General features: G+C 45.5%; 2 protein-coding genes across 2 annotated transcripts; both read right to left on the bottom strand.

Annotated features, from left to right (window-relative positions):
- Positions 1 to 8,390: 8,390 nt before the first annotated feature.
- On the bottom strand, positions 8,391 to 10,596 carry LOC135913030 (uncharacterized). The gene has a single exon (XM_065445670.2). The coding sequence runs from the start codon at positions 10,569 to 10,571 to the stop codon at positions 8,664 to 8,666; it is 1,908 nt and encodes a 635-aa protein (XP_065301742.2). The 5' UTR covers positions 10,572 to 10,596; the 3' UTR covers positions 8,391 to 8,663.
- A 13,193-nt stretch (positions 10,597 to 23,789) lies between these two features.
- On the bottom strand, positions 23,790 to 91,002 carry LOC135913071 (sorting nexin-13-like). Its single transcript, XM_065445741.2, has 25 exons — positions 90,859 to 91,002; positions 89,029 to 89,141; positions 86,041 to 86,149; positions 83,999 to 84,088; positions 83,713 to 83,834; positions 81,806 to 81,921; positions 78,225 to 78,335; positions 77,565 to 77,653; positions 75,323 to 75,406; positions 72,476 to 72,617; positions 70,568 to 70,683; positions 69,974 to 70,073; positions 65,081 to 65,136; positions 64,846 to 64,965; positions 63,564 to 63,668; positions 62,656 to 62,776; positions 59,627 to 59,661; positions 54,349 to 54,499; positions 52,509 to 52,651; positions 48,122 to 48,337; positions 45,866 to 46,057; positions 41,467 to 41,612; positions 41,278 to 41,346; positions 33,522 to 33,634; positions 23,790 to 31,494 (listed from the first exon to the last, which is right to left on the bottom strand). The coding sequence occupies exons 2-25, from the start codon at positions 89,139 to 89,141 to the stop codon at positions 31,229 to 31,231; spliced, it is 2,925 nt and encodes a 974-aa protein (XP_065301813.1). The 5' UTR covers positions 90,859 to 91,002; the 3' UTR covers positions 23,790 to 31,228.
- Between the last annotated feature and the right edge of the window lie 53,177 nt (positions 91,003 to 144,179).

Consider the following 144,179-nt stretch of genomic DNA (forward strand, 5'->3'; position numbering starts at 1 on the left):
ATTTTAGTGGATCGTATTTTGCGCAATCCACGTGGCAACGCATACACAGCCAGCTTCAGCAATTGTAACAACATGCTACTAGCGCATGTGCACCCGGCCACAAAAGTTTACGGACCACAGGATCTCAGAAAACGCTCAATTCCCGAGCAGCCTGTAGCAATAGCCAGTAAAAGTGTATACGGCAGTGTTTTTAGCATATTGTAGTTGAGGCCCTAAATGCAAATACCAGGCTGCGTTGTGAGGTTGCGGAGATATTCAGCTCTTGGTGAGATTTCACGGTCCGTAAAATTTTGTGGCCGGGTGTACGTTCCGTGTAGCGAGCCGTATGCTGTTCCGGGAATGGTAAAAAAAAAATGCTAGAGTTTATTTACAGTCATAGCTTTAAAGTGCCCTTCACCAGCTCTGGTCATTTCGAGCTGACAAGCGCAGTGCGTGCAATGCGCGCTAGCGATCGTGTTTGCTAACTGTTCCATCGCCACGCGCCGCGGAAAGAGCTTAAATTTCAAACCAAACGCTACTTGCCCGACCCCTCGCGGATGCCGCACTCCCAGCCGGAGAGCCGCCGTACTGACCCTTTCGACGGCGATCCCGTGCGCGCTGCCATGTTTGACCACGTGGTGACGCGTCCATTGCTTGCCTCAGCTGCCTCTGTTATGCCACCATACCTCCGTTGCCTCTATATGTGTCTATAACGGATGTACGTGACACCGGTGCGGCTCTGCAAACATCTGTTTCAGCAGATATCGTAGACGGTGACTGGGTGGACGACACGCGAAGCTTTGGCAACAGCTTCGGGGGACATGTAAAGGCTTTCGAAGCTCATTACGCTTTGTCCAAACGGCGAGAGCAGCGTGCTATAAGCGGGGCTAAAGATGTGTTCTAAGCTATGCTAACTGTCCGCTCTTTTAAGCAGTTAGCGGCTTGTCACGTTTGTACACTATATGATTGTTTATTTTCTGATTGATCTCTCGCTCAGTTGCGATAGGCTAATTCTTGCAGGGCACAAAGCTTGTAACGTAGAAGTTCTGTACGTTGTAATACACTGTAAAAAATACGTATTATTGCTAGTCACTCACTGTGCGTACCGTTACGAAACGCTCAGCTTTGAACATTAGTGTGCTGTTTGGTTTAGCACTCACTCGTGCTTCGCCGCATTGATTAAAGTGTGCGCCCGTTCACTTGATACGCTGGTGAAAAGAGTGGGCGTAAGTTCGCGTTTGAGTTGGGTTGTGTGTGTGTGCAGATAACGTGCTAGAAACATACTACATGCCAAGAAGCGACACTTTCCCTTTGTCACCGTATAACAAGCGGTACTCACTCGTGCAGACGTTCTAGGGTTGAACTGTCTTTCCCTTGGAGGTTAGCGCTGCAACGCTGGCGAATGATCGAAGTTTTTTTTATCCTCGCGGGAAGCCGTGCAATCCGAAGAGCCGGCAACACAGGCAGTCCTTATGTAGCAGCGGTTCTTGGACTTGGACACACAGATTCATTCCATTATTTAATATACCAGTCATAGGTGCCGACTACGGGGGGGGGGGGGGGGGTGAAGGGGGGCTCCGTTGAAACCCCTTAAACTTTGTAATGTAGGGACGCTTTGAAGAATGCCGCCTCCTCCTCGCGCGCTCTGGCCGAGGCCGACGTCGCGTCGCTATTGGCCTAATAGCATCACGTGGGCCCTCGCGCCGTGCATCGGCGCCATTTTTGCTCGAGAAGCGTCTACGGTCTACGGAGCGGCGAGGAGCGCATGTTGTCGCCGTTGCTACGGTCGACCAGTGTAGGCGGCGCCACGGTCGAGGAAGGAGTGTGAAAGAGAGGAGGAACGAGGAGGAGTAAAGGCGGAGGAGGAGTGTCGCTACTTTACGAAGTTTAAGGGACTTTAGGCTCCGGGGTCCGAGCCCCCTCCGGAGTTTTCAGTGGGAGGGGGGGCTGAGCCCCCCGGGCGATGCCGAAGCCCCCTCCCTCCTACACACACCTAAAGTGCCATTCCAAGAGCTTTGATACCCATCGACACCTTTTGAGGTTTGTTTTGAGTTTCCTCGAATTTTACTGGCGCTAATAGCATACTGCATCATTGTTGGCGCGGATGTGCACGGCTTTTAATTCATACTCGCTTTGTTTCTGAAAATCCTGACAATAGGAGGACACCCGGATTAGAAGCACTAGCAGCGGCTGCATCGTCCGTATTTTCTCACTTCAACATTATTTTAAATTTCCACTGTAAACACCATGCACATACACAATATATTTAAATATACACACGGAACAAAGTTTATCATATTTTTGAAAGAGATGGAGGTAGCCAATTAAAGATTATTTATAAAGGTATGGATAGCCTACGCCTAGAGAATGAATATGTTGCTGTGTGTTCATCACGCTTCACATTGCTTCGCGTGCATTTCTTACAATGAAAAAAAAAAAACTTAAGTAACCCCTTCGGCAGAGTCTTTTATCAATGGCGTGTGAAATGCACGCGAATATTGCGAGTCTCAGTATTGCTTCTCTTTCCAGTAAGCAATGCTAACGACTCATAAAAAACATTTCTAATAATTTACAGCATTTATTAGGAATGGAAACATCGTCGCTTGTATGCAAAGGTCATAAATACATACAGGGTGTTCGAATTAACTATCATGCACCAAGATTTAATAGAGAACAATGCGTTACTCGAAGAAAACCTAGTGCATATTGTTTACAGTACAATGGAGTAGCTGCCAGTAATTTTTGTTACGGATTTTTAATTAGGTAACTGTAATTAATTATCTAACGCACTAATTATCTAACGTACTATCCTGATTTTCAAAACGTCAATGAGGCATATGAAGGCACAGCAAAGGGACATCTAACTACGGTATTTTCAGCGACGTACTAATTGCGTACTAATGTTTTTCCGACTTATAAATAAACCGCGCGAAATATGGAGAATAGCATGTGACTGCATTCCCACCCGGATCATAAAGCAGCACCCTCGAACTGGCTCCCTCTGAGTTATCCAGAACGAAATAAAGGAAGTAAAGAAAAAACATCGTGGTCGAGCTAATGCCTTATCTGCCGCGCCCCTGCCGAAGTAACAAGTTACATTTGGTGTTAGTTGGAAACACTGTGATAGCTGTTGTCCTAGCGTAGATAAAGTGTGCGGATGTTTTTTTTTCCACAAAACATATCACCACAAAAGCGAACTTACAACGTCAGTGCAAAGGTTTAAAGGTGCGTTTTGTTTCATCCCAGCCCCATGTCTTTCGCTAGTGAGCAGAAGGTAAACATAATCCTTGCCTTGGGATCTGCTAATGGCAACAAGAGGAAGGCCGCAGGTATATATATCAGTCACCGAAGTGTGGCAGTAGACCAAACGCATCGACTATGATAAGAAATTCTGAAAACCTGAAACAAACCGGCAGCTTCATGAAACAGCGGCGGAGGATTCCGTTTTTGAGTACTAGCACACGCACGGATGTTCTAGCATTTGTGGCCTCAAACCATCATGCTAGCGTGCGGGACGTGGCCTCCCAGGTACCAATTTCCGAGTAATCAGTTTGGAAGATCCTAAACGAGGGCATTTCACCCGTACTACCTTAACCAGCACCAATGCTTGGAAGATAGGGACCTGTAGAATCGTCTATATTTCTCGTATTGGGTCTTCAAAAACTTTTTGAGCAACATCCTGTGCACAGGTGAAGCCGATTTTCCCAGAAACGCCTAGGTAAATTTGCATAATACACGCTGTTGGAGGGACTCCAAACCCCGCTGGGTAAAGCGCACTTGGCAGCAGTACGAGTGGTCGCTCAGTGTGTGGTTCTAAATTTATGCCGGTGCTGCAATCGGTACCATCATCTGTGATCACACACTGACTGGACAGCGTTACGTGGACGAAATTCTTGAAGGAGTGGTGGATGAGTTTCTCAGCGAAGTCCAGTTGTCACGTCTTCCACTTGTGTGGTATACCAGCGGGGCGCCAGCGCGCAGAAGCAGCCGAGCACAAAACTGACTGGATGCGAATTTTCATGCGCAATAGATTGGAAGGCACGGACCTGTAAATTGGCCGGCTAGGTTACCTGACCTCCCTCCACTCAATTTTTCTTTGTGGTTATGTGAAATATCGCGTTTACATGATCGAGACGGACGTCAGATAAGCTCATGGCAAGGATAACGGATTTCTGCCGTAGAGTTCCGGCGTTGGTCATCAAGAAAGCTACTGAAGATGTGGTAAAACGGACACAGTACTGCGTCGCCGCAAAAGGAGACCTATTCGAACAAGTCCTCTAGGCAGCAGCTGGCGTTCAACGGAGCTTACGAATTCATAGATAATAAGGGCACCCTGAAATCTGACGTTCTTGTGTGTGTGTGTGTGCGTGCATCCTTATTGACAATTCGGCTCGTTTAGAAGCGGTATATTTACGTTCTTGAACACATCGGTTTTGCCTTTTAACGCGACAGCGTTAAGGAGCTCGTGTCGCAGAAAAGTCGGTGTCGTCGGTGTCGTCGTCCGCGGCGTTGGCCGTGAGCGATAAATACCAGAAGGCATTTCATAAATAAAGAACATCTTGCAAGATGGGCTGATGGGAATCGAACCATGGGTCTCCGGAGTGTGAGACGGAGACGCTACCACTCAGCCACGAGTTCGTTCCTTCAAAAGGGGACAAAATCGCTTCTAGTGAATGCGGTGTTGCCTTAGAAACGTGCCGTAGAAAGTTATACTGCGGTGTATATCGGCAATTATGACCATGTAACTTACAGAAGTCGCAGCTTTACGAGTAGTGAAGTACGTTTCCGCTAAACTTCTTCCGCGCTCTGCGCACACGCAGAGCCATCTTGCGGCAAACACAGAAGACCCCCTCCTCGCAATGTACGGCGCAGCCCCGACACGTGGCGCGCCACTCGCCCCATGACCGCGTCCGCCTTCATGGCGCGTCGGGGCCCGGCTATCTCTGCCGATCGCGACGTTTGGCTGGCGTAGCGCGTTTGAGTAGGCGGTGCGAACGGGGTGCGATAACGCTATCGCGTTCCACACTTGAAGGCGAAGCTTAAACGTCCTCCAATTTTTTCTCTACACGTTGGTCGCTTCCTGGTCTGTTTTTGCAGCACCCATACACTTTCAGGGAAAATAAAACAGTCGCTTTAATTTGACTTTGGTCCGAAGCAAGTTTCTGGCGCGAAATATGGCGTCGCGCGCCCTGTTTCGACGCGGTGCGAGCAGAGCCGGGATTTCGAAACATGTTATGCCTATTACATTGTTTTTCGCGTTTCGTACATGGTTAGAGTGGCACTGCGGCCGCGTTATCAAGGGGCTTTTGTTATCAATGTGATCGGAGAGAGACGCGTAATAAGTTTTACGTAGAAATGAGAGCAAGGAATAACTGCGAAACGCGAAACATGCTGTTGGTGCTCCTTCCGTACCATTGTTAAGGCGATGCGCTGTCTCTTCGGGTTTGCAACAGGCAATGCAGTTGCTTTCGATCAGCTTATTTTAGGGTGCTGGTTTATGGTGCGGGTGGGAGCGCAATCACGTGGTATTTTTCATACTTGATGAGGTTTCTCTGCCAGTCGGAAAAAAATTGTACGAAATTAGTACGTCGCTGAAAACACCACAGTTAGGTGTCATTTTGGCGTGGCTAGAAATGCCGCATTGACACTTTGAAAATAATGACAGTACTTCTCGAGTTGGATAGTTACTTCCACTTACTGAATTAAATCCCAGTCGCGAAAGAATTACTTGTGGCTACTCCACTGTACTAGAAACTATAGGTTTTCTTCGAGTAACGCAACTGCTCTATATTAAAGTCTTGGTGCATGATATTTGGGGAACACTGCATAATTCACTTAGTAACCAAAATGAAGCCAAGACGGGTTCACTAAAAATCAGTCAACAGCAGTCATGCGCAGCAGCGCTTATACTAGGACTCAAAGAAAAAGAAAAGAGAGAGAGAGAGAGAGGCCGTAGTTTCGCCGGAAAGGCGAAGCAGTGTAGCCAAGTACGCGAGAATTACACAAAGGAAGATTCCACTACCGAGAGGACACAGGCTGTGAAATTATGTCTCCTATAGGTCTTGTATATACTTAGAAAACGCCGTCACTTCAGCGCTCAATTATTCGAGGTTACACGAAGTTTCTTCAACTGCAAAAAAGAAGAAAAAAACATGTCTAATATATATGAAGCTCAGAAAGCTGGTCGGGTCATAGCCCCCCCCCGGCAAAATGAAAACTCTCCGCCTATGATACCAGTCACAATTTTTGCAGCCAACTACTTGCACACCTCTTCACTCCGCCGCTTCATATTTTGCAGCATGAATGGAGCACAGTGTGTTAGTGAAAACCCGGTTGCATTTCCGACAGCTTATCGCACAGGAGGAGCGCGGTAATTGTCTCGTATTCGTGTGCTTTCGCTGAAGCAACGTGCGGCGCACCGCCGAAATCGCCATCTCGTTTCTCTATAACAAACTGTTCCACACACACACAAAAAAAAGAAGGGTCAGTATTGGGCAAGTGCGCATACGTGCATGGCAGTGCTATAATAGCTATCGCAATGAAACATTTGTATTGTCCAGCTTTTTAGGAGGCCTTGCGGCACCGGGCCTAGTTGTCGGCCAGAAACGAGTGGGCCATGGCGGCGTCTTCAGCGAGCTGGACGGCCTGGATCGAGTTGTTCTCCCAGGCCCGAGCTGAGTAGCACGGTCTCCCACTGCTCAGCGCTGGTCATGTTATCGTATACTTATAGCTTTCTCTTGGGGTAGTCCCAAATCGTATGATCTAAGTTAGCTTTTGCATTGCAAGACTTACACAATTCTGAATATTACCCCGGGTAGCAATAGCTGTAGGCCACCGGGTTCGGGTAGGTATTTGTTTGTAGGAGACGCCAGGCCACAGCTTGTTTCTGAGTGAGTGACGGGTACCGGCAGCTCTCTGTAATTTGTAGTGGTTCGTAATTTCGCTATAGGTCAGCATGCGGTCACTCCTTGACCTCAGAAATCATGTTTTTAACGAAAGCCCATTGCCATATAGCCCACGTCACTAGCGTCATTATTTTGGCACCTGTATATTCTACGTCACTCACAGCGACAGGTTTTAGGCCCTTTTACAGTCATGTCACATCTACCATGTGGAATTCATTGTGCACGCCATCCATAATACATCGTTAACATTACCACTTGTCATGGCGCTCTTTGGCCAAACCTGGCCATTGAGCCATAAAACACCATCAACATCATCATCATCATCATCGACCTCGAAAGAGACGGCTCATCTGCTTGGCGTGCGAGTCCTCGAGCTACGTGATGAGCTGCCTCGTTCCCGTGAGGGAGGAGTGCGCTGGTGCCTATAGTATTTGTATTGATCGATAATTGGAGTTCGTCGTAAGCATTTTTAGTGCTTGTGGGGGTATTCGTCTTCTGGCCAAGTTGCGTACGGCGCTCTTAGAGTTGCTAATGATGACTTTGGAATTAGTAGAGGTAATTGCCATCGCAATGGCTGACTCTTAATTCTACTACTTCAGGGTTGTCTGTCGCCCCAGTGCCGTCAGCGTCCACTGCAACAGCTGCCACTGCCCACTTTTCTCTGTACTCTGCAGCATCGACGTAGCCCATGTCCTGCAGGTCGCTATATTTGCATTATATGTGTGCTTCACTCTATAGCTTCCCGTCTCTCTTTATGGTGAGTAGGGTGCATGCTCTTTGCTAGTGGTGGGATCCTTAGGCCCTCTCTTTGACACTGAAGTATGCCCACTTTGGCGCTGTGCTGCGCCTCATACCCTATTCATAGTCTGTCCGACACACTGCAAGTGCAATAATAACCCGACAGAGGGAGAACATAAATATGTCGTGTGAGTGTCAAGCTCATGTGTCGTGTTCTTACTCTGCGTGTGTATCCCCCCCCCCCCCCCCCTTTACTTGCAGTACTAATGTAACTCCGGCTGTGTTCACGCAAACTTCACTCGGCTGAAATTTCTACAGCTTCCCGTGGTCTCATTCGGCGCAGCGCATATAAACGCTACGGAGGAAGGAAATAACGACGAAGTATCATTATACATAACATCAATGAAGCCAAGAAATGTCGGCCCAACAAGCGATTATGTTGCGGTAGGTTCTAGTGTCTTCCACCGCTGCGCTCAGCGCACGGTCCCTTGAAAAAAAAAGAAAAATACGGATGTGACCGCAACGTGCAGCTGCCGCACGTTGCGCAGAAGACAATAAATGCAAACTCAATGCAATAAACGATCGAAGTTGCACAATCAAATCTGCACGTTTTTTGCGCAGAATGGTTGGCAAAGATGCCCAACAAGTGCGCGTCGATTAAAATCTGCCGGGAGCCACGCATTATGAACCAAGTGCGCCGAGCGCAGGGTCACGAGAAAGGGCAAAGCGGATGGCATCAGGCTTGCGAAGGAAGGCTGCGGCGCATCATGCACTCTCCAATAGTTTTATTTCCTCCATGGCAAATGCCAGCTCTCCTGGCGACTGCTATCAGCTCATCAAGATTACACATCATGCATGAAAAATGTCCGTTCATATCTAGTACACTACGCAATTATAAAAAAAAAAAAGAGCTAAGCTTCTCTCATATTATCAAAATTGACATCGCCACTTTAGTTATAAAGCAGCAACGCTACATATACTACGTGTGTAAAGCACGCGAATTCTCGCGCTATAGTCTTTTCATGGCGGCAAGGGCGTCCTTCAGTGCGCAGATTTACCTGCACTCAGCGGCTGCGGTCTGCAAGTGCAAACTTTTTGCCACCTGCTCTCCGGCAGGCACTCGGTCTGGTTTCTATACCAGTCCAGTCTCTGAAGAAAGTCCACGCGGTTCTCCTGCGAGTTCGACTCGCCGCGCAGTGCTCCGTACACCTCGAAGTGGGCAGTGGGCCTCGTGGTTATCGCGACGCGGAGCAACACCTTGCCCGCCACGCGACCTCCGAGCACCGACGATTCGTCGACGCTGTCGAGCTCGTACACGACACACCGGCCGGGAAAGTGCAGTTCGGCGAGTGCGTTGATGTAAGACACGGCGTAGCGGGCGAACGACACGGTCTCTCTCTCGTTCCCGAGGTTGCTGCTGGCGCCGAAACACGCGCAGAATTCCGGCGGCACGAAGGCGTCCGCGCATGTTCTCTCGGGCGGTATCCGGCCCGTGAGGCTCAGCCCCTTGTGAGTGGAACCGTTCCCGAGAACCGGGAGACTGGACAGCGCCACCAGCGTGGCGTGCAAGTCGTAATGCGTGACCAGACGGCGCTGGTTGACTTCCAGCTGCACGGCGGCTTCCGGGTGTTCTGACAAAAAGCGTTTGGGAAGCGCCAGTATGCATATCGGGTTCTTGTCTTCAAAGCGGCCGATCTCGCCCATCCTGAACGGGCCAATGCGAGGGCCATGGTCGCTCACGAAAAACAGTGCCGTGTTCTCGAGCACGCCGTGCACGGAGAGTTCTCGGAGAAAGGCCTCGAGTATTCCGTCCATGAGCTTCAGCCCGTTTAAGTGGTCGTGAGTGAGATAGCCAAGCCACACGAACGAGAACATCGGCTCGTTGAGATTGATCTTCAGCACCTGGCCAACGTAATCGATGAGCGCCTTCGTCTTTAATCGGGAACCCATGCAGTAGCGCTTATCGGTATATATATCATCCATTAGCCGCAGTATAGACGTGGGATAGTAGTCTGCAGCCGCGCGTGCGAACCCAGGGAAGTTCGGGTATGTCAGGAGGCCGTAGTGAGGCATTTCCTCGAGGAACAGTGTGGTGTAGCCTCTGCTCTTGTACAAATTCCAGACGAACGGAAGCGCCTCGACCGTCTCGGAGCGAACAATAAGGCTCTCTGCTTCAGGGCCAGCCAGCCCGGTGAGCAGAGAAATCAGGTTTGGGAAAGTGTTGTCTCCAACCTTGTTGAACGCGAGATATTCGAAACTGCTCAGCTCTTCATTCAGAAACTTGCGCGTTCGTTCCAAATGACGGTAGAAGTTCATTCGCGATGTCGAGTCCACGCCCAGTATGAGGATGTTCATGGAACTGTTCATGCTCCGTGAGGAAGTAGCATCCTTCGACGTGGGACCATGAACGGACCCGTTGCGCTTCTTCGGTCGAGGTACGAAGAAGTAGTCTTCGAAAAGTAGGCTTCCGTTCGTCTTGCAAGAGATCTGCACGTACTGTGCTTCTACTGGACTCCCTAGAGGCAGCGGCACAAAAGGACCGAGCATGATCGATGTGTCAGGAACTCTCGCGTTTTCGTCCCTGAACACCTCTCGGTAGAAGCAGCGGATGTCCCCTTCCGAGACGTTGTAGCCGCGACGAAGGGCCCCGGCGTCTAACGTAAACCTGTCGAAGTCCCGGACGACGACAGTGAGGTTGCGACTCGCACACACGGCTTCGTACGGGGCCTCCTCGATGAAAAAACGCCTGACTATCCAGTGGTGAGGGTTGTACAGGGGCAGCGAACACCCGGGAGTCTCCAGCAGGAATCCGTCGTAGTGAATCGTCATGTTCCTGAACACCGGCGTCAGCACGGACACTTCGAACCAGAAAAATTTGAACATACAGAAAACGTAGATGACGCCAATAGAGACCACTTTCGTCCAACGCCTGAGTCGCAAGAGCCTCATTTTCTTTCTGGCAAACAGCGCATGGGCCCAGTAGTTGTCTTCTTCTTTGACTGTTTCTTTTCACACATACACACACAAAAACCGTGACTCTTATTGTCTTCCTGTTTCATTTTGCCTGATATGCAGACGTGAATCCAGTTTTCAAAACTCACCGATAGCATATCCGGCCTATTACCGGCCTGATGGAGACCCGGGCCTATTGTGGGACTGACCGAGGCCCTGGCATTACCCGAGCGCGAAGCTATTTGGTGCGAGCCCTGTCCTGGCCCGCAATAGAGATGGCCTACCCGACCCGAGCGCGGCCCGGGATTTCGGGCCAGCCCGGGCCCGTGCGTGAGTGTAAGCGTAGGCGAGCCGAGGGTGATCTCGCGCGCGCAAGGGAGGAAGACAGGGAGGATGCGCGCCCTCAGTACACAACGCTCAAGGCACCGGGGGGGGGGGGGGGAGGCGTTCTACTCCGGCGGCAGCTGCCTATATACGGCGCGGCCGCGCGGGCCCCATCTTGAAAGCGATCTGCGGCGAGTACTGTTGAGACTCGGGGTAGCGTTTAGGCAAGGAATTCTTCGTACCATATGGATGAGCACGTCCGGCAGTCAATAAAGCTATTATGCTCACTCGGTATAGCTGTCGCAATCTGTCGCAATTTACTATCGCAATCGATGCTTCGCCTTTCGGGCAAAACTGACTTTTGCATGGTTGATCTTAATTAATTAAGCGGAATATACAAAGCCTCTAAGGAGCGCCACATGACGGCAAACTATATGCCGTTGGTTTCATTCAGCTGCAGCTAACCACTTTTTTAAAATCTTTGGTTCAAGTTAGGTGAAACACCCTGTATAGTGAGCAGAACTTTAGGCAAAGTGCCTATTTTTCCCTTACGCCTTTATCATGCCAATTTATGATGTACGCCCATACTATCACCCCTCCTCTTTAATTTGACTATGATAGGCCTGGCTGAGCGACTGGAGGCTATTTCCGAACTGGGCTTCACAATTTACGCAGATGACATCACGTTATGGACTGCATCACGACCAATTGATGAGCAGCAGGAGACCCTACAGGCGGCACTTGACGTTATTGACCACTACCTGCCACAAACTGGCATGCGGCCATCTCCAGAGAAGACAACCTATGTGGTGATCCGAGGTTCAACGCAGGACGAAGCAGCCCTCACGCTCACTCTCGCAGGCAAAACGCTGCAGCGAGCAGAAAAATCAGTGCGCGTTCTCGGTATACCTATTGACCGCAAAGGCACAGCGGATGCGTGGCTCGCAGACCTTCGTCGGACGTGGCATAACACTCTGCACCTCATAAAACGAATCTGTTTCCGCATGGGCGGTGCTGGTACCGACGTATGCCGAAAGCTTGTTAGTGCTTTGCTGACATCCCGAGCGATATATGGAGCGCGCTGTTATGACCTGCTTGCTCGGCATTGGACACAGCTAGAGGTACTCCACAGATCAGCTCTCCGTGTTATCACTGGGCTCCCAAAACACACACGTGTCGAGGAGCTACATCGCTATGCGAAGTTGCCTACCCTCCGTGCAACCATCGAAGCATCGAAGGCAGGACACGAGGAACGCCTGAAGCACACCAGACAAGGCAGGACTCTACTGGCCTACATGGGAAAGGATATATCAACTTTGCCACAACTGCCATCCGACATCTCACCGTGGGATGACATTGCTGTCGTCGACACTACACCAACGCCCCGAAACATGGGTGCCCAACATGTGCACCGCCGAGCAGCATTTGCTGCGCGTCATGTGCAGACAGTCGCAGACGCACCGCCAAGTCATGAACAAGTGTACACTGACGCAGCTTTCGACCCACGCACCAGCGAAGGAGCAGTCGCCTACCACGTAGTGGGTTCTTGTGAGACACATTCTACCTTTACAACTGCTGATGCTGACGACCCAACGGACCTTGAACTCCGCGCAATAGTCTGGGCATTAGATAGAGTCTCAAGCACCACGCAAGCAAAACACATCGATATATACACCGACTCTCAGTATGCGCTGCACGCCTGCAAGTCGCGCCACACATCATCATCGGTAGTACTCCTCGTCAAGCAGGCCTTCAGGCGTGCGGAGGCCCACGGGGTCACTGCAACACTTCATTGGATCCCTGGTCACCAGGGCATCGAGGGAAATGAGAGAGCCCACGAGGCGGCGCGCGCCCTTCTTTCCAACCGCGTCGTCTCCCGGGATCCTTCAGAAGCCCTCACAACCAGCACAAGCAACACGACAAATGGAGCCCCGTATGACCCAGACAGAGCTCTGAGAGCGGCAGCCAGCCGACGCAAGAGGGAACTCCGTGCGAGTGTGCCCTCAGACCCAGACCCCCTTCCAGCGGGTCTTCCCAGGTCGGGGCAGGTGCTGCTGCATAGGCTCCGTTCCGGCTTCGTCCTCACACCGGATGTGCTGCAGCGGTGGCGACAGTACCGGCCACGCCGGGAAAGACGCCCTCCATCTCCGTCTCCCAACTCCCTTCCATCGCAGGAACCCGGCCATCCCACAGCCTCCGCGGACCAAGAAGCGCTCCAGACGCCACACAGGTGCCCTGACTGCGACATGGCTACACGGCCATCCGCAGCCCATCTGTTTTGGGAGTGCCAGCGACACGCTCAACAGCGGGACCACCACCTGAGGGCGGTGCGAGTGTCGTCCTACGAGGAGTGGATTAGACCGGCAACTGGCTCGATGGATTCCGATAGGGCCATTCTGGACTCACTCTTGGCTTTCGCCAAGGACGCGAAGCTCCTAGGACGGCTCTGAGTACGCCTCCCCCCTCCCCTTCCTATTCCCCATTATAGGCCTTCGCGCCATCCCTTAATAAATACATTTTGTCATCATCATGATGTACGCACCAACTATGGGTTCAGAAACATTTTAGTGGCGCTTATATAGTGCCTACAAATGCTTTTTTTGATGTTGACGCCAACATTGAATTTTCAATTTTACAGTTTTTTTTGTCCTGGACTTCTTTTGTTTATGTTATAACCGCTGGTAACTTGGCTGTTGGCAGCCGTTTATTACCATGCACAGACACTTTGACGGTGCAAAGGCAGTTTATCAACAGCTTTGTAGCAGACGAAAGCATCAGTGTGAGAAATGGCTGTAACTGCACTATGCGATGGCACACTTGAATGTGACTTAGCATATCTGTGCGCTCACTTCACATTTTTCACTTCACGTTGAGAAACTTGGATGCTAAGGTGCAACTCTGACCTGAAATGTGGGGCTCATTTTGGACATTAACAAAAGGTTCGCCACTATCCCCTTAATGGACCTGTTGCTGTTAGAGAGGAGGTATTTTAATGATTGGAAAATGTAGAGAGGTCGGCCGGATAATGGAGAATCCGGCCTGCTACTCTACGTAAGGGAAGGGGAAGAGGGGAAGAAAAAGGGTCACAATGGGGGATGATAATGGGAGGAACGAAGTGAAGGACACATTACACAACTGGTATCACAGGCGTGAGTCCAGGCCCGTGTCACCTAGGAAACGTGAAAGTGCACGCATTGTCTCTGTCGTCTGCCAACTCTGTGGCCATGCGCCTAGCAAGAGGTCCTCCAACAGTGGTCCATTTTGTAAATGTCTCAATGTATCTGCCATTGTCAGTCTTTCGCGCGCATACTCAGGGCACACCACGAGCACATGTCCTATAGTCTCTTCAGCGCCACACACTGAACAGTCCGGGGAGTCTGTCCGTCCAATAATGTGCAAATATTTGCGCGTTGTTTGAACCGCACCGATGGCACCGGCTGTTGGAATCTCAGCGCGGCCACCAGCTGTTGGAACCTCAGTGCTGACGCCCGTTATTGCAACTGGGTCGCAAGCCCCAAGGGTAGCGTTGGCCTGGCGGCCTGGGGCACACTGGAAGCATCCGAAGGTCCCAGCAAAGCATGAGGCGACTGCTAACAGAACAACTTGTTTATTCTAGCATCGCAAAGAGCGGGCGGTCAGGTCGACCGAAGTAGAGAGACGGGAGAGCACGTTACTCAAGAGCAGAAATCGGAGCCTCTCTCTTGGCGTCCGGGGGCCGCTGCTCTTATACTCTCGGAGTTGAGAGCAAGAGGGAAGGTCATGGGACTACACCACGTGACAGCGGCGACGGACGGACTGAGAGACACGTTGGAACAAGGAGGTGACGCATCAGACGGGCCGGCGCCGGTCAGACCTCCTCGCTTCACACTGGGGGAGCTCCTCTCCCCGGCTGCCGCGCTTTGACAAGCGTGGGCACACACACACACACGCACACACAAAGACACGTGGCACTGAACATGCCGGGACGCGCTCGGCGGGGCGCGCTCGCGGCCGCTCCGAACGGGCCAAAATGTCCGCCGCTTGGAACGAAGCTCCGGCGTACGTTGCATCCGCGCTGGCATTAGTGCGCGTCGTAGGCGAAACGTAACAGACCGCCCCGCCGGGGGAGGGAGATCCCGATGGTCAGGGGACTGCATCCGCTGTCCGGAGGGATGTCGCTCAATGATGCTCATTACCGAAGTCGGTCGTCCCTCGGCGTTTCTTGAGCCAGCGCACCGAGAAGGCCTCGTTCTCACGTTCAGGTTCACAGAGGACACTGCAAAGTGACTTCGGGAGAGTTCTCATTTTTCTCTCGTTCTCAGCAAGCGTTAGAACTACGCCGAAACTCAGCCGCTCAGTCAGCAAGCACGGCACAACCCTCACTAAGCCATGCCAGGCTCTTTCCCCTTTAATACTACTGCCTAGTTCCTTACAGTAGTCTAGCAGCACTCAGAACGCGTCCACAAATCGGAAAATTGCACTAGAAAGCACATTATCACTTTGAAACACTACACAAAAGCAATATGTTAAAAACCCTGCCTCAGGAAGAAAAACATCAATAACAAACAATTTTGAGGCTGATTCCCACGTTAGGGGCTTCGACTTAAGCCATCGGCGTTACCGTTGAGACTCCCCTTTTTGTAACGCACCTCAAAAAAATGTTGTTGCAAAGCGAGGCTCCAGTGCAGGAGGCGGCCATTTGTGAAACAGATAGTCTGCAGCCTTTGGAGAGGGCAGTGATCCGTTTCGAAGCATGCGAAGCGGAGATCTCAGCGAACGACCGTACACTAGCCCATCTGGCGAAAACCCCGTAGCCGCAGGCGGCGCGCTCCTCACTGCAAACATTACCCCAGGCAGAAACAGCTCCCAGTCAGTTTGTTGTTCAAACCACAATGCTCTCCACACGCGCTTCATGACGAAGTGGAGCTTCTCAAGGGAATTCGACTGTGGGTGGTACACTGAGCTGTGTAACAGCTTTACCCCACACCTTTCGAGAAAGGCTGTCGTCAAAGCGCTAGTAAACACGGTGCCCTGATCTGATTGGATTTCCGCAGGAAAACCAACTCGCACAAATATGGACAGTAGTGCATTGACTATCTCAACTGAGCTGAGTTCTTTAAGCGGCACTGCTTCAGGGAACTTTGTCGCTGGGCAGATCACAGTCAAAATGTGTCTGTACCCCGTGGCTGTTACCGGCAGAGGTCCCACTGTATCAATAACGAGCCGTCTAAAAGGCTCCGTAATGATAGGTACCAACTTCAACGGCGCCCTCGATTTGTCCCCTGGTTTGCCGACCCGCTGACAGGTGTCGCATGTCTTCACAAAGTGGTCTGCGTCCCGAAAACACCCTGGCCAATAGTACTCTTGCAAGAGACGGTCCTTAGTTTTCTTAACTCCTAGGTGTCCGGACCACGAACCCCCATGCGACAAGCGCAACAGATCCTGACGATAGCACTGAGGCACGATCAGCTGATCGAACTCCACTCCCCTGCGGTCTATATACTTCCGGTACAGGACCCCACCTCTTTCCACAAAGCGAGCATTTTTCTTGGCGACACCTTCCTTGACAATGCAGCGTATGTTTTCTAGGCTGCCATCCTTCTTTTGCTCGGCTATCAAAGCCGACCGGCTGACTTTTAGCAACCTATTAAGTCCGTCTGACGTAGGCGCGATGAGCAAATCTTCAGATAGCTCTTCTAACTTTCCCGCATCGGGAATTTCCTCTCCAGTATCTGGTGCGTTTAACGCTACAGACTCAATTTTATTCAGTTCGGGCGTGCTCTGAATATCAGCTTGCTGCGCCTCTGACCCTTTCTCACCGTTCGACAACGTCGGCCCCGCAACTACCGCCTTTGCAGCGAGCTCCCGAACCTTCGATCTGGTTAAGGCCTGAACGCTAGCCTCACCAAACAAAAGCCCCTTCTCGCGCAGGAGGTGATCGGACCTGTTCGAAAATAGGTACGGGTACTGAGGGGGCAGCATAGATGACACTGCGGCCTCCGTCTCAAGTGCTCCGAAAGGTCCTTCAATAAGCACTTTTGCTACGGGCAGACACACGCTATGAGCTTCCACGGCTTGCTTGATCCATGCGCACTCGCCCGTGAACATATCGGGTTCTACGTAAGAGGGGTGAACTACATCCATCGTAGCTGCGGAATCGCGAAGCACTCGGCACTCTTTCCCGTTTACGAGGAGGTCTCGCATGTAAGGCTCGAGAAGCTTCATGTTCTCGTCAGTGCTGCATAATGACAAAAACACAACTTTTGTTTTTGTTTCTGGACACTGCGCCGAAAAGTGACCCGGCTTCTGGCACGTATAACACACGCGCGCTTGCCTCGTCTCGAACCGCTTTCTGCGTTCGGCTTCGGCTGCCGCCGTCTCCTTACGTTCGGTCGGACTGCTTTCACTCGCATCCGCAGTACGTGTGTCCCCCTTTGCTCTCATGGGCGTGAACTTCGGCCTCTCAAACTTGGAGCCAAATTCACCCTTTTGACCGTCCTTAGCTCCGCGAGCCCGACGCGTCACAAACTCTTCGGCTAGCTCAGCGGCTCTAGCCACCGTACTAACGTCTGGCCTATCCAAGACCCAGTACCGCACGTTCTCAGGTAACCGACTATAAAACTGTTCTAGCCCGAAACACTGCAGAACTTTCTCGTGGTCACCAAACGCTTTCTCTTCTTTGAGCCACTCCTGCATGTTTGACATTAGCCTGTAGGCAAACTCTGTATATGACTCACTTTTGCCTTTCTCATTTTCTCGAAACTTCCGACGGAACGCCTCCGCGGACAGCCTGTACTTTTTTAGCAGACTCGATTTCACTTTGTCGAAATCCTCTGCCTCCTCTCTATCCAAGCGAGCGACTACGTCGGCCGCCTCGCCGGGTAACAAAGTGAGCAAGCGCTGTGGCCACGTTTCCCGAGAGAACCCCTGCTTCTCGCACGTTCGCTCAAAGTTAACCAGGAACAAACCAATGTCCTCTCCAAGCTTAAACGGCCGCATCAGGTCAGTCATTTTGAACAATACTCGTTCTCCTGCACCGTGTGCCTGATTTCCATTACGAGCGCGTTCCATCTCTACCTCGAGACGCTTCATTTCTAAAGCGTGTTGACGGTCGCGCTCTTCTTTTTTCTCTTGTTGCTCTCGCTCTTTTTCTTTCTCTTGTTGCTCTCGTTCTATCTGTTCTTTACGTTCACGCTCCTGTCTTTTTGCCCTTTCCTCAATGGTCTCAAGGCATTCCGACAGCTCGTCATCCTCAGCTCCTAACTCAAGAATAGCACTTAGCAGTTCTGGTTTTCTGAGTTTGTCTGAGACATCCAGACCCAACTCTCTTGCAAGCTCCAACAATTTCGGTTTGCGCAACGACTTCAAATCCATGGCTGCTCTGAATGCTGCTTTCTCTACTGCCTACTATTGTCTTGCCGCAAACTAACCCGGCCGCAACGACAACCACAATTACCAGCTCTGTTTCTAACACTAACAAAAGCCTGGCAAAACTCAGAAGAAGAAAGTCCCGCACTCACCAAACCTCGCAGCCAAGAATTCAGCGCAGTCGTTCCGCTGCAGGCAACCAGTCATCACACAGGGCTCGTTGCACTGCTCCCGGATGGTCGTTGTGCTGCTCAGCATACAGGCAACCGCCTATCTTCGCTGCTGGCCTCCGTTGTCGCGATCTCACCGCTGGCAACCAGATGTTTGAACCGCACCGATGGCACCGGCTGTTGGAATCTCAGCGCGGCCACCAGCTGTTGGAACCTCAGTGCTGACGCCCGTTATTGCAACTGGGTCGCAAGCCCCAAGGGTAGCGTTGGCCTGGCGGCCTGGGGCACACTGGAAGCATCCGAAGGTCCCAGCAAAGCATGAGGCGACTGCTAACAGAACAACTTGTTTATTCTAGCATCGCAAAGAGCGGGCGGTCAGGTCGACCGAAGTAGAGAGACGGGAGAGCACGTTACTCAAGAGCAGAAATCGGAGCCTCTCTCTTGGCGTCCGGGGGCCGCTGCTCTTATACTCTCGGAGTTGAGAGCAAGAGGGAAGGTCATGGGACTACACCACGTGACAGCGGCGACGGACGGACTGAGAGACACGTTGGAACAAGGAGGTGACGCATCAGACGGGCCGGCGCCGGTCAGACCTCCTCGCTTCACACTGGGGGAGCTCCTCTCCCCGGCTGCCGCGCTTTGACAAGCGTGGGCACACACACACACACGCACACACAAAGACACGTGGCACTGAACATGCCGGGACGCGCTCGGCGGGGCGCGCTCGCGGCCGCTCCGAACGGGCCAAAATGTCCGCCGCTTGGAACGAAGCTCCGGCGTACGTTGCATCCGCGCTGGCATTAGTGCGCGTCGTAGGCGAAACGTAACAGCGTGAAGGCGACGCCTAATCGCAGTCTGTGTATCAGGCATGTATGAGGGCGTGGAATACCACGCAGAGTTAGTTCAAAACTTCAATCTGTCGGGGACAACAATCCTCTGCTTTCGGTCCCGAAAGAACTGTCAGAGGTTCTGACCTGTAAACATTTCACAATTACAGAAGGCATTGGTTCATTGAATGCTCCAAAGTACATATTTAAACATGTGTCGCTAACTTCAGCATGTGTTGAGCCTTCCTTTTCTGCATACAACTACCAATACTCAGCAAAAAAAGATATGCAGATCCAACGCAGTGTAGGAATCCATGTTACGAAAAGCTTTCTGTGCTGTTTGCATTCATTGACGGTATTTGGCGGTGATGTTGATCACATACGACAGGCTTCATGTGACGTTAAATGTTACCTTGCCTGCACCACTTGTGTTTGTCTATGTAGTACACAGAACACAGAGAGACGTGTCATTCATTCACTCATTCGACGTTCTCTCTCCCATGTTATGTTAAGTGAACTATCGCCGTTCCTCGACTGCGTCGAGACGGCATCCATTCCCTGCCTCGATCCTACCATTCTCCCTACCTCCTCCCTGGATTGTCGTTGCTGTTGCACGTGAACACGGAGGAAAGCGCAGCAGCTGCTACAATGCGTTTGCGGAGGGTCACGCCTAATTACGGCTTCCACAGGGCACTGTTGCGTCCCGCAGGGCACGTCAAAAGGCATTGTGGCTCTGCTCTACCGAAACGTCGTTGACGTCGCCTATCTCGTCAACCGCAACCCTGCCATGAGCCCTCTAGACCTCTCAATCTGCCCTTTTCATGTTCCTGTGCTACCCTCTGCCTCACGTCGCTGGAAACGTTTTGGAAAGGGGCCGGGGCTTTCGCCTGTTGGTTTGTGCATCTGTGCCCATGTTGAGTGTGTGTCGGTGTGCGTTTCATGGACCTCAAATAATTATTGATGGCTTCTCCGGGGCAGCATGTCGTTCTTGGAAGTCTTGTAGCACTCACCGACTACTGGGTGAGCAGTCCTGAGTGCGCCGGTGCTAACAGTGCTGCCCATAAGCGCACGTTGAGTGTCGTTTGGCGATGCGGCTGCCTTCTAATTTGTTGTGGCTGATGTCTGCTCTTGCGCCTCACTTTTTGTATTCCTTGTATACATTCTTTACAAATTTTGCTTATTTAAGAAGTCTTCGAGTGCAGCAATTCTACATCGGATTTGCCGAAGCGGTGCATTTCTGGATGTCCATAACCACAGATCGACATTAGCTTCATTCATTGTCGAAACGATGCATCGTGATATGAAATAATGTCAAAACGTCGCAAAACATCTGCGCACATGAGCCGTGTTGTTTCACTCTGAAACAAGTCAGTGTGAGCGCCCGAGCTTAAACAACGGCAACTATGATCCTGACACATACAGGGTGTCCCACATAACTTGAGCCAACAATTTAAAAATTAAAGGCGCGTTGGAAGTGAATTGAACCGAGTGCATACTATTTGCAATAGCCTATAGTAATTGAGACATTTCTTTTTGTTTTCCCCATAACTAATTAAATTGAATTAACCAACTTTCTATTTATTGGCTGAGGACCCTAAGTATGATACACAGATTTGTAGAGCACCTTCAGAAACCACCGATCGAGTTGTTTCCTTTACAATACGTCTCACATAGTCCTTTTTTTTTGGGTTGCAAAGAAAGCCAGCGAAATATGAAGAAAGGCACGCGACGGAGCGTTTGCGCAGTTGTATTGTGCTGCTCTCAAGCGTGTGTTTGATGAACAAGGTTGGCTGCATCGTGACTGGTGACGAGGAAGCGGCAGGGCGTTCTTTACCTCATTTGCAGCGCTCGCCCAGCAGCATGCATTTTCGCCGTCATCCGACGGGCGCCGACCTTTTGTTCACCGAACACACGCTTGAGAGCAGCACGATATCACTGTGCAAGCGCTCCGTCACGTGGCTTTTTTGCAGCCAACTACTGCACACGTCTTCAATCCACATGATTCAATCCGGCATGATTGGAGCAGAGTGGGTTAGCGAAAACTCAGTTGCATTTCTGGCAGCTTTTCTGGCAGCATTTCTGGCAGGTGGAAGCGGTAATGGTTTCGCACTCGTGCACTGTTGCTGAGGCAACGTGCAGCAACGTACGAAAATGCCGATGTCATTGACGACACCATTGGTAACTGACTGAGGCGGTTGTTTATGCTGCTGTATTGAATGCACTGTCTCTTTTGTTTCCTGTTTCACACAGAGGTAAAGAGTGCCTCTCTGGAATTAAGAAATGTGCCAGCATAACAACACGTACAGGACATAACAACACTTCGGGAGCGGTGACGGACATGCAGATGTTAGCATGCACTGTGTCGCCGCTTGCCGCTTATTGTGTACGCTCCGTGCGAAGTAAAGAGTAGTTATCAAATCGCCATTGGGCCACGAATGAACTATAACAGCAGTCTCCCTCATCGTAGCACCTATCGGTAGTGGGTGCACGAACTCGACGGGGCCAAGGCCAACCCAACTTTCGCTAAACAGGATCAAGGCTCAAACTTCATGTGCACAGATTGAGAGGACTGAAGCTACTACATTTCCACGTCAATTTCAATGTTGAAGCCATGATTCAACATTCTGAGTGCGAATAATTACATATACAAGCGAAGGGGCATTGCAGTCGCTGTTGCGTTATCGGTTCGACTGCCAATTGCGTGGGCCTCGGTCAAACTGTCATGGTCGGTACGCTGATTTCGTTGGTGCCGTCGACAAGGAAGCCCATCTCGCTAGGACAACTCGCGCCCGTCGGTTACGTTGTTGTGGCCTGTTATGATAAAATGGTCTCAGCAACACGCTGTGCTGAACAGTTGGCCAATTGTTGGCGTCAGTGTCTTTTCGGTCTCTTGGTCACATATCGACCCAGTGTTACCGCGCCTTGAACAAGTATGTGAAGTCATGCATGCGCTGCCATTATCAGCAAGAGAAGGCCTACGCTGCAAGAAGACTTCTTCAGCAAAGTGATGTTTTTGAAGTGTCGCCCAAGCATAATGCAGTGGTTTTTCGATAAATTTGCTAGCCATCAATGCAAGACGGCAACTATACGTGGTTCACAGTGCAGTCCGGACGAAGCACTGGCCACTTTGTTTTAAAAGTGGCGGTGCAGTCATCCTACGCACGTTTTCGGCACCACACTTACGTAGAGCTATATACCAGTGGAGTTACAATGCGGCATACAGCACGAGTGTTTACTGCTGTGTCCGTCCCTGCGCTTTTTTTTTTTCTTGGGAGACTTTCTACCAATTTCAGGCTGCAAGCGCGTCCCTTCCAAAAACGTCTCGCATCTAACATGCTAGAGAATGGCGCATGCATCATCGCGCCATGAAAAAAACAAAACAACAAAGCATATTGCCACACAAGGTGGCGAGCTAGGCAGCAGCAGCAGCTGCAGCAGTGGAAAAGTCTCAGAGGCAAATAAAGCTTCGCTTTTAAAGGGGCACTAAAGGCAAATACTAAGTCGACATGGACTGTTTAAATACTATTCCAGAAACCTCGCAATTCCTGCTTCGTCCCATGAAAAGAGTTAGTTTACGAGAAAATTGCACCTAAAAGGTCCGAATGCCTTTTTCAAAAATCAAATCTCCCGCCACACAAGCAAGGGCGTGGCGATTTTGCATACGCTAACACCACCCTTTGCTGCTGTTGGCCAGTAAAACAGCGTCCGACAGACAGCGGTATTGAGCCAAGACAGATAAAGACAGAGTGCATGCAGAGCGGTGGATTCGCCGCTGCAGCTGCTGTTTGGTCAAGTGGCGTAGACCATTCGGGCATCCCGAGACAACAAATGCAAATTGAATTTCTGCTACTTGCAGCTTGCCCGAGTTTCGCGAGCCAGCAAAACCAGTGCAGTATTACGCGATAACTAAACTACTGAAACGCAAAAGCGTGGGCGGCGCGAAGTCGAGTGAAAACGAAATCTTTCGACACCCCCTCGTTGTCAAGGGTAAATTCAACGAGTTCTCTTTTCTAAAAATGAAACAGAACTGGAGAAGCAGCATTTTATTTCGTCTTATAGTATAATACAAGGATATTTTTTGCAAGTACTAGCAACAGAATTTAACTGAGGAGTGCTTTTGTCATCGGGCAAGTGCTTGAATGTTCCGGGGGAGTCTCTAATCATGCCCTGCATTTACCTCAATTTCTCGATTATACTATTGCCATGGTGTCTAGTCACGCTAAATTTCAGGTAAATCTTGTAACCAAGGTAACTTGCCTCATCCATTTCATCAAGAAAATTAATATAACAAAACAGGGGTTTAGTGGCCTGTCTTCCTTAGATAGAAAATCACAATTCATTCCCGGATGCACAGCAGAAGTTTATAATTCAGCCTATACATGCCTAAAGGACATTATTTGGCACCTATATATACCTTGACAGGTTTAGTGGTTGTTATAGGCATCTAGAACACCAATTTTAGTGCTTAAACACCCGGTCTTTAATTATGACATACACACATCATGTATACAATTGAAGCTTAAGTGATACAAAGAAATCACACAATATTGCTCGTTCCCAATATCTTTATTCACAAAGAGAACATATAAATGGCAATTTCGTAGTCTTTGTGCAAAGACAGTTCTTGACATCACGGAGCATTGCAGGTTTTCATGTATCTCTTCATTTGCACCTTGATCTACCTATCACACGTTCCAGCGTGCGACTATACAACTTCAATAAAAAAAAAATGCTCACAGCTTGCAAAATATCATACAGTATTGTACAAGAGCAGCACAGTGGTAAACACAATGCTTTGTGGTGCCTATACTAAGAGAATGGAAGGCTCACATATACACCTTACACAGGCAAAATCCAAGTTGACTGCTTTAGAAAATACTGCAGAAACATGTAGAACCAATCACAGCCTGATATAGTCTGACCATGGCTGATACAAAAACTATTATGCATGACCGAAACTTTGCTTACCAAACAGAATGCACAAGGAAGCAATAAAAATGACACTGTTTTTGTAAATGACACCGTTTATAAGATACATAGAACGGAGGTTGGTTGCAAGTGACACCAGAAATGACACTTCTTTCAGCAAAGTCCAATAACAACACTACAGTTTGCTTCTGTATTGAGTGACTGTGCAGCGATTACAGCCTGCTGTAGTACGAACGCAACTGCGCATAATCGAAAGTTTGCTTAGTGAACAGAATAACAACATGCCAAGTTGTCCAGACGAAGACAAGTTCACTTGTCAAAAACATTGCCTCCAGCAACATCCCTTGTTTGACCACTGCCATTCACTCCATGCAGTGTATTTTTCAAATGTATCATTTTGCTCACTGTCCTGTAGTTAAAAGATAAAAAGAAGGGCCTTCTACAAGGTATTTTTGACGACAAAACAGCATTTCGTTTCTTGCTAACTTCCTTCAAAGAAGTGCCAGGGGTGTGAATGACTCAGCATACAAAATGGCTGCTGCAGACACACAAATGAGAACACAGCGTGTGCCTAATCAAGACTGATGAAGGTGCATAATGCACTAATCAGCATCAAACCTGTATAATGTGTGAATTTCAGTGGAAAAGCACCTCTAGATGAGCAAAACGCAGCATTGGTCACACATGCAACTGCAGAATGAAACTTTAAATTACAGGCTTTGCACCCCAGTTTCACAGCAATTTACTCTTTTGTAGGTATGCATATCGTACACTTTTCACGGTGATGGCACATGCTTCACAGTGTGTCCCTTTGTTATCTAGTTGCTGACTCAGTAACCACAGCATGGGGGCTTCAATTCCTTGAAGGTGCAAGAAATCACTATTTAGGTTATCTTTTAATGTGACCAGTTCAATACATGTGCCAAGTGAAGGGTGGCTCCACTGAATAAGGTGTGTTGAGCATGTTTTCTATATACATTACGGAAATTGGAGGTGGTGCTCACATAGCATCACGAACCATTGACACGTGGGTTGGTCACTCGGCACGGTGCAGTGGTCATAGAGTGCACCATGACAAACAGCATCACTGAAAGCTGAGCATATTAGACACTAGAACAATTACCAGGAGTGAGGAGGTAAGAGCGGCATTCTGCATTCTGAGAGAAAAGACAGTAGAAAACAAGACTCATCCAGTGCCGAACGCGGACAAGTGCAAATCAAAGGAGGTAAGAATGGCCGATTTGTCAGCACAAGCCCAATTTTAAGCAACAAAGTAATTGCGTAACTTGCAACCACTGTGCCAGTAGGCTGACTGACGCATGCATCAGCGGCTTTTGACATCACGCAATGATCATGTTCAATTTCTGCTATGCGACCATGAGCCCTGCTCAATACACTGTATTCCAATACAAGTTTTCAACTGATTGCATTAACAGCTGATATACTGTTGTGCGAGGAACTGAGGCCCCATGCTATGATTACAGAGCTGGCAGCTATACAAAGGTAAAAAAAGTGAGGCAATGTCTTTGTGTCAGTACTTATTTAATAGAGGGCTAGTATCCAATTAAATTGTCATATATCGGCTGCACTTATTATAGAGCAGTGTTGGCCATGGCTTGTGGCTAATCTGCAAGGTGCTGATCATCATCATCAGCCCATAATGTGTCCTAAATAGTGCCTGCACTGTCACATCTATTATCAGTTTGTACAAACATGCAGTGAAAGAAATTTAAATGTCAGATCACATGCATAAAAATAAAGTAGAAAAAAAACCAAAGAAACATATTCTAAGAAAGAATGTACTTTTTCTCTCTTTTTCTGCAGTCTGACAGTTCACATTTCTTTCACTGAAATTTTGTAGAAATTGATAAATGCTCTATCTTAGCCTGTACAACATAGTCATTTCATGTAATAAGTGTTAAAATTTTAAGTTATACTAGACCCTGTATGATTAGATGTCGCTGTTGTGTGCAGCACAATGGATACTAAATGCATGGTTCGTCCCATCACACAACAGCGCTCCTACTTGGACCACGTGCATTCTTGATAGATCACTTTCGAAGATGCATTCAGTTTTGGATGATGCAATGTCAAATGCAGAATGTCGATGGAGCGATAGGCATCCCTATGCGACATTAAACTGAGCCACATGTAAGTAAGCCTGATTGAATGGGTGCCATTATTTTCATGTCATCTACTTCCGTTGGCAAAAAGAATGGTATGCGTGAAAGAGGACTGAAAATATTTAACTGTACAGGGCAGTTGCATTATCTTGTTCAATGCAGAGTGTGCAAATGCCAAGCAGCTAAGCAAGTCATCTTGTACTGCACTCAGAAAATTTGAAATCACTCACATTTCTTAAAACACGAGACGCACTGAAAATAAAATGCAGAATTCTGAATTTACACTCAAGGCAGGGCTCTGATGCAGTACGCTATAAAGTTAATATGAGAAGGAAATTGGCAAGACAAAGAAATTCTAAGCTTCGTACACTACAGTGCCCTTGCCAGATGGGTAGCCAAATAGTTGGCTGACGGGTGCAAGTGCCAGAGTACTTATAACTATTAAAATAAGCTTTGCTGCTCACAAACAGAAATAAAATACAGGAAAGGTATGCCTATTGGACTTTCAATGCCACTGTAGCTCCCCCTCCCTTTTTTTGTTAGCACATTTATGCCAATTAAAGTATTACAGTGAATTTCCCTAGCCTATCTTATATGCCCTATTCTACTACTATACAATGCAATTGTTTCACATCCATCTTTTCACTGAAGCAAATCAACTTGAAGTGATGAGATGTGGGGCTACAAATACAGCTGCACTTCCATAAGTGGAATGATTCAATCCACGCAAAATGCTCTCAGCAAAGGCATCATTGCACCTAAAAGCACAGGTGCAGTGATCAGGGAGCTTGAAGAGTGAAGCCTGGTTTGATGCAAAGTGTTAAGAATGCAAGGCACAGTGAAGTGACCTCAAAATCTTTTTAGGCATTTACTCTTTTTCTACCTAACAGCAGAAGTAACAGCACAATGGTCAAAACTTGACAGTAGCTTACATAATGCAACTAAAATACTGACAACCTACTGCCACCTTCATGTTCCATGCAAAGCAATGTCCTGGCATTAGCAGCTTTTTGTTGAACACCAAACTGTTTCTATGCACCTTGTCAGTGCATTGGGAAGCATGCCTTATATTGACGATAAGTGTTAAGGCCTCTTCTCAATGTTTAACTTCAATCTCCACTGGGTTGACTCCGTTTCAACACTGCACTCCACACGCCCACGCTGAACAACACGGCAATATACTTCCCAAATGGACGTATGCTGCAATGGCGACAGTTATACATGTGGACTTTCTGCAGTCAATGCATTTGACAAAGCCACACTGGCTTAGGGGAGAAGGAAACCTTTAAATTTGCCAGAGGTACAGGAGGTCAGCATCTTCTTGTATCTCTCCCAAGTATTGCAGCTGCCATTTGATGGACAAGCATCAGCATTATGTGCTCTGCCTGGCTGCGAGACGACAGGTACAAGAGGACGTCACCCTGTGTTCTGCTGGCAAGAGCTTAGGGGCACAACCACAGGTATACCACAGTTTCTAGACTGGGAATACAGTTAACAGCAGGAGGTAAGGCTCGCAAATGTCATGAAGAGCATTCTATGTGCTAAAAAAAATGGCACTGAGGTGGGATGTGTGTTATTATATTCGATACTTGAAGTGACAGATTTCATGGATGGCATGAATAATGCTTCCTGGGAAGTCGTGTCTTAAAACAGTGCAATGGCTATCTCTTCATCAGTAGTACAAGCAGAGTTTGAAGCAAGAAAGTGGGAATCTAAGTTTTCCCTGTTCATCACGAATGTGCAGACTATCCATGACAAGTTGCAGATACAACGCACTAAAACGAATGTGCATGATGAACTAGCCAAGACTCTCATTCCTAATGAAAAGCTTAAACCCTAGCAGTGATGTCTAGTTGGCAGAGGCAGTGGCGATGATGGAGGTCAACCCCTCAAAATTTTTTTTTGCCCTTCACCATTATTGGCCCTCTCCCACCTCAATGCTGCAGTAAGGGACCAGTAATGAAATGCCTTCCTGCACCTCTAACGAAAATATGGAATTAGGCTCTGGCCCCCAAAACAAAAATTCTGGCACCACCCATAGTTCACAGCCATATTGTAGTTCATGTTTCGAAATGCATGAGGCTCCTAACTGAACAACGGTTGCCGCACTTTCGAACCCCGTCGTTGAAATCTTGTCGATTCATAGGTGTGACAACATGACCTTCATGTTGCTGCATCACACTAGTGGTATATGCTAGGCCTAAAATGTGAGAAGTAAATGGGCAACACTGTGTAACATGAGATAAAGTGCCATAAATTATTTCGCAGAGAAGAGAGCTGGGACACTGCATGTCGCTGGAATCGACCCTGAGCCCTGCAGTGAGGGTCCTACGGCATACCTAGTACTTGCAAAAAGTTCAAAATGAGGAGAACTCTTGGTCTTGCTATTTAAAGTTTCAGAGTGCTCAAATAATCATAGGACTTTTCCAGTAAGAGCCAGCAACCGTTTTAGTCACACGAAGGTTTGTATGTGAAAACACACAGAGGGCTTCACAGTTTTATGATGTCCCCACACAGGTATTGCTTCTGCACTAGCAGGAGAATGTGTGTGGCATGTCAGTGGTATCAACATGCAGGCTTCACAAACTAGCAGGCACTGACACCATTTGGCACCTGGAATCTGCCATGTTGCAAACAGGTGTCAGAGCTTCAGAGGTAACTTTTTATGGTTTTATGCACCATGTTAAACCATGAAACCAATCAGAAGCCAGTAACTTGGAGCATAAACAAGCACCTTGCAATACCATTGCTCACTCTCGCTTCTGGGAGCAATAAGTGATCACTAAGAAGGAGTGACAAACACACAAGTTCTGAAGCTCTTGTGTGAATGTCGTCCGAGAGATTGTTAACTTTCAAATGATATATGTTGACAGTATCACTCCTACAGAACAAATTCAGTCAAGCAAACAGTGTAGAGCAGCACTGGTTTAGTCAGATAAGTACAAACAAATTCTAACAACTTGCTCTATAAAGTCTAAGACTTGCTCCAAGTGGAAATAACCAAAGCTGCCTGCATCAGCATAATGTTCAACCCCACTTGCTAAAATCTATCAACGTGCACCATGAAAATATCAGAAATGTGAGGATTGCGTTCCATCAACATGCACTGTCAATAAATTGAATTAACACGGCAAGCTGGGCCAGTTGGTGATTGAACGTGTTCCTATGGGTGGGCAGCGCAACCCGGACGAAAGACGAGAGGAAGTAGGTATTGTGTACTTCCTCTCGTCTTTCGTCCGAGTTGCGCTGCCCACTGTAAATAAAGTTGTGATGTGTGGGAGAGCAATAGCAGAGACAAGCAGTGATGCTTCATATTTACATAAGAAAGAAAGAGAGAGAAGAAAATTTTCTCTGGCCTTCATGCACTTCACAAAGCTGTGTCACAATGTGCACTTACAAACTACCATCACATTTACATAACTGAGTAAACAGCAACATTGCATTAAGGCTTGGACATTATCTCAAAGGGATCTTTCGAGGCTGTTTGCTGCCATCATTAATGAATGGCAACGCACGGCTGCTGAAATGTTTTGTTGCAACTGTTGCTGCAAGGTGGCAATAGAGGTTCAACCAATTCAACCAATTCATTGCTGAAACTGGTTGAAATAACCTTGAATCCAAGCAATGCCTAGATGGAGATGCTGCATGGACAGAAGCTTTTCTTTTTCTCATTCTACCATCCGCCATGAAATTCAGTGAAATACAGACAGATATACTCTGGTGAGATCATCTACACTTTAGCGAAATGAGAGGCTACATGAATGATACTGGTCTCATCCTTTATTTCACCCCAGTTTGAATGTCGGTAATGATGTTGGGGAAAGGAAAAAAAAGTTAGCTGAACCATAAATTATAAAAAAAATATATATATACTTTATTTTATTTTCCAGCATACTGAATTCTTCAAAAATGCAGTATATATCCGCGTCACGAGTGTATACATATAATGTATAATACAGAAAATTTTGTGTTCCAAGAGAGTTCCAACTCTCGAACATCAGTCACGAAAAATGATTACATTAAACATGGGACACACAACTGCAAGGCGAGTGTAAATGATGCAGAAAAGATAAAGGGGGGAATAACTGTACAGTGCCTAAGTGATAAAACGTGCGCGGTATGACAAACCCGACACAGTAAGGATAGGCATGTCGTAGCAAGGCTTCTTCCAAAATATCACCTTGGGATCAAAGGAGCTGGACTTACCTAGGTCATACAATGTGCTCCAGATTAGCGGTTAAACTATTTAACACATGAACAAAGAGAGCAGCAACAGTGTAAACATTATCTAAAAAAAAAAACTCTGGTAGTAAGATAAAAACTTTGGTATAAGAAAAAATGTCCACACGTTCTGCAGTAATAGACACGTCCTAAAGAAAAAGCCCACTGTGCAAATGTATACCCAGGTTAATCAAATTCAGGAGCATTCTTAGGGCCCATGATGGCAGCACCCTCTCAACAGTTGGTCTTAGTTTAACAAACAAGAGAACTGCGACGGCCACTAAATGTAGACTATTAACTGTCTGAAAGGAACTGGTAGTGCTGCACCACGGTTGACTCTTGACAGTTCACAGACCCAGCAATGCGACTACACTGTCAATGTTTGCGAGACGGTGCAGTGTCAGGCATGTTTGTCATTCCGCAGCATCATAATAAGAACGGAAGCAAGACAACAAACTTGCTTCTATGTGGATTCATATTTAAGGCTCGCGGCAAAAGATGCTTGCAAGCTATCACATAACGCAATCCAAGCTCACATGGCGAGGTAATCACGGCCTTCCTGCCAGCCAACTTGAAATTGCATCAAAAGGAAAAAAGGAAGAGATATGAAATGAGCAACAGAAGTATGGGTGGGGAAGGGAGCTTCTGGGAGGAGGGCTGAGGAGAATAACAACCAATGCTGTTATGTGACGCACGGTAACGCAGGACAGACGTCACCGCACCTCGATGCGCCTGGCACCAATGCTTATGACGTCCCTGCTGGAATTGGAAGACAACGAGGTGGTCGATATGGTGGGCGACTCTGCATGCATCTTGCGGAACAGCTCGGTGAAGCGGTTGTTGGGGAATAGGGTAGCAAGGAAGCCCTCCAGCAGTACATAGGTGAGCCTCCGATTGAGCGGCGCATGCTGGAACATCTCAAACACACACAGCATGCCTCGCCGCGTCGTGTCACTCCCAATGATGTGTTTCAGCTCATCTGTGGAGACGAAAGGGCATGCATGAGCACAGAGAAAGTGCAGTTTTCCGTGTTGCTCAGAGCAGATGAATTTCAAGAGCCTGAAAGTTTTCTGCCCTGAAAAGGGCTCTTCTAAAAACAGACTCTTGATCCACAAATTCACTTCAGCATTAAAAAAAAAAGGGGGGGGGGAGAAAGAGAAAGAGAGTGCAGGAATGTTATACGGATTCCACAAGCAGATTCTGTTTCTTAACTGTTTCAGTTATGAGCAGTCCCTGCCTGCTTTGAGGACAGTGTGGAGAAAGGGAACACAGGGTAAAAAAAAAAGAAGAAAGGAACCGCCTAATTTTAAAAAACACACGCAACAACGTACAGCTAATTTGGTCTGCAACAAATTATTTCTAGGTTTTTCACAAAGAGAAGGAAAATGTGTAAATCAGATTCTAGCCAGATAAAAATGACTGGCGCCTTTAACAAGCAAGGGCTAGGTGTTATACACACTTGATAACATGGCACAGTCACACTGCACACCTGTGTCATGGAATCATTATCTATTAAGCTGCTGCTGCTACATCTTTCTAAAAGTATTTGCTTGCACTTTTACTAAGCGTGAAAGAAAAATTATGGCAAAGAACTACAACGATGACAAAGGCCATCACAGTTTGCACACTGTGTAAAAAGTATTCCTGCAGCAATGCCCTCAGGAAAAATAATGAGATAGCAACAACAAAACTTCGCATCTAACCAGGAGGTACTACTGAATTGCATGTAAAATGGCCACTTTGTGTTTGTTTCAAGAAAGATCTGTTGCTACATGGTAATAAGGTGGCTTAGGTTTGATCAGTCTTAAAAATGGAAGCATGCATTACTCATTTACTATGGTACACCGAGTTCTTGTCCTACTAAAACTGGCCTTCTGGCAATTTGGTACAGTTTCATATTTAAACTAAAAGTGCAGATAAACATGGTTACACAAAGAAATGTGACTGAACCTCAGTACAGTCGAATGCCTTTACAATGAAATGACTTGTGTAACAAAGGAATGATTCTGTCCTGTTCCCATTGTGAGTAGCGCGGTGCATGACCTTTACAACGAAGTTACCTGTATAACGAATGATTTCGAAGGCCCAAAGCACTTCGTTGTACAGGCGTTCAACTGTATAACGAAAATGAATATGACAAATTATTGGATATAATGAAGCAGAAAAAATTTGATTGCCGCCATGCTTTATTTCAATGGGTATTCTATATAATGCTATAACGAAACCAACTATGCAAGGTCCAAAAGGATGTTTGTTTGCTTACAGCTTAAAATGTCAAAGTAACGAAAATTTGAAGTACTCAGGAAGAGCAACTTGAAATGTCACATTCTGGGATGCGCACGTGCGTTTAGGCCAACGTCTTGGCTTGGCTAGCTTGCGGCTGGCAAGATTATGTGCTAATCCCATGGGACCCCACTGGCCACATGGTTGTGCTTTAGCAACAGCACAAAAGGCATTTGTAATTTAGTGTTGTTCATACATATCTGCATGGTAGGTCACTGATGGCCCAATGAAATCGACAGGAGATCCTTGGAGGCATCACTTTTGCGCAGGCCTGATCGCAATTTCCTTTTCCCACCAATGTCAGCGTTTATGCTAATATAAATATTGGATTTAACGACGATATTACAATGACAGATGCGTCTCCATTGTGACAAGGTTTGACTGCAGTAGAAATAGTGTTCATCATTCATTGATTCCACAGGTTCAACATTATGTTAGTGGCTTACTTGTTGCAGGTGGATGCATTTTTTCTTTTATGCATCTTGGTTTTATGAGCATTGCAATGCTTCCGGTATGAAAAAGGAATAACCATGAAATAAAATAAAATAACCTGTATATTTGCTCTGTCCAGTTAAGGTTTAGAGGTTAGGTGGCGCCAATGTGTGACTTTTGCTTATGCCTCCCGAGTTTTATTTGTGCTGTTTCCAAAGTGTCAAGACTCGAGTGAAGCATAAGATAGCAACTCATCGAATGAGTATGGGGAGGAGAGAAAGGCCCAAATACCTGTGAGGCTACAAAGCATGATCATCTTGGCTGCCACTCTGGTCCTCATCTTGGTGTTCTGGTCCCTCTCAGGACGCGTCTCGGCTGGGAAGCCGTTTGGCCACAGGGCGTCCCTGCAAGCAGTGAAGTGTGGTTGCAAATTCAAGTGCTGAACTGTGACAACTGAATCACCTCAAGGCCTAACTTGACAGAGCGGCACTTTCTCATGCACCAAGCTGCAATCATATTAGTTGGCATCCAAAGGAACGACTGTACGGCCTCGGCATTCTGCTGTGCAGCACTAAGTCACGGGCTCAATGCCCAGTCCCAATAGCTGCATTCTGAGAGGGGCAGAATGCAGAAATGTTGCTTGTTTAGATTCTAGTGGGTGTTAAGGAAACTCCAGGTAGTCAAAATCACTCAAGAGCACTTGGCTATGGTGCCCATCGAATATCATTATTACACCTAGCGGAACCGCTGTGAAAATGATTGGTTGGCTCTTCTTGTAGCTAATCTGTGTGTAACATTTGGCTAGTTAGGAAAAAAAAAACAAATTAGACAAGCTGCATTACCTTGGAAACCAGTAGGTGAATTAAGGCGATGTTGTCCAATGTAATACCAGCTTGATGCACTACTAAGTGCTTCATGCAATCAGCTTTTTTCAGGACAGGAAGTGCTACTTTTACAGTAACATTAAAGAATAATGCCACATCTTTTCACAGCAGCGACAACGCTCCTAACAAACACTTTTCTATTATCATCAGGAAACTTAATGAGTGTGAGCACCACTGACAGTTGAGGCGGTAATGGCTGGGCTAAGCAGACAGCAGAAATTAATGCGACTTGGTGCCACTATGCTTCAACCACATAAAGTTTGCTTTTGAACAGTTTGAGCACTTCCTGTGAAGCCAGCATGCACCTCATGCAAGATGAATGTCATGGTGGCCGAAGGTGTCACTATGCCATAAAGAGAAATACATGTAACATGTACACATATTGCCTAGTTGCCCTGACAGATTTATTCATTTCCCTCCCCTAACAATCCTCCAGCCTATCTCCTTTATCTTTCTCTTTGGGTAATGATTATATTGTTATGGGGATAACATATATTTACAAATTATAACTCTACAGAAGGTTACAACAGCCACAAGCAGCGGTGAATGATGAAGCGGCGGTGAACGATGAAGTGGCCTCTGGCCACTTCATCGCCGTCATCTTCGTCCGACCGACAGTAACAGCCTGTTCACTGTCTCGTGGCACTACCCCGCCCTGGGGTGAGAGCGCCGACCCGGTACTTGTTATGACGGACAAGAGGGGCCTGTTACGTACGGCGTCTTCCTACTGTCAGGATTGGGGGCTCAATCCCATCGCTCGAGATCCGTTGCCAAGATTGGAGTCCGGCATGAATTCGAAGGTAGCTGGCCCATGCCGTCGTCCAACTTATCCACGCTGAGGACATTGATGAAGGGAAGAACTGCTTCTCATTGAGAACGAGGAATATGGGTTTATTTACAGTATTTAAATCAGTCTAACATGACTGTTCAAGAGAAGTGTCAGTCCAACATGACTGCTCAAGAGAAGTGTATCAGTCCAACGTGACTGCACGAGAGAAGTGTGTCCAGCATTCGCACCACAGCAGCTTTTTAAACACTCGGTCCTCCCGCGATAGAAGGTGATGCGAACGTTCGTTTACTCATTGTCAACTTGCCGCCGCCCAGCAGAACAGTTTACGCACACAAAGCACACACATTCCGATGTCTGGCGCCGACGTCGGAGGGGTGCCGTTCCGGGAAGCTCGGAGCCAAGGTGGGTAGCTCGCTGTCCTGCGTCCCGGAAGGCGTGTGGGAAGCAACAAAAAACGGCTTTCCCGCGGCAGCTTGCTCATGCGTAGCAGATCAGGTACGCGCTGGAGAGCTCCGGCACCATAGTTCGCCCGTCGAACTCATTTCGTCACAACGGCGATGGGGCTGGAGGAATGGCGGCAGTTTTCAGCACAAAGCCCGCTTCATCGAATGCATCCTACGTGCAGCGACGGAGAGCGGGGGATGCGTGTCTTGTTCCCCGGTCGTAACTGGGTGGCAATCTGGCAGTGCAGCTCGCCATTCTTAACACTACGTGCACGATAGCAGAGGGTAATGGCATGGACGGCGGTGGCTTGACAACAGGTTTGATTTCATATGCAATGTCGGTGACTTGACAAAGCACCCTGTAAGGACCGTCGTAGTGGGGCAATAGCTTTTTGGAGAGACCGATGCGGCGGGATGTAGCACAAGGGCACCTGGGGAGTAACAAATGTCTCTGAGGTGACTGTCATACAGGGCTTTTTGGGAAGCCTGGGACACTGTGAGCCGTTCGCGAGCGATCTGGTGAGCTGTGTTGGCACGCGCTATAGCATCGCAAATATACGTAGTGGATACGCTTAGAGCAGCAAGAAATAAAAGTACCGCGTGAGAGAGAAAAGGTTCGCCTCCATACAGAAAAGAAAATGGTGAGTGACCAGTGGTGTCCTGCCTAGAAGAGTTGTAGCCAAAAGTAACATATGGCAAAGTAGGGTCTCAATTGTGGTGGTTGGCGGAGACGTACATTGAAAGCATATCGGTCAGAGTTCGGTTCAGGTGCTCTGCGAGTCCATTCGTTTGCGGGTGATAAGCAGTTGTGAGCTTGTGGTGGGTAGAGCATGAATGAAGGACGGCATCGATGACGCGAGACAAAAAATACCAGCCTTGAGTCAGAAGCTGTTAAGGAGAACCATGATGCAAGATGATGTCAAGAAGAAGGTTGGCAACATGTGTAGTGCAGCTGGTGGGGATGGCACGTGTAATGGTGTATCACGTCACATAGTCGGTCGTGACGGCAATGCACTTGTTGCCTGATGGCAAGGTTGGAAAGGGGCCAAGAAGGTTGAGCCCAACACGAAAGAACGGTTCAGTGGGAATGTCAACAGGATGAAGCAGACCGGCAGGTAGCATAGCTGGTCGCTTGCGGCACTGGCATTGGTCACAGCTAGCGACATATCATTGCATGGAGCAGTAGAGACCAGGCCAGAAGCAACGGTGCTTGATGCGATCATAAGTGCGTGTGACACCAAGGTGACCAGCAGTGGGCTCATTGTGACACTGGCAGAGGACAGCTGATTGCAAATGGGCAGGCATGATGAGGATGCGTTCAGGACCGTCAGGATGAATATTGTGGTGGTATAAGGTGCCGTTGCAAAGGCAGAACAAGTCGAGTGAAAGGTCAGATGTGGCAGAGCTAAGAATGTCGAAGATAGAACGTAAAGCTGAGTCACGGCATTGTTCGTCCTGTATATTAATGAGGTCTGAGATAGACAAGACACAGGCATTGGTGTCTTGCTCGGAGACATCAGGGGGACCTACAGGATGCCGGATGTTGCGACAGGTGATCGGCACCTTTATGAAGCTGACCGGACTTGTGTACTACCGAAAACAAGTATTCTTGCACACGAAGAGCCTAATGACCAAGGCGACCTGTAGGGTCTTTGAGCGAAGAAAGACAACAGAAAGCACGATGATCAGTTACAACGGTTAAGGTGCAGCCAGACAGGTAGGGCTGAAATTTGGTGACAGCCGAGACAAGAGCAAGACACTCCCGCTCTGTCATTGAGTAATTCTTCTCCGGAGCAGACAGGAGGCGGCTAGTGTAAGCAATAACGCAGTCGTGTCCACCCTGACACTGAGCGAGGACCGCACCGATTCCATGGCTGCTGGCACCTGTGCGAAGTTATGTCGGTGCAATTGGATCAAAATGCGCTAAAATAGAAGTCGTGAGAGCATCGATAAATGCCGAAAAGGCAGCAGCTTGGGGCGAGCCCCATGTAACAGCAACATCTTTTTCGAAGAGTGAAGTAAGAGGATGCGCAATGTCGTCGAAATTACGGATGAAACAGCAGAAATAAGAGCACAGTCCAACGAAGCTTTGTACATCTTTAGCCGAACAGGGGACAGGAAAATTCTTCACAGCGTGAACTTTTTCAGGATTGGGCTGGACACCTGCTGCATTGGTGAGATGGCCAAGCACTGTTATTTCATGGTGTTTGAAATGGCATTTTGAGGCATTGAGCTGGGCCCGTATTCTGAGACGTTCGCCTTCAGCGAAACTATCGCCTTGGCCACGCCTCCGTCAATGGCGCGCATTCATTGGCGGTTTTAGCAAAACCGGAAAATAAACAGCACCTGCTAGAGTTACGGCCTATGTCATTTTAACATTATGGTGTTGATGGGTGCTCTCGACATATAGTGAATAAACGAACATGTCTTTTGGCATCTCTTGGCGTTCGGTTGGTGGTGAAGTGCAGTAGAGATAAGATAGGTGGTAGTTTACAGTAGCCTTCTTGGTGGCATCTTACATGCATTGTTTCACAGTGATATTTGTAGATTCATTCAAAATAAAACATTTCACACTTCCTTATTCAATTTATTTTACCTAAAGCGGACGTAGCTAACTGTAGTCAGTGCGCAGAACCCATATTGCTGCCACTACACTCGAAAACAATACACCCGAGGTGCTCTGCACTCGGACGGTGCGCTCTCTCATGCGATATGCAGCGTTCGACAGCGCATGTCGGTAGTGCACACTGATGTCACAGATAAGCAGTCGCTTGATTTATTGAACGTGACTATTGCGGCGGCAAAGCTACATGTATAGCGGAAGGCGAACGTTTCAGAATATGACCATTGGAGGCTGACATTGCGGTATACCTCGAGAATTGTGGAGAGGCGCTGAAGATGGCTGTCAAATGTTGGCGAAAAAATGATGACATTGCCATGGTAGCACAAGAAGGTTGACCATTTCAAGCCACGAAGAAGTGAATCCATCATGCGCTTGAATGTGGTGGCGCATTGCAAAGACCGAAAGGCGTGACTTTGAAGTGGTAGAGGCCATCTGGAGTTACAAATGCATTTTTTTTAATGGTCTAATGGGTCAACAGCAATCTGCCAATAACCTGAGCGAAGGTCAAACGACGAGAAATATTGGGTGCCGCGGAGACAGTCAAATGTGTCGTCTATACGTGGCAAAGGATAAACGTCTTTCTTCATTATCTTGTTGAGGTGTCGATAATCAACACAAAAGTGCCAGGTGTTGTCCTTGACCAGCACTACGGAAGTGGCGCATGGACTAGAGGACGGTTCGATGGTGTCCTTGGCCAGCAGTACGTCAACCTTTTTCGATTATGGCGTGTTCCACAGCAGAAATGCGATAAGGGCACTGGTGAACCTGTTTAGCATTGCCAGTGTGGATGATGTAATGAATCACTGAGGTTGTGTCTAAAGAGCGATTTTTAAGATCAAAGATATCCGCATACGACAGCAAGACCTGACGAAGATCGTCTGCTTGTGTAAGCGGGAGATCTGCAGATATTTTTTTGAAATTGGCACATGGCGACACGACGGCTGTGAGAGAGCCAGAAACACTCCGAGGGCCGTCGACATCTAACACAGAAATATCGCATTCCTGCAACGATGACACGGTGGCAAGTGCAATATCGGCAGGTAGCACATGGGCAGAAAGTACAATGTTCAACAGAGGCAGGCAGGTTTTGTTCTCGCTTATGGTGACTACAGTGAGCGGGAGGATGACAGAGTGTGTTAGGAGCACATTAAGAATGGGGGAGACAACATATTCACCATTGCACACAAGAGGAGAAGGACGTAATGGGATGTACTTAGCGGCTTGCGGTGGCAGATGAAGGAACTCTACAGAACAAATGGCTGGGAGAGTCAGATATTAGGTGGGCGTCAAAAACGAGTTCCAGTTGAAGCACATATGAGGAGCAGTGGATAAGGGCAGAGTGCGTCGAGAGAAAGCGTAGGTTGAGGATCACGTCGTGAGGATACTGCGCAAGCTTGATAAACAAAACAGTGGTCTGATGGCCAGCAATGCACACTCGGGCAGTACACATTCTAAGAACAGCAGACGTCCTGCCATCAGCGACCTGTACTGTGTTCTGAATAGCAGCCGTAATAACTTTGTGGAGCCGACTAGGAGAGCAGCGCTCATTATTGAAATCTGCTCTGGTGTCTATGAGGGCCGTAATGATAAATGTTGTCCACTTGAATGTCCAGAAGGTTTCGGCGTGTAGGTAGTCAACAGAGGACTTATATCGAGTCACCGATGCAGTATCATCTCCGGGAGCTGCGCAGCTTAGTTTTCTGGAGTGTAGGTGCCAGGCAGTGCAGGGGATGAGGACTGGCATGGTTGTGGCGAGCGAGATCGACGGCCTTGTGAGGACGGTGAGCGGCTAAACATGGAGTGTGGAATGGTGGCATCAGAAGCACGTGGGTCAGAGCGAGGGGAAAAACATTGAATGCTTCCTCCAGGACGACATCAAGATCCAGTGGCCCAGTTTGAAGGTGGTAACCAGCTATTGCAGCAGTGACAGGCAATGTGTCCAACGCACGAGCAGTTGAAACATATGGGTCGGTCGTCTGCCGTTCTCCAGTCAGCTGGATTTCTGTAGCGCAAAGGGTAGACCTGGTTCTGGGTGACATTTGAGGGAGTATGTTCAGGTGCACGGATGGAACAGATGGCAGATGATAAACCCAGGTTGGCGAACTGCTGGCAGACGACTGCTTGTATGAAAGACACGGTGGACTGGTTGGCTGACTGAACATCTTCTGGCGGGATGGCCGTAGGAGCTATCGCTTCGAGTTTGTGGTGGACAATGCCAGTTATATCTCCTGACAGTGTAGATTGCGCAGACATTGATGGGTCCTTGCATGATGATGTGGCGGCTCTTCGCTCGTTCAAAACGTTGACATTTCTTAACTATGGCATCGACCATCGTACACTCCTTGAATACAAGTAGATTGAATGCGTCATCTGCTATTTTATTCAATATATGCGAAATCTAGTCAGCTGCAGTCATTTTTTTGTCAGCTTTTCGACAAAGGCCCAGTATGTTCTGTATGTACGAAATGTACGGTTCAGTGGTTGTTTGGATGTGGGATCCCAGCTCCTTTTTATCATCCTGCTGAGGGCCAAATGGTGTGCCGAACAACTCATGCAGCTCCGCCTTGCATCCCCACTTGCAAGATCTTCTTCATGCCGTTCCTTTCAGGTAGAAAATCACGTTGGGTAACATCAGCGTGGGGTCCCACCTGTAGTGGTCGCTGACGCACTCATACATGTCGATCCCCTCTTCGATGTCCGAGCCATCCATGCCAGAAAAAGTTGCCAGGTCTCGTAGGTGTAACAGAATCACAGGAATCGGTGGCTGATGCGCTGTCGTCACTTCGGTGGTCATCACGGAGCAACTAAAATGGCGACCGCTTCAAAGTTCCGTGCTTGGTTGACGGAACTGGCACGCTTTGCCCAGCACCTCCACCAAAAAAGATGTTACGGGGAAAATGTATACTTACAAATTATGACTACTATATACAAGGTTACAACAGCCATAAGCGGTGGTGACTGATGCAAGGCTTTTTTCCAAGTGCCTCTGGCCACTTTGTCGTCATTGTCTTCGTCGGACTGACAGTAACAGCCCATTCACTGTCTTGTGGCAATATTACTTTATATTACTTCTCCAAATAGCTTCCTCAATATATATTTTCCTTTTAATCTTACTATAGCATTTTGTGCTCCATTCTGCCATCCATATTTATTTATTTATTTGCAAGCATTGTTGGCACCCTTTGCATCTAAAAAAAGGCTGACCTGTACATTGTTCAACGAAATAAAATTGGTAGCACTGACAAGAAAGAGAAGAAAGGGTGACTAAATGTGCTCATTAAGAACAGGAAGTCCCTTCTCCACTTACTTAAATGCAGTGATGTATTCAGCAATTTTTTCAGTTGATGCCATCCATTCGACGTAGTCAACAATTTTTCTGTAAAAAGAGGGATACCGGTACAAAGGAGCACAGAGAAAACAAAGTGAGCTAAAAAATTAATGTAGGCAAGAGGGCACGAAGAAAAAAATTTGTTTAAAGGAAAGAAGGGATTGGAACCTGTTTATTGTGTCTCCAAATGTGGCTTTGATAATCTGCCTCAGGATGACCACAATCCGTCGCCTTAGCCACTGGTTCTTGCTTTTTAGATCAAACACTTCGTCCATAAGCAGCAGCATAATTCTCAGGGGAATGTTGTCCTGTGTCTGCGGAGCAGAGGGAAAGGAAGAGAGTGAATCCTGTGAATTAGTTCATAAAAATGCCTCTTCCAATAACTATGCACTTGAACAGCAAGCCATAAAATGAGTTTCTTTAAACTGTTGCAGTGACATCAGTTGAGGGTACTATGTTCAAAACAACTGAAACCAAAGATACATGCACCAACAGAAAGTGCTTAATGCAGTGAACTTCTGTTATTTCGACTCTGACGGGACCGACGAAATTGATCAAATCATCCGGCGGGTCTAAATAAACAAGATGAATAAGAAAATGTGAAAACACACCGCCAAAATTGGGCAGTATTTGCCAGAGTCTAACATGCTCTCTGAATCAAATGCGTGCCCACTTTCTACGTGTACAAAGCAGAAAACTAACGTAGGAATTACATTAAAGCTGCTAAAGGAAGTAGAAACCTAATGTGCACCTGGCTTTTTTTCTTTCTTTAGCAAGAAAAATATGTGCGTTGCATAATGGCGGTCGGTTTCCAATAGTTAGCTTCGCTGCACAGTTATTAAGGTCAGCTTTGTTGCAGTCAGTACATTAAGCATACTAACGCCGCAAAGGTGTTTTGGTTTCATATTCGACTGCACCGTGCAGACAATTTTCGGCCCAATTTTGTTAGAATCAGGCAAACATGTACCTTAATTGGACATTGTGAGCTATGGTTATTGCTTGAAAGTTGCTAAAGGAGTTGCTACTAAAAGAGTTGCTACTGGGGTCCCTGCGGGGGTCAGGTGCATGTGCGCTATCTGGCCAAGTTCTAATTATGCAGCAAAGGCCAATTTTAGAATTGAAATAACGGAAGTTTGGGCCCATAGAAATGCATGGGTGTGAGCCAGGTCAGGATTGAATTAACCAAGAAATCGAATGAACCAGAGTCAAATCAACAGAAGTCTACTTTATTAAAAACACAGAAGCCACAAAATGCTGAACTCCCTTGAAGTCCCAGCTTGCAGCCAGGAATAGATGAATAAAAGACTGTACACAGGCACAACATGCACAAAAGGCACAAGCTCACAGTGGCTTTTGTTTGTGCCTGGCCTCTTTACACCTGCGGTTTTTATGCAATCATGCCTCAACAATAGGCTCAAGCTTCCATCTTAGAAATAGATGGGTGTGTTGCCCATGCTATGTACCTTTCAATACTACGCCGTCAGTCAAGCTGCGAGAACATAAATTATGCGAATGCTTCTACAAGCAACAGCCTTCCCGCCTAGTACGTACCTATATGGGTGCGGTGACATTTGTACACGAGAAGTGCATTTTTCGTTTAAGTACTCTTACATTTACTGCTGTTTGGGTTTTGATCAATGGTTCTTGATTACAAAAAAGCTAACCACACTTAATGTGGGTACAAACCTCTAAAAGGACACTAAAGAAAAAGTTAAGACACTAAATATAAACCTAGGCTTAGGTGATATTTCCTAGTCTCACTTGATGGAAAATGACGGCACAGGATGGGATAGATGCCTCCATTGCCGAAAACACAAAGCCAACTTCCCTGGGTGGTTTATCCTTGTTTATCATCTGCAAGTTGTACTGAATTACTGATAATAAGAATGTTCATCTCATCGCATTTCATGACAAAAGAAAATGCTGTTTAGCCAATTATATGCGAATTTCCTAGAGAAAGACTCAGTTGCACCATTCCATTGGCGCTACAGTAAAAGCTAGTTAATTCGAACCGCAAGGGGAAGCCGCTTCAGTTCGAATTAACGAAAGTTCAAACTAACGAAAGTGAAGGAGAGCAACAGTACACTGCGATTTGGAAGCAGTAGGGCATGTCAGAAAGTTGGCATGTCAGAAAGTGATGGCCAGTGACGCCATCTTCAAGTCGAAGCTCTGGGTCCGACTGTGCCACACCACCGACGTCCACCGAAACGAACGTTAGCCGAGGCTTAACACCATCACAATGAATCGCGACGGCCGATACCTCCTAAGCTGAAAACAGAGGTGCACAACTGATGAAGACTGCCGAGACAAAGACGCTGAACATGTGAAGGTGGCGAAGGCCCTGATTCGTTGGTTCTTGATTGCAAGTGCAGCTGCGACGTACTTGATTCGCTGTGTTTTGGCGCTTGCCGTGCCATCTCCGCACAACATTAGCAGCTGTACAAGATTTGCAAAGCCTCCGAGATTCGCAACGGGCAAGAAGTCTCGGAGGTTACGTAGAACGGAGAGGCGGCAGCCGCCGCTGCCTTCTGGCTGACCCCGCGTCGGTTGGATTTTTTTCCGATTTTGCCTTCTCTCGCCGTTCTCTCCGTTTCGTAGGCAACACAGCCTTGTGTGTAGGCAGTAGGCGCGTTTCTCTGGCCGTGTGCCAGGCGAGCGTAGTTCGAATTATTCGTGAGGGAACGTTCTCGCGTTCGAATTAACGGACTTTTTTATACACAGACTTCTGTGGAGCTTGGCTGGACCAAATCGTACAGTTCGAATTATCAATAAATTTGAATTATTGAAGTTCGAATTAACGAGCTTTCACTGTATCTGCAGAAGTATGGCGCGCCCTCTCTCTGCGGGTGTCTGACTCAAAGCAGGCAGTACAGTCTAATCTTGATAAATAAACAAACGTGAATACAAAAAATTATTGAATATAACAAAGTAAATGTAAAATGTTTCTCACCGATATTAGAGGAATACAGTAGAGCCTTGCTCATAAATCTTGGGGTCAAAAAAGAAGAATGAAAGAAAAAGAAAACATACTAATTGGGAAAACGTACGATCCGAAGCCACTAAAAAATTTGGCAGGCTCAGAGTAATGCAAAGCATTGCAGCGCAAGGTGTCGCCATGCGTCGATCTGGTGGGGCTCAAGTGGCCCGAGATGCACACTGTCGTTTTTGCGGCTTCCGCAAGGTTACGTTTGCGCTCCTTGAATTCGGTCTGGGTCAGCAGCAGCTTCTTGGAGTGAGCCATTTTGGCGGAAAGTTTTATGCGTCCAATCAGCAAAAATTGTTGTGGCGTGGGACCGTGACGAGCTTGTGGGGCCCAAGCAACCCGAGACGTGTGGTCGTTTTAAGACTGGTGTTGAGAAACTGAAATGAAATCAATGTGGTGGGCAACGCCAGAATACGATGCCACGATGCTGCCAGAGTGAAACATGAATCTCACTTCGCACTGCCTGCAGCAGGGAACCACGGCACACTTTGTTTATCAACTATTAAAAGCGTGCAGTATGCTTTCTACGGCACACATGCTGTGAAACAGATAGGTGAAGATGATTATTGCAATGGGTTGGGGGCAATAGCCGTGAATGTTGATGTGCGTGACCTGTGAGATATTTATTGTCATGGAATAGGAAATTGACTGCATGGTGGCATTTTCACGTGACACAGGTGGGCAAGTACAGCAGTGAAGCTGCCGTTGCGGGTGCCTACTGCTCTCGACCGTGCATGCCTCATGACTTTCCTTGCTTACAAGGCATCTAATGGCCGGCATACATATCATACAATCGTAGTTTGATACTATATTGGTTATCGCTGCTAGAAGATTGTGTCTCGTGGGAACGTATTAACAGGTAAAAAAGAAGCATAACTGTATCAGGTACTTTTTCCGTTCTCAATCGCCAATGCTGTCTCCAGGAAATCCTTTGAAATAGGATAATTTCAACGAGGTTCTACTGCAAACACGTGGTTTTAATGAATATCGGGTATAACCTAAGTATTTTTATGTAATATGGGACTTTGTTATAGGGAGGTTCAGTGCCTAGCAGAGCTTGTCTTCTGAGAATGCTGGTGTAACTTCATTCCAACAAGAGCCGCTTTGCTTGTTGAAGGCATCTTGAACTGTGGCAGAAGCAGCATGCCGCCACTATTCGGTTGCAACTTTCGTGGCAACTAGGACCTCTAGAAGCATAAATCAAATGTTGCACGGTTTCTATCAGGGGCTGGAGGGGGTACTTGAACACTCTAGACGGATCTAAGGCTTGCCATTAATGCTTCCCTGCTTTAGTGGCGCAGGTTCTATGGCCAAATGATACAATACAGTTGACTAATAAAGAAGTCACATACAACATAAAGATAGCTTCGTTACATTCAATATTTATTGTAAACATGCATTTGTTACACACTGATATCGCCAAGAAGCACTTTTGATTTACTTTGTTATATCCAATAATTAGTTATATTCATATTCATTATAGTAGCAATGCTCAACTGCACTGCTGTACTCGGATGGTCACCCTGTCAAACACGCAAAATGAAGAGACAGCAAGTGATTTCACTCGTCTACACGTCAGCTCACCTCAACGTCGATGCCAGCGCCCACTTTCTCGCTGCCCTGAATCATGACGTCCACAGGTGAAGCTGTGGGCCGGCTACGCAGCACCTTCACAATGCTGTCGCGCAGTCCATCGAGCAGGTTCTCGGGAGCATTTTTCACCATGGTGCCCATGCTGCGCACTGATGACTTGAATGGATTGACTAGAGAGCCCATCTGCATGAGTGACAAATTTGGCAGGAACAATAATCACTACTTACGACAGGACTAATCTTGTTTACTAAAAATGCAGCATAGCCTTACTACTCTTGTCAAGCCTACATGACTGAATTAAGTGCTTTTGAATTTGGATTCATTTCCAAGGTGAATGTAGGAATCCCGAGCAAAAAAGGAAAGTTACTTGGTGAAAGTATGGGCACCCTTTACAGGATAACCAGATATGCATCTATACTAACAATGCAATTACTGTGAGAGCTGCAGTCTCTCATGCTCTACTTGTGCATGCGGTACATTGAAATAGCTGATGTGATTTCCTTCACTTCACATTCAAAGGACCGAGGACCGAATACTGAAATAACCTGGGCAGGTTTCGGGAATACTTTCTGAAGATTTCTGTTTAGAGCAGTTGGCAATACAGTTGAACCTCCCTATTTCAAGTGCCAAGAACATCCCACTGTTATTACCGATAATTGTTGTAACCGGGTCGCATGAAAAAAGCAGAGGGGACAAACATTGACACATTTTATTTTGACAGAGAGAAGCACAGTAGAACCCACTTATAGCATTACCGGTTCCAACGATACTTGGATGTAACAATGAGCTGCTGCCCCATCCTGAACTTTGGTGTGTGTTCTAGGGTAACACAAACCACTTACTACAGCGTTCCCATGCTGCATTATTGCCAATAACAAATAAATCTGGCTACTGGGTGTCTGTGCTAAAAACAAAAGGAATGTGAAATCCAGAAGAAGAAACAAAAAAGAATGGCTGTGGCTTAGGTAAGGTTAAGCCCAGGATGCGAAGCATACTAGCCTTTATTTTAGTTGTTGAACCACTGTTTAGCCTGGTGAACTGCTGTTGCTTGGCTATATTTGGTTCGGCTAGACGAAGAAACAACTCATGCATTACTTCTTCGCCTTCAAGAGTGGAACGCGACAGCGTTCCCGTCGACCCGCCAAGGGGTGTAAGACAATGGGCTACAGGGCAGCGACTACGCGCCCCGCATTGGACGCGGTGAGCGTCGAGCAAAGCAGCGTTCGGCGCGGCAACGAAATGTGCGCCTGAGCAAGAGACGCACGCCTTAGAAACAGCGCGTTTCTAAGGCAACACCGCATTCACTAGAGGCGCTTTTGTACCGCTTTGAAGCGTTGTACTCGTGGCTCAGTGGTAGCGTCTCCGTCCCACACTCCGGAGACCCTGGTTCGATTCCCACCCAGCCCGTCTTGCAAGAGTTGAGCCAAAGCCACTTCTCCTCTGTCGTGACGTCACGGTGTCACGTGATTTCATGGTCACCGCCGCGCCTGAGGAGCTGGGTTGAGCCCTCATAATATGCTTCGCATAAAAAGCGAGTCGCTCTGCTAGCCCCCCCCCCCCCCCCATTTTTATGCTGCTTTGCACCTAGCACACGGCAGGGCATGCCTTAGTCGCACCTTTCCACTCTCCCTTCCTCCCCTGTCGGCGAGAGGGTGGAAGGGAGACATGAGAGGGGCGTGAAGAAGGCATGCCGCGCAGGGTGCGTGGCACAGAGAAAAGCTTCGCAAAATGGCTCGTATATTGTTTTGCCTTTTTTATTTCCAGGCAATGCGGCGAAGTAGTGCTGTGCAAGGGGGGAGGGAGGGGTGTGGCATGCTCGTGGCACCAAGGTGGGTTGCCAAAGGGGCTCATGTTTTCTTTTCTATTTTTTTTCAAGGATTTTGCACTTTTTCTTTTTAGGCACACACCCCGCAAACACATTTAATTGTTACAACCGATAACTAAGGTGACAGTTCGGGCATGTTGGTAGGACATGAATGTAGCTTTTTGCGCACAAGACAAGGACAAAGAAGAGGCTAAGACACAGCGTGGGAGCATTGTAGTAAGCAGCTTATTTTAGCATAGAACACATACAAACGTTGACGGTTCACTGGCTGCTCATTGTTACATGCGATATATTGTACAAAACCAGTATTGTTACAAATGGGCTCAACTGTATTGCTAATGACCACCAATGACAACATCTTGAACATACAGAATAAAGTAAAATTTGTGCTACAGGCGAAAAACAAAAGCGACAGCGCTCACCGTTCTTGCAAACTGTTTTTTTCCTTTCTCGTAGGTGCCCGGCTCAAGGAAATGCAGCACCATGTCACGTAGCCCTGGATTAGCTGTCAAGATGTCAGGATGTAGAATCTGCTGCAAGAACTCATTCAGCTGAGATCGCCGCTGCTCCAAGAATTGAAGGCTCAGGTTGTTGAAGGTCTTCTTCCCAGGAAAAGGCAACTTAGACAACTTTGGAAACTGCAGGTGAAGAAGATAAAACAGAAATCAAGAGGTATGACTAATACTGCTCGTGCAGATATATAGCACAGGTATTGCCCTGAGCTAAAGTATATGAACCAGAAGAAATATTGCGATAAAGCCAATGTGCAAGAGATTGTTTTCCATTTATATTATCTTTATTTTAAGATTTTTATGACCCCCTTTAAATCCAAAATAGAAAGAAACTATACCACGAAAATATAAGATTTTAGACCATTATGGCACTGCCCATTGTAAGTTGGCATGTGAGCCCAATGTGCTTAATAAAGGCCGAAGTTGATACCATGTCCTTAAACTTCATTAAAAGAATGGTATCAGCCACTTATTAAGACTGTTTCTGAGGGCTACAGTAGCTGTTATAATTTCACTCTTTGTTAGGAAAATGTACTTCTCAATGACACGGCCACCTGACTGTCAGCTGCACTCACTTTTGATGCTGTAACAATTTGTTATGCAAATACAGAGAAAATAAATCCCAGTAAAGACTTCTATTTCGTTGGGCAGTCAATACAAGTCAGAGAGGTATGAAACGGAATGTATGAGGGTTGATCCAGAAATAAGGTTCCCATCAATTTTAGATATAGACACCACTGTTTATTCTCATATAAATTTAATCATTGGAAAGATGAAACTTTGCTCTACTTTCTATATAATTGCCATCTTTTTCTACACATTTTTGTAGATGGTGCTCCAATTTCTGCATCCCGATGTCATAGAACTCTGCCGTCAACCCGTTTAGGAAGCAATTCACCTCTTCTTTGACTTCATCGTCGCTCCGAAAGCATTGGCCACTCAAATGTTCCTTTAACTTGGGGAACAAGTGATAATCACTAGGCGCGAGGTCTGGACTGTACGGTGGGTGGGGCATGACAGTCCACCCAAAGTTTGTCAAATGTTCCAGAGTTTGACGGGAGACGTGAGGTCGGCCGTTGTCGGAAGCAGCATTACACCGGTTTCCAGTCGTCCTCACCTGCGGTTCTGGATAGCTTGCCTGAGTCTTCTTAGTGTTGCACAATAACTGTCCGAGTTGATTGTTGTCCCATGTTCCATGAAATCGATCAGCAGCATCCCCTTATGATCCCCAAAAACACTGGCCATGACTTTGCCAGCAGAAGGAGTTTGTTTGAACTCCTTTGTGACTGGTAACTCTGGGTGGTGCCACTGTTTGGATTTTTGTTTTGTTTCGGGAGTGAAATGAAATACCGTACCCACGTTTCGTCTCCCGTAACAATGGAGTCCAACAATCCTTCCTTAACTTCTTCACACTTTTGAAGAAACTAGCGAGCACAGTCAAGGCGTTTTTCTTTGTGGTATGATGTCAATAGCCGCGGTACCCATTGAGCACAACACTTGTGATACCCCAATTTTCAGTCAAATCTCTTTCCAGTGTACCGTAAGAACTCCCAGGAATATGAGCAACAAGTTCACAGACAATGATCCTCCTGTTTTGAAGCACTTCGCGCTGGCCCATCTTGATAACCGCCTCTGAAACTGATGGTCTTCCACTCTGTTCTTCATCACGGACTTCCTCCTGACCAGCACTAAACTCCCTGCACCACTTTCGGACGTGTTGAACGGACGTACACTTGTCGCCATACACCTCTATCAACTGACGATGAATATCCATGGGTGAAGTCCCTTTGGTGTGTAAAAAGTGAATTACGGAACGAATCTCGCACGTGGCGGGATCAACAATGGGAACCTCCACATCGGACGGCTGCTGAGCCAAGAGTGAGTGGCACAGCAAAGCGCGGCTGGGGGGAATCGAGAGTTGGGGAACAGCGGCGTGCAGCAGTGTTGCCGGATTTCGCCTCGCACCTTCCCGTGCAGCTGGATCTCTTTGAGAACGTTAATTCTGGATCAACCCTCGTACATAGTCATTCTGAAATACAGTAAAACCTCGTTAAACCGTACCCGCTTAAACAGTAGTTTCGTTTTAAAAGTAGTAAAGTCAATTCCCCGACTCAGCGGCCATTGAACATAATGTATTTTGTATCCGCATAAACCGTACCAGCTTATTGCGTACGCATCGGTTAAAACGTAGCGTTTCCACTTTTCGTCGCGCAAACACGGCGGTGCGTCGTCTCCATCGGGCGGCCCGGGAGAACAACAAGCCTCGGAGATCGGTACAACGGCCTCCAAGCGCCCTGTGCGTTTGCACGTGAAGCCGCATCAACATCAACATCATTTAGACGCCGCATGGACGCCGTGCCAGAGAGCGTTGCGGCGTTGTGCAAGCGAGGACTCGCGTCATGCCAAAGCTAGGATAAAAAAGACGCCGGATGCTCAGCATAGAAGAAAAATTAGACATCGTCCGTGCTACCGAACGTGACATGAAGTCGGCGCTGGCCCGCGACGTGGATCTGCTGTTGACTACAGTGTGTGGCATTTGGAATGCGAAGTTGCTCGGCAGCGCTGCTGCGACCGCGAAGAGATGTCGGTTACGAGGTTCGACTTTTCACCATCGTTGCCGCTGTTGTTGCCGAAGTGTCAACTAGCGACAGTGATGAGGACGACACGGAAAGCGACAGCACGGGCTATTCAGGCCCGACATTGGCAGAAGCGGCGCGTTACGTCAGCCTCGTGAATGCGATCGTCGCAAGGAGAACAGGGGCGCGATAACGTAACTATTCCAAACGAAAAGTTTTCCGAACTCCGGCACCCGGCAATGAAAAACGCGCCCCGGGACTTATGCAGCACTACTGCGCGCGTGCACGGAGAATACGTAACGCCAACGAGGAATCTGCCGTGCGAGTGTTTGCCGAGAGGAGGGGGGCTGGCTGAGAAGCGGGCACGGAGCTTCAGTAAGTTTGAGGCCGCTGTCGTCGTGCTAGGCCGCCGCGACATCAAACGAAAATAACACTTACGTCCCGCGAAGTGAATAAATACTGCATGTTTTTTCACCTTTCATCGTACTCTCTCTGAGTTCAGTTTTCGACAGGTAAGTGGGCGATCTCATGCTATTTCGCTTAAACAGTACTACCGTTTAGTACGTACTTTTTCCGAGCTCCGGCCGACTACGGTTTAACGAGGTTTCACTGTACTGAAACAGTACAACAAGAATAAAGTGGCTCATAATGCTAGAGGATTAACCCTTTGACGGTTTTCGCCGTACATGTACGGCGGGGGTTTTCTGTCCCGCAAGGTCTTCGCCGTACGGGTACGGTTTCGATTCTCCGTTTGAAATTTCGCGCCATAATGACGATGCAAGCTCACTGGGAGGTGCTGCCACCTCTTAGGACTTACAAGAGGCGTTTGAAATTTGCGCTACCTTCTTGGGCAGATAAACAGAACTGACTTCTAACTTCAGTGCGTCGCGCAGACTGTGGCAACACCCCTTTTGCGGTTTCGGTTTCGCCGCGTGATCGCAACGGAGGCGCGGGAAACGTCATTTTTCTCTTTGTCGGCACTCTCTTGCAGATGCGGTGGAAGCTGATTTCTATCTTAATTGGCGCTGCTCTTAGCTTGTTTATAACCGCCGCTCGCGAGGTATTATCGCTCTCAGTGGCAACGCGCTTTCGCGGTTTCGGTTCCGCCGCAACGGAGGCGTGCGAAACGTGATTTTTATCTTTGTCGGCACGCTATCGCAGGGGCGGCGGAAGTTGATTTCTATCTTGATTGGCACTGCTCTTAGCACGTTTATCACCGCCGCTCATGAGGTATTCTCGCTCTCTGCAGCTGTGCGGAGACTCGTGTTCTAAGAAGTACCACACTCTGAAATACTATTGAACATTTTGCAGTTCTGAGTGATGCCGACACCAAAATACTGTTCCTAATTTTTTTTTACTATTTATTCCCGACTTTATACATCTTGTACATTCAAGATCCGTAATAAAGTAATTTGACCACCTGGGAAAGTTTTCTTCAAAATAATTCGACCCTCAAAGGGTTAACACTGACTAGTATACGTACCATGGAGGCTGCCCATAAAATGCAGATGAATGCCATATGTTTACCTACAGCACAAACAAATAGCCATAACACAAAGGAAAGGTGATTTATTTGTGCTGCAGGTAAATATCCAGTTGTACTGACTTGCCCAGCTAGCATTGGCGCTTCAGTTCATTCATAACACATAGGATTAGTTATAATGCCATAACAAAGCCTACAACGAATGACCACCCCCAAAGCCAAAAGCAGAAAGCTTCACCTTTTCCAAGACAAGGATGCGGAAGTCGTCAAAGTCGCTGTACCTCCTGAAGACACACCAACGCTCCTCCGTAGTCTGCAGCTCACGGCGAGTCACAGATATTGCATACAAGGCATACTGTGTGCTGGACTGCCGCACTATCCCTGCAAGTGCATGGTGGAGCTTTAGCAAAAGATTACAGCACTCACGCATGCAATCACTTCTTCTTCTGCTGAAGTTAGAAATAGACAGTGGGTTCGAATGCAAAATTTCTAAATTGTGACCAGTGAACCAAGGAACGAAAACAAGGACTCAAGATGGTGGACAGTGTCACGCTCACAACCAATGTGGTTTTCACACGACAGAGAAATCCACTTCAAGCTCTGCACGGCGTCTGGCAGTGATGGAGTTCTTCTGTTCCTTCATTCACAGAGGCAGTGTGAATGTAGGAGAGGTGTCAGTGTTGCCCGCCAAATTCAGCTGGTGCACGTGTGGGAGTGTGAGCACTGCCATATGGACGAAACTGCTAAGCCTTCTATTTAAAAGAACAAAATCCAGTCGCCAGCCAATAATTTGAACTCAACGAGGTTGCCAAATAGTCTGAATAATTGGGAGTACAAAATACTATATTTGCCTTAAAATAAGTGAATTTATTTCATCAGTGGCCAAAAAGGTGTGCTGTATTCTCAGACTAAACTTTTAAAGATACCTTCGATTTCGTGTGACTAGCACAAGACGCATCGACATCTATGAGCAAAGGCATCCTTAATACAGTGCCAAGAACACTATCTGATCGCAGTACGGAAACCTGCCACCCATTCATATCTCCGGTGCTACCATGCGAAATTTCACGAAAATGATATTTTCGAAAGTGATCATCCAAGAATACGGCCCAAATTTGTCAGTGAATTACTGCATGCACGTACACTTGCCTTTGGCCTAGGCCTTCTGTGGCCATGATTTTCTAGCACTGCCTTTTATCCTATTCCTTTTAACACTCTTTATGCTTCGTCAGTGGTCAGAGTGACACCTCACATGCATTTATCAATGGGATCAGCCAGCCGTGAATGGTGGGTGGATAAGAGTGGCATATAAATGAGCGGAAGTCATTGCAACAAGATCGTGGCCAGTATTTCAACCATTGCATGCTGCTACAGATAGATGAAAGTATCTTTAATACATGCACCACATTCTCCTCAGCGACAAATAGATCGGTGACTGCTAGGCTTCACAAGTTTCGGTTTTGAGGAGGCGCTAGCGGCTGGTGACCATGCCGGCGACGTATCAAAACGAAAATATTGCTATTTCTGCTAAACTCAGCGGGCAAATTAGCCCGTATTACTGCATGGCTCACTGTAAGGTGTCCAAAGTTTCAGGCGTCCTTATACATTAAATCTATGGGGCTAGTGGCGGTGCCACGGGGCTGTCCTAATATACAAGTATGTCCAAATTATTGGTCGTTTACTGCCCAAATGAGAGGATTTCCTCTATGAGTATGCACTTCTGCAGTGATGAGACGTTCTGGAGCCTGCAGGTGGCTTATCACCTGACATGCGTAGCACATCGGTGTCCAGGTTGTACGGCCTAGTACAGACACAGTGCACAAAAGCAGACAAGAATGAGAATGCTGTAGAATGTGAACCATACAAGAAGCTAGGGAACAAAGAAAACTTTCTGGAACGATTCACTTACTACACATTCGTTCACATGAGTGTTCTCTTTGCATCGAGTTCAACATGAGCTTAATACTAGTTCCTGATTGAAATGACCGCAAAGTAGGTAAATGTTTATGACTCCACAAGTTCTGCAATGTCTAGCCAAACGTAACCAAGTCCATTCAAGCTTAACCAAGTGCCCAGACCTGTGTTGTATATGCTGGCAATCAGCAGCATTCCTTGTGTCTTGTTGGTGACAGACTCGGCAGCATCAGGAGGTTCTGAGGGCATCTCCTTAATGAGAAACTCAATGGGCTCGTCTTCCTGTTCTAGGGAGTTGAGGCTTCCACAGTCATCCTGGGAAATATAAGAGCACAGTCCTTAAGGAAAAAAAGAAGTATGCAAGAAGAAAAGAAAGAGCAGATAAGTGCCACTGCCAAATGAATAATGTGGGACAAATGGAAACCATACAATTACACTCAAAGGCACTTATAACAATATTCAAGAGCCAAAAATGTCCACTGTTATAACAAATAATTGTTATAACTTGGTTGCATGAAAACTGCAGAGAGGACAAACATCGAAACATTTTAATTAGAAAGAAGTACAGCCAAACCCACTTACAGCTTGAAGTAAAGCACAAGACAGCACGTAGGACAACAGAAGGCGACAAAGACACAGTGCTACTAACAACTGAATCTCTCTTGCACATGGTTAATGCACTTATACCATAGTACAACAGGACTAAATGAGCCACTGTCACAACATAGACTACCTTTTGGCATAATAATCCACCACAGACCGCTATCGCATAGGTACAGGATTTATTTTTTCAACAAAGAAACAGATGGGCAACTCACAGAATTATTGCTTCTAATCATTTAGAGCAGCTCAATAATCTCCCCAGTCACTTGATCCGTGTTTCTGGTTATCACTTTTGATCTGCCAAACAACAGTTCACAGCCACAGCGCAAATGGTGTACAGCTAGATGACTAGTCTTTGCCAGATTGCCAACATTGTTAGAATGCTCCCATATGCACTGGTTCCTGCCTTGCACCTCTCTTAAGTGACCTCATTTTCACTCATTAAAATAGGGTTCTGTGCGTTCGCTTGGAAGGATCAGTGGTTGCAAGAGTTCTTAGGTATGTGGATCAGTAATTTGTGTTTTTACAATGTGACAATGAATGCTTGGCTTCCGCCATGAATGCAGTTTGGTTTTTTGTGAGTGCCTCTAACCTCTTTTGTTGTGTGAAGAACCTGTTTACGGATCCATTCGGTTTTTGGATCGTGACCTTCGTTTCTTAAACAGTCATGTTTGTTGTTGCTATGGGCCTCGAGGAAAGAAGGACATTCTACCATTCTCTTCAGCGCATTCTAAATTAGTTAAGCGGGCCATCATTATCCTTTGTTTTAAGAACTCTCTTCTTAAATCCTGCCATCACCTTGTATGCAGAAACTTTGAAAACCAAGTTTTGTGCCTAAGCACAGCTGGCTACCCCTTGCAACTGGTGACAGCTGTGGCTGGCAGCATGTTAAGGAAACGCGATGGCTGTCCGAATTCCACTGCTTAACCAAGCAGAGGCAGGAAAGTGGCTGTCATGCAGTACTTGCACCAAGCTAGCCATAATCTGAAAAAATTTGGGAAATGTGTCGGTGTTGACGTCGCTTTTACAGCCCCTTTAAAACTGTCCAGTTTACGCGTGAAAGTAGACAATACTACATCAAAGCGGCATGGTTACAATAAAAAAAAAAAGAGAACAGTTTGTTTCATGCATGGAAGGAATGGTTATATATTTATTAATTTATTTATGCAATACTGTCAATCCCGTCAGGGATCGTAACAGAAAGGGCATTCAAAAAGTACATTGACATACAAACATGACAATGTAAAACGGTTTAGAAATACACATTAATACATGGAATAAACTTATACATCAGCAGGAGTAAGAAATATATAATGAGGTTCATGCTGCAGGATTTGGGTTGGACAGAATAATTGTGCCACAAAATGCAAAACAAAGGTAGTAACAAAGTGATACTGACAATAAGCAAAAATAATTACTGAGATGTAAGCAGATCGTTTTCAACAAGTGTGATAAAGGCAGTTAGTGATGAACTATTAACAGAGCTTACGTTCAAAGCATTCCAATCGCGTATAGTCTGTGGAAAGAAAGAATACCTGAAAGTGTCAGTACGGAATGAATACTCGTTTAGTGTGTGTGGGGGGTTATGACGTGTTTTCCTCGTTTGAGATTTCGTTATGTATCATGAGGTATCCATATTTAATTGATTGTTTATGAGTTGGTAAATGGTTTTAAGGCGTGCTAGTTTTGCTCTTACTGAAGTACTATAGCACCAAACAGACGACACAAGAAGAAGAGATACGGACGAGCGCTTACTAACAACTGATGCTTTAATAACGGAAACACACAATATATATACACAAATTTGGCGGCGCAACTCGCGCATTGTCAAAACATCACATGGTAACTAGGCAAAAGGCGATAGAACGATTATGAAGGTGATGTTCGTGAAGGTGACACGTGGTGTACAGGGCCAAATTACTATAAATGATAATGGTTGCGCGATACACAAACACCGCCGTACGGGAGTACCCCATAAAAAAACTAAAAGATCAGGAATCTTCACCAGGCGCGGGTGGCGCAGCAACATGCTCAGATTTAACTATGGGCTTCTGAAAATGACATAAGCGCTCGTCCTTGTCTCTTCTTCTTGTGTCGTCTGTTTGGCGCTATAGTACTTCAGTAATATGCACCAACTAGCCCAACAAAAAGTTCTGCTAGTTTTGCTCTGTTTTGAAGGGTTAGCATCCCGGCTTGTTTGAGTAGTTCTGTCGGTGAGCCTGTTAGCCAATGTGCGTTAAAAACGTATCTGAGCGTCTTTCTCTGAACGCCTTCAAGTTTTTTAATCAGCTTGTAAGTGAAAGGAAACCAATTGACATTTGTATACTCTAGTACCGGTCTCACAAATGCTGTCTGACAATTCCTTTATCCTGCAGGAATGAATACATTGAACCGATGGGAAGACGTCTCAATGATAGCTTACGAGAGCATTCTAACAATGCTGGCAATCTGGCAAAGACTGGTCACCCAGCTGCACACTGCTTGCGCTGTGGCTGTAAACCGTTGTTTGACAAAAACATGGATCAAGTGGCTGGGGGGATTATTGAAGCGCTTGAAATGATTAGAAGCAATAATTCCGTAAGCTGCTCATCAGTCCCTCTGAAAAAAAAAAAAAAAGAGAGAGAGAGAGAGAGAGAGGAAAGAAATCCTGTTCCTATCGTGGTAGCGGCTTGCAGTGTATGATTGTGCCGAAAAGTAATTTGTGTTGTGACAGTGGCTCTTTTCTTCCTGTTGTACTATGGTTTATATGTACTAACCATGTGCAATAAAGATTCAGTTGTTAGTAGCACTGTTTTCATCCCCTTCTGTTGTCCTATGTGCTCCCTTGCGCTTTACCTCAAGTTATGCAGCAACAACTAGCTCACCAGTCTATTCTTCTGAACCACTTACCGCATTGCTGGTTTTAACAATACTCAGATATAACAATGAGTGGCCACACAATAGTTAAATATTGTGTGGGTTCTGTGGTAATATAAGCATCTTACTACAATGCTCTCATGCCATATTATTGGCTTTACCAACTAAAACTGGCTAATGGATGTCTGCACTGGAAAAAAAAAAAAATGTTGAGCTGCTGCACCCACCTATGTGCTGCACGTGATGCACAGCTACTCACAGCCTTGTGTCCCTCTCTCCCATTTCCCTTCCACCCCTCCAAAACATAAGTCAACAGCGTCGACATCGGGGAAGTGCAAAGGAGATGGGAGAGAAGTGCACAAGGGTGCGATTGCGAGGGAGGCATTACGTGCAGGGTGCACGGTACAAAGGCGGGTGCAGCAAACGTGCGCAGTGGGTCACATTTATTTTTTTAAAGATCTTGCATTTGTTGCATTTGCACATGCACCAGGCAGCTACATTTAATTGTTATAACCACTAATGTGGCAAGAGAGCATTGTAGTAAGCAGTTTATTTTACCATGTAACACACACAAACGCTCATGGTATCGCGGCTGCTCATTGTTATACAGTAGACTTCCGTTAATTTGTTTTGGTCAGTTCGATCCCAACCGAAGGTCCCAGCCCGTGCACTTCTACAGGCCCAAACATTTGTTATTTCAATAAAAAAATTGGCCTTTAGAAAATAATCTAAACTTTGACCAGAACAGCATGCATGTGCCAGACCCCTAGGAGGATCCCAATAGACGCTGCCACTAAAAGCAACGTCTGTCTCGACGAAGCTTAGCTGACAGTGAATGTGTTGAATCATGTAATCTCCTGTTGAAAATGCCTATCTTCGGCCTGCGATAGGATATTTTATTTATTATTTATGAGATACTGCCAGCTGCCTTTTGGAAGCTATGGAAGGAGTGGGTACGTCGGTTTTGTAAAGAAGAATAAACTATACACTACAATCATTCAAGTAGACAAAATTAATAATGACAGTAGCATTGCATAAATATAATGAGAAAGCAGATGTGACTAAACAACAACTGGAGGTGAGAACCAAGAAAAATTACACAATCGTTAGTACTGCACAGAGCTTGCACATTCCCAAAATGGTAGTTTTTCTGACAGTACTACAGGCACAAGAGCACCGAAAACAATAATGGTAGCACACAATTTCTGAGTACAGTATTTACATGATTCTAACATGCACTTTTAGTTCTTCTTCAAGAAAACTGGACTGGAAATTGCCTGCACTTTGCTATCGGATACGAAACCAAAACTGCCTTTGTAACGTTCATTACTTTACCGCATAACACAAGTGCACTGCGGCGAAGCTGACTTTAGGAAACCGGCCACCATTATGTTATACACATATTCAAACCTTGCCCATTTGCTGGCTAAACAATCAGGTGCACGTTAGATTTGTACTTTGTTAAGGAGCTTTAATGACCTTTCTGCATAGTTTTCTACTTTGGAAATGGAGAAAACGGGTTTGCGTTTGATTTGTAGGCACGTTGGACTCGAGCAAATGCTGCCAAATGAATTTGTGGTGCGTGTTGGGTTTTTTTCTGCACCTTGTTGAATTCAACACGCTGGATAATTTGATCAATTTCGTCGGTCCTGCCCGGGTCACATTAATGGCAGTTGACTGTATACGATATGTGTCAAAACAACCATCTGATTATGAGGTACACCGTAGTGGAGTACTCTGGATTAATTTTGAACACCTGGGATTCTTTAATGTGCACATAAATTTAAGTACATGAACCCACAATCGATCCCGCAACCTTGAGCTCACCACTGCAATGACATAGCCATTGGGCCACTGCGCTTGGGTCATTTATATACTTATTAATTATTAAGCACTGCAGACATGGTCAAAATGCAGTATGTAATAAATCAAAAGTAACACACTATGTTCCTCGGGAATAAAACGTGATGAAAATCAACTTACCCCACTCCCCGCGGACTTGGCTCCACTGAAGGAATCTGCACCAGCAATTAACACCACAGAGATCAATGCCTTGGCACACAAACTATGCGCACATGTCTACAAGAGATTCTTAGGCAGCTGGCTTCAAGTCATGATTCATTTGCTTGAAAATGTTGTGAACCCACGGAAAATGACAGGTGCATCTTGAAATACTCATGCAAACAGATTTAGCACAGGTAATGCCATTACACCCAGTTCACTGTCAAAAGCAAAGAAGTCTTGTAGCTGCGGTCACATATCTGACCCCTTTAGACAGACAAAATTATCAGTTACGGTCAGATGTTGAAAAGCACTTAACACTCATGTTTGCTTGCATGTGCTGGCATTTTTCTTTTGTGTTTGTTGCAGCCCCTTTTGGAAGTCTTTTCAACTATCAATAGTTGCACTTCACAGTGTCTGTGTATGAGAGCAGCATTTTTTTTTTTCAGCAGCACACTTTAATTACCTTGCTTGTAGTTCTGATGGCGTGAAGCGCCAAAATGATGGAAATGTTTTCTCCAGATGCATTTTATGGAAGGAATGCATATGTTTAAAAGACTCTGAAGATGATTTTATTGCCAAGGAGAAATATAGTTTGCCTTTGATTAGCAAGCATCCTTGAATGAGAGCATCTGAAGGGACACTAAAGAGAAAAATAAGTTGAGTCGTATTAGTAAGTTAACTAGGGATGGGCAAATACTGCAAGTTTCGAATATGTACTGCACACTACTAACTATCCGTATTTGAAGAGGAACTACTATTTTAGAATATTTGAAACGAACCAAATATCTCCCAAAAACCGCATGCTGAAGTCTAGTTTTTTCATCTGCTAGGCAGAGTATCACAAATGATCAAAAGAGCGATGACAAACTTTTTGAAGCAACGCAGACAGAAAATAGAGAATGCAATCTTCGTTTTCAGCTTTGCACTGGAAGCCTACATGGCAACCTGCGATTTTCGCATGTAGTGTGCCATTTATTGTTTTTGGCAGTCTAGTCATGCATAGCAGTTTTATCTTTTAAGCTGTAACATGTGATGTCACCCTTGGAGTGGGCCCTTCTACATGTGTCTAGGGCACACTAGTCCTTCAGCAACTTTTTTCTTTTCTTTCTTTATTCCACAACTTCTCATCTTTTTCCGACAGTGGTTAGTTTAGCATTTTTGAAAAGCTACCTAGCTCTACAGCAGACATTCTTTCATGGAAAGCTTGTTTGCAACTGGACTCTAAATTTGTTGAGAGGCTATTCGTGCAGTTTTTTTTTTATATCACAATTAGTGACCTTGTGTTTAAGCTGATCCTTTGTTCCAGACAGTTTGCCGTCTTCTTTTGCGCTAGTCAGTGCAGGTGTTCTACCTAATCATACCGAAATGAACATTCCTGCTGTAAATATGTGACATTTAGGTATTCAGTACTTACTATCCGTATTTGGTTCGTACTCAAGAAAGTTGACATTTGAACCACCTTTGAAATTACCCTTCCAGTGCAATATCACAAAAAGCCACTCTTACTGTGAGAGGTGGTTTGGTCAGCCAGCAAAGATGCAAAAATGAAAGACTGGTGGGGCCGCTGCGCTTAAGTTTCTGCACCGACTCATTGTGACGTCATGGATTTCGACAGCGTCTTCCCAAGCTTAGTTAATTTTTGATCGTTAAAGGTGGGCTATAAGTGCATTCTAAAAGAGGCAAAGACTGAACTTAGCAAATTATGAGAATTTTCACTGAGCCACAATGGCTCAAATATGAGAAAGTTTGTGACTCTGCACTGACGTACCCACACTGGCATTTCGGCACAAAAATCAAGACACAAAACTTTGACCTTCATTTTGCCATGTAAAATATTCAACCTATTACCTAGATGAAGCAGGTAATTTACCACAATATTAACGAAAATAAAGCTTTAAAAGAATCAGTTCAAACTGATTTAGTGATTTTCTTTAGTGTCTCTTGAAGAAGAAAGTGACAATAAGGACCCTAGAGAGAACGGTTCCTGTGGCGATCATGTACAGGGTGATGACGACTGGAGAGACTGTGAACTGGACAACAGCCTCGGGAATAAAGGAAACTTTCTGAAATAAGTCTCTTACTACGCGTTTATTCGTACTAGTACCATTTTTGTATGGCTTCCAAAATGTGTGACAGTTCCTCAAGGGAATGAATGAAAAGTGGTAAATGCTCATGACAGCAAAGGCTTAAAGATTCTCTCATTCAGATCTTTTAGCCAAGCCTCCAGAGGCATTTATCCCTGGGTGCTGAACTTTTGCTCAACATGTGCAGCCTGTATACAGTAGTTTTCTGCGGATAACCCCACCCCCAATTACAACATAAGAGAGAGAGAGAGAAAAAAAAAAATGCGTATAACTTGTGGTACTGACTGCTTATAACACTCGGATCTTTTAAAAACAGTGTCAATTCGAGGACGCACAACTTGTTCACATCATATCTTCAAACAGTGTTTCCCACCCTTTCGACGACGCGGATAATGTTAAGCTTCAGCAGTGCTGCGGAAGACTGCTGTCCAGCGCACCTCATTGTGAGCCGATGATGATTATTATTTATTGGCTTCCACTTTAAAACAGGGAGGTGAAAAATTGTCACTTAGCCTGCTTGAGCTAACCAGTTCTAGTTCGCCAATGCGACATACATCATTTGCTAACTACTAACACAGCCAAAATGAAAAATGGTCACCTGAAAAGAGGAGAATGGGTGAAATGAAAGCAGGCAGAAGGGAGCTTTAACAGTGGGGGTGGATCTCCAGAGGGCAGGGTTCCCTAGGAGGTAATGAATCTTTAAATGGCGAAGAATTTAGCCTGGAGGATTGGTTTCTTGGCAGTGCGCTCTTTACTGCCATGAAATTAGACCTCCAGGAGAAATCCGTGTACAACACGCACTCCGACTTTACGGTTCAAGTTTTTGAATTTTTGTTGCGGCTTAAACGTGCAAACGTACGGTACACAAACTGTAGGCTGTTGCTACATCTCTGCAGCAAGAAGTGTTCCATGAGTGCCCTTTACCTTCTTCATCCGACTTGGAGCCGAAATCCTTCAGGAGGTCGAGCTCAGCTAACAACTTGATGTAGCCCTCGGACTTCATGAAGCTTGGAAAATGTTGCTCCTCCTGCATGATCTGAGCTACCTGTAATGATAGATAGAGATCCTGCATTAAAAAAAATTGCAACCTTAAAGAAAAAAAAAAGAGATCTAGTTCATGAGTGCACAGCCTGTGGATGTGTGCTCAACCTGGAGATGTGGTTCCTTTTAGGTATTTAAACTTTAAGGGGCAGGAAAGTGAAACGCCAAATTTGGATAGACTGATAAGGTATCCTTTCAAAACTCTTATTTTCAATAATTTTATGGTAAGAGGTTGATTACTAGAAGAGAAAATGAAAGTCAAACTTCCATTTTCCCTTTATCGCTGCAATGACTTGGTGCATTAAACGAGTCAAACATTCTTTTGTGTTCGGGCTGTTGAGCTTCTGGAACTCTAAGTTCAGTCTTTGACTTCATTAGAATGCAATAGAGTCCACCTTTATCAATAAAAAATTAACTAAGCCTAAGTATGCCACATCCAAATAAAAATGAGAATGCAGTGGAACTTGTAGACTATCAGAACATCACGAAGATCTTCTAAAACAAACAGACAGAATGACATTATAGGTTTGTGAATTCATATGGCATTGTAGGAACCCACATGAATAGCTTTAAGAATAACAAAAGGCATGCCTAGCATGTTAGTGACATGCTCTATACGGTCACTTGTGATATCCCCATGTTTCAATTATAGAAGGTTTGTGTTTCAAAACACTACCCAAAAGCAGGTCTATGCTTACGGTGCCTGTATGAATATAACAAATGTCCCTTCACAAACTTGTGAAAACAAGCTGTAATAGTACTTGTTTTGCATACTGATGTGCCATGCATACCTTCTGCTGGATGTCGTCGAACCAGAACTCGTCTGGCGTCTCAACACGAAGCTTGCGAAGCAGCTTCTTAGCCAGCGCTTCATCAATGTTGATCCTTGATGTCGCCTGAATGTAGACACAATGCATAAGTTAGATGACAGCAATTTCTAGAGAAAGAGTTCAACAAACCTCAGTGGGACACATGGAAGCAGTAAAATGACACCAAGTCCAATATTGCTTGACGACATTAATGTCTAAAGACGTACAGGCAGAGTGAAAGTTTAAAGGTCATTGGATTTGAGAAAAAGCTGAATATTTCTGGAGCGAGGGCACACAACTTGGATATCAAATGTGACAAGTTTACTAGAGCACACAACCAACGTAGTGTTGCTCAGTCTCAGGCTCCAAGCTAAATGTGTGCTGACATTCAACTTTCTCGTGGAACCTGCATTCCATAAACTTCAAAACCTGTTTGCACATAGACGACAGTGAGAAGGTAATTAGAACACTTTTATAGATGTTCATTGTAACAACACTGTAAACATGTGTCTTAGTGTGCCCCTTTTATTAGGTGCATTAAGTTCAGTGGCGAATGGGTCCTGCTCATAACATCTAGCAGTGTGAGAGAAAAATACTTGCAGCAGAACTCATCTTCAAATAACATCTAGACAAGAGGAGTGCTCCCTGTGTGCCACGGGACTGCAGCAACGAATTGTGACACTAGTTGTCCATTTTCGTGCTCACTTTTTTGGCTTTTACTTTTGCATGGAGAAATACAGCACTGTAACTACAAGAATCTTCTCTCTCGTTTACGGGGCAACATAGATGGAAAACTGCACCCAATTTTCCTTCCGATTTGGATGACAACACTCCAAAAAAGTGCAGTCTCCTCAAGTTGTGCTGCATATTTCTTTTAAGCATTTTGCTACGAGATAAGGAAGACTTAAGATAGTGCGTAAAAAAAATTTTGCAAACTAGAAAGTTTGAGCAACTGTTGAACTGTTGCATTTCATTGCAGCATCCCCCCTTAACTTTCCGATATTAAAAGCTTCAGCTTATACAAACTTTTTCTCCATCCCAAGAGATTCATGTAACTAAATTCTACTGTATCTATATGGTGTACGTATACATGTACCTTGCAAGGGAATTTTGCTGTTGTGCTCTTGACCTGCCATCAACAAGTTTTAGCCCATGCACTAATACATTAAACTTCATACTTCGTCTCTCATTCATGTTTCAGGTGGACTAAAAAGTACAAGGTGCACTGGCTAATGTACAAAAAGCAAGCAAAACTCATTCTTACTGTTTCGGAGATGTACGTGTCGTAAATGTTAGCTGCAGCTTCCCTCAGAGATTCAAGATTTGTGTTTCGGTCTTCAGTATGGGCTTGGCTTAGTAGCTGTTCCGCTGACACTTTGAAGCCCTTGTAAAAGAAAACAAAAAAAGATGTCTTTGCAGTAATGGCCACCAGAATATGTTTTATTTATGCCAAGCCCAGCATCAAAAGTGAGAAAGTATGAGTTGCAGGCAGGACTTACCTCAGCGTGAAGATAAAATGAGATGTATTTTTGCGCTCCAATACTGGTCATGTACTCTGCAGAAAAAAAAGAGCACTGTATACTTTATTTCTACTAATACAAAGTGGCCAGTGCTCAGGATTTACTTTCATGACTGCAAATTCATAATCGGCGAACCAGAAAGTCTTCGACCCTATTTTTAGCCAAATTACAGCTGTAGATGATGCAAAGTCAACATATCCATTCCCAGCGACGAACCTTTCTCGGACCGGCCTGGCCTCATCTGCCAGTAGCTCAGCGACACGGCGCTGATGTGCTACAATCAGAACTGCCGACAAGCTCTGATCTTTTCACTGGGAGAGTCTGGACCACCCACTACACAGTCTGGACCTCGCCCCTAATGATTTCCTCGTTTTCGGTCCGCTGAAGAAGTTCCTGGCAGGAGAGTGATTCACGTGCAACGATGAAGCTGAGACAACAGTCTGACGGTGGTTCCACAGTCAGCCGGACGAATTCTACCACAGGGGCATCTCAAATTTAGTGCTGTGATGGAAAAATGTCTGAACTGGTGTGGGGACTATGTAGAAGAATAGTGTAAGGTGCGTAGAATAGTACATATATTTGTAATCGTCTGTATGTACCTTATCTTGGCCAATAAAAAACAGGGGCAAAGACTTTTTGATTTGCGCTCGTATTTGAGATGATCAAAGCATCAGCTGCAAATACCACAGTTAAAACACACTTTAATACAATAAATTTTATCATGACAATTCTACAGTTGCAAATTTACTTCCAGAGAGGTAAAGAAGAAAAGAAGACAAACAATGTGGTGTGTATGACGCCTTTAGCAACTTGTAAATAATAAAAAAAGTGGCTTCTTTGCATTTCCATGCTGTATGTGTCCTTCATGTTCACAAAAAAAGAGTACTACTACAATATTCCATGCAGGTGAATGGTGGTATAATCTGCAGCGCAGGCTGCCTTTGCACTCTGATAAAAAAGTCCAGGAAGACTAGAATAATACTGCGCCCCTGATGCCAGCAGTGGCAGGGTGGTGGTAGCAACAAACCTCTGAGATGCCATGCTTTTAAAGGAGGTGTATACAGGGACGTGCATATTCCACTTAAAGGGCCCCTCAAAGGGTCTGGGCATTTTGAGCCGCCAAAGAGCAAGTATACAATGCGTGCTGACGATCGTGTCCGCAAAGTATTACATCTCTTTGCGCCACAGAAACGGCTTAAATTTCAAACCAAATGTTGTTTGCCCTTCCCCTCGCAGGTGCTGCACACCCAGCTGGATAATCAACGTCAATCACACAAGTGTGCCTACATAAATGGCAGTGCTGGGACGTCACTCACAGTGACATGTGACTTCAATAATCATTCAAGGAAACATCAGTTACCGTATTTACTTGCATAATGATCACACTTGCGTAATGATCACACCCCGAACTTGCCGCAGCGATATGTCATGTGCCAAGTCTAGCTAATGATGATTGCGCTTGCCATCTGTCAAATGCTGTTGAATGCTACACAAACGACTATTCAAGGCATACCAAGTGGTCTCCATAAACCAAAAAGATTCTTAAGCAGATGCCCCATTTCATTCCTTTCATCACTTTCCGCACTTCCATGAAAAAAGAAAAGCTGCAACAAAACTTGCCTTGGCTTTATAATGGTTGTCGTGAACAACAACAACAAAAAGACGCCTTTTGATTTCTCTCGTCTGCACTCGTGGGCACGCAACAAATTGCGAGCAGCAATGATAGTAGCCACACTGATACATTATAAGGGTACCCTGTTCATAAGCCAATGCTTGTAACACAGCTAAGATATTCGCCCACCCTTAGCGGAAATGCGCCGTATTAGGATAGTACTGAAGACTAATGCCACAGTTTTCGCAGCATGCCCGTCATGTGATTCTATGTCACTGGCAGCTAAGCGTGCTTACCTCTGTTTCTGTCCACTCAAAGTGGACATGGCTACATTATTGTCACAAGCTTGCCAATATTAATGATATTATTCGTTACTAATATGTAAGAAACTGTTTCACTGCGTGAAATGTACTCATGAGAAGAAAAAAGTTGCGTTCGGTGCGTTCGGCTTGCTCTGCTGGTCGCCATTTTTATTTTGGTGCCCCCAACAAAACAAAACAAGAATGTTGTTGGCACCAACATTTTTTGTTCATGCCAACAAACAGGGAGCTGCCTGTTTGTTGACTTGTCATCCCGCAGCAAATGTGGGATGAAAAAAAAAATGATGTTCTTTTTGCAGAAAATTTAACCCACATAATTATCGCACCCTTGAATTTGCGCCAATTTTTTTTACAAGAAAGTGCAATCATCATGCGAGTAAATACGGTATTTGTTTTATGTGTTGCTTCGATTGACGAATTAACGGTTAGAGAAATAATAAGCATACAAGTCGAATGTCTGAGTGCCTTCGTTTTACTTCGTATCATAGCAAGAGAGATGTACTTCCATTTTGTCTGCTTGTTCTCACGTCGTGCAGTAGCGCGCGCTGAGAGCGAAACTAGTACTATGTCATTTTCTACCGTGTTCTAGCGCTGTGATCATGCTCTTTCCTGCTCTTGCGACTGCTTCAGTGCTTGTGATTGTGGCACCGACTTATACCGCTAACCAGGTGTTCTCATGTAGAGCGTGCAAAATTGTCCGCTGCGTGAAACAAGACAAATGCAACTGCTCGCACGTGAGACCATCACGGGAAGTATGCCACCCAGCAAAAACGTGATAGGGAGAGAAGGAGATAGAAAAAGAAAGCGGCGCCCGTGATGTATTCGTCACACAATCCTCCGGCTCCGGTATGGGAGAAAGCAGAGAAGGAATTTCACTTCTGGAGGCTAGACGGGGCAAGTGGAAAGCGTGTGTATGTTAGTGGTGGCGCTTGCCTCCTGAAACCACGGGTTCGCAGCACTACAAATACTTCTATCTCTGCTATTAATGAACTAATTTGAAAAAATCTTGCGGCAGAACACTCCTTAGAGGGTACTTCTATCATATAACCAGAATTTGCTACGCGGCCTGGTGAGGGGCCGTTTAAAGGCTTAAAAAATGTTGTCGAGCTTCCCACTACACTTGTCTTGCTCAAATTTCACAGAAAAGTCATACTCCACAGTATACCATCATTTAATGTAGTAATTGGCACAGTTAATTGGCAGGTTTTTAAGAAAACGTAAGCAAAGTTGCGTTTAAGGCGACACAAGCTGCTGCCGACAGCTGCAGGAAGCAGCTGTTCAGGGAGGTTTGCCGTATGTTGCTCAAATATGCACGTCCCTGTACGATGGGCAGATGATTGCCAAGAGCCTTTAGAGCTTTAATCTGTCTTACAACAGCCCTCCCTTTCACGGCCTTCCATTTATATAGAAGGTTAGCATCTGACAAACTTATAGATGCTTTCCACATGCTCGATATTCTTGTCTGTAGCATTTATCAAGAATCTGCACACTTATGTCCATGCTGGGTTGCATGGTTTCACTCTACCTGCCAAGATTTTAATATGCACTACGCTGATACTGATGACGCAATCAACATCGACATTCAGCATGCTATGAATGCACTATGTGCTGTTTCCAGCTGTTCAATCCTTTTAACGCTTTCCCTACTATGGGGAAAATAGCCATTTTTTTGTAGGTTAGACTAGATTAATTTTTTCTGAAGAAACTATAGCACTCAGAGTTTTATGCAATACAGAAAAGCAAAGCAGAATGAATCCTCTTTTCAGGCATTTACTAATGAGATTTATGTAATAAAAGAATGTGAATTGCCAAGACAAGATAGTAAAAAAAAAAAATGCTATAAGCTCTTGAAAAAAAAAAAAGTCTCGCTTTTTAATAGCCACTATCCGGGATGAAATGAAAAGTTTCTCTTGAAATGTACTTGCGGTACAAAAATTTACACAGAAGTACCCAGTTGGGCATGCTACACAGCAATGCAGCTCCTCAATGTGAAATGCAGGGAAACCATCGCAAGTCTTGCAGTAAACTCTGGTTTTCGGCTAGGTTTTGCTGTCGTAACCTTTCTTGCAGTTTGGTATGTCTTCATGTTACCTGACTAATGCTGAATGGCTTCACTTGGTGGAGGAGCATGAACTAGCACTTTATCCTCAAGGTCTGGGTTGATTTCCATCATTGTTGCTCTCAGAATCAAACTCGGATGAAAAGGCAGCATCCTCTGACTCAATGCTGCTTAAGCCGTCGACAAAAATCACTTGCAGAAACCACACAATTGCAAGATCTGCGATGTTTCGGAGCACTCATGTTGCTTTTGGAGGCAGCCGTTATTGCTTCCAGCTTTGAAGAGTGCGCACACATCTTTTGAGCCCATTCTAAAATGAACGCGATGTGAGAAAAAAAAAAGGAACTCTCTCTCTCTCTCCATAAAAACAAAAGTTTAGTTCTCCTACTATACGTCATATGATGCAGTGTGTTCGTGAGCACTGTGGAAGGTCTTGAAAACAGCATTCGAAACTATCTTTAGCGGGCTAACAATGCCCAATGGGTGCGGCAGCGACAGAGCTAAGTGTATACAGGCACGTCATGTCCGGACGACGCAATCGGTCAAATGCCAGTCTTAAAAAACTCAGAAGACAAAGGTTTCATTTAGATGATAAGCCTTTGTTTACTATAATTTGATATATATATACTACTCCCATTGCGATAGTAACATTGCTGTTTAAACACCAACGCAAATACTTCTGGCAGACAGGCTATTACGAAAATTCCAAGAAGTGGGCTTCTCCCAACATCTTTTCTTATTGCAGGAAAGCCAGATGCAAATGAATTTGCAACATCCAGACATTTGAAACTGCACTGAGGTTTGTATATGCAGCACGTGATCTACAAAAAATGTAAACAAGTTGGGGCAGAAAGCCACTCATGACCTGCAACTGGACTTACCCATGAAATATGATAATGCAATGTTGTTTGCCAGAACAACATCAAATGGCAGTTGGAATAACTCAACTCCTGGAGCCGTCAGCTTCTTCCAGTCAATTTGCTAAGCAGAAATGAAAGAAGACACCAGCCTTTATCATGCAGATTAAACTTTTTCTGATAAATTTTCATAGATAGCCATGCACAGATTCACACAGTGACACTCAGGTTATTGTTATGACAAGGCGCTTTAGTCAAAAGAATGAACAGCTCTGACTGCCAGCTAAACAATTTAACTAAATTGTCCTTACAGGCATGCTTTCTTTTTTAAATACAGATCACAACCTCAAAGTCCCAAGGCTCAGTGCAACAAAGCAGATGAAAAACATGTCAGGTATGCTAAATGACTAACTGCAATTTAGTTTTTTTTTTGTAATCTGTATTCGACAAATGCAAATGCTGAAGAGGATGTAATCAGCCTATATTATGGTTATTTGTTCGCTGAGTAAGTAATGCTACCACTGCAGGAGCTCTCAACAGCACTTGTTAATTCTGGTTATTTATTGGACATTTATGACAAGGCACAACTATGAAAAGAGGTTTCAGGTCAATACTCACGGAAGGTAGACCAGTGGAATCTGTGTCAAGGCTTCCATCATAGAGACGCTGAAGCCTGTTCTCTACAACCTTTTTCACATAATGCAGGCTGTTCAGTTGCTTTTTGATCACAGTATCTGTTCAAATGGCGAAAATTCTGTCAGCAACTGACAAAAGCCATTCTTATCAAAGACTAATGCTGTTATAAGGTATGCTGACACAGGCATGGGTAGATGAAAGTGGCAATCTGAACCCACTTCCTCTTATGTAAGGAATGTTGACATGTGTAAGTAAAAATAAACACGCTCAAAAGCCACCATATTGTATAATTTTTCACACTACTAGCACTCTTGCCAAGAGGGTAACAATAACAAAGCAAAAAAATTATGGGGTTTTACGTTCCAGAACCACTTTCTGAATATGAGGCACGCCGTAATGGCGGACTTCGAAAATTTCGACCACCTGGGGTTCTTTAACGTGCACCTAAATCTAAGTACACGGGTGTTTTTGGCATTTCGCCCCCATTGAAATGTGGCCGCCGCGGCCGAGATTCGATCCAGCAGCCCAACACCACAGCCACTGAGCAACCATGGCAGGTAACAATAACAAAGAGCTAACAGTTATGCTACTCAAAAGAAGGTTTCACAATTAATCAATGGCGTTTAAACACATGGTCCCACTGAAAAACAAAGCCAAATAAGTTCACCAAAGCAACAACACATTCCCAGCACAGTTAATGCAAGCAACCTAAATCACTAATAGTATTTAAGGGAAAAGACGGGGAATGCGGGAGATGGAAATTCAAGACGATGAGCAAAACGTGAACAAGGTGAATGCAGGAGCCAACGTTGCGACAAGTGGACTTGTCTTCTTCAAGGCCTTCAAGGACTTGTCTTCTTCCTTGAAGAAGACAAGTCCACTTGTCGAAACGTTGGCTCCTGCATTCACCTTGTTCACGTTTTGCTCATCGTCCTAATAGTATTTAAGGTGGCACAAAATATGTGCTACAGGAAAGGCTACGCAATGTTAAACTACCTCACAGAAAAGTTTCACTGACACGTAGTTCATTGTCATACCGTTTATAACCTTGTTCGGAAAAAAAAAAAAATGTTCTACAATAAATTTAAAGGGACACTAAAGTGAAAAGTGATTTCTTCTGCATCAGTAAATCACCGTTCTACAACACTAAAAACACCACCCTTACAACGAGAGGACGTTTGGTAAGCGAGAAAAAGCGCAAGAACGAAATACGGGTGGCGACGCCTACTTAAGTTCCCGCACCTGGGGGCTGTGACGTCATGGATTTTGATGGCATCTTCTAGGGCCTACTAATTATATATAGCGGTACAGATTGATTACATTGTGTTCTAAAGGAACCAAATATTAAACATGCCAAGTTTCGGGAACCTTTATTCAGCCAACGCGGCCCAAATGCGAAAACAAACTTTGGAATCCCTGATGTCACGCTGACGTACCGGCACTGGCGTTTCGGCGCGAAATTCAAATACTGATACTTGGACCTTCATTTTCTCATCTAATATTCAAACTATTTTCTTGAAATGACTGCCTGCAGGGTTCTCAAACAATGCTTTATTAGTCTACACTGATTTATTGTTTCCCTTTAGTGTCCCTTTAAACATTACCTCATCACGGAGTTCTGCAGTGGCTGCTGCGGAGCTCCGTAGCGAGGACGGGGAACGGCACCCTTCACCACAATGTTACGCGAAGGACAAGTCAGCAAGACGAGCAACTATTTGCAGGTTATATTTACAACAGCAGTTGCAGCACTGACCAGTTAGATTCAAAGCGCGCGCCCAGTTTGTTCTTCCTCCTTTTTTCTCGAGTGATAGCTCCCACGCGCCTCATTCAAATAATCAAATATCACACACGTGAAGCAATGTTTTATCATGATGACTACTCGCTACTTACCGTCATTACCTCCAGTGTCTTTTGAGCGCTGAACAGCAATTTCCTGGAGGACGATTTCTTTGACGGCTTCTAGCTCACTTATGTTGTCAGTGCACTTCAATACAGTCAGGAACTCATCACTTGTGGGAATGTTGTTAGAGCACTGCATTCAGCAAAAAAAGAGGAAAATGGAAGATCATATTGGGACCTAAATTTCCTGAACTTCTTTTTATTGTTTGGGTATAGAAAATGAAAAGTCGTCTATTGCAGTATACGTTTTTTATTGTTTTTTTATTGTTTTTTATTATTTTTTTTATTGTTTGGGTATAGAAAATGAAAAGTCGTCTATTGCAGTATACGTTTAGTGTCATCATGCCCATCTGTGGGTTGCATCACAAATCTAAGCTACTGTACACCAATCCACAGTTGCTTTGAGTACAGTCCAACTCACTAATAACGATATTCAAGTGCCAAGGAAACCCCACTGCTATAACCATGCTGCAAGAAAAAAGCAGAGGGGATAAACATTTCACATTTTAACTAGACAGACAGAAGTGCAGCCGAACCCATTTAATAGCATTACTGGTTTTAACAATACTCGGATGTAACAATTAGCAGCTGCTGCACTTTAAAGTTTCGTGTTTGCTATGGTACAATAAACCATTTACTGCAATGTTCCAGAGAGGCATTATTGGCTATAACAATTATAACAATTATAACAATTAAATCTGGCTACTGGGTGTTTGCGCTGAAAAACAAAGGTATGTAATGTCTTGAAAAAAAAAAAAAAAAACGTGGACATGCACGCACACAGCTTCGCTACACCTGCCTTTGCGGCGGGCCCCCTACATGGCACGCCGTCGTTCTTCCTTCCAACCCTCAAACATTGGCGAGAGGGTGGAAGGGAGACAGGACAGGAGCATGCAAGGCCGGCAATGAGGCTATGAGTAACAAGTGAGGGTGTGACAAAGCGCCTCGCTTATTTCTTCTTCTCAAGGGTTTTGCCCCCTTTTTCCTTTTGGCGCACAAATCTAGTAGCCGGATTTAATTGTTATAACTGAGCGCAGCATGGGAGCATTGTAGTAATTTGTTTAGTCTACCATAATTAACATGCAAAAGTTGATGCATTGGCTGCTTACTGCTATATCTGATATATTAATAAAACTGGTATAGTTATAATTGGGTTCGACTATACCTGTGTTCAAGTTGCCTAAATGCTTGTTTAAGATTCATCGCCGCCGTAAAGCACTAATCACAGCAATAAATAAGTATAGCACAGGTTGACTTCTTTTAACATATACTGCTGTTATGGTGAAGCTGCATTCTATGTTTGATATTTTAAGTAGGTATTAATAAAAAAAGTGATCCCTAAAGAGGCAACTCCAAGGTAAATGGATGCAAAAGCAATTTTAACGAAAGAAGAGTTACACACCTGTCTAGCAAACACCACAACTAATACCCCTGTTACACAGGTGACCTTAACCGCGGTTATCGCTAAACGCGGTTACACGGCAGGTGAAACTGCGCTTGGGCCGCTAACCACGGTTGACCGCCAACAGAGCTTGGCAACCTCGGTTTAGTGTAACCGACAAATGGCAGACGGCACTTCTCCCGAGTGCAGCGCTGGCACTTCCCAGATATCTTCCAAAAAGCGTATCATTTGGCCTGACACAACAACTGAGGCTTTAATAGGTGTTTGGGAAGATAATCTGGCCGCTCTGCGCTCAAGGAGTCGAAACACGCACCTCTACAGAGATGACGGCTACGCACAAATTTCAAAATTTAAGAACAGCGCAATCAAACTGGACAAGTGCGACACACACAAACGCTGTATGTTTGTGTGCGTCTCACTTTCTTGTCCAATTTGATGGCGCTGCTTGTAAATTATAACTTCAGTATTTTTAACATGTACATTTTTGTGATACTAATTTGTGCAATGTGAAATCACAGTGTACATACATTAACACCTGAAATCACTACTGTTTCTTCCTTTCTTATTCCTTTTTTTTTGTAAATGCAAGCCTATAGTTCCAAAGTGCATTCACATAAGGTTGTACTCCCTTTAACTAGGTAACCAATGTTTGTTAGTTGAAACATTCATTTGTTCATTAAGAATATTTTTTTACCTTTTCGTTCAGTGGACTTAATTTTATTCTATATTTACCCATTGGTGACCCTTAATTCTGACTTTTTATATAGTTGTATGCACACCAGGCATGCTCACAAGTGAGAGCAGGAGCATTGAAAATAAATAACGTAGACGTGCAAAACCTAGTCTTACACATTAAAGCTCTCAAATATGACAACTGTTTTGCTGAAAAATAACATCTTTATACCAATGTAATAAAATGTCTAAGAAAAATTATTCAAAATGAAGCCTGTACGCAAGAGATCATGTGACGAGTCATCAGACCATTAACTGTGATTGGTATAGCCTGTGTAACTCTGGTGGGCTACGGTTCGCGTTAACCACAGTTCAGCGAGTTAACCACGGTTAAGCTGCCCGTGTAACTAGGGTATAATACAGTGAACTTGAAAGATGCACTAACTAGACTAATATGCAGTAAACTTCTGTTAATTTGACTTCGGTTAATTTGATCCTGATCGAAGGTCCCGGCCGATGCCCATGCATTTCTATGGGCCCAAACTTTCATTAATTCGATCCTGAAATTGGCCTGTGCCGGATCATTTGAACTTGACCAGTCCTCACACTTGTTCATGACCCTGATGTTGATGCCAACAGTGCCCCCTTTTGCAGCAGCATCTGCCTTTACTGCTGCTTATTTTTATGCTTTCCCATGAGAACAGCTTAAAAAAGAAAAGAAGGTCACGCATGCTTGTACCCTACAGAGAAAGCATGTCACTTACCATCCAGACAATGCTTTGATTTACATAGTCAGGGTCTGAGACAAGGTCTACTACAGGCAGCAGTACTGTGTTCACAAGAAGCTCCTGGAAGAAAAGTGCAGGTAAGCACTAGCACAGGTAGGAAAGTAAGGTAAGCGTGAATGCCACTTAACAAAGCATACTGCATTTAGTCACACACAACAGACACTCACACAATGAATACTGTTTCCAGATTGGCAACTGAAAATAATAATGCTTTTTTTTTTCACCCTCTATGTCTGAAATAAAAAATCAGAATATTTTACCCGGCCACACAATAATCGCACCCACCAATGCACCAAGCTGCTGTCTGTGTGGCTAAATAATGATTATAATGGCAGACACAACCAGATGCCATTCATTTGTACCTAAAAGCACAATTCTTTATTTATGGGCACATTTTGATCAAACTTGCATCACTCATGTAAATTTACATGCAAGTTTCAAATATGCAATTAATTTTTTATTGGAACAGGAAGTTTCTAAAATATTAGGAAATTTATGCTTCTTGTGTTGGCTAGTTTGGAGGTTAGCTCTTCATGAAATGATGGTTTTTATGAAAGAGACTGGGATATCAAAATAATCTCAAAGGAGCACAGTTTGAAGTGCTGATAGAATGAATGTTCAAGGCTGATTTGGGCAAAAGTTATATGTCCCACTTTTTGAAGTAATAACCTACAGTAACACCCAGGAAAAATTATTACTTCTTGAAAATTATTGTAATTATATGTGTTCATATTGTAGGCCTACTTCATTCTTCTTGTCAATCTATCTGTCAAAAAAATAAAAATAAAAGATATGCGATAGAGTAAGTAAACCAAAAGATATTGTCACTTCAAAACTGCGGCATCATCAGAAATGCTGTTTTGAGAACACAACGAAATAAAACGGGTGTCGTGCATGTTCGCAACAGCACACCCTACTACACCACACAGCACCGCGTCATACTGTGCACCGGTCCATATGGATGCAATATATTCTTGTCACAGAGAGAAGCAAGTCTCATCTCGGTCAAACAGCCTTTTGTATCGCGCCGGACGCTACCAGTTTGGAAGCTGCCAGACACTGCAGGCGCTGCTGGTACACCAGATGCGCCGGGACCTCACGGACCGCTGGCATTGAAAAGAGCACAGGCAACTCTGTCTCAGCGCCAAAATATGACGATCAAGCATATAGTGCCCTGTATCTGCCTTTTGAATGTCGCCTACTGGAAATGACAAATAAAAATTCAGTGCAGTAGAAGTTACAGCTTGAGTGACATTGTGAACAAACATTTGGAAGAACTTCGAAGCAATATTTTTGCAACTTGTTTGGGAAGTAACTAGTGTATGTAATGTGGTCTTGACTGGTTTCCAGGATGCTCTCATTTAAGTGCCTGGATAATGGCTCTGGCTTTTGGCTCAAGGTCACTTGAAGGTTGCCAACAACAGGAGCTAAAAGCATTTCATGCTTGAAACATTTCACGGCATGTTCATAATTATGGCAAAGGCCAAATTGATCAAAGATGATACAGGGGCCCATCCAAGCAAAGATATATGCTCTAACCAATCTGGAGCCAAGAAACACAGAAAGATTTCTGGGCTAAATTTTGGCCCTAAAGAGCAGTATCTCCCCTGAAACATTGTCATTAACATTGTGCAATTTGGAAAAATGCGTGAAATTGTGATAGAATTGGGAAGGTGGGTCCCCGAGAAAGAGATATAACAGCTTTTCCATTCCTGCTCTTGCCTCCGACATTGTAGTATCACCACTGCGATCTCTAAGTTCACTTACATCGTCCACTTCCATTTGGAACAGCACTGCTGCCCGACTCTGTAAAATTGGTTTCATGTAAATGCGAGAGGGTTCAATGAGGATGACCTTGCTGAGCTTGACAAATACCGATCTGTTGAGTTGACATAAAAAAACCTAAACCAAAGCTGCTAAATTTCATGTAGTCTGAGCAATTCTGTGTGCATGACATTACGAACCTGAAGTGGAAATTTCAACATGCTTTACCATAAGTATTGCTGCGGCACTGCTGCCGTGCCTCACAAAAAGTTCGGAGTGTGCTTTGCTGACTCACAGCTGCCATGTGTAAAATGCAAGGAAATTCCGGTTTCATGTGGCTTCTACAAAATTTGTGTGAGCAGTCATACACCAACCTGCATACACACACCAACCTGTCAAATATGCTTGAGTTTCCAGTCGGCGAAATAATACAAAGCAACTGCTGTCTACTTACTCGTAGGAATATCCTCATGACTTTGTTTTGGAAGTCTTCCGGTGGCAAAACCAAGTAAAGAAGCACTTCTCCGACTTGTTGGAGGTACTCTGAAATGTTGGACGGCAGAAATGTTCGGAGAGCTTACGCAAAACTTGGCAAGAGACTTAAAAGCTTGAAAAATATCAAAGCCTCTTTATTTAATTTTTTTTACTAAACCACTGCTACATGCAGGAAGCTCACATATTTAATTAAAAAAAAAAAGATGTTTGTTGCTTTTCTTAATGTATGAGGAAATTTTCGCACACCAAACTGTGAATGCAACAGCTATAAAACAGATCTTTCCCATTTTAACTCGTGACATGGCAATTAGATGCAACATAAATGAGGTTGCTGTAACTACTTATTCTGAATAAGCAAGCTGAGAAACAGACATATGCACTTCATAGAACATTTGCTATGCTATCACAACTGCCTTCTATTGCGTTAAAAACAATATGCATTTAGAAAACAGCAATTCCCAGTAACTGAACATTACAGTGTGCTGTAGTTGGTACACAATGATAGCCCTGAAGAGTCATTTCTTTCACTTAGATGGAAAGAAATGTACTGCTAGAGTTGCAGGGGCTAAATTACACAGTTGTATATGCACTTTACTATGCAAACACAGTTTATCCTCACCCATTTCCCGCTCTTTTGAAATGCAGACTAGATCACGGCACATGCTACGCTCCATGGTGGTTTCTAAGCTGAAGAACAATGTAAGCAAATCTGGGGTTTTTCCTCCGAAATCTGGAAATATAGCAAGAGAGAGAGAGAGAAAAATAAAAGCAGATGAATTATTGCATATCATAACAAGGTGTTTTGGATATAAAGTAGGAGCTCCCAAGACTGAGCTCAGATAAAATGCGCAGCTCTGCAGCTGACATTTTTGCGTTTTGTGGACACAGCTTCCAACTTGATAGAAACACCGAACTGAATAAGCATATATGGTAAGAGCCAGCAGAGGACATGGATGATATTTTGTTTTTGAGTGTACACTGAAACTTAAAAGAACAAACTAAAAATTTAGATGCCTATACTAATTTGCAAGTAGTAAATATTTCCAAATTACATGCAGTAGTAAAACAGTTGCAGTTTCATTTAGGATAGAAAAAAAAATATTACAGGACCGTTCTCAGAGCTGGTTCCCCATGTTTGCTTTGGTTTAGCAGTTTTGCCTTCATACACAGAAAAACCTGTGATTGGAAGCATCCTTTCAGAGATGGCATTGTCAGAGGCAGAAGAAACATCTGGGAGCCTCTGACCAAAATGAACAGTGAGGATCTTTTATGTGCACTCAAACTTTAGTGTGCAGATGCTTTTGTGCAGATGCCAAGACATGGCTGCCACAGTGAGGTTAAAACTAACAACCTCAACCAGCAAAGTTTATAAGTGTACAGATATAGTCAGTGCCTTATGCAAATGAGTCCCCATAACAGACCTACTTAATTATTCTATACGCTGTTGAATTTCTTACTCTGGCATTATGATTGTCACACTGGCTCTTGGATGATAAAAGATGGCTAGACAAATTAAGGTGGGAGGCCACATAAGCAAAATACGTTTTTAAATCAGAAGTCAGTATTGAAATAGCTTTTTCCCTGACTAAGCACTTAGCCAACTATTTAAAGTGGAAGTCAGGCCAGCAATAATAATTAACTAATGAATTGATAAATTGAGTAAAGCTTTTGGAATTTATGCAGCTAAGTGTGGGACCTGTGCAATGTAGTAGGATCAATGCAATGTGATAAATATTAAGGTGGTAATGTCTGAAAAACTAAGCAAAGTGAAAGCAATTGCCTATTCAGACCAAACTTATTTGAAAAATGAGTGGTAAATTAAAAAAAAATATTGCATCAATTTCTTTTGTACAAATTTGTTGCACACATCTCATGTGAGGAGTCAGCATGCGAAATGTCATTTAAAGATACAGTAAAACCTCATTCATTCGTTAAAAAAAAGCAACAAAAAGTACTAACCGGTAAAACATACAATCCAAGGTAACTAAAATATTTGACAAACTCAACTGTAGTTGACATCTACGTAATGTGAAGCATTGTGTGAATTGTTGCGGCACCAGACGCTGACGGCAACAAACGGGTAGGGTTCCGGCGGCCCTGGACATCTGCTGTTTTCCTATTGTGTAGTGTTTCAGGACTGTGATGGGAACCAAAATGAAATCGAGCCTACCGGAGCGAAACGTGACCCTCAAATCGTGGCACCTGCAGCAGGGAATGGTGACGCCTTTGGTTTATCGCCTACAAAAAGTGTGCAGTGTGCTTTCAACTGCACCATGCTTAAATACTGAATGGGGCGTGCAACGACCCAGGAGGACATTTGCTGTTACCGGAATATGAAACTGAGTGCACACCGGCATTTTCATGTGAGAAGGGCAGGTGAGTAGTGTGGAGAAGCTGCCGCGGTGGACTGTTACTGCTATCGATTGCGCGCACCTCATTTCCTTGTTTACATGGGATATAACGGCTGAAAAATGTATGGTACAATCGCAGTTTGCCAATGTAATGAACATTGGTGCTGAAAGATTGTGTTTTCGGGAACTTATGAACCCATAAAAAATAAGTATAGCTCAATTGAGCCATCTTTTTTTGTTCTTGATCGCGAATGTTGCTGACAGGAAATTGTACGTAATGGTATTGTATTCATTCAGAAAAACCTTATCAAAGTTTGCATAACATGAGGTGGAGCAAAATCTTGTTTAGAGAAAACATTAACATATGTTTCAAACCATATAAAAGATGTCAGAAACAAGAGACAGAGACCATAGAGGTCTTGTGGCTGTTTTTAGAAATTTTAAAAGAACAACAAATGCAGCATTAGTTACAAAAATACTGTTCAGTTTGCAGACAACATAAAATGGAAGATGTATTTTGAATAATATTTATGTATATAACAAAAACAGTACTGATTTTCGTAACCAACACAATGTGGTTTCAGTTTTGCAAGAGGGTATTGGATGAAAAACTCGCTGTAACTCCTAAACTAATGATGAAAGGAAGATAATTTCTTTTGCAGCATGTTTCTGAAAGTTTGGGCATACATAAAATGTAAAAAAACAAGAAATAAATCTTACGCAAGAAAATTGGCTTTTGAATGTGGCTTCTCACCTTAACACCACATTGAATTCTGAAGCAGTACCTACGATAAGTGTGTCCCTAAAAAGCTTGAATGGCTTGACTAATATTACATTAGCTATGCACCAAATCGAAGCAGCACCTTAGGTCTTAGCATGTTTTTTTAAAGACCATGTGATCATATACACTGCTGGGATAACTGCTATTACAGATCTCAACACTTCTAGCTGAAGTAGTTGCTTCTTTGTGATATCAAGAGGAAGACATTACTTTCATTAGCAAAAGAATTCTGCTTTCTAGTGCTGCATTATTTCTTCAGTTGTTCTTCATATTCATTTGACCTGCAATGTTCTTCTCACCACATCATATCCTTTCAAAAATACCTGTCTTTTCTTTCCTGCACACACTCAAATACCATATTTACGTGATCTATAATGTCAATGCTTTTCTTACAAAAAAAAAAAAAAATATGAGTCTGTTCAGGTTTGAGGATGTGATCCACAGATTCTAGACATCAGCGGCAAGCACATGATGTCACCTTTGACAAGCAGTTTCAGGATGAACTACACCAAATGGCCAAATAGGAAATAGCATCAGCTAAGAGTGACTGGGTGCACCAATCCTACATCTCTGTGGCAGATGGCAACCAGACTAGTGGTTGTATGAAAGGATTACAGTACTAAACTCAACTTGTTATCTTACCCAGTACTAAACTCAACTTGTTATCTTACTGAAACTGCTGCATTTCAAATGCACTGAATTAAACTAAGATAGAGGCTGTATGTTGTGTGTAACAAAGTGCAAGAGCACTACAGGCTTCAATGCACCGTAACATAATGCAAACAATTTGCAACTCTCATCGTAGGTGAGAAAGAACTGTTTCACTTTACAAATTTTTCCTTAATGGCTTACAATCAAAGTAAAACTCCTGACCTTCCCATTTCTATGTTTCGTCTTGTATTTGAAGACAGCTTAGAATCAAGCAGGCACAAAGAGAGGAGCCTTCCCATCCCCATAAACACCTCTGAAACACAACATAGCTATGCATGCTCTGGTATGAATGAAGCCCTTATGAAACATGCTTTCCTGCTTGGTTTAAGTAGGCAAAGAAAGGGAATGCCTTCTTACCATCATCTTTCTTGAGCTTGAGCCTGGTCTGCGCTTGGCGAAATAGGCGCAGATGGGATGCAAAATCATCGACTAGTTGAATGGTGAGGTACTGGACCCAATCCACCCCTTTGGCCCTGCGAACAACGCAACCAACTCAAGTCAGGTGTGGTTAACTAAAAGAACATGCTTGGCAGAAACCTGCAAGTGTCAGTGTCAAAAAAGTAAATAGAAAGGGAATAGATAATGACAGCAAATCTGTATTCAGTACACAATTGAGCGTCATTAGGCTCCACTTAATACTTTGCATCTCAACTTTTAGATTCACTCTTTATTTTCTGTCAAGGTCCATTACTTCGATCCCTGCACCAAGAACATGCTTTACAAAAACACATTTCTGGACAAAAATTTGTATCCTTCTGGAATTTCCTGACTGACCCCCTTGATAAGTAGGGCTATCAAAATAAAAAGCGTTGGCCAAGATGAAATGGCCCCAAAGAGTTCTGTGTGATACAAAAGGAGCTTCGAGTCATAAAGAGTGACGTGCACAAAGAAAAAAGCTTTTGAGAAGTAGAAAAGACAAAAAAAAAGCTCAAATAATCATAACTCTATACTGTGTCTGTGATGATGTTGCGCAATAAAAAGAGCGCTCAATGCCCAAAAAACACGGATTTTAATTATCACAAAAAGCTGAGCAAGTTGTTAAGGCTGTCATGCTTAAAACCTGTGCAAAACGACGCAGATAAACAAAGCGCAACATGTGCACGCAACATGAGCGTAGAACTGGGCTCACTTTATATATGATCCCTTTTCTTCTGTCTGCGTCCTTTTGTGACAGAGACACTTTTGTGGCACTGACAGAACACTTCCGTCTTGTTTATAGTTATTTACTGGATAGATGTAGACCTAGTAATTCTGTGCAGCCTCAAGTCCTTGAGAGCATAACAAATAATTCATTATGCTACCTTTTATTGTGACCAATTCAAAGCAAATACCAAGTGCAGCCTGGGTTGGGATGTGAATACGGAGACACATCACTGAATCCTAATGTGGCAGTCTCATCATACAAGACAGCACTGAAGTGTACATACAAACTATGACTGCACTGCCGAAAGCAGAGTCCATCCAGTGCCTGATGGGACAAGTGAGGAGAGTGGGTTCCCAAGAGTTTCGAAACCAATTAGCTGCTTTCCACGACATGCCACATTGGGCTGACTGGTGTTCTCTTGAGTTATTTGTGATACACCCAACGACCACTACGGCTACTTTCAGTGACACGACTATCTCCTTTGTCGCGTGCTAAGCTGCGTTGCATTTGGGCGTTCTGAACGAGCTGCATAAAAAGGTGCTGCAATGGTTTCTGGCGCTCTCAAGTAATTAAGGCACCATACTGTAATTATGGAGTCGACAGCTACCTAACGCAAAAAAGGCGAGATACGAAATTTCGACTACTAGCTAACAATTTTTTACCATAGCAAAACTGACATGTAAGTTTTCTGACATGACTGACAACAAAATTCATTTGCTTGTTACACAGAAAAAATTTAAGTGACAGCTGTAAACTGCATTTGGAATTGACGGATTTCTTAAAATTCATCTGAATTTTTTTTTTCTGGGAAACCAATTCTGGGCAGAGTGTTAAATAAAAGATATAACAGAAACAACATAAATTCGCCTTGTGACCACGTGCAGCACAATTTAAGTCAGCCATGCGAAAAGGGCTCTAATTCATAAGAATAACTTAAAAGCAATTATAATTTTTAAGAAGAGCTTCGCAAAAGCCATGCCTGTTCTGACATCTGACATTAAAACTGAAAATATGCACCGCGTTTTGACACCGCAAGTTCCAACACTACACCAGACAAAGACAGGAGCGTAGCATTCAAAACGAAATACAAAGAAAACCTCTTGAGCTAAATGCACATTACCTCATTGACAGATTAACAATCACTTGGTGAACAAGATCTCGGATGTGGTCCGTGAAAGCCTCATCATTAGATAGGTCAAGATACCAGTTGTATACGTAGTCCCGCAGAATGTAGTTCAAAACCTAGAAAGAAAACAGCCAACACAATGTCACATGAATTTCTGCTTGCACAGATTTGATAATATACTTTAGTGTACCGTATAGTCAAGCAGATACTGCACACTTCATAAGAAATGTTTGTAACATAAAGCAAATGAAAAATTAGAACAAAATGCTGGAATTCGTACCTCTGATAATGGGTCATCTATGGTTGGGTGCCCGGTCAAATACCGTACATAGCGAGTCTTTTTCGGTGGCTTTAGAATGGCTGTTGTAATCTAAATGAGAAAGTTCAAAGTAAGCACCTACTGAGCAGCATTAAAGAAATCACAAGGCTAAACAGTACACACAACCCAGCACAGGAAAACCAACAAATAAAACATCTTCAAACTGTATTTAGGACTCTAAAGGAACGGCAAGAAACCCTGTGAATGTTCAGAGTAATTTCTACATCCCAACCCCCCATCTGTGCTATACAATGTTTTCAACACCCTGGGATCTCTTTGACTGCAGAGAAATAATTCTGGCAAGCAGCCGATAAAGACATGTTGCTCATGCTGCGTGGAAATATGATTGGTATCACTGAGTTTCCTACAAAGATTGCTAGAAGGAACTCTGGCGCCGCGATCGTGAAGCTACCATGGGAACTATGGGTAGTACGTGGATTTGTCCAATCTACATGCTTTATTTTACCTCAGATGTTCTGGTGCCTTTATTTGTCGCTCATCTTTCTCAATTTCGAAGCAACCATAGTTTCCCAAACACAACAAGGCAATAACTCTCTGCACACACGTACAATCATTGTGAATTGCTGTATTTGTAATGCAATATCTTGTTGAAAATGATCAACTTGAAAGGCCAAAAAACCATATGAAGCCAGAAGGAAGAAATGTGGGCAAATCCATGTATTGTCCGTTATTCCCATGCCAGCCAAACTGACATACTTGCACTTCCTGTAGACAATGGCACCAGAGTTCCCTCTAGTAGTTTTTGTAGAAAACTCTATGGCCAGCATGGCGAGAAATGAAAGTGCACAGCCTCATGCTTTGAACCAGACCGTCACAGCCATGGAGCTGCTGCAGCTAGTACAACTTCTGTCATACTATGCAGTAGTTTCACTGTGAGCATGCAATGCTTTTATAAAAAAGAAGCAAGACAAGAGACACATATCCTTTAGTTGGAAAACAATGCACAATGGCTTGACAGTAACGAGACCTGGTTTCAAGCACTTTTCCAGCCACTTCATTGTCAAGGACTTCCATCAATGCATAACAGCTTGAACTCAAAGCGCTGTGTAGTGGAAAGCCCTTCAGCAAGTTGCTGATGTAGCACTCGCTGGAGACCCCTTTAATCACCCCTGCCTGTATGAGCCCAAACTGTAGGCACATTTGGCTAGAAATGCTATGGCCTCTTTTCTATTCAACCATACCAAAACAGACAGTTGTGACCACAGGTAACCTTAACCCTTTATGGATCAGTTTCCACAGGCAACATACCAGAAACTAATCCTTTTTTTCTTGCAGAGTTTCAGTATTGAGCATAAAGTCTCTGATTAAATGTCTTTGGCCAACACACTATGAGAGGCAGCAAGCACCATTTGTTGGTTTAGAGCAGGAACACAAGACGGTGAGGAAAAAAACTTTGGCATGTCACTCCCTTTCTTTTGAAATCAGTCAAAGGAGACAGACTGATGCAAGATTTCCAGCTGCAGTGATATGACATACCATGTGTCCTACGTAACTTGTGCCAAAATTTAAAAAATATGGAAGTGACAGCACCGAGGTAATGTTTGCTGTCCTTTGGAGCAAGTCAGACCATTCTTTGCATTTTAACTAATTACTTAATTATTTATTAATGAACTGCTTGGGTACTACAATCAGAGCAAAAGTGTCAATGAGAAAATTGTAGGCCATCCTAAAGAATTTCTGATCTAGCGCGTTCTGTTGCTCAATGCGTGCTACATAAATGTTTTTTTTTCAAACCTGAAAGAAAGGCCGCGAAATAGAAAAAGAGTGCTGCGCGTCTAATCGTGGAGCACTTTTGCTGATGTTTACAGTGCACCAAAATTGTGATCCGATGATCCTGATTAACATTACTTTTTCTCTTAGCATTCCTTCAAATGTGTGCAGTGAAGGTGACATGCAGAAATTTTCTCCAGTCAAGCTTAACTGCACATAGCCCAAGCAAGAACGTTTACGGAAATGTTCAGCATAGCAAACCATTAGCTTACTTGAGGAAGGCCTTTGATGCTGTGGTTTTCAGGAATGTGTGATGAAGCAGGGTCATAGGATGGCTCTAGCTGTTGCTGATACTCCATCAGGTAGCCCATAAATATGATGCTTAAAAATGAACAAAGCAATGTATGTAATGAACTCTGGTGAAGCTAGGACAATGACGAATTCTCAGAGCAGTTAGGAGTATCCCTTGCGACAACCCAAAAGCCTTTAACTAAGCACGGACGCCAGAACAAACAAGCTAATGTTATGTACCACAATTCCATGACAACATTGTGCTTCAAAGTGAAACATGATCCCAAAACTTTATGAACACAACTATAGCAACAACAGAGACACAACTGGGCTCTAAAAAGCCACCAATGGTACTAAAGTGGCTCTTCTTCCATAATGGTAACTCAAAGGCAAGTAGGGTGATTATATTCATATATTAGCATCTGACAGCATAGCCTTCTGCAACAACACTGAAAAATTGAAAGGGAAGCTGAACAAAAAGAATACAAGACTTTGTTAGCCCACCACCATCAAAATGCAGCTGCAGTGGCAAGGGTCCAAGAGTCATAACCATAGAGCCATGGCAGCGGGCACGAGGTCAAACCTTGCACACACGACCATTATTTAGGCACATCTGACTATAGGCAGTGGAGCAATGTGAAACATTTAGAGTTTTACTTGCATTAGTAGCTTCTACAACAAATGTTTGTTGAACATGAATCTGAGGACGAGCTGATCATGATCGCACTTCCTGTGGCAAGTTTTAACAGTTTCAAGTCACAGCCTTCACAGTTCTTCCAGACTGATTTTCATGACTTGGCAGCTTTATGCGTGCACCAAAACTTCAGTACAAGGGTATTTTTGCAACTGCCCCACCAGACTGCAAACGCAATGGCAGAAAAGTGAACCATCGGCGATGCTATCAGCGACAGAATGCCGCAGCCATTGAGAGCCACTGCACCATGCAAGCACATAGCAGTGGAAACGTCTTGCAAGCAATAAAAATTGTCAAAGCAATATTATAAGCTGTAAATACTAATGGCCAATGGTGGTAACAGATGCAAATAGCATTAATGCATCTGCAAATGCACTCCCCTAAAGATGGCTTTCGACGCTGTTCTCACTGTATGCACACAACCTGTTGCCAGTTTCTGACCAAGCAAACTTCTAGCTTTTCCTGCTTTTTGAAAACTCCTAGTAAGCACAGTTGCCCTCCTAAGATAAAGTGTCTAGTGACTATGGCAAGAACTGTTCTGTGCACCAAGTTTAAAGGCATTTAGACCCTTTTGAAAATGCTAGACTGGGATCAACTTTGCATGGGAAAATAAGAACAACCTGTGACATGTATATAATAAGAAGCCAACAAACATTGACACCAAGGACAACCTAGGGGAAATTATTTGTGCTTAATAAATGAAAATAAAGAAGAATAAATAAATGGAAATAAAAGTGGATTAAAAAACAACTTGCCGCAAGTGGGGAATGATCCCACAACCTTCGGATTTCGCATGCGATGCTCTCGGTTAACCCCATTTCTTCTCGTTTATTACATAACGCGGGTGTCAAATCCTGCAATATTGATGCCTTCAGGTAGCATGTGTGGGTTTATTGACCGGTTGGCTTCACCCAAAAAGATCACATTCTTGTAATGCCTGCGGCAGAAAGGATACTCCACATCCGCCACCAAGGTCTGTGAGTGGTAGCGCTGGCTAACACTCCCAACTTTCTACTAGGAAACATAAATACCCAAGAAAGTGGATGGGGAAACAGTGCCATGGTAGCTCAATTGGTAGAGCATTGCACACGGAATGCAAAGGTTGTGGGATCATTCCCCACCAGCGGCAAGTTGTTTTTCATCCACTTTCATTTCCAATTATTTATCGTTTCTTTATTTTTCCTTTATTAAACACAAGTAATTTCCTCTATGTTGTCCTTGGTGTCAGTGTTTGTTGGCTTCTTAGGATATGACTAATAAAAATCGGGCCCCTCGATTAACCCCCTTTCTTCTCGTCTGTGACATGTATAGTGATTTAAACACGGCACTACCCTAGCTCCTGTGCTTTCCCTGCACTAGGTGACTTTGTCCCAGATGTCCTGTCAATATAATTCGTAAAGTGAGCCAGTCGACGCTCCAACAAGCTGTCAGATCTAGTACATGTGGAGGCATGCATCAAATTTAAGGGAAATTGTAAACAGGCAAAGAGTTTGAGAGAGAGAACAAAAACAGAATAGTGTAATTTTTTGAATAAATTACTTAACACCAAGGTAAAAGAGACTTCCCACATTTTTGCAATGACAGTTCTGTCATAGAGGTTTAAGAAGTCTACCTATTGATGCTATTAGTGGAATAGCTATCCTCCACCACAGAAATGACTTTTATTTTATTTGTTAAATGTTTTGTGAGTTCTAATATTTCTAACATGCAAAAGTGGACATAATTCCTTTTTCACTTTAATATAGTACACATATATTAATTTTACACAAATTCCTAAACAAAGGAATGAATGAGTTATTCTGTAGTGCATTGCCAACTATAGAGCGATTCTTCATTTAAAGGGGTGCCAGATTTATGCGTGACACAGTGGTGATGAGAGGGGCTCCCTTGTGGCAAAAGTGAAAACAGAACTGCTGGTCAAAACAAGACACTGGTCAATTTGAACCTGTTCATTGCCCTGCTCTTCACAGTGATGTTTAAGTCATTCAGCATACTGAACTGCAAAAGTTTCCATGCTATGTTACACACTGTCATGCAGTGCACCGGCTATGCAGTACAGGAATTTTGTTTTCTTTTAGCATCCTACAAGCAACTGTATCCTGTGACATGTCACTGTGGGACAAGACCCCACAAGGCACAACAAACTTACTGGTGCAAGGAGCACAACAAACATAAACTGTATGGTATGTGCAAGTGCTACTCCCCAAACAGTCAAATTACGAGTTGCACTGCTTGTGCCATTGAGACACACCATTACGTGAGAGTGGATACTCACCCTAAAATGGTTATGAAAATGCAGAGCGGTAGTAAAAGGCAGGCCCAAAATCCAAATGATGACCAGAAAAGAACTATGGCCAACCCCACCCAGCCTAAGGCTCCCAGCGACATCTGGAACACAAGCATATTTTTTGTTAATCTTGAATTCATCTTATACCTAAGAGAACAGTCTAATCGGAAAAAAAGCTTAAATCTTACACAACAAAATTACTAGATGGCTTGTGCTAGTGTAAATATAGCCATAATGTTTCTTCTTTTTGGTAGCATAATCGCGGAGAAGATGAAAAGGGGTTAGGTGAGTCAAGTGAAGCACTCAGTGCACAATCAGTGACTCTGTCAAATTAAACCTGAACGGTGTTGACTGCCACATAAAATACAAAGTAGGGAGGAGCATACAAAACCACTTCACAAAAGCAAGCAGACATATGGACTAAACTGACCCTGTTATAAAATAAATCCTAACAAGAATAACTGAGGATGCAAAAATGGTACTGCTCACTTAATTCTGTAACAGATTATCACAGACTGTAAATAAATGTGTCAAGTATACATGATACCACAGATCCCACAGAAAGAAAGTAGAGATGGTAGGATGATACTTTGTGCATTTTCTAGTGAGTGATCATAATTACAGAGATTAAATATAAATTTACTTAATATCATCATATCGACTTCCTGAAGGTAACTCATGTCCTATTTTTCTTCTGTTTTTTGTAGAAAGAACCGGATCACCGGATCAAAGCTTATGCATAAGTCAATTACTGGCTGCACACATTACGAGCAAGGAAAAACAATTCCTTCAGCATCGCTGACGGAAAGCGCGGCACGCAAACATTCCGCCGAACGTGGCAGTGCTTTTATTAAAGAGATTGTGTCTAGCAAGACCTGCCTACAGGAGTGAAATGGAGCCACATTGAGTAAGCAGATCGCTCAATTTATCCGCAGCTTAATGTCCGTTTTTCTTGGAACTACTGGAAATACCTGGCAGAAACATGTCGCGTGCTCAGGAGTACATCGTGAGCGAATTACTTATCGTTCTTTTCTCTTTTAATATCGCTAGATACCTTCACCGCTGGCTTCACAAAAATCACATTTCACCGGAGCTGAAAATAATTTCTCCAACAGGGGAAGTTCATTCGTAGAGACGGATTGTGACGTTACGGTGTTGCGCATATTCGAAACCTACTGCTGAGGCAGCTTCGGATGCCGCATTCATGATTTAATGCAACCACATGTAAAAGAAACTGCTATGAAAGCGTTGTGGCGGTAGCACGGAACAAAGCTAACGAGCGGCACAATTGAACGACAGCGCTGGGAGGATTTCACGGCCAGCGTCGATCAAGTAGCACGAAACCACATACGCAATGAATGAAAGACGGGCGGCGAAAAGACGAACGCGCACTGGTAACACGCAAGAGTCAGAGTGTCTCCTGATCTGTAAGCTTCACAGCCTTGGCAAAATGTGCGTCAAGGAATAAGCCGTTGCCAAGACACTGATTTCAAGCAATAAACATAACAACGTTCGTTTACAATCGCAAGACAACACCAAATGGGTGATACGCTTCGATTAATTGCTACCGTGCCAGATCTTTTGACGCAGTACCGCAACATGCAAAGTGCACTCACAAGCTCACCACTTTATGTCAGCAATGACGCCACTCATTTCGCTAATGACGGCGAAATGCCGGAAAGCAAGGGAAACCTATTCCGTAACGGGGCGGTAAAAGAGCGACGTAGAAAACCGTAATGAGCGCAGCGGCCGGTCATGAATTGACGCAAGGATTCCACGCAGTCAGCAACAGTACGTATAGCCTGTGCGTCTACTTACATTTAGCGTCGCTCGACCTACGTTCCGAAACTCATGAGATTGTTTTCTTCCCGGTAAACCTAGAGGAAAAACGTCATAGTTGACGGCCGATACGGAACGCACCACCACACAAGGTCAGCCATGTTGGGTTGACGAATGCGAAAATTCCCCGTAAAGTGTCGCCCGGCGCCCTTGGCGCGCTCGCGCCATCTAGTGGGTATTTGAACAACTGCTACGGTGCAAGCACGGCCTCCGAAATTTAGAGGCGCACGCAATGCACAATCTCGGGGGCCAGGACGCAAGTTTTCAGCTGGCGCATAATCCGAACATTTGTTGTTGAAGGTGTTCTAGCTACGGCATATTTGAATGCAGGATGTCTATCTTGATACAAACACGACGGCCGAAGCACTCAAGGCACAACAGCGGTCTGGTGCACTTGTTAAACAGCGAAACTATAATACTGTATTGGCGGAGCAATCCCATTAGTGCACTCAGAGTCTAGGGCTTGTAATATTACACGCATTGTGCTTTTTACAGCGAAGCTGTTTATGGCTAGGATTACGTGTATTTTTCGTGTCCGTCTACAAATCTATGAAAGCAAAAACTATTATCATCAGCAATGGCTCGTGTCACTGCTTGCGCGTTCGTCGTCGTCTTCTACAACAGCTGGTTCGTTCGCGCCCCTCCGCGCGAACGTGCTCTTGCAGCTGCTCGCGCGTTCATCGTCGTCATATCATCATGCCAGCGTTCCCATACTGCCCCTCGCCCTGCGAAGGCGCTAACGGCACTGTCCCACTGCCAGTCGGTGCGGTGATTTCGGTCTCCAATCAATATACGCGAAATGAAAACACGAATGTATAATATAACGAATGTATACCACGAATGAACGCGGACGTATTAAAATAAATGTCAGAGAGTACCTTTCGTCACGATGACCGCTGATCAAAACAATAAATGTGTTCGTACCTTTGTTCAAAATTCTGTGTCACCTCTTTGTCGTGTGTGCTACACAGCTTCTCTGGTCATCCACCTTCACGGAGTGGAATGGCTAATTATTTTTATTATTTAATGTCATGGCTAAGAGTGTGGCATGTTCTCTGGATATTATAAGGGATGAATACGGGAAGTTATAAAAATAAAAGAAGTAAAGCAGCACGAACAAGTTGCTTACTTCAGTGACGTATATACATATTAACTTTTATGTTATAATAATTAATTAACATAAATAAATAAATCTTAAAGCGAATTTTTAGTGACTCCCCCATGACGGCAGCATCCCCGGATTGCAGCATCACGGCTTCAACTTTCACTACCGCGGCCGTACAAAATCCTATGTTACATGTCCAACACGGAGCCTGTATAACGAGACGTGAGAAACAAGGTTAACGATCGAATTACTTGTTAAAAAAAAAGGACGCGCATATCAATTATTGTCTGTTCGCTAATGAGATATACGCAAGGTAACTTTCATATAATAATAATGATTTATTATTACTTTTCAAAGTGAATTCTGGGCTTCGTCACACATTGTTTTCCACGTACATTTAATATCGACCGCGGCGTCGCCCTTAGATCTTCACCGCCGCACGAACACCATTGTATGGTGGCTTAATCCCTGCTACCCTGCTACTCCACCATTGTGGATTCTCCCACCTCTCCCCCGCTCCCCCCTCAATTTTCGGACATCTTCGCGTAAAAAAAAAAAAAAGCTAGCTAGAGTTGGTCTACTGTTGTAACTTATTACGACACTCTGCGGGGTCAAAATTAAAAAGAAAAAAGAAAAATGAGGAGCGATTCCACTCTGTGAAGGTGGATGACCACTGAAGCTGTAGGACATCGATCACAGAAGGTTAGACAAGGGTACATGTATATATTTTTATCATTTGTTAATGCTAGTGACGAGAGCTTTGTGATTACTAATATACACTGATTGGTTTCGGTTACAACCTTAGACAGAATCTTGGCCAAAGTGAAATATATGCACGACCGTTGTTGTGTAGTTGAGTGGCTTATACTGCTTTGGTGTGAGACTTCGAACCGAACTCTTCGAGCACTCTTCCAGAACCATTTCGTGTCTGGTTCTCAAATGTCCACATTAAAGTCTCCAACGATGATCATATAGCGGTAGTGACAGACTCATCAGGGCTATAACCCACGACAAAGTGTGTGCTCACACTTTGTGGATATCACACTTGCACGTGCCTGGACATATGCTCGTAAACATAGTGGATATGACAGTTCCGTCTTTCGTTTGTACGCCACAGACAATCCCCACAGTCGGTGGCATTGTCCTCTTGCGAGTCAAGGGCGTACGGTTGCAAACACATTTCGCCCTTTGCATATATGGCAACGCCTCTTGCTCGTGAGTCCACGTGCTGTTCACAAACGATTCCAGTATACCCATCGATTTGAAACAATACATCTTGATAGATTTATTTCGTTAATTATTTACTTTTGAAGCATGCTTAACACAATTAATTAATGAAGCATGCTTCACCTCGGGCGTGGGTCGGCCCGGTATTGCACTATTTCCGGGATCGGCACGCTCAGAAAATGCACAGAACCCCAGCTATAAACAGCTCCGCTGCTTCAAAAGAAAAGAAAAAAAAAAAGGAGAGAGAGAGAGAGAGAGAGAGAGAGAGATCTGCCTCTCCTTGCCCGTATTATTGCACGAATGATAGAAGGGTGACGCTAGGGTAGGAAAAGAGAATTCCTTTCAGGCTGGTCATGCACCGGCGGGCACGCAGCTGATAGCTGACGCGAACCGTAAGTTTCACTACACTGCATGTATTTAGTGATACCAAGTGCAACAAAGAAAAGAGTGGTTTTCTGTTGAGCGCGACAAAGCTGCAGGGAAAACAACCACTGGCTGCTGAGAAAGGAAGTTTAAATCTGTTTTCGAACTCGTGCCGCATCGCATGCCTCGCATTATCCTTTGTGCCTACATGAAACATTACAGGTATAAAACTTGCTGTACGAACTAGGCTAGATCAAGGAGCCATCAACTGATCTCGTTGTACGGCACAATTTCGGATGATACGCCGAGCTCTACAAGCAGGCCTTCTCTACACGACACAAATAATCTCACGCGAAATGAACTTGGTGGGAGAGAAAACGGCGGAATTGCTCGTGCCATTTCAACGCGTCAGTTTGCTTTCTATCTGCTTTGAGCACGGGAGCCCTCTTCACAGTGGCTGCATCCTGTTTGCAGTGTCGTAATGCAATATGTCATCGCTGCAATAAATTAATAATCAAAGCATTTAATTCTTTTGTTTTTTCATTGCAGCGGGTATCTGGACGTCAGTAAAAAGTTCTCTGAGTTTGGTTTTCGCCAAGGCGTATATAGCCGAGAACTTTGCATGCTGTTTGTGATCGTCATAGCTGCGTTGCATTCTACGAAGCCACACTCTATGAAGCCGACCTGGAGGAGGTGGGCAGGGACTAGGTGCGGTGGCACAGGCACTTTGCGCTAAGCCCTCCCTGCCCCCGCCCCCACCCCCCATTTCATCTCCCCTTTGAAAGATCTATCATGGACCCTCACCTGCACGAGCCGATATGAAATTAATGCTGTTTTTATTTGACCATGCGTACTTTTAAATTGTAGGAACGTGGGTTACAGGACATCTACGTGCACTCATCCGCTTTTTGATCTGCAATATATGACTTGGAGTAAAAGAGACGACCCAGACGAAGCTGGTACATTGCATGGCATTCTGATTGGGGGGGGGGGGGGGGGTATATATGCGTTACTTCGAATTGTCCGTTACGAATACCTTCCATCTATTCCTTGTTTTGTGATCGGCTTGACGTAAGCGACTCGCCGCGGAGTACGTGACGCCGTTCGGAGCTGATAACAGCGCGGCGGAGGCATGCCGTAAGCGGGTCACCGTGTGCAGGGCGTGTTGTACGCACCACGCGTCGCGTGGCTGATACCGGCTTATCGGCGCACTAAGCGAAAGAGGCGCTAAAAACAAAGGCAGCCCACTCGAGCGCCCTTCGCGTTGAAAACATCCCATTGCGCTGTCCTGACTGAGTAACAAAACAATGTGAAGGCCAGCTTTGTCGCTGGATATTCCAAACGCGCGTGATCGCTATCGAACAATCCGTAAGGCTGTTAGAGCACAGCAGAGAAAAAGCATATGCATTATAATTGCATAATGTCTACCCTGGTCTGAATGGGTCCAGACCAGGGTAGACACTTAGAAGATAATATTTTTGTTCTAACTCAGTTCATAAAGACATCAGTAGCTCTTAAGACACCTTTATGGATAGCATTTCTAGATATTAAGGGGGCTTATGACAACGCAGACAGGGAGTTGTTGTGGGATATTCTCAAGCATGAAGGCATGGATGACGATATCATGGAGATGATAAGGGAGATCATACACACAACCGAGTAAAAGTTATATAGGAAGGCCGAAATTGTAATGAAGTGGCCGGAATTCACCAAGATTGACTGAAGCAAGGATTCACTCTGTCTCCATTGTTCATGCTTTATGTCAAGGGCATAGCAAGACAAGTGGAAAATAGGCAGTTAGGATTTGAATTGTCATGCACGCGTAATGGACAAATAGTGCAACAGAAGGTCACCGCACTAATGTATGCGCACGATATAGTGCTACTAGCGGACAATGCAAGAGCTTTACAGAGCGGGAGCCGTCGCAGGGAGTGATATTTGGACACCGCATATGGCAACATGATTAGCAGAGATATTGAGGAATTCTGTTCAGAAAAGGAAATGCTTTAATGAAAGACAATACGAATATTGCGAGGAACGACGGCCACACGATACCACCAAGGCGATTGTAATGCTATACAGGAACAGTTCACTGTGTGTATAGTTATATATATCCGGCCTGGAACAAAAGCTCGTGGACCGCGTGCGCGGTGCGATAACACCATAATTTCATTGAATACAGCGTGTACAACTAGGAAATGAATGACGCGCTACAAGTTTTGAGCGAGGCCCGTCGCAGTCGGAAGTTGCATGTATAGGCCATGACCAAATTCAGCGCTTTCTCTATGCGCGCTGTCCACAAACCTTTGTCTCCGACTGTGCATATGACTGGAATCGGTAATACTCGAATCCGTTCGCGATAGCATTTTGCTGTTTACGAACAGCTGCCTTGTCCAGCTTCCGGCTTTCTCCACATAAACAGAGCGCGCAAAAAAAGACCGAGCCGCATGTTGCGTGTGGGCAAAACAGAACCCCGCAGATTTTCAAGTGTTTTCAACTACAGGTAATCAGAGCTATACAAATTTCTCTGTGTAACGCATGAAAAATTATAAACGTATGTGCTTGAAGCATGATAAGTTCTCTTTATCTGCAAAACGTATATCTATAAAGGAGTGTCTTCTATGTTGAACTAATTGAAAACACGTTTCTTACCAGACGTGCGCTGCAGAACGGCGGTGGGTAGCGTTTAGCCGTAGAAAAACGCTGTAGCCGTAGCACCCTATAACCGTAGACAAACGCTGTAGCCGTCGCACCCTATAGCCGTAGAAAAACGCTGTAGCCGTAGCACCCTATAGCCGTAGACAAACGCACATTTTAACGCGATAGCGTTTAGGGCTCCGTGTCGCAGAAAATCTGGCGTCGGCAGAGCTGTGCGTGAGCGAAAATTGCCGCATGGTGTGTTTAGAAAACGTTTATTCAACAAGAGACAGTGCGAATAATGAGTCACAATCACGGCACAATTCCACCAAGACGATCACATATACAAAGTACGAAGCACTGTATACACGTAACCTTTTCAAAGAAGTGTCTGAGTAACCACATAAACCCACGCAACACACAGTCACACAGAAACTAATTGTCACGTTATGTAAAATTATGTTGATATATACAGTGTACAATATATTTAAGTATATTTATACGTCACGCCTTGCTCTATGACACGCGATATACGCGGGTTATATTGCCAAACCATTCTATCACTATAGTTGCTCATACCTAGTCTTACATTCTTGACGAAGTTATTCCTCGGAATTGTGAGAATGGAAGCCCTCTAACGAATGTCGTGAAACAAAGCACCGACATCGCATGCCTTTTATGTTAAATATTTTCAGAGTGAAATGTTAAATGTACGAAACAATAACAGAAACCTCAAAATGATGTTATTTTCCTGGCGCGGCTGTGCACTGCCTCCGGGATCGGCCCACGCAAGAGGCCGCGTTTCTACCAGAAAGCTCGCCTTCGTCCATAGCGTTCGCCGCCGGCGTTTACCGGTAAACGTTACGGTTACATAAGCTGCAGTTGCCGGCAAGTGTGAGAAACAGTCAGGGATCTTTGAATGCCGTCGCATTCCACTCTTAAAGGCGAAGCTTAAGCATCCTTCAAGTTTTACAGCGTAGGCTGATACGGGCTGATTCCGAAAGCCGTTTCGGTTGGCGATGGTGTCCGCCACCGCCGGTGTCCGGTGTCTGTTGCAGCTATTACATAGCGCGCGAGAAGCCACTCGATGTCACAGGCGCGCCGCGTAGCGTCGATACGTGCTCACTTTGCATTGGATTTACATATAGCATTCCATATAAAGCTATACTTATACAAGGGATTCGCGTTTTAATGTTTCGTGCACGCACACGCTTAACTTTCACGTTGGGACGATGCATCATTTGAAAGGGAGTAAAATGTCGCGTCTGTAGTGCGGCAAGGACAATGAGGAAAATAAGCCATATCACCCTTTAGAGAAATTCAGTGCCATTCCACTCTGTGAAGGTGGATGACCAGCGAAGCTGTGTATATGGGCTCCCAATGACGAACTGTCTATTGCTTTTTATCAAATGCCGTATGCATGTGCACATAAATGGGAGGCGAGTGGCGACTATAGTCGCTCCTCCACGATGTTGAGCCTCGGAAGATAATGAGGCACCGAAGGAGGGGGGTGGTATACATACCCATGTATTGTTGCAAAACGCGGCAGGATACATTTTACTAACGAATCCTGGCACGTAGAACAGACACGCCCCTGACTGCAGTCCGAGGGCACACACTGCTTCACGGTAGCCTAAGCGATCGTGCGTTGGTCGACGTCCTGCAGTCCAGTAATGGTTGTGAGGTCGCTCGAGAACCACAAGTGGTCATGCACAAGACGAGCCACACACAACCGGTTTCCCACAAACTCCCGCTGAAACCTGGCCGTTGTTCCGGTGAAAAGTTCCAAGTTTGCGGGATCGGGGCTACATGGACGGCTCGCATGTCTTTCCACTTTGCGGTCCTGAGGACAGCACGCTTACGGGAGCGCCACCACGGGAGAGCGGAAGGAAAGGAAAGGAGATACGCAGGCACTTGGAACGCCGACAAAAAGAGGGCTGAGTGAACGTAGACATGGTCGATGCGGGTCAAAGTGTAGTTTCTGTAGTTTCTGTTCTGCAACCAGGAAAAGTCGGGCTCAGCAGACCACTGTGCGGAGAACAGCACAAGCCGCAGGACGCCGTCGACGTTGGGCGCACAGTTTAGTTCGTTTTCGAGAAAACGACGCAAAATAACTTCGCCGTGAAGACCCTTGAATGCATGCTGCCGAAAATGCGGCCGGCAGCCTCGCCGCGATGACCAAGTACGTGCTGCCGAAAATCAGGCACGACAGCTTCTACGCGAGCAACCTCGCACGCGCTCAGCCGAAAATGCGGTCGGGCAGCTTCGCCGCTAAGACCCTCGCATGCGTGCAGCAGAAGATTAGGCCCCGGAGCGTCGCCGCATAGACTCTCACGTGCGAGCAGACGAAAGTGAGGCCCGCGAGCTTCGCTGTGCATGATAGCCGTCAACATAGACGTGATGGACGGTCTGGTGAATCGTGCGTTTGGGAACCTCGCCCACACTGAGGTATACGATTAGGGACTCCCAAAAAGACTGTGGCTCGATGGTGGTGCCACGGGAAGACTGGCACGGCTAAATGGAGCACGGTTGCTCAATGTACTCGGGAGCGCTGTCCACCCCGAGTGGGTACCACTTGAACAACGCCCGGTGACCACAATGTTGGACCATAAGATTGACATCACACGACCTTGCCCACATTTTTCCGTAGTGCAGGCTAGTTCAATAATGATTCATAAGTCTCAAGGTGGCACATATACTAGCGTTGTTTGCGAATACAGCAAACGTCACCCCCAGAAACTTGTATACGTGGCACTGAGTCGAGCCACTCCACTTGATGACCTTTATACCCCGAACGCTGAAGACGACTTCACCTTTTCCCACGCCGCCGAAAACACAGATCCAGCGTTGCGTGACGATTTCCATAGACGCAAACAACATCGTCTTGACACAATCATGCAACGTTGCTTTGCACTGCTCGATCAGCCCCACCGATTCGCCATATGCTCTCTCAGTGTACGTTGCCTGGCTACACACAGGCTTGACGTCATACCGACTACATCTTAATTAATTCGAGTGTCCCTACTCTGTTGCTCCGAGACCTGGATTCGTCCACGTGACGTCACCGGCTACAGGTTGTCGTGTCAGCAAATAGAACTGCGCACCAGGCCTCGGGTGTGGCAATATACGAACGAGGAAATGAGTGTGGGCCATTCAAACTCGTAAGGAGCACCGGACGTGGACTTTGCCGACGTGTGCGCAGTGCGTAACTCCGAGGATGTTGTGGTGGCCTCAGTGTATGAGTCACCAGGTGCTCAACACGGGAAGATTGCGGACTTCTTGGCATACACCTCGTTCCTCAGATCGACGTGCCCCTAATTGTTGCAAGCAGTTTCAAAATAAACGCGAAGGGTCCCCACAACGCCGGCTTCGTACATGATGTGCAAGAAGTCCTCGGCGTGGAACTTGTGTCACGTGCAAAATTCAGCTCATCGCGTGCCGGTTTTTGCTTGAAATTTGTATTTACAAACATCAAAGTGCCCTCACTGTCCCACTGCATGTCCTTCTAGACATACTTTTCAGGCCATAAAGCACACCTGGGTGAGTTTCAATAAATGCACGCAAATAAAAACACGACTTTCAACATACTAACTACTGGCAGTTACATTGTTCAATCAGCTTACGAATGTCTCCTATGGAGACCAGCTTACATTGTGACTAGGCCGGGTGTGCCACGCAGGACTGTGGCATTCTTATTTCTCTTTGGGACAAAGGACCAAAGTTGATATTTTGAGGGTTAACTACCTCTGTTTACAAAAAGTTTATTTCAACAAGAGACGATACGAACACTCACTACCTACGCCAAAAGAAATTTTATACGACAGACACTCATGAATGTAAGTATTACACATTGCTAATATCACAGTTACAATGCAGTTCAGTGCTAAATACCTACAATGGCGTACACAAAGGGAATTTTATTGAACAAACTCTCGATGGTGAACATAATTACAAACCGACAAAGTGTGCACAAAACTTATACAAATGGTGATTTGCACACTAATGTAAAGTGTACACAAAAAACATACTGATGGTACCTGATACCTTGCACACACGCAAGTGAATTCTAGCAGTGAACATAATGAAGGTTTCATACTACCGACTTGTTTGAACCATCACTAGTCTAAGAACAGCACGAAAATGTAAGTTATACAAAATGAGGCATTCAACTTGTGTTGTCACATAACAACGAAGCAGTAGTTTATACAGTGGTTAAGTTGTACATTATACAAAAGGGAGGGTAATTGCACATAACTGTAGCACTATAACACGTTGTATTGTGTGTGTCCTTAACAGGAACAATAGGGTAATGAAGCGTGCCGTTTTGTAAATAAAGGAATCTGGTGTGCCATCTCCGGAGAAAGGCCTCCTCACCGTTGGCCTCTAGATCCTCCGAAAGGGATTTCCATAATAAAAGTCTAATTCTTTGCTTGGCGGGATAGGCCGCCTTTGCCGGCTGTCTACGGACCTCTGCGAGGCTTCTTCTCTTCCAAATTACAAACATAGTGCAAATTACAATCAGGTAATCAAATAATCCACACCTTTTTCTCGGTCTTTGATGCTCATCTATATTTAACGTGTGTTTCACAAGTCTACAAATTATTTTTGCAGGCGGACATTCGAACAAAGCGTGTTGGGCTGTCTCGATTTCACTACAATTAGAACAAAGTGCGTTTGGAACTATCCCGAATTTATGAAGGCGTTCTCTTGTCGGCAGCACTTGCCATCTACGCTTCCTGACGAAATCCTGAATTTTTGAGGTAACCAGAAACGGGGGGCCAGTTCTGCCAAATTTCTTCTGAGCTCTTCAATGTTTTCCTCAGGGATTAACTGTCTGTGTGTCAGGTCTTCAATAATACTGGATACATGATCTTTTCCAATATCTCTGTCAAGGCATTCATTGAGTATCATTTTTTGAGCAATGGGAGTAGCATTGAGGTATGAAAGGCACGTAGGAAATACGATCACGGCACATTAGTGTCACGCGAAGCTATTCTGCGCAACCATCTCAGTCGCGCTGACAAACCGTGCCACTTTTGATTTATTATATGCTAAATTTACTTGCCGACAGAGTGCAAAACGATGTAGTCATAAAGTGCACTGCTCGCAGCGTGTGCACTTTATGCATTTAATACACTTTGAATAGAGCAAAAGGTGCAAGATAATATTTTTTTGCATACTTTCAATTACACCGTAGCATTAAAAAAGCACAAGTGCAGGTAGATTTGCGACGGAGTGTTGCAAGAATAAATGCAACCTATACTTTCCTTCTCACACTAAACACGTTGTAACGCGGCGTACGCGCTCTCTCGGCTCTGATTGCAGACTGCCGAGGGAATTCAATTCTGTCTTCCTCAACTCGAATACGCATCGCTAGCCTGTAATGGCATTTCTAGATCCAACAGCGACATTATAGATCGGGTCCAGAAAAAAGTTTCTAAGCACGTATCCTCGCCACTTTGCTCACACGAACAGTGGACCTTGTTCCACCACTGTTGGATTATTGTCATTGCCCTTACTTCGCGACCTATGTAATCGCGCCGACATTCTGTTTGCTTTTTCAAACTCATTCACGGTATCCTTACCTGCCCCGAACTCCTCAGTTGTATCATGTTTCGTATTCCGCGCAAGACCATTAGAAAACGTAGACCTTCCGATGTTCCCACCAGTCATCTCCAACACTCCATTGTCCACGGAATACTGAGTCTTTATAACGCTTATTTTTCATAATCTAGATATTTTTCCCAACTCGCCGTTATTGCTCTTTTCCGAGCTTGGCGTTGTTGTGTTATAGTTCCACACATTGCTCAGCTGTCCTCCCCCCCTTTTCTTTGTATTCACCTTGCCCCTTATTGTATGTACATTATTCTTTTCAAAATAGTTTTTTTACTGATTGTATTTTTACTTGCTCTCCCCTGCCATTTCTTGTTTGTTTTTTATTGTATGCGTGCACAAGCACTCCTACCTCATAATCGTTCCTGGGCATGGTAATGAAATGATTGATTGATGGATTGATTGATTATCATGATTAATGCGCGATAAGAAGTAAGTAGCCATCATCATTATATACATAATACTACATGGCTTTCTTTTGTTTTCATTTCAATAATATCAATAAAAAGTTTTTCTTTTTTTTTGGTTTGCAGAAACTGTCTATATTATTGTGTGCGTACTGTTGTATGGATACCAAATATCCGAGAACACCTAAGCACTTTTTATGAGTTGTGAATGCGAAAGCATTATTGTCCAATTGAACGTTGCTGAGGGGTCCTTCGCGTTGTGAACTCCTCGGGGGCAAGCAAGCGGGTTGAGACGCTTGGCGCGTTTTGATTTGGCCTTAGCGAGGTGCAGTTAGAGCACAGGAGAGAGCTCGCGCGGAGAAGGAACAGGGGCATAACACAGGCTCCTGAGAGCGAGAGCAAGGGTGACGTGGCATCGTCATAGAGAATGGCACCGTGGCGATGCCCTCTCCCCTCTCGCAACGCCCAGCGTACTGGTGTTCCCTCTCGGCCGCTATGCTCCGTCGAGGCCCGCTTGTGACGTGGCGTCGCGGCCAATGAGAATTTAGGCGCCTGTTTGCTGCTACAGACGACAGACGCCAGCCTTTTCACGCAATGGGCCATTTCACGCTTTACTTTCGCATCAAAATTTAATTCAGTTTCACTTTTTGATGTGTGGACAATCTCACTCGTGAGTTTGTGCCATGTGTTAAGAAATCGACATAAACCTATCATTGGGCAATGTGCCACCGTTTCTGAGGTCATCGTCATCACCACCAGGGAATCATCACGGGTGCGCGTTGTGCCGTCGTTATTGTGCCGTCGTCGCTGTCATCGTCATCGCATTTGTGGCAGTCATCATTGACGTCATGCCAGTGTCTCACCGTTGTGGTTGAACCAACTATACCGTTGCTTGGATTCACAACGACTTGCGCTAGGCAAGTTGGTGCTGTTTAGTATACATTCTATTAACGCCGCAAAAACAGGCTCGGCTTGTGCGCGTTGTGTTCTCTATGTGGTATGTGTTTTCGCGCCATTAAAAGAATATATAGTAAAATGCTGCTTAGGTGGCAACGAGGGTTTTTCTTTAAGGAACCAAATTTTCTTGTTCAACCACGAAAGATCCTTTTCGAGGAGGTTGCATGGATCTCCTGTGCAGGGATAACCGTGCGCGTACTAGGACACATAGAAGTCCGGTCGTTCATTGTGCACAGTGGTCGCCCTAGGGCAGGTGTCATTTCCGATGTCGGGATTGAGACTGGGGACGAAGAGTTCTAAAGGCTTCTCTTTTTAACAGTGAAATTCATCGATTTTCACTGATTCGGCCGCTTGACGAGCACCAAGCTTCCTTTAGAGGGAGACACGCTACCTGATCATGTCAAGGTGGGCTACATGAGAAACCCGGTGCGCTCCCTGTCAGCGTTGTGTGCACAGGCCCGACGGTATGCCTGTGATGCGCAGGCAGCCATGACATGAAGTGCTCGAATTGCGATGGACCACACGAAGCCAATACCAAGAATTGTCCCAAATATAAAAAGGAGATAAAAAAATTTCGGCAGCACCCATCTCACGATGGCTCGATGGTAATGCGTTAGCATTGAATCAGTATAGCGACACAACGTAATGCCACCGTCGAAAGGAGCTATGTATACGAGGCGTGTACTGCAGCGGGACTCCCATTTCATGCTTCCCTAACAACACTCGATGCCATCTAGTGACGGCGTGGCGAAGCCTGCACGGGGTCTTCGAAATACATGGGGCGGCGGTGCGTTCGAACGCCGAGAAACGCGTCATGCGGCAACCGGGCTCCTCCCTCGCGCTTCTTTCTGGACACAGCGCGCCATCTAGTGGCACGGCCGCGGAGTGCGCGCGTGGCCTCGGAGACGAGAAGCATGGCGCGACGGTGCCTCCGAACGCTGAGAACTGTTCTCTCGCTTGACGCACAATCAGTGGCGTATAATCAGTACTCACTTTGGCGAGAGGTTCATTGAAGAGCGGAACGTGCACGGTGCTATCATGACGCAGCTCGCTGAAGCGTTGGCGTGAAAGCTGCTCATTCAAAGGTGCACATACCCGGCGCATTTGTAGCGCAGCTTGCGCATTAGTCGGATGGCTGTTCACGAGGAAGTCTTGTGACGTGGGTTCAGTTGCGCTCAGCATTTGAGAAATTTCGCGGATCTATTTTCGTGATTGTGGAGCGGCGCATTCCCAGTGGCACATTCCCTGTGGCACATACCTAGTTAATGAAGTTGGCGTCAAAGGCGTTCGTTAAAGACCGGCACAGACCGAGTGGCACATACCGCGTGCTCCAAGTCAGCACCAAAGAGCTTTTTAGAATAGCTTTACTTACACTGCCCCGCATCTAATGTGACCCATGTCGGCGTGAAAGCGGCTCGTTGAAGAGCGACACGCATATGCACATTGGCACATACTCAATGACCCAAGTTCGTCCGATGGTTGGTTTAGAGCACTGTTGCCTCAGTACAGCTGCCCGATGCGCTCACCACTCGACCACAGACTACCCAGCGACCCAGTAGGTGGGAGCGCGGTTGGATACTAACAAACATAGATACAAACACAGAAATATAAAGAAAATAAAAAGGAGAGAGTCAGATAAACGGCAATGATTAACAGACAGACAGACAGACAGACAGACAGACAGACAGACAGACAGACAGACAGACAGACAGACAGACAGACAGACAGACAGACAGACAGACAGACAGACAGCAGACAGACAGACAGACAGCAGACAGACAGACAGACAGACAGACAGACAGACAGACAGACAGACAGACAGACAGACAGACAGACAGACAGACAGACAGACAGACAGACAGACAGACAGACAGACAGACAGACAGATAGATAGATAGATAGATAGATAGATAGATAGATAGATAGATAGATAGATAGATAGATAGATAGATAGATAGATAGATAGCCCTTCAAAAGTGCGTGAAGTACCCGAAGAATATTCAAACGCATTAAAATGCTGAACCAAATCAACAAGACAAGTATGCCTCACAGAGAGGTGTTTGCGTCAGTACAGCACCGGTGGAAACTATCGCGTCGTCGACATGGACAAACTCTAGGTCCGAATGAGAGCTTCTTGGCTCCAGTTCTGCTGGTCCAGCAGCAGGTGGTTGAATCGGCATCGATGGGCCTTTCCGATTAACTGCTCCATACGAGAAGCGCAAGCCCAGAATCGAACGTATATATGGCCATGCTTTCCACCACGGACACGGCCCTATACTATCAGCGCGAGCCGCGACAATGCGCCGAGAAATCCCCATCAGAATCTGTCATCAAAGGCATGCTACGACAAATAATCGGCGTCCTGCAGCTGCTATACTCTCTGGTTTAAATACCCCAGTAGCGCTAACATCTGCAAAAATTATGCAAGCTATAGACAGTCTCCTATAGCTATACTGCAAAAGAAGTCAAGGGGAACTTGGGTATACCTAAGTGGATGAATGCGAAAGTATTGCGACCACCGCGCGATGCTTAGACATTATGCCACAATGCAAGGTAATGGGTTCGACTCCGGCCAAAGGTCGAGGGTTCGTAGCCTTTGTGTACCATCGGGTGATCACGCCGACAACGCTGGATTTCCCGCCTCATGAACCATTTAATGCTTTCGCATATATAACATCTACCTCTGCCCGTGAAGGTGAATGTGCACGTACGCCTTGCACAGAAACAGTGTGCTGGGCATTGGAGCCCTCGTCGTCATCTTCACTATACAAACAAACTTCTTCCTCTTCATATCCTATCTGTTGTTCTCCCAAATTTCTTCCCCAGCGTGGAAAAGTAGGCCAGAGGCACTTAACTCTCGTACACCTCTCCACCTTTCAGCCTGTAAAATGCTCTCTCTCTCTCACACACCTTTACAGGCTGCATGCGATGTCAAGCTTTCTATTCGCTTCCGTGAGTCTTTCTTTAAATACAATTCGGGCGGGAACTATGCTGAAATCACACGGAGTTCGCTTCATTTCCATCAGAATCATTTGAAGGATGTACCTAAATTAACGCGCACGCACACACGCACACACGCACGCACTCGCCCCCCGCCCCCCCCCCCCCCCCCCCACAGACTTACAAAAAGAATGGTGCATAGAAGTGATGTAAAAAAATCGCAGTGCCGCCGGGAAGGCGAAGCACCAATTGCGATAGCAAATTAGTAGATAGTACGAATATTAGTAAGAAGTAAGGATAGTAGTTTTATCGACCGTATAAACTTGTAAACATTCACTTACTAACTAAATTAACAATGATAGAATGCGTGAGCGGTACTCAACAAGTACGTAGAAAGAAACAGACATACGGAGACAACGCTGTCTTTGTGTTTCTGCTCCTTTATACGTTCTTGTTCAGTAGCGCTTACACATTCTGTCATGGATTCCAACCAACTGGCCGGTCAACGTGTTTTAACTAAATAAACCAGCACGGTGTTACGCGCCCAGGTAAACATGAGCACACATCGCTCGATGATAGTGGAAACCGTCTACGAAAACGCAGGAGTTAGGGATCGCGGCAGCAGCCGCGAGTCAATTGACCCCCGTGCATCTGTTGCTTCAACGCGTACGAAACGGCGAAAGCACAGTGCATACGAAGCTACCGGCACAACGCCCATTATGCAAACATCGCAGATCGCTTTGAAGATGAGTCCCGCGCGGGCGCGCACTTTAGCCTCCTCGCAGACCGCTTTCTAGACACACGAGCGCCGGCAACGCGTCTCTACGGCGTCCGCCAAAGGCGTCTACTACGGCGTCCACGATTCGCGTGGCCAACGCCGTAGTGGACGCCGCGGTTGTGTCCACTCTGTACGCAGTGGCGGGAGAGGAGGACATCGAGGTACCCTAGTAGTGACCGGAGAAGAACGCCCCTCCTCCCTCACCTCACCCCCCTGCCTCGCACGCCACAGGAGAGGGCACGCATCTGGGCCGCGTTCTTCGCTCGCGCACGCGAGATCGAATTGCGTTCGCAGGCTCACCCTCACGCTTTCACTCATACGAAACCCCACGGCAACGGCGACGGTAGAAATGCGCCGTTAGTGTCCATGTAATTGCTATCGGAATAAAAGCGAAACTAAAAACTCGGAAAGTGCGGCTCGTGAAAAGTAGTTTTCAGGACAGAAAGACATTTCAGCGGCTAATAAACACGGCTCAGTGCAAACATGTCGGAACGCGCCAAGAGCACCGCGCGAATGAACGCTTGTGTTGCAAGTGCGTGAAAATGTGTGGCGTTGGCCCGCACGTGGGCTTTAACATTAAAAGGCCTAGCTAGTCCTCCGAAAGCAGCTTTCGCGGTTCGCTGAACAGATCCGGTGATCGTAGAAAAGGCACTGATAAACGGCAATGGTCCACTGAATCACGGTTTCATCACTTTGGGGAAAAAAAGAAAGAGCTCAAGAAAAATGAACGCAAGAGTTCATTACATTTTTGTTCCAACAGACCACTGCACTCCCCGGTCGTTCAAGTGCTCGTAATTCCATTTTCAAAGCATGAATGCTTTTCATTCATGCATGGCCCCTCCATTCCTATCAAATGAAGCGAGACAATTAAGGCTAAAAATTTTTCCATCGTTCGCTACGTTTACTGTACCTGTTTTTCTTACTTATGCGACGTTCATATACTGTAATTTGCATAGTTCTTGGAAGCACTTTTAAGGGCCTTTTTGGAGGCCCCTTATTATAGAAGCGCATACTCACACCGCGCCTGTTTCAGCGGGAGTGCCTTGACGTATAGCTAAAGGTAAACATAAGTAGACTGTACACGTGGCTGCGAATATAGGTAGATGGTGAAGCACAGATGTCCTGTTAAAAATAACAATTCTGGGGCTTTACGCGCGAAATCACAACCTGATTATGTGGCACGCAGTAGCGGGGGGACTCCAGATTAATGCTTACCAGCTGGAGTTCTTTAACGTGCATCCAAAGCACGGTGCACGGGTGTTTTTGGATTCTGCCCCCCATCGAAATGCGGCCACCGTGACCGCGATTCGATCCCGTGACTTCGGGCTTTGCAGCACAACGCCAAAGTCACTACGTCACCACGGCGGGTGCAGATTTCCCGCGCCCAACGCCGCTTGGAAATGTTCATTAACACTGGCTTCTTGGCGCCACCATCATAAGCAAACTGAACGTGTCCGACCATGTTTTGAGGCTGACATCGGACAGTGATTATATTCCTTAATTAAGAACAAGATTGTTCTCGTCGTCACCCCTTTAGACCCGAACTTACTTATGTTGCGCTGAATTACGTATGACCTTTAGTAATAGATTTGAAAATGCCTCGGTAGTACAGAACCTACACCTAACTTATCTGGCTGGTATAGTCAGAGTTGTTCTATATCGTGCCGTCCGAATTATTATCACCGTAGATGGGCATCGTGAAGACAACTTACTCATACTACGTCACAAAATATAACTTTAGCTTAGGGCTCACTCACACTCGGACTGAAAAAATCAGATTCAACTGGACTCAGTCGGACTCAGACTCATTGAAATCAGACGCTGCCAAACTCACTAGGACTCACAAAACTTACGTCAGATTCACACAGACTCACGTTCACGGATGACTGAGTCTGAGTCAATCTTAGTGAGTTCGCCGATGTATAAATTATTTGTTGTATCAATATATGGCAGTCGCCTTAGCGTTAATTACATTAATTAAGGAGGCGTTCTGCAGATCGTAGTAATTAAGAGTGATCGTGATTAGCTATCGTGTTATTGTTAAATGGCACGCATAGCACTTCGAACGTATTGTCAAGCGCTTAGTCAACTCGACACTTGCTCTCGACGTGCGATGCTTCCTCCCCATTACGTTTCGCACCGTCTGGATCATGATCATAAAGTTGGCATTCCGTTGTGTAAAACAGAATCATTCTTACAGTCCTACATACCACGCACATCTAATGATTGGAATTGCCTTCCCAAATTGGTAGTAACAATTACAGATCATGAAAGATTTGTGACTTCATTAACCAATGCTCTTTCTTTCTTTCTTTATTGATTTATTTAAGACAATGAACAGATTGTCTTAGGGGACACGGCTAAAGGCAAAACATTTAAGCACTGTAACACTGTAACATTTTGTTTCATTCTGCCTCTTTATAGCTATCATTGTATAAATAGAAACAATGGACTGCTTCTTTGTATATATAGTATTCTTTTGTAACATGTATTCTGCCTCTTCATAACTATTATTGCATAATTAGAAACATTGTGCTTCTTCTTCTTGTAGTTAATATTTTGTTGTTTTTCTGTATTTTAACTACTCCCCTCTGTAATGTCTGTTGACCCTGAGGGTATAATAAATAAATAAATAAATAAATAAATAAATAAATAAATAAATAAATAAATAAATAAATAAATAAATAAATAAACTGACCTCTCAATTCGGGAGGTTCCGAAATCAGCCAGGAATCTTTCTCCGAGCTGGTCTAAACGTTCAACTCTGTAGTCGTGAACATCAGTGTTTAGAATCAAGCTTGAATAAGCACAGAAATAAGCTCGAGCTAGTGAGTCGGCGTAGTGGCTTCATTCATGGACATAGCCCGAGGTAAAACGAAGGAGGGGGTGTCGAACGAAAAAGAAATAAAAAATGCAGTGGTGATTTAGGGGTAAATGCGAGAGAAGAAGTGCGTTAGCATTACGTCGCATCTCTTTGAGATTCCGTATCCATGGTTTAGACAACGTTCACCCCACTGCAAAGTGTTCATTCAGAAGCTCACACGACACATGTCCTGCCTCTTCGAGGAGCCAAGTACAACTGGCAGTGGTCTGGAGCATACCACCGTCAGTTGCACTATATATGAACGGGAAGAAAGGAAACCGAGGGGCCCGGTTTTAATTAGTCATATCATAAGAAGCCAGCAATGACACCAATGACACCAAGGAAAGCATAAGGATTATCTGCAGTTCTTATTTGAAATAAAGAAGCGATAATAAGTGAAAAATGAAAGTGGATGAAAAAACAACTAGCCGCAAGGTAGGATACGAACCCACGCGTCTTCGCATTACGCGTGCGATGGTCCTACCACTTGAGTTACCGCGTCACCGTTTTCCCATCCAACTTCCAGGGTATTTATGTTTGTGTATTAGAACTAATCCTGGGAGTGTTAGCCAGCGCCACCACTCACGGCCTTAACACGACACACCCGAATAACATGACACACACGCGTGTCCGTAGTTAGAACACCGTCCTAGGAGTTCTCACGATCACTGCTACACTGTTAGCAAAAATTAGCACAGATCGGGGTTTTCGCCGCTCGTGTGCTTTGAAAATTCCCTTGTACGAAAAAAATTACTTTGGCATGCTGGAGTAAAATGCACAATGTTCAATCGTTTTGAACCTAGTAAAAGGATGTCATTAACCGACTTGACGACGCACGGAGTTCTAGATCACGTGAATGGAAACCAACCATAGGGAGTTCAAAACCACGTGATCAAGAACCTTGCTCAAGATCACGCGATTAAGTACTACCGTTATACTCCGCAAGCCCTCTCAAGCGCCATCCCTCCCAGTTAAGCCTTCACTCGGTGACAGGCACGGCCACGCTATCGGACAACATCCCGTGGCGGTGCATCAGCCAGAAATATAGCTGTGTTGACGTCGAAGAGAAGTACGTACGGCAGCGCGAATCCCGTAAGTGCTTGCATGCTTGGGCGCACAACTGAACGATTTATAATCGTCAGTTGGCTGAGTAGCGAAAGCTGAGTATGGAGCGTGGTCGTATCCGTTTGCTTACGCGAGCGTGCAAGCAGTACGCTTGTTTCACTTCCGACGAAGCTCCAGCTGCCGTATGGCAAGCATGCCATCGCGAAGTTTTGTCGTCTATATGGTTTTCTGGACAAGACAGCCCTTGAAAGCAATGATGGCACTTACATGATTTCCTTTACTGAAAAAAAATAAGAAGGAAAAGCAGGAAAGAAAAAAATACTATTTGCTTCATTATTGGCAAAAACGCTTTGTCGTCAACCTCCACCACCACGTACGTTGATGCAACGATTTGAGGACTGAACGCCGACATCAACGTGCAGGAAATATTTTTAGGCTATATATATATATATATATATATATATATATATATATATATATATATATATATATATATATATATATATATATATATATATATATATATATATATATATATATATATATATATATATATAACGATGGGCACGCGCGTCATGTGGCGTAGCACAAATGCACTAGAGAACCTCTTCAGAAAAGCTAACGCGCTGGATTTGTCTAATTTGTGTTGCAGTGACAACTGTTGCAGGTGATATCGGCCTTCTCTTTGCATTGTTCTTTGTGTAAACGCAGTGTCTCGAAAATTCAGCGCTGTCACTATAAAGGGTGTTTTGTATTCATTATTAAAATAATCGCCAGTAACGGACATGATAGCTTAAGACAGACTATATCCGAGGAGGCTGACATTATTCGCGTGAAGAATGTTAGCAAAATATTTAGCTGAGTATCAAAATTAGTTATTTCATACGTAGGCTAATCACTTTATGGCACATGTTGAGATGAGTCGAAGCTGGTGAATTTCCAAGACAGGTCCACTTGAAAAGAATTTCAAAACTATAGTGCCGGATTTCAGATTTTGCAGCCGTCATAATTGCTGCGAAATTTGCTGTTGTTTCAATCATCTTGTTTATTAGTTTAAAACAAAACGCGTTCTTAAACAGTGCAGGACAAATTTAAGTGGAACACAAAGGCACCTCGTCGCACAATTTGGGAACTAATATCTCGGAAACGGTGCCAGCCTCCGAACTCACCATCTCCAATCCGTAAATACAATATGTGTTTTGAACTAAATAGTTTATGAGTTATTGGTGAAATCTTGTTAATTATTCAGTTGTGCATTTCAATTTCTCGTGCAAATAAATACCTCTTCATGTAGCTTAGCTCAAGGACTAGAATTCTTCCATCTTCCACAGACAAGCAAAAATTACTTATAGATGCGAAAGAAAAGCTTAGGCGGTTATAACGTCAGGATTCTCTTAGATCTGTTCTCTTTTTCTTATCGCCCTCTGTTCACGGCCAACCGATCCGGAGATAACACGGGTGGAGCACCGCTCGGGCCACTTGGAGTAACATTGGAGTAGAATCGTTGCATTACACCTGTTCTCAAAGGAAGTATATGCTGTATGCTAATTGCACTAGAAGCCATATTATGTAAGCATTCCTTTCATTTCTCATTCTTGCTCTTCGTCACGGGTTGTATGACGCCAGAAATTCGTTACTGCCACTATTGGCAGATCGTTCGGACGAGTTACAATGTGAATCGAATCGAAGGCAAGGTCAATGAATCAAATTCAACGACTGCAATGGTAGGAGAGTTCCTTTGCAGTCGCTGACTTTGGCACACTCGTCTTAACACTATCTGTTCATTAATCATTGTTATCGAATGAATAATAAGCTCAAGCTGAAACTGAATTCTCACATAATACGGAGCCGATGCCGAGATGTATTGTAACGATAGTATTGTAATGCTATTCTTTCGCTCGCTTTGTCAGTGGCCCGAGCGGTGCTCTGCCCACGTTGTCACCGGTATCGACTGGAAGTTGTATCTCAGGGTCTCCTATCTAAATAGATGGGAACAGAGAAATAATTTTTCTAGGCAACAACTGCACCCAATCTGATGAGGTTTGCGGCATGAAAAAGAAAAAGAAAAATAGGTAACATCTACTAACTGTAGCGAGCAGAATTTTTAAAGCCGTCGATATTTTAATAGCGTCGATAACTGCAAAATTTCAATAAACAATTTGTAGCTCGCCATTGAAAAATGACAACGCAGTTCTTTAAATTGCATCAATAATACATCTAAAGCGCACGAAACATATGCATGATGCTTCGCTGTGAAGTGTACCACTAATACGCGAGTAGAACTTTTGCAAAAGCATTTTAAACGTCGTAACGAATTCACGTAAGCTGTAAATTCACATATCAAATCTGTCCAATTCAGGTGCTCTAACGGATGCAGTTTACAGAAAACTGCGATATCTGATTTTGGTGCAGAGTTACTGATTTGAAAACTTCGTGCTTCACTTTCTTTAACTTACCAAATTTGAGGCAATCGTTTTTGAATATTCCAGGCCCTCAATCAAAATTCTGTTTCTTACAATTACTTCCACTTAACTTTCGTTCTCAAATGCAAAAAAATTCGTTCAAATTCTTCGAAGTATTGCCTCACAAAAGAATTTGCGCGTTTCGCGTGTATTTTTACTAGGCGGCATTACAGTTTGCCCCGAGCTAACGCTCCCCCAAGAAAGGAACAGAAACGAGAGAAAGTGACCCTGACTTTATCCCGCCATAAGCTTCAGCTCCTTGAATGAGATAATTCAGGTTGAAGGGCAAATTATAAAAATTAATATAGTTAGTGCCTTTTTTGTGCCGAAACCAAGATCTGATTTAGCCGCGCCATAGTTGGAGACCCAGCATTAAATTGGACAACCTGGTGTTCTTTAAACTGTACCCAGTTCTCGGCACACGAGTGTTTTCGCCTTCCCCTTTCGCGCATTTGCGGTAATGCGGCAAAGCATCTTGAACTGTGACTCACAGCCTGGATGGTGACATTTATAACGACCAAACATATTATATTTCTAGACGCCACGCATGCTTGAATTTCACGTACTTTGAACATTACCCACTGTCCTCGATCAACGAGAAGGGTGACTTGTTAGATCGCCCCTCCCCCCCCCCTCTCCCGCCTCCCTCCGCCTCTCCCACTCGCCTCCCCCAGCCCTAAAAAAAAGTAAGAAAAGCCCCCAGGGCTTTTTGCTGGGCTTGAAATCGAAAAGAAAGAAATCAAAAACAGGAGTCTCCCGTTTGGCCTTACATCTACCATCGTTTTTTTTTCGGCACGGTCTTGGAGAACGTGGAAAGGCAGTTTCACTCAGATCACCGAGGTCACCGCCAGACGCCTCGCGCAATCTCGGTCACTCTTTCGAGACAGGCAGACTCGAGGCATCTCCGCTTACGTTCTCAAAACTTAGCTTACGTAAGATTGTTTCATTATCGGACAGTATCCTGGCGTCCGTCACTCGTGATAGCGATCGGCGGGATAATAAGATGGTCGCCGCTGCCACAGCCAGTTGCAGGTGAAAGTTACGTAAGAGGTTGAACTGGAATCGAGTGTAGCGCAACACAAAGACATGGACTGTAGGAACGACAGGTGCAGAGCGCCTACTTTCAACAACAAAATCTTATTTCGGGTCCAGTTATACTTGTGGCCTGGCCATCTGCGTCCAAGAGACCACGTGTTAATACGTGTAAGTCTTGGAAATGCACGCTCTATTTGGGCTTGCATTTCGCTTGTGTAACGCTGGTTTACTGTGCCGTGAAGATGAACTAAATAGATAAAAACAAAGAAAGAAAAAAGAAAGGAAAAGAAGGAAGGCAGGAAGGAAGGAAAGAAGGGAGGAATTGAAATTGGTACGATGCATCGCTGTATACATTTAGAAAACAGGACGACGAGCAAACGAACATGAATGAAGACAGGACAACATTCTCCCATTGCACTGTCTCCTAAAACTATGCAGCGTTGTTTCACACCAATGCTGTTCTACCTAGCCTCAAGGTAAGCCTTAACTGAAGGAAGAAACAAGCAAAGAAATAACTTCATAAACAAACATACACACACGAGAGAGACGACGCTCATCAATGTCACTTCTCTAGCGTGGTTCCCCACGGACCAGTTTCTCTGTGTTTCTGTTTCTGAGTTACAGAAATGTTGCCGCCTCGTGGTATTTGAGTGCGGAGTTGTGTCGCTATCGTGACTGACGATACCGTTTCTTTAGATGGCACGTCTCATGCAATCTCATTGTGTGACAACTTGCGGGAGGCGTCGTGTGTCATAATATGCACAAATGTTGGGTATATGCCAGTAACCACGACTGGCTCGTCAGAGCAGCTCAGAACTCGGCCATGTCAGGAAAGCTCTGTCGCCGAAAAGTCGTTAGAGTACGCGCATTCGTCATTTCTGCTGAACGTCGTTGGTAGGCCGTCATGAGGCCAGATGGGCTATAGCCAAACCATTACAATCAATCAATCAATCAATCAATCAATCAATCAATCAATCAATCAATCAATCAATCAATCAATCAATCAATCAATCAATCAATCAATCAATCAATCAATCAATCAATCACATCTTTAGCATTGTGTCCAGGAACAGGTACGGAGCCTTCGTATTGGTGCACTTAAAAAGTAATACGCAAGACGAAGTGTACCGAGAAGACAATTGGGGTAGACAAAACAATGTGAGATAGAGAAACAAATAGGAAAACAGAAAACGAGGTCGCGGACATAAAAGGAGGCAAGTCATACAACATGATTATCTACACATATACAAAACACAGGGAATGAACTCTGAAATACGCCAATACAAACAGAATACTTATTACATGTTTTTGGAGTCGACTCACAGGACCGTCTCTAACGTAACAAGTCTCTAATGCTGCCTGGTATACTTTTGCAGCATGGCAAATTGCACGCGACCAAGAAACCTTGGACAATGTATAATGCCGTGGACCTGGAACCGAAGGCCTGTCTTGATTTTAAAGGTGTGAGTTGAGGTATATTTGAGAGGGCTGGACTACGGTCACCAGAGTGGTAAAAGTTGTGTTTGAAAATAGATATCAATTTATTTTGGATGCGCTCAATGACGCCAGAATTAGATTTGCACGTCACACTCCAAACTACAGAGGCATACTCTATTACTGGAAGGGACACAGTAGAATACAATTTCAGAAAGGCAGCAAGGGAGTGGGAGTCATGGGATATACGACAAACAATACCAAGAGCGCGAAGGGCATGTTGGTTCGAGTATTTAGCGTGTAAAGAGAAGATTAGCATTTTTTCAAAGTACACACCAATTTATTTCATTTCATCGACCCTGCACAGTTGAGCATACCGAACGGTGTATGTAAATTGCACATGGTGTGTTTTTTGGGCATAACCTAATGACATAGTTTTCGGAGCATTTAAGAGTCGCTTATCATCTCTGCACCAACTTGACTGTGAAAAAGGTGTCTTCCTGGAGGTCAGCGCAGTCCAGAACACTGCTGACAGTCTTAAATAGCTCTAAGTCGTTGGCACATAGAAGGAATGAAGAACGTTGAATTGCTAACGAGATGTCCTTTATGAACAGTAAGAGGAGATGATGGCCGAGTACGGATCCTTAAGGAGCTCCGCTGGTGACCTCATAGTTTATAGAACTCTGTCCATCAATGTCAACGAAGGTCGATCTATTGCTTAGGTAATTAGATACCAGGGCAGTCATGGAAGAAGGTATGCCCATTCGCGTGAGCTTTGTAATGAGAAGCTCACGGCTAGCTACATCAAATGCTTACTTAAGTGAAAGTAAAGGCAGTCTAATTGGCCCCTATTATGTACCACAGTTGAAGCATGGTTTGTAAATGTGACCAAGTACGTTGTTATGGAGCGTCCTGATACAAAGCCACGCTGTTCATTTATTAAAATGTCCTTAGCACTAACAGAAAGCAGGGAATGCAATATAGGTTCAAACACTTTCGACCCAGAGCAGAAGATAGATATAGCCTGGTAGTTAGCAACTACACTTCTAGCACTCAATTTGTGCAATGGCATCAGCAAAGTTCTGCAAAGGCAGTTTTCGAGACAACATCGCCATTTTCATCAACAAGCCACACATCTTCGCCACTCTGAACTTGTTCATCAACATGAGCTGTTCCACCTGCGAAGGACTAGTCAGCGTTTTCAAGAAAATAGTAGAAGCAAACGTAGTCGCCAAGGAAAACGTTAAAGCTGTACTTCACGCTATCGGAACGGATGCTGCGTTTCTGTGCTTCCAGAGTGGAAGAAACAATTAAAAGAGGGTGGAACTTGTCTGGCGCAACCAGATTAACGTTGCTACACATCACGGAATCAGTATTAAGATTCTTAAGGCAAAGATATGGAACTTTTCCACAGCCATTGCCAATGGAGTTTAGTTGCTGCACGGAATTAAGAGATAAAGTCAAGCAAGGAGCGGCATCTTGCAAGAAATGTAAAAAAAAAAAATTCTGGACGACAGTAATATTGCTCCGTGAAATTCCAGGTACTTTAACGTCTCCAATAATAAGCGCTATGTGGGTATTATGCGAAATTATAGCGGTTTCAATTGATTCCAGGATAAGGCCAAATGCAGCAGGAGTTACGTCAAGTGCTACGTAGAATGCACCAGGCAACAGCCTTTCACCACCTGTACCGCACATGTTTATCCAAACAGCCTCATGATCACACTCAAGATCCAAGCGACGGACACTTTCTATCGCGCTATTAACAGCGATAAGGACGCCACTACTTTACCGCTTCAAGGAGGAATGATGTCGATGAATACGAATTACGTTATAATACGGAGCAAAATACAAAGTAGATGCTATTTCACGTAAAAGTCAGGTTTCACTTAAATCTTTTAGAGAAGGAGCAGAACAAACAATATCCGAAAAAATAAAGCTCGTTCACTTTGGTGCGTAGAGCTCGAACAACTTGTTAGAAGATCCATACGCCTGCTGCATCACTGATACGTCACTGATGTGGCATAAACTTTATCGTATATGACTGTCAAAGTCAGCGATATCTTTCTTATGTGACTCAATCTGCTGTCTATATTCATGTCATCACAAGATTCACGGCAAACCTTACGGCGCAGTTTGATTAGGCAACACTCTTTTGTCGGCGGCAACAGTCAAGAATTAAAGAAAAAAGATATTTGCTATACAGTCGGTCCAAATCGGGACCAAGACAGGAATGGGAAAATAATGAACACTGAACATAAAATAAATAGGCAACAAGAACAATAAGTAACAAGAAAAAAAAGAAAACAATCGATTTATCCACCAGTTGCAAACATTCAGACCAAAGAGCTGGAACTGTTCGTGAGTGCTTGCGTTTGCACTGTATGTTAAAACACAATTCCACTCACGCGCTGTTGAAAGAAAAAGAAAGTATTTGTAACAATCATTTTAAGATGTTCTTTCTTAACGTGTATGTTATGTTGAACGTGTATATTATGTTTATTACATGCTATTCGAGATTTTATTTCATTTATGTCCATACGCTGATTTTATACGACTAGCTCGTTAATCGTAAAATTGAATTTCTGTGTTTTCCATCCGTAGTCGTGCCTTGCGCCGTACCGATAACAGGATAGCAGTGACAATACCGCGAAATCAGATATCACGTTATCACGTTCGTAACATCCCGCTGCTTGCACCCGCGCGCACGCCGATGAGACGTAGACCTCACGTGACCTCGTTAAACCCACTCCGCGCACTTGCTGCTGTCGCCTGCGCCAAGCAACGCCAAACAATCAGGCGCGTCTCTCTCCTCCTCCCACACGTGCTCTTTCTTCGCTCTTATACTCTCCTCCTCCTTACTCTCGTTACCCTCTCCAACTTTCGCCCTCTAATGTTTATCATGCATGCAAGAACGCCGGCCGTACAACTATGCAAAATGCGCGGAGTAGGTAAAGAAATCTATCTCTTAAATATAGAAGTGACTAATCTGACAGAAAATAGAAGTAGAAAAAGAAAAATAGAAGTTCGTTTGCAATTACCTAAAGAAACCCGTAATACCCGTACTCCAGCAGACGCGTATAGTGGGGAGGGGAAAAATGAGAAATTAGCGAAAGCAGCGGCGTGGTCCTCTTGTAGCCATAACTCTACTGACGCGAAGGAATGTCGTAACCTAACTCGGGTGCAATTGGTTAACCGCGGCCGGTGGCGGGCAGACGAGATCCACGCTTAATTGCGACAACATTTCTTCCCGTACTGCTGCTCAATTTTATAAATCTGGCTATTTGGCTTCTACGATGTGTGTAAACGTATCGTATAGACTACAGGACCTTTGTCAGATTAATCACATCCACAGTCAGCCAATGAAACTATGTGGAACTATGTTTTATAAATTAATTCTGAATGCAGCAAAATCTTTTTTTTTTTTGCGTACTTGCACCCGCTTTCCTGACTGTGGCTAGTTATCGGATATCGAAGCTGCGTCACTTTAAGAGGAGATTAAAAAAAAAGAGAGGTTTCGTCGATAGTTTTGCTCGAACCAATAACCCCGCGGCTGTGACGCTATCGTTTCGCCAGTACTCAACAAATGCTTTATATTATTTTATTTGTGGCACTTTACTACCACCCCTCCCCCCCAATGCTTACGGTATTCATAATGATAATCGCGTGATATGATCTACGGTCGGACGTTGTCGGCAGATTAAACATGATTAAAGTTTTCTCCCGTCTACTGGTGCAAGTGCTCATTTGCTGCATTATTTGCTTCCAGAACACTCCCAAATGTTTCCACCTTGAGGTGTTTTTCTTTTTGAGATTGGGGAAGTGATGGTAGTCTGAAGGAGCCAGGTCGAGTGAACATGGTGGATGGGGCCCATCACCGGAAAGCCTAAAGAGGTAAACTTCATCGTTGTGTGATCTGCATGGTGTGACGAAGCATTGTCACGCAAAATGATGTTTGGCGAGTTTCACTCGACATTTTAATGGGACGATGTTAAGGCCCCCGTGTCGCAGAAAATCCGGCATCGGTGTCGATGTTGGCGTCAATGTCCATATTCACGCAGGCTCTCCGCGTTGCGCAGAGGCGTTACTGAACTAAGTGAATTTCTCGAAGTAAAAGATGTCAGAAAATTCATAAAGTACGACTTACACGCAACCTACAGACATGATGGCGCCAGACTGTAGTTTTAGTGTACGCGAAAACATATTTCTGTTAGGCGGAAACTCAAACACAAACCTCTTTTTCAGCTGCCGTTTGAGGTCTCTCTTACGGTTACATAAGCTGCAGTTGCCGGGAAGCGTGAGAAGAAGTCAGGTATCACTGAATGCTTTCGGGGTTCCACACTTAAAGAGACAGCTTAAGCGTCCTCCAAATTTTTCCTTAGTGTTCTGCCTCAGCTTGCTCAATAAAACACAGTTATATTGTGCGTTGTTTGTGGAACCCTGTTGAAGGTAGCCCGCTAACAGAAATTCATTCATATCCCCGAACACAGTTGCCGTTTTTGCTTATGCACCCACCTTTACACACGAAACTTGTTTGGCCCGGGGAAACAACTGTGCCTCCATTACTTAGACTGTTCCTTTGTCTGCGGATCATAGCAGCAGATTCGTATCTCATCACCAGTTACCAGCCTGTGCAGAAAATTTTACTAAATGTTTAAAATATGTTTCAAATCATTCACTAATGTTGCTGCACGTTTCTTTTTTTGTTCAACTGTGAATAGCTTTTCGATCCACTTTGCTGCAAGCTTTCTCAGTCCTCCTGGATAATGGCACCAACTCTATCACGGGATATTCCCCGATGCGTAGCAACACTTTTTTTTATATTCCACATCACGTCATTCCATGAAATGACATGGAAAATCAAACATGATCATGACAAATCATGTCATTCCATGACATGATATGTCGCTGATTATGTTTGATATCCATGACGATTTGTCATGATCATGTTTGATATTCCATATCATGTCATGAAAGGACAGGGTTTGTCATGACGATATCATATCCTTCGTCATATGATAGCATGTCATTTCGCGACACGATATGCCCGTGGTCATGTCATGGGGGGCTATCATGTTTGCAGGCGCATATACAAAAATAGACCTTCTGCTGGGTCTCTTGCTTTCAACACCGACATGGCGAGTTTTAACATCGACGACCCAACGTTTAACGGCAGCATATGGAGGGACACTGTCGCAACAAATCTGCATCATTTCATCATGGAACGACTTCGCACGTTTTCCTTAGAGAAATAGGAACCTGCTCATGGTCCTACGCTCAACCACAGTGAGCTTCTCTGAAGGTGCTGCCATTTTTATTAGAAACTTGAAAACGTACATTAATATTGATATAGAAGATCAGATAAGCTAAAAAACATGGGTACTGGCTAGTATTTGTGACGTTGAATTTAATCAAATCAGCCAATAGACTCTACAGCTTGCAGGTACCCAGCTCGATTTCTTTTTAGGTAAGGCTTAACGCTCATCAGCATCCCTTCGTAAAACACGATTTGCTGGTCCCTTTTCTGCGTTAAACTGGTAAAAACTTTCCGTCAGTGCAAACCACTGCCGCGGGCCGGACGAAGCTCTCCACCGTCGCCGACGCTGGAGGCAACGACGCGGGACACCCGACGTCCAAGGCGGCCGGCGGCGGCATCCGGGAATCGGCGACAGATCGTACAGGTCGTACAGATCGAGGCAGCCGGCGACCGCTGACGGCTCACGCGCGTCCCCGCCCTACACGCCGGCGCGAAACACGCCGCCTCACCCCGGCCTCGGGTACCAGCTGTGGGACGACGTGGTGGCCAGACGCGAAGAAGAAAAGGCGGAGGTCAGTGGCTTTGGTGCCGCACGGTCACCGATAATCCGTCGGCTCGCCGGTGAGAGCGCACCCGCATACGGGCACTGAAAGATCGTGACGAAGTTCGGCACAACTGCATCTTAAAGAAAATGTAATGTAATGAGGGGGGCATGTAATGCATGTAGTGCAGTACATGCCCCCTGTATGTAATGGGCATGTAATGAGGAGGGAATGTAATCGATGGTCATTAAGGGTTACGAACTGGATTCCAAGAGAAGGGAAGCGTAGCAGGGGGCGGCAGAAAGTTACGTGGACGGATGAGATTAAGAAGTTTGCAGGGACAACATGGCCACAAATAGCACATGACCGGGGTAGTTGGAGAAGTGTGGGAGAGGCCTTTGCCCTGCAGTGGGCGTAGCCAGACTGATGATGATGAATGATAAATACAGATTTGATGGACCCAAAAACGCCATTCTTACGGTAAGCACCACTGTTATAAGACAGGAAAGAAAAGGGGGGGGGGGAGGAAAGAAACGTGAAATGTAAAGCAGAGAAACGCCGACCAAAAATGAAGAAGGTTTAAAATGAAAAGGCTTACTTATGCCGTTAAAAAATTTTATCAAAACTCAAGGCGGGTTTATCCGCCCCCTAACCCCAAACTCGACAGGGCCCAAGCGGTAGACTGGCGGCAGCTACAAACTGACTGACTGACCTTCCCCAACCCCGTCCATCTCAGGAGGATATATCCGGACGTCTACTCAGATGATAACTGCAAGCTATGCAGCAGGGCTCACGCCACTCTGAGACACATTCTCTGGGAATGTGACGTTATATGCGAAGAAAATGCAGTTTCCCCAGATGAAGCTGCGGCGCGATGGACGGCCGCGTTGCGCAGCTCAAACCTCGAAAATCAACTATGGGCCATCCAGCAAGCCCGTGAGGCGGCGAGGAGACAGGATCTCTGGACCTCCTCGGGGGCGGCCTAGGCCCAGGCCACGAATTTGCCGGATTGTTAATAAAGTTGTTACCACCACCACCACTTATGCCGCCTCTCGACCAGACGAAGTATCGTCGAACCATCGATTTCGAGAAAAAAGAAGAAGCGAGAACAAACTTACCGGGTGGAGCCACCTTGACGTTTCCAGTGACGGCCGCGGATTCTCAATGGGGTCTGATTGGAGGTTTATAGTGAAGTACTTATCTGGAGAAAGGAATCATAATTGATTTCGTAACTAAGCTATGACTCAATCTGGTGACACTTGTAGGCTTTCCTTGCGCGAAAACAGTCCGAATCTGCGAAACAGAAAAAAAAAGTAACTTAAGGAGGATTAGCTGAGCAAGTTGGCGTTCCATTCTTGAAGCGGACGGCGCAAGAAACGCAACACGAAGGAAACGAGGACAGCGCTTGTACCGTCTTCCTTTTCTTAGTATTAAGTATTTTTATCAGGTTCATTTCAAGATAAATACACTGTAACTTGTGAAGTTAGACTTACATCATGGGCGCGGCGCTTAATGCTCGAAGTTCAGGGTAGAGACGCTTGACCTTTATTTTCACCGTCAATGACTGAAGGAATTCCGATCAAATGCAATTGGTGCAGCTTCTGGGGTAACCTGTTCTTACTTGATTTAATTCCAAGTGTAGTAGCATGACGAGGACAATCACGTGAAAAACAAACAAAAGTAAACTTAACATTGCCGCGTCTACAAGCTGCAATCATTTTGTTTGCAGCATACTGAGAAATCTACCCAATTGGCGCTATTTCAAGAGAGCTTTATGTTGGCCCAGGCTGTTATATGTGCAAAGCACAAAAGTGAAATAAAGAAGACCGCATCGAAATACTTGAATATGAAGAGGAAGACGGAATAACAGGAGAGCAGCGTATTTCAGCGGCGCTTCTCGAGTTACGCAGTCAAGTAGAGGAAGATTCAGAAGCCGGCGGCTCTGCATAATTAGGCTATTTATCGCTGTCGCACATTGTTGCTTTTGGTGAACACACTAAATTTGTTTTGTTTTTCACAACGGACAGAAACATTGCCGCGTCAGCAACGAAGTTCCATCAATTTGCATGCTCGCAACAAAGCGCTTCCAAATTACAGCCGCGCAGAAACTGCGCGCAAGATTCTTTTTATTGTCGTCGGTAGTGACCGTATTTTTTTTTCCCGCAGCGCTCTCAGCAATCAGAGGCTCAGCCTACGTGCGACCTGGGGCTCCATGATTCCAGCGAGGAAAATTGTGCCAATAAGTCTTTCGTTCGATGTAAGTGCTGCGGTGTGTTGGCCCTGCGCACAATGTGTTGAGTGCGCCAATGTTCTCCTTTCAAAGGGTATAGCGACGTCGATAAAGTGTCATCGTCAACAAAAACAAAACAAACAAGCGAAAGAAGGAAAAAAAAGGAAAATTAGGCACAGAAAGATGGTGGCACCCGCACAAGGGCAGTATACGAATACAGAAACCCGAGGGATTTGCAATCTGCCACAACGGATTGTGAATCTCTTCTATCGAGAATCCCTCGGAATCCCGTGGATTGTGAATATTTTGCTCCTTAGTCTCAGCACACATCACGCTTCATTTTTCTCGTCACATCACGTCAACTCTCGTGACATCACGTCACAGCAAATCTTAGCCATGCTTTGTTTCTCTTTACTTGGGGGGGGGGGTAAGGGGGTAGCCGTGCCAAGCCAAGCATTCTAGTAACGTGGTTGAAGTCGACAGTAATACGGCTATCTGCGCCTTCAACTCGAGTCCCGTTAGGAACGCTTTCTGAGTGGCTTCGAGTCGCAGTAAGTTAATTATTCACTAAAGTAAGTAAGTTAAAGGATTTCAAGAATTTGTGTCTCGTTGAGCTCCGAAAAAATTATTATAGCTGTATTTCAGTCTGTCCAGCGCCTGTGTCATTGCGAGAAAAGCAAGATAGCCATATAAATATGACGCATTTGACACAGTACTAATAAAGGCAGCACTTGATTAGTAATTACAGTTGTTATTAGCTTAGTTTCCAGTGTTGCAGCGCGCAAGTAAGAAAAAAAAAGACTTACAATAGTAGGCTAGTGGTCTTAGTGCGCCGTCGGGACCACAGGGGTCAGAAATATTGACATCCAAGTGTTTAACGTGTGACTACGCACAACAGCAAGGATGTATACAACGTGGTTAGTCCGGCAGCACGCAAGTTATGAAGCGTATTTATTGACACCCCAATTCTTTGCATGGGGTCGGCACACGGTTGTGAGAAAAACGCCGTGGCAGCGCAGAAAAGGTAAAAAAAAAATGCGCTTGCTAACAACCCAGCACCTGCTCTGTGGTAACGTACAGCACTCAGAAAGTACAAAACTTACAAACATTCCAAGTGTTTGCAGTGCGGCAGCACTGCGCCCACGTACCTAAATTTGCTATTATAGCGCATATAGATTAAGCGTTGCACACATCGCACCGTTTCCCGCCCTGTATTTAATATTTCTTCCCACTGGTTTGCTTCTGGTTGGCAGTTGGCACCACTGTGGTGCGGGAGGTGTCGCCGTTCACCTCGTCCTTCGTCTGCATGAAGGCGCCCGTCGTCTTTGTGACCATCGTGGCGATAACGGTCGCCATCGTCGTCGCTGCAATTGTGTTATTTACCGGCACACTGGCGCACGGCACGACACGAGAGAGCAACTGCACCAGCCTCTCCTGCAGACGCTCCGAGTACGACATGGGCAGGCTGATCGACTCCTCGGTGGAGCCGTGCCGGGACTTCCACGGCCACGTCTTCCATCGCTGGGACGAAAGGACGGCAGAAGCGGTCGGAGGCTCCGTCGGTTTCCTTCGCAGCAGCGCCGCGGATTTTTCGGCACACGTTAACGTCACCCTGAGCAGCGCGAACGACGTCAAATCGACCTTCGCTGCCTTCCGCAGACTGGCCACATTCTACAGGTCGTGCGAGCGCTTCTTGAGCGCTACCGCCGTGTCATTGAGCGACGCGGTGAGGCCCTTCCGCGAGTACGGCGACGAGGTGCTCGGTCTGTCCACATTTCCGGACGTCTTGCGGCACGTCACAGAACTGTCGCTGACGCGTGGGATCCACACCGTGCTCGAGATACGCCTCTCCGCGTACCCCGACGCCGTCGTCCTGGGCCTTTTGCGCGGCCAGACTCTGCCGCAGAAGGCGGGCGTCGAGGACGCGTTGCCTCTGCGGGAATATTTGGAGGAACTGTTAGGCGCAGTCTCTAGCATGCACGCTGACCGCGTGTTCAACTTGACGGGAATCTTGGAAAGTGAGCGACGCTTGCAAGACTACGTGGCGCACGAAGGTCAGGAGGAGCGCCGAAGCGTAGCCGTCCTGAAGCAGCCGGCTGCAGGTGTGCGTCAAGCCGAGCGGCTCGAAATGCTAAACGCGCGCTGGCCGAACCGGTACAGACTCACCAGCCGTTCTTTGATATCCATCGACAGCGTGGACTTGATTCAGCGACTGCTTAGCTTCCTAAGAAGCCTCATCGACTACGGCCTTGTTTATCTGTACATACAGATATTGCTCGACGCATTCCGCTTCGACTACTTGCGCCGAGTCAGCTCCACCCACTCTGAACGCGTCGTGTCGTCTTGCCTGCGGGCGACCCGGCTCGTGATACGCGACGCCGGCAACGCCATTGCGGCCCAACTCTTTCCAAAGCGGCGCGCGGTCGATTGCGCCCTTCGCGTCATCTCGGCGGTGCTCAAGTCTCTCTCGCGCGAAGGCTCGTTCGCGTGGATGAGTGACCTGATGGGCAACGAGGCTCGCCGGACGCTCGGCGAAATCAGGATGCACGATTTCTCGGCCTCCTCGCGTAGCGAGTCGTTCGGTGAGCTTGACCTGAGAGCGCCGTCCGTAGTCGGCGAATTTCCCAGCCTGTTCGTTTACCCGAAGAGAAGACAGCAGTGGGGCGTGCTTGAAGACCCTCCGGCACCGTGGGAAGGCGACATCAATGACGCTTTTCTTTCGGGCAGTGATGTGCTGTACGAACGCCTGTCGAACAGCTTCGTCGTGCCAGCGTACCTGTTTCGAGAGCCCATACTGTACGCCGACGACGACGTCCCACCCGAATTCGCCCTGGGCAGACTTGGCGTGTTGCTTGCAAGAGCACTTCACTCGGCGTTGCCGGCCAATACCTCGGGCTTGTGGTCGTCGGAGGACAGGCTTGGTCTTTTGCGCTTCGAGCAGTGCATGGACGCTCAGGCTCGCTTGGCGCTCAATGTGAGCCTCGACCATAAAGAAGACGAAGTTCCCGAGATGTACGCGTAGGCGCAGGCTGCCAAAAGTGTGTTTGTGGCGCTCAAGGAGGCGTACAGTCGGCGCGGAAAGGCAACCGATCGGGACGCTGACTGGCTCTCGGCTCAGAAGACATTCTTCAGGCGATTCTGTCCTGTCATGCGGCGTGAAGGGCGAGCGACAGCACCTTGCTTCCGAAGTATTCTGCTTCCTCCCCTTGCTGAACATGCCGGAGTTTGCCAGGGCTTTTGGCTGCTCCCTACCGTCGGAAGTGTATAGCGGCAATTACTGTGATATGTGATGCCTACGTACTTTATGAGCTTAACTGAACGCTGTTTCGTGTTTAGCTTCCTTTTGTTCAAACTTGCCGTTGTGTTCCCTGTATTGAACATTGCTGCATTTAAGCTCTGAGTGAATTTGCTGTGCAGTAGCGTCGGACAACACACACATGCACTGTGGGGTATTACGTACACAAGAGCAAAACTTCCGCTCGAATGCTATGGCGGGATTGAAACTTGAGCACAATTTCAGGAAACTCGTATTGGGATCTGAGTTAAGACGCGCTTTCATAATTTTCTAGAGTAGTGAATGCCGCAGTTATGAGGCCGAGCTAGTTTATGGCTGCTTCCACGCTCGAGACATTCGTCGGAACCTAGTCGAATGTGTCAATGCTTACACTATGCTTTTACCATACGCCAACGTCAATACTGTGTTATCTGCCGCATGCCCTGCGGATGCCGTGGTTCGGGTGTTTGTTAGAAGTCAATGTTTAGCCAGGATTTTGGTGTCAGCAACAGGTGATATAGGTATCAGGGTGATATGTCGAGTGGCCGAGGCTGCGCAGAACACCTGTGTATTATCATGATGCACAGCGTTTTCATTTAGAACCGGGGCGAAAGCGTAATATTCAAGTCAACACGAGTTTAAGTTTACCCATTGAAAAGTTCGCAAGTTCGGCGTAGAACCTTGTTTAGAAGGGGCTCACCGGGAAGCTTGCCTCGGGGGGTTGAGGGAAGGGGAGGGGGGGTGCTGTAGTGGTGCTTTTACCGGAGCGGCACGCTTCAAGCCGTTATAGTGCAAGAATGTTTTTACTAGCAGAGCAGCCGACTGGGCCATCTCTTCGTGGTGGGGGTCGAAAAAATTTACACGTGGCGAGCTCATGTGATTTGAGGACTTCCGTCTGCAGCGCATTTGTTATGACGTTGCTCAGTAGGAGACCTTGTCGGCAATACTCGTACCTTTGCTTTTTGCATGACTTCAACCTTTTTTAAAATTTTCACAGTGATACGCTCGTTTGTCATTTACAGCTCGGATTGCACACCATCTTTGCCTATATTTATTTATACACTGCGCCGTTTTCTTTTTCTAAGTATGAAAGGATACGTGAACGCCAATGTTTCACTAGGTCGACTAATAGAACATGGTCTTGAAAATATCGCAGTGATTGCTCTTTGTCAGGAGATTAGTTAGTTGGCCAACATATCGCGACTGAACGCAGCAGCCCTCCTGACTATATATGATCGTCCGAGAAAAAAAACGGGCGGAGATACGTCATATCCCGCATTCACGTCACGTGTATTGAGGATGATATCCTTTACCTGCAAGTGTGCTTCTCCACACACTTCGTTTGACATAGCCAAGATGGCAGTTCTATGGCTTGAATAATTATCAAGGTGTAAACATGCGGGCCGGGTACATGATTCCCGCCAGACCCGTTCACCGCACCAGTTCAAGCGTTTCTTTTTTAAAAAAAAAAAACCCACGTGTTGCAGATTTTGCAGTGTTACTAGCGGAAACTCGGCCATATTGATTAGGGCAAGTTAGATGTGCGGGAAAGACTTGCTTACGGAACGTTGCGTATTTGTCATCGCATAGCCGTAAGCGACTGCGAGCGCTCGCTGTCGCTTCATTCCTCGGTTGTTTCGAGCCGGGCACGCACAGATGCTGCTGTTCTCACTTCCATCGCGGCCTGCGTGGTGCTCATCGATCGGAGACTGGCTGCTCGTCAGCTCTTCCCGCACACCTGCCATTGTGTGCTCGTGCGGCGGTCTGCCGCCGTCACTTACAAAGGCTGCCAGCTTCCCACCACGTCGGTCTCCCCGCCTGTGCTGTCCGCTCTCGTTTGTTTGAGCGCGGTGGTTTCTCGCGATGGCGCCGCCGTCTCCTTGTCTTAAAAAAAAGATACGAAGAAGGACGTTCCGGGGCGAAGTTTATCTCCTGCTCGCAGGAGAAGCGAATGCGCTGGTGCGGTTGGTATACACACGCCGACAGGAGACCGCGCTGTGCAGCGGTTTCCGCTGCGGTACTAGGGGAAAAAAAAAAAGATGAAGAGGAACGGCGAAGAAAATGCCTTTGTCCTGGCTTTAGCGCCTGTGTGTTTTTGTAGGTCCGTCGAATAACACCACACCGATTCGGTACTGAGAAACAAGCTATAGGATGCACAACGCTCAGGGAGTTAATTTCGAAGCAAAGTCGGAGGGGATTTCTCTTTAATTTATTATTTTCCCTAGAAAATCGGTTTATTGGAGGTCTATTTTACAGCTGAAAGAAAAGGCTTTTCAGTCTTTTTTAGCATTATTCAGCCTTTAATTTCTCCCACACCCAATAAAAAGTCCATATTGCACTAAAAAAAAAGAAAGCAACATCGAAAAAGAACGCTTCTTATTTATAGCTAACATTTGCAATAGACCAAGAATATATCGCCGTTACAATTTATTGTAATATATAGGTGCATATCTACCAAAGTTGGAATCTGTATCTACGGCGCTCTCTTTCCGGTTTACGGAACAAAACACCGAGAATTCCCCTTTGAATGCACCGGATATAGGAAAAGCCATTATACATAGAACACATTATGTGAAAGGAAGGACACGGGCTTGCATTCCCCAGAAAACTAGAGGCTCAGATGATTTCCTCAACGATGCACACCCCATGACACTATCTTGGCAACAAGGTACGTAGCGCCATGCCCCGAGTTATAAAACGGCAACAAGCAACTGACCACACGCGTCGAACGCTACTGGCAGTTCCGCCTTCCTGTTTGGGTTCACAATCTGTGTGACCTGGGTGACATTGACTCGCTGGTGTACTGCAAGTCATGAAGGAGGATTCACTGCACGGCACGACTCCACTTTTCTGCAACGACGACGTATAGTGACTTTAGTGTCAATGGCTTCAGACCGCTTCTTGTCTGCAGAGTCAAGCATGCAGTCGAGACACGCGATAAGGTTGTCGCATTTTTTTATTTATTCATTACTGTCAATCCCGTCAGGGATCGTAACAGAAAGGGCATTCAAAAAAGTACACTGACATACAAACATGACCATAATAATGGTTTAGAAATACACATTAATACACAGACAACGAGAAGAATCCGCACAAAGCAATATCGCGTGCAAGTATGGGGGCCGGTTATCCGCCGAGTCGGACGCCGTGAAATTTAGATGTTCGCAAGCAGAGGCTCCGGAAGATATAAAGTTTGGTCCGCAGAAACAGCCCGCCAAGTTTAGCGAGCAAGAAGGACAAGGGCAAGTCGCAGCGGTGCGCCAGTGCACAAACCCGTCCATTTGAAACGCTTTTAGTTTGCAGCTAATCTCAATTTTAAAAACAAATATTTCGTGGATATGCCCAAGAAACTGCTCGTGCACGTGCTTGCGACATAAAGGAAATTTCTTTTATTTACAAAAAAATAAGAAAGAAAAGAAAACGTTGCACTTACAAGAATTTTTGTGGAAAGTGGACTGAAAATCCACGAGACAAAATTTTGGTGATGCAGAATCACCGCTGCCTCGGTGCGTGCGAGGAAATGCGCTCCCTCTGGCAAATCCGGTTCTGTCAAGGGCAGTGCCAGGCACTTTGTTGCAGGGTGTCCCATACCTCGCGAATGTACGACCATACGTGGTGCACCGTCCGCTGACCCGCCGCAGGGAATTCATTGAACAGAACCCGCATCATTACTTCCCGGACTCTTCCCGAAGAACAGGGCCGCAGCAGTCTCGAGCGTCAGGTATACTACTCCCAAGTCTCCCTCCCTTTGGTCAAGGTGCGACGAACAAACAAGATTACTCCGGTAGTTCTCCCGCCCGAAGCGCTCGTTCCACGCGCACAGCTCGGCGATCCCAAGGGTGCAGTAGGTCGCGTGGGTTCGGCCACCGCATCGTGACCCCTCTGTTCGCACAGGCTTTTTCCTTGAAGCGAGAAATGGCGCTGCGTGCCCGCGGTGAGGTTGTCGTACCTGCCCCTTCCTAATCTGGGTTTACGGCTTGGTACAACTCTCCGTCCCGCCTTTGTCCCCGACTTTGTGTCTTTCTTCTGCTTTCCCGTCTTGCTGAGCCCTGGCGCGCACGCGTTACCTCCGTTGTGGTGAAGAGAGAGAGAGAGAGAGGGTGCCTAGAAAGGCAAGGAGGTTAACCAGAGGTGGTTCCGTCTGGCTAGCCTGAATGGCGGGAAGGAGTAAGGAGACAGAAAGGGAAACAGAGAGGATGGTGGCGAGAGAGTAATAGAGACGAGTAAAAACAAACCGCGTACACTATAGAGCGGTACGAGGCGGAGCTCCGAAAGTCTACCGTTGTGGTAGAGTATTGCGTTGCTGTCAACGGGCTGCCTTTGTAGAATCTTTGTCGAGGTGCTGGGCATGCTTGTTACCAAGTGGCTTTCTTGCACGTATCTGACCGAGCCATATCTGGAAGCTGGAGCATGGCATAAGGAAATCCGTTTCCAGGTATGACGTAGGTATGGTGCTGCAGCACGGAAGAATCTGTGAAGTATGCGCGTAGTGATGGTAAAAATAGAGCCGCGTCCCTCCAGTCACCACTTGCACTTTAGAGTGAGGTAAAACATCACAACAAAGAGATAAAGAGAGAGGGAGAGAGAGAGAGACTCTATATTGAAAACTGTGGAGGTTTGCCGGGTAGCATGCCTAGCATGTTACGCCAGAGGAATCTGGAGAAGCACGAAATGTTACACACAGGACACACGACAATTAATTAACATACGCATAAAACGAAAATAACACAACGTGTACAATAGAAGTATATTGCTGACACCAGTGTCTCCCAGAAAAGTGAAAAGCGCCTTTGTAGCGCGGGACGCACAGGCGGCACTAGTCCATTGTACAAGTCGGCTTTGTAGTTCAAGGTGTGAACGTTTAGGTAAATTTAGTGCAATTCTTAGGACGGTCATTTAGAGTACAAAGACGTTGCTAAATTTGAAATTGGAGGTTAAGTGTACTATGCCCTCTCGTAAATTGCAGGTAGGACACACGGGCCGTCCTACTCCTCTAATTTTACTGAAGAAGTGTTTTGTATAGGTAACAATTAAACGAATATGGTACAGACATGCACAATCACACCTGTGAAGTCCGCAGGGCGTGTGAAAATCACCCGTTGGGTGGTATGTGCGAATAGGTGTTTACTGCTAAATATATCAAACAGTGCACCACACTAAAGACGCTGTAGCTGAACTGTCTCTCTTAGAAAAGTAATCAATATTTGTACGGATGAGTTGCTGCTATGAGGAATCACTACAGATACGTACCGTGCGAATAATCTGTTGGCCTTTTAGATATTCTCTTCATGAGGTCGCTGCTATGTGGAGCAGATAGGCAGGTGCATAAATATATGATTGATGAGAAGAAGAAGGATGTCAAAAAGGTCGGAAGACACTTGGGCGAGATCATTGCGTGAAATGTGGCTTCTGGCCATTTTTCTATAACACTGTGATCTGTTCAGGCACGGTAAGGTCAGCTGACGCAAGACAAGTGTAATTGGAGATTGCTCGGAGACGCTCTCGTCCTGCAGTGGACATAAAAGGTGCCGCTGTTGATTATGATGATGCAAGCGAAAGCACACCATATATTCAAGAAATTCAGATTGCGTCAGCTGTTCCTCTGTCGCGCTATCCGTAAAGGAGGTGGACCTTTTGAAAGGCACGTGAATAGCGCCCATGCCAGCACTTCAGTATTTCAGTGCGAGATCTCTATTAGCCTGCGAATCTGTATATCGCCTCTGTCTGTGTTCGCCTGTTCGCCTGTTCATAGGCGCGTTTCGCGCGCACAACCTCTTCTTCCTTTTCTTCTTCTTTCCAAACATACGGTTGCGTGCGTGTGTGGGAAATAAATATGGAAAGTGAATTGGAATCGTGGTAGGGAAACGTCTAACGAAGAGATTCGTCATGCCAAGCGCAGCGAACAACAACGAGCTCAGCGACAGAGGCAGCGGTAGTAGACCGACGAAGATGTGGCCAAGCGATGGCGACTGATACTTATTACGCTCACATAATTCTTTTTTATGTAATACTTAGATAATTGATTATTCATATCTGTAACAGTAGACTCTTCAAATCCCATTTTAAAGATACTTATTTCATTTCACCCTAATTTACTAAAAAAATTATAACAGTTTTTTCACCGCCCGATGCACGGCCGATACCCTAAACTGGGTTGCGCCATTTCACTAGGGAACAAGAACAAGAGCAATTCATGGCGTTGACGCGTGCCAACGAAACTTCCGAAGAACGAAAGAAGCAATTGGAGAATGGCAGATTGCACAATCAGTCCAAGCGTGGTGCTGAAACAGGTGACCAGCAACAAGCCCAACTAGCTGCTGACGTTGCGTACCAGCATCGCAAGGCCGAGGACCGTCTGTCTTTGGCAACAGCTGCGACGGCAATCTTCGAGCGGAACGTCATCGACAAACTGTTCGACTTTGCGTGTTATGGGTGCGACAGATGGCGGCACAAGAAGGACTTGGAATTCATCACGGCCCCCATGTACACGATCTTGGCTATAGCCTTTCCCGACGTTGAAAAATACTCTTCGTTTAAAGTGTGTAGAACGTGTAAGTTTTCGCTCGCCAAAACTAAAGTGCCTTTGTACTCTGTGAGCATTGGGTGTGAGCAATCCGCCCAAGCCTGCCCGCCTACGCTGCTCAACTTCATAGCGGAGCGCATGATTGCGCCTCGCATACCCTTCATGCATGTGCGAGTGCTGCTCTACAACACTGACCAGTACGGCACGAAACCAAAAAAAGGTCTTTTTGCAAGTCTGCAACCCTCCTCCTCCTTCTGTGTCCACCGAGAAACCATGCATGCAGCATGCAACCCAGTGTGCAGGACTATGGGCATAATGTGTGCATGAAAACAACAGTTTAACAACGACATCGCGACTCCAAATGATTTAATTAGCAACCGGTCAAACAACGGCCTAGCATTGCCTAATGTTTGGTGATAAAACGTCTAATTTGGTCCAAGAAAGTGTGCTTTCGCACGATATTCCGTGGTTGGCGCAGCCAAACCATTTGTAATTTTGTTATGTCTGCTTTTTTTTGCACATGAGCGAGTCAGTGAGGATTTTTCTCTAACTATTTCTACGTGTAGATAAAGTGTTTCGGTTGCAAGGGGCACCATTGTCTGATCATTTTCTTTGTATTCTTGCTTGGTGCCGAAGAGGGAACGCCCACGTTTTTGCTCGACCCAAAGGCGGTCATTGATCGGTCTGCAATTTTCAGGGGCGAAGCATATGTAACTGGGACGCCAGATACCAAGTAACATAACGGATAACGTGGCACCGAACGCTGAAGCCTATAACACTCGTGCAAATTTTTATAACGTTGGAGCTAGGTTAAGAAATAACGAAAATTAATCAAAGATAGTAAAAATAACTAAATTGTGGTGTTTTACGTCCCTAAACTGCGCAGTGGGTTATGTGAGCCACCGTAGTGAAGCACTACGGCTTAATTTCGACCACCTGGGATTTGTTAACATGCACCCAATGCACGTTACACGAGTGTTTGTGCCTTCCACCCCCATAGGAATGCAGCCGCCATGGTCGCGATCGAACCCACAACGTCATGCGTGACAGCGCAATGTCATACACACTGAGCTACTGCAGCAGTTTGCCAGAACATTTAAGCCCACGCAGTTCTTGCCGTTATGTATATTAATGCGCGCCACTTGCATAAAAAATTACGTGAAGATGTACACCATTATAATGGTACATTCGGCTAGTAGAAATTGAGCACTCGGAACACATTCACTTGGGAGCGCGGTCCTCAGGCTCAGAGCGCTCGGATGCGCTTTCATCGTTGAGCTTGGAGCGTGACCGTGATCCGATGGAATCTCGATTACGGGGCTAATCCGCTTACGCTGGAAGAAGCTGACCGTTCGGCTGGGTCAGGGTTTCTCTGGATTCAATCTCGAGCGAGCACCACATCGCTGGAAACCGAGTTGAAGCTCTGCAGGAATCACTCGAGGGCAGCATAACGTTGCCGTGTTTTGGACGCACACGCTGCCGCCGTGGTAGAGAATTAAGCCTGCGAGAGCGGGCGTTAACGCGGAATGAGCCCTAACGGCGAGCTCGTTTCGAAGAGCACGCTGCTGTGAAGTGCGAGTACAATGAGAGTGAAAATTCTTATTTGTTTGGCCAGGGCTGGAAAGTGGCGAATAATGCTTAAGGAAAACGAATTTTGCAAGCGTGGGGAGTGCAGCGAAGAAGCGAGTACAAGAAAACGCAGGAACGAGGCAAAGATAAAAGAGCGAAGAGGACGCGATATGCTTTACTAAAAGTATTCCGCTGAAATAAGAAAGCTGCAGATTGTGCCACTTAACCGAATGATATGAACGGACTTTATTTCACATAAAGTTTGCACAAACTTACGCTGGTGTTTTGAAAAAGAAGAAAAAAAAAACATTTCTCGTAGGCAACTTGACTAGCCCAAAGTCCCATATGGAGCAGTAAATATGGAGACGCTGAATCTGGAGGACTAGATTTAGAGATCTAGAGACGCCGAATCTAGAGAACAAACTCGTATCTTAGCAACGCTGCACAGATTTCCACAGCGGGAACGCCGCAGTTTGACCAGCAACTGGTTCCGAGGCTTAGGCCAGCGTAGAACGTTACCAGACTAAGGCCAATACCCTGTATATACAAATACAGACACTCCCAAAGCTTAGAATTTTCGTCCCTTTTGCAAAGCATGGACGATAGCGTCGACTTTCTTTCTTGACAATGCGTCACAAAACATAGAGCTCAACCGTAAAGCGTGCTCTGCCGCACTAGTATTGCTGATGCGGCGAAGCTTATTATAAGTTGCGAGAGCACATCGCGAACTTTTTCTGATTTTGTGCTGGAAAGCTAACTGAACTGGAGGGGTCAGCACATTACCTTTAATTTTGCTGTTGTAGAATTTTTCTCCCATTATCATGTAAGTTAGCAGTTAAGTAGCCAGCATTGCCCATTGACTTGGAACTTCATGAGAACATGCGTGTTCTTAGCGCCTATAAAGAACCAGTCGTTTCGATGAAACGAAACGAATGGTTGGTTGCATTTTCCCGTCACTTAAACAGGCCATATTGCTGGGCGTTAGCTAACTTACGCTAAAATAATTCGCATTCGTTGCATCGAAAAGAAAAGGAAAAGCAGGGTGTTTTGGCAATACATGTTATTTCCCCATCTGCCCATCTTTATAGAAAAACATAAGCACACAGTATATTTACCGGCATTATCGTATATTGGCTTCCTTATGCCACCCAGAGTATTTAAAACATGAATCAAACAAGAGGTTAAAGAATAAACCACGTTTTAGCATTGAAAGTCAGCAGGACTGGTTACAAGCGGGGCGTTGTCTCAGTGCATACTCATTCTCGTTCTGCCTCTCCACTGGCAGTTTTCACAGTCGTCACCGTCTATGGGGAACCAGCGCTGGAGTTTTCATGACACCTACAGCGCCGCCCTGGCGGTCAGAACGTTCACAACTCAGCCGCTCCCGCGGACGAAAATTGCTACTGGTAGTGGCGTTGCGTGCGCTGAAAGTCGAAGGAAAACAAAAGGACGCCGACAATACTGTTGCGTATACAAGTGCCGCAACTACGTCGGGATGAGGGAGGATGTATCCTTCTGCGTTTTTCCATCTAAACCCTACGAACAAGAACGGAGGCGGCGTTGGATCCAAGCAGTCAGGCGAGCGGAGTAAGTTCCTGTCTTGTCGCCCTGTCGAGCTGTGTCGGGCTGGTTTCTAAATCGAATTTCGCGTGTGTGCTTGGTTTATTCGATAGTGAACACGGTCAGCCGTGGCAGCCATTACCAAACAGCAGAATGTGCAGTCGGCATTTCGTCGGAAACAAAATGAGCAATAGCATGCACCATCCGGCATTTATGTATCAACCATTTTGCCTTCGCAATACCACCGCCGAGCCCCTTCCAATGCCACCGCACGAAGCGAACGATACGAAAAGTAAATATTATCCATTCATTGCCAAGAATTACGTGGGAGGGAAGCTGCCTTGTAATACGAGTTGTGTGCGCATACTGCCGGCGCACGCGCGACTAAGCCACCTGTGTGTTATTTAAAATGCGCATGCGGATGAGGACTCGGCGCTGAGATGCATCCGGTAAATTTATGTAATTAGTGCCAAATGTAGCCAGCGTTGTTACGGATCCAGCAACGGAGCACTCAAACCCTTGCTTGCGCGAGTCAGCTGATGCGATAAAGCTTTCTTCTCCATTGACTACTGTGGCGAAGTAACATCTGAATTTTTTATGTCTAGCCAGAGAAATATGGAAAGTCTTCAGGCCAACTAATACTTCCGAAACCATAGCGCAGCACGACCGGAGCCATAGCTGCTAGATTTGCGAGGCAAGCTGCCCCGCACGCATGGCAACGGCACACACGCAACCATTAAAGAAACACACGTGCTCGCCGCGACACACTGTGAAAAATATATAAAGCTTCTTTCGTCATTTCTTCACTTGATGGCGCTAGCTTCTTTACGAAAACTGTCCACTTGAAGCGGCGCGAAAACTGAAACATACGAACTATAATACGGCCGCGCACGTGTGTGTCATCTGGTCGAGCGGCTGGGATATGCCGCGTTTCGTCGCCAGGGTGGCGTGCAACGCACTCTTTTCGACGCGGCGCCTATCCAGAGCTGGTTCCCCATAGCAGGTTCACGAGTTTTCGACCACAAATGGTTCTGTTTTTGGGTGAAAGCTGCTTCAATGTACTCGATTGGAGTCGCAATTCACTGTTCCACTTTAATAAACGAAGTTCAGACTACACTGACTTGCTGCTGCTAACCACAAACTTCAAAGCTCGTATTCATTTTAAGCGCATTCCCTTTGTAGTTGTTGGTGAACTCTTCGTAAATTTCCTGGGAGGCTTCAGAGTAAAAGAAAAAAAAAAGATAGTTCGAGCAAAGTTCTCGGGTGAGAAGAAGCGCTCGAGCTATTCATAAAAAAGGTGCATCACCAGTACGCGATTACGCCATTCGCGGATGCAGGTGGAGCAGTTAAAGCACGCTCATCTCCCCGTGGCCGCCCCCGCCCCCCACCCCTCACCACCACTTTGTTTTGTGGCACTGAAAACAAGGCTGCGGTAGGCTGCGTGCCCTGAGCAACAAGTGCACTCCACGTTCGTTACATGATGATGCGTTGAGATTAATTGGACGGGACCTTTCTCAGCGCGCGGTCGCATCCTTACTGGTTCGGCATGCGAAATCAACCCTGCGTTGAAGTTCCGTTGCAAGTTAAAGAGCCCCAGGTGCTCGGGTTGTTTAATCCGGGCCCTCCATTACGACCTCTCTCACAGCTCTCGGTTGCCCTCCACTCACGGTACGTAAAAAACCGGACCAATCGATCAGCGCGACGAAAAACGCTGCCACCGTTAAGGCGCAGTTGCTCGCTTGCGCTGATGAAATTACGCAGCAGGCAAGAGCTTGGCTCATGTGCACAGCAAAAAACGAGTTCGAGTAAAGCGAGCCGCGGATTGCTTTTCTGCACTTACTGCCACTGCCGCGTGAACGATAATGCAAAGAGTAATGACTGTGTTTATTCTGTTTCTTTAGAAGTATTCAGGGCGCGTACTTTCGGCGTTCAGTTCGTGGGTGAAAATTGTTTTGTATTTACTTTAGACTGGAGCAGTCAATTTGCGTCCATTATTCTTGTCACAGTAATAAATTAACGAACGTGTTCGATAGAGATACGAGAAATTTGTTAGTGTAACTTTATAAAATGTATGTATTGGGTAGAAGAATGAGGTGAACCATTACAGTGAAGGCTTCAGCTATAGTCATCGTCAAAGCGCTCCTAACCACCATCGACTACCTGGCAGACGGCAGAGCCGGTTTTTCAATTTGCCCTGGCGTTTATTGGTCTGCTTCAGCATGTCGCGATCTCTCCGTTCGCACGGTCTGTTTTCACGTAGGACGTTGCTTGATAGCATCTGAAATTGGGGTTGTTGGTTGATCGTTCTGAATTTAGAACAGATCAGCACGGAGAACACGTCCCCTTCTGTCCCTGTCCCCGGGTTGAGCTGTTATAAATCAAGGGGCGATGCTGTCAGATTGCTTCACAAAAGCTTTCATTTTGTTTTTGTTACGACGAAGACTCGCCTTAAGGCATAATGTTTGATGTGTATTTATGTGTGCTGCAAAGCCTGCGTTGCGTATGAACCAGATTTTGCAATTTTATAGAATAACAGGCACCACAATATACTCCGAGAAATCTGGTTCATACAAATGCAGCATGGATGGAGTCTAGATGGTGTTCTACTGACCGATCACTACTTTGACTAATTTCTGCCGAGTTCACGAAAATTTGGTAATGCTTGTCGCACTGGAGCTCACATTAGTGTACACTTGCACTTGCGATATAGCTTCTGACCCAGCAATGCAACTGCACCAAATGATGTTGAGTTCTTAAAGAGAGAGATCGAGAGAAAGAAACGCTGCTACCGTATTTGTAGAAGCCACACACTCCAGCCGTGCACTAGAAGGAGCCGCATCTCCCTTTGGACTCACCACTTTCACGCTACTGCTCGTCAGGAACATTCTCAGAAAGCGGGCTCGCTGACACAGCCCTGGTGACACGAAGGCCTCTCCATCATGTGGTGCCATATAGTAACTGCACACGGTGTTACCGGCACGCGATGGCTCCTTGGTTGCAGCGGAAACTGGTGCTAATGAGCATGCTTGCTGGTAACATTTTAACATTACAACCACCCAGAACGAAGTGTTCCGTCCTGTGGTGCACTTTATTTTCTGCTAGACCAGGCTTGCTATCATGGCAATGTAGGTACTTCGGGCGGCAAGATTTTAAGCTCCACCGCAAAGAAGAATTTCTTGAAAAGCAAGCTTTGGCGTAGCTGCGAGAACAAGTTAAATTTTTAGGGGCCAATGATTTCCTGCCAAAAATAAAACGGCGCTGTGCGCCCTTTTATAAAGCAGACAATGGCCACACGTCTCAGTTTTAGGCCGTGCACGCAAACTGCAAGAAAATATATTTCTTTTGTTGCTACGTTTCGTAATAGTTAATGCCTTCGTCCGCGCATTCATAACCATACCTCACGCGAGGCGCGCACGCTATTAAGCCTTTGGATACCGTTTTTTTCAAGCCACGATATAGGATAAACGCACGCAATCGTTTTTTCTTCTTGCTTCCTTTTGAAATGCAGACGAAGCAAATAATGAAAAGCGAAGAAACAAGCGCGATGCACGCAAAGGCGCGTGCGCACATTGTCGTCGAAAACGCGTCGATTTCTCAGTCTCGTGTTGCTTAGGTAGCCACTAGCAACGAGCCCTGCCTTCATAACAACACGCCACGTCGCGCTGCCGTTTTAACGAGCCGCAGGAATTATGCGATCCCAGTTTGAAACACGCAAGCAAGTTGAGGGTCGCGGAATGAGTGATGGAAAGGAAGCTTAGTATTACGGGTTTGTAAATGCAGTGGTGCGGACTAGATATAGTAATCGAAGAGATGATACTTTAACTTAGGTTAATCGCGTGAAACGAAGCTCTGTAGGTTTTGTAACCAGTTGCACGGATAACATGTGTTCTGCTAGAGCAAGGGGATGAGGGTCAATGAGGGAAGCGTAGCAGAAAGCTGCATAAAAGTAGTTGTTGTGATGACATCCGGAACTTTGCGAAAACTTGGTGATTTTGGTTGATGTAACGCATGACGGGAGAGATTATTCATGGTAAGGGTTGTAACAGCGCACCCAAGACAAGGACAACAGAAGGAATAAAACGACGACACAGCGCTGACTCTCAACTGACGACACAGCGCTGTGTCGTCGTTTTATTCCTTCTGTTGTACTTGTCTTGGGTGCGCTGTTACAACCCCTACCATGAATCCCAACCAACTGGCCCAACTTGTCGTTCTGATGAGAGAGAGAGGGTTTGTTCAAAGAAAAGCTGACGCCCCAAACGTAGAAAAAGGGTAATTAGAAATTACCCCTTTTCAGCAGTGGAGAAGACTGCGCTGCTGAAGATTCAGCTGCTGTTCGTAATGTTGACGCTGCCATTGTTAGTCATACTGTGAGCAGTTTTAAAGCTGTAAACAAGTGAGGAATATTCCTTAGGAATCCAATGTGTGCGCCTATTGCAGCATACTTGATCCAAAAATGTCTTTTTTTTTTGTGGATGCGCGTAACTCGTACTTTTCTCCGAGCTGTAGTGTAATAGTGGACTACTAAACTACTGTAAGGATCTATTTCACTGTACGTCGTCCTTTGATTGATTCAACAGCTTGTTCATTCAACAAGTCAAAAATTGAGCAAGTTGGTATGCGTTCATACTGAATACTGAGGGGGGCAGTGCGCAAAGACCGAACACAAAGAAATAGAAGTAGACAACACAGCGCTGCACTCGCAACTAATATTTAATTTGAAAAAAAAAGTAATCTTAGATAGGTAAACCAGCGCACAATCATGCGACGGAAAAGCCCTTCATATCACTGAAAAAATAAAGAAACATACAAAGAAAAATCACTTTGTTTTTGGCTGAAACCATGCGTCAACGTTTATAGAATTCTTCCAGTAAAGATAATTATTTATCGTACAGCGTGCCTTAGCACTGCTTGATACGGGTGTCGTTGTGTTTGACGATGTGAAATGCCTCGTTAATTTCTGCAGCTTGAGTGTGGTCCCCACTTTTGACAGGTAGTGGCGGCTCGCTGAGAGGATCGGTAGATCCGCGAGGGCAGCTGGGCGAGGAAAGAAGGGACAGGTCGCGCCCAAGGCTGGCCCACGGTCCGGAGCCCACATAGTCATGCTGTAGCTGGCTTCGATGCAGCAGCCAAACGTATCCTTCTTAACGCAACCTCCTCGCGTCGGGAGAGACCGGGCGTGAGGTTAGATCTTCGCGGAATCATCGACGCTCGTGCGGAGCATCGAAGGACTTTACTTTTTTCGACAGCCATGGCGAGCGTGCAGTGTTGCGAGAAGAGCAGCAGTGGGTAATATCCCTGGGGGCTACAGTGTCTGGCTGCGTCTGCCGGGATGTGTCCTGGTGAAGATGAACGGGCTATAGCCAAACAATTGGCATTGTGGCGCAAGGAAACATCGTGACTTGCCCGATGCACTTTTTTGGCGAAAGGTGATGCGTTCAATATCTTGCGAAAGGTCTTTCGCCGCTTGGACCATATTTGCGTATATAACTGGTTTTTAAAAAAAATGTTTCTTGTGGTAGCCTTGATACGAAGGTGGTCAATGCGTCATAGCCTGCAGTTGGGCGAATATAGAAGGCGGCGCCAGCGGAACGTGGTAGTGGCATGTTTGAGACGGGATTAGGACGGGACAGCTTAGGGCCAGTAGTGCCTACCTGGCCTGTGACACTGGCATCGACAACATTGATTTATTGGTACCTCGTAGTCAATATATTATTGCTTCTGTTCCTGAAGCTTTCTCTCTTTGTTTTTTTGGACCACCTATAGAAGACAAAGGCGCGGGCGATTCCGTACTTTGCTGGCACCACAGACGGCCAAAGCAACCAGGAAGAGTGCTCTGCTCAACCAGTCCTTGATACCCATTTTTATGGTGCTTTTGCTAGTTTATCTGTGCCCTATTTTGCTTTTTGAGTACACCTCCGAACATCTGTCGGCACCTTGACAACGTCATAACCGCTTCACGAAACAATAATTCCACTGTAAGACTTCAAGCGGTCGACACAACATGCGTGCTCGCTGACTCTACCACGGGGTTCGGCGGCCGTACAGGCAGGAAAAGCGTGCCGTGTGCACAGCCAAATGGTGCAGCACGCCGCCCACGGGAAAGTAAAATACGAAAATTGAGAAGAAAGCGCGCTCGAGGAGGAGAGTGTGGCTACTTTGTCATCTTATTAAGGGGCTTAACTGATGCATCGGTCATAGCGATATCTCGCGGTAGAACACAAAATGCAATAAATGAGAAACTGTCTCAAAGCACATTCAATGTGCACTTGGTGCACTATGATATGCTTATAAATTACCATAAAGTGCGCAATGAAAACGCCCTAGAACCCATTCTTTTTTTCTACAGCCTACCTGCACGTTAAGGTAATGTACTCGGTGGAACAATAAACAAATGAAAGAAGGCACCGGTGGTGTGACCACGTGACTCATACTTCGTCGACCACTCATGAAGTACCGCACACGCGATAACCCCAGAGCCAATCTAGATAAGCCAATGAAACTGGAGGGGTGCCGAGGGTTGAATTTTGTTTCTTCATGCCATTAGTCCATTCATCTGAGGGCGCCTCCAGAGCTTGAGGGCATCTCGAGTTTTGCCACACTCGGGCCTTCCTGCATAGCGTCCCTGGAAGACTGAACCAACCGGTACGCTCTTCCGTCTAGTGCCACTTATATGTTGCTTCACTTATTCATTTTATCCACCTCAAGTTTTCCTCGGCCAGTCCTAACACGAACTTCGTTTCCAGCACGGCTACAAGAACGGAGTCGGTTTGCTTTCGCACAGACGACGTCGTTCAGTCGTCACAGTTCGTCTTGAAGAGGATTTTCCGCTGCACGAAGGCTCAACAGAGCTAGGCCTCTCCACTTGAAACCTCCTTTCAGGCGGCTGCAAATCTGTTTCTTAAGCGTCACCGCTGTTCCGTCTCTCTCTCTCTCTCTCTCTCTCGCTCAGCGACTCGCTTATAACCTGCGTCTTCGTGCGTACGTGGATCGGGGACAACGCACTCGACTCTTGAGACGGGGAAACACAGTGCTTATTACTTAAAAACGCGAATTGCAGCCCCTGCAGCCATTTGTTTGCAGCCTTTATTTGATCGTGCTTGCGAGCAGTCTTCCTTGCCGATGTGGGCATCTTTGAGAATGACAAGCCACACATCCCAATAAAAAAAAAGAATGCTCGAAGTTGTGCAGTGTTTGCTTTGATGAGTATGGAAGCGTGCGGATGTGGGTGGCTGCGCACCGCTCTCATAGCAATCAAGCCGATTGTACGCGTTACTCGCTTCACTGACTCAGGCCACCGTGATTCAGTTTGACGTTTCGCTTCAGGTGAGATGTCGCTCATCCGTTTCAAAACTTCCGCTTGCGTCGGCAGCAGAGCGGCTTGAAGGAGCTTTGTTGACTCCGCCTTTCATGTGCCCGTTTCTTTTTGCTGCTTAGCGAGGTCAAGTGTGTGTAGAAA

The sequence above is a fragment of the Dermacentor albipictus genome, chromosome 1, assembly GCF_038994185.2.
Source record: "Dermacentor albipictus isolate Rhodes 1998 colony chromosome 1, USDA_Dalb.pri_finalv2, whole genome shotgun sequence".
In the NCBI taxonomy this organism is placed as follows: Eukaryota; Metazoa; Arthropoda; class Arachnida; order Ixodida; family Ixodidae; genus Dermacentor; species Dermacentor albipictus.

Excerpts from the sequence above, each read along its gene's own strand:
- LOC135913030 (XM_065445670.2), bottom strand. The coding sequence starts at position 10,571 with ATGAGGCTCTTGCGACTCAGGCGTTGGACGAAAGTGGTCTCTATTGGC.
- LOC135913071 (XM_065445741.2), bottom strand. The coding sequence starts at position 89,141 with ATGTCGCTGGGAGCCTTAGGCTGGGTGGGGTTGGCCATAGTTCTTTTC. Across the intron at positions 65,137-69,973 it reads TGCATTATCATATTTCATGG|AGTACATGACCAGTATTGGA; the intron begins GTAAGTCCAGTT and ends TTTTTTCTGCAG. Across the intron at positions 33,635-41,277 it reads GAATACATCACTGCATTTAA|GGACGCCCTGTGGCCAAACG; the intron begins GTAAGTGGAGAA and ends CACTGCTTGCAG.